Source organism: Epinephelus lanceolatus, chromosome 7, assembly GCF_041903045.1.
Source record: "Epinephelus lanceolatus isolate andai-2023 chromosome 7, ASM4190304v1, whole genome shotgun sequence".
Lineage (NCBI taxonomy): Eukaryota > Metazoa > Chordata > Actinopteri > Perciformes > Serranidae > Epinephelus > Epinephelus lanceolatus.
This window is the reverse complement of record NC_135740.1, coordinates 17,979,625-18,122,130: the sequence shown is the minus strand read 5'-3', so window position 1 is coordinate 18,122,130 and position 142,506 is coordinate 17,979,625. Positions and strand designations below refer to the sequence as shown.

The 142,506-nt window shown below is 41.9% G+C and overlaps 8 protein-coding genes across 17 annotated transcripts; 3 read left to right on the top strand and 5 right to left on the bottom strand.

The window, feature by feature from the left end:
• Window positions 1–20,579: 20,579 nt before the first annotated feature.
• LOC117260961 (uncharacterized) lies at window positions 20,580–30,320 on the bottom strand. 2 transcript variants are annotated; one of them, XM_033633110.2, is made up of 2 exons: window positions 29,854–30,320; window positions 20,580–29,392 (listed from the first exon to the last, which is right to left on the bottom strand). In XM_033633110.2, the coding sequence occupies exon 2, from the start codon at window positions 29,311–29,313 to the stop codon at window positions 21,139–21,141; it is 8,175 nt and encodes a 2,724-aa protein (XP_033489001.2). In that variant the 5' UTR covers window positions 29,314–29,392; window positions 29,854–30,320; the 3' UTR covers window positions 20,580–21,138. The 2 variants fall into 2 exon arrangements, with proteins under 2 accessions (XP_033489001.2, XP_033489000.2); XM_033633109.2 differs by having other exon boundaries at window positions 29,957–30,320.
• Window positions 30,321–34,230: 3,910 nt separating this feature from the next.
• rmnd5b (required for meiotic nuclear division 5 homolog B) lies at window positions 34,231–42,917 on the top strand. Of its 2 annotated transcripts, none has more exons than XM_033633651.2 (10): window positions 34,231–34,314; window positions 36,487–36,662; window positions 36,868–37,010; window positions 37,089–37,226; window positions 37,424–37,524; window positions 37,922–38,088; window positions 38,358–38,523; window positions 38,764–38,866; window positions 38,950–39,104; window positions 40,920–42,917. In XM_033633651.2, the coding sequence occupies exons 2-10, from the start codon at window positions 36,524–36,526 to the stop codon at window positions 40,981–40,983; spliced, it is 1,176 nt and encodes a 391-aa protein (XP_033489542.1). In that variant the 5' UTR covers window positions 34,231–34,314; window positions 36,487–36,523; the 3' UTR covers window positions 40,984–42,917. The 2 variants fall into 2 exon arrangements, with proteins under 2 accessions (XP_033489542.1, XP_033489541.1); XM_033633650.2 differs by having other exon boundaries at window positions 34,273–34,358.
• Window positions 42,918–47,149: 4,232 nt separating this feature from the next.
• n4bp3 (NEDD4 binding protein 3) lies at window positions 47,150–82,157 on the bottom strand. Of its 2 annotated transcripts, none has more exons than XM_033633901.2 (10): window positions 81,973–82,157; window positions 53,700–53,971; window positions 53,392–53,563; window positions 52,000–52,209; window positions 51,635–51,756; window positions 51,300–51,495; window positions 51,116–51,208; window positions 50,773–51,024; window positions 50,322–50,580; window positions 47,150–49,806 (listed from the first exon to the last, which is right to left on the bottom strand). In XM_033633901.2, exons 2-10 carry the CDS (start codon window positions 53,936–53,938, stop codon window positions 49,391–49,393), a joined length of 1,959 nt encoding a protein of 652 aa, XP_033489792.2. In that variant the 5' UTR covers window positions 53,939–53,971; window positions 81,973–82,157; the 3' UTR covers window positions 47,150–49,390. The 2 variants fall into 2 exon arrangements, with proteins under 2 accessions (XP_033489792.2, XP_033489793.2); XM_033633902.2 differs by lacking the exon at window positions 81,973–82,157 and adding an exon at window positions 71,713–71,825.
• Window positions 82,158–83,062: 905 nt separating this feature from the next.
• LOC117261250 (platelet-derived growth factor receptor-like protein) lies at window positions 83,063–87,809 on the bottom strand. The gene is made up of 7 exons (XM_033633587.2): window positions 87,583–87,809; window positions 87,210–87,376; window positions 86,985–87,127; window positions 86,715–86,866; window positions 86,275–86,568; window positions 83,911–84,050; window positions 83,063–83,573 (listed from the first exon to the last, which is right to left on the bottom strand). The coding sequence occupies exons 1-7, from the start codon at window positions 87,662–87,664 to the stop codon at window positions 83,367–83,369; spliced, it is 1,185 nt and encodes a 394-aa protein (XP_033489478.1). The 5' UTR covers window positions 87,665–87,809; the 3' UTR covers window positions 83,063–83,366.
• A 2,443-nt stretch (window positions 87,810–90,252) lies between these two features.
• LOC117261003 (cationic amino acid transporter 2) lies at window positions 90,253–100,468 on the bottom strand. Its single transcript, XM_033633176.2, has 12 exons — window positions 100,336–100,468; window positions 99,554–99,927; window positions 98,846–99,001; window positions 98,595–98,760; window positions 98,320–98,456; window positions 94,477–94,699; window positions 92,118–92,254; window positions 91,920–92,022; window positions 91,139–91,272; window positions 90,823–90,989; window positions 90,618–90,726; window positions 90,253–90,530 (listed from the first exon to the last, which is right to left on the bottom strand). The coding sequence occupies exons 2-12, from the start codon at window positions 99,921–99,923 to the stop codon at window positions 90,397–90,399; spliced, it is 1,836 nt and encodes a 611-aa protein (XP_033489067.1). The 5' UTR covers window positions 99,924–99,927; window positions 100,336–100,468; the 3' UTR covers window positions 90,253–90,396.
• A 3,101-nt stretch (window positions 100,469–103,569) lies between these two features.
• anxa6 (annexin A6) lies at window positions 103,570–117,945 on the top strand. Of its 2 annotated transcripts, none has more exons than XM_033633174.2 (25): window positions 103,570–103,756; window positions 104,733–104,788; window positions 106,563–106,647; window positions 106,828–106,922; window positions 107,059–107,172; window positions 107,270–107,360; window positions 107,438–107,517; window positions 107,609–107,665; window positions 109,038–109,131; window positions 110,163–110,258; window positions 110,355–110,413; window positions 110,581–110,703; window positions 110,805–110,863; window positions 111,174–111,252; window positions 111,812–111,893; window positions 111,983–112,077; window positions 112,226–112,339; window positions 113,153–113,243; window positions 113,338–113,417; window positions 113,654–113,707; window positions 113,799–113,892; window positions 114,005–114,100; window positions 114,205–114,263; window positions 114,785–114,922; window positions 117,469–117,945. In XM_033633174.2, exons 2-25 carry the CDS (start codon window positions 104,786–104,788, stop codon window positions 117,526–117,528), a joined length of 1,998 nt encoding a protein of 665 aa, XP_033489065.1. In that variant the 5' UTR covers window positions 103,570–103,756; window positions 104,733–104,785; the 3' UTR covers window positions 117,529–117,945. The 2 variants fall into 2 exon arrangements, with proteins under 2 accessions (XP_033489065.1, XP_033489066.1); XM_033633175.2 differs by having other exon boundaries at window positions 103,571–103,756; window positions 114,785–114,907.
• Window positions 117,946–119,324: 1,379 nt separating this feature from the next.
• On the top strand, window positions 119,325–136,949 carry tnip1 (TNFAIP3 interacting protein 1). 6 transcript variants are annotated; one of them, XM_033633171.2, is made up of 18 exons: window positions 119,325–119,461; window positions 124,548–124,730; window positions 125,332–125,475; window positions 125,605–125,690; window positions 125,845–125,904; window positions 126,615–126,824; window positions 127,954–128,048; window positions 129,298–129,460; window positions 129,712–129,804; window positions 129,947–130,012; window positions 131,586–131,717; window positions 131,853–131,981; window positions 132,071–132,205; window positions 132,291–132,416; window positions 132,541–132,624; window positions 133,108–133,323; window positions 133,594–133,678; window positions 135,252–136,949. In XM_033633171.2, the coding sequence occupies exons 2-18, from the start codon at window positions 124,583–124,585 to the stop codon at window positions 135,344–135,346; spliced, it is 2,067 nt and encodes a 688-aa protein (XP_033489062.1). In that variant the 5' UTR covers window positions 119,325–119,461; window positions 124,548–124,582; the 3' UTR covers window positions 135,347–136,949. The 6 variants fall into 6 exon arrangements, with proteins under 6 accessions (XP_033489062.1, XP_078025380.1, XP_033489063.1 ...); XM_033633172.2 differs by lacking the exon at window positions 119,325–119,461 and adding an exon at window positions 123,301–123,411 and having other exon boundaries at window positions 133,198–133,323; XM_033633170.2 differs by lacking the exon at window positions 119,325–119,461 and adding an exon at window positions 123,301–123,411.
• A 131-nt stretch (window positions 136,950–137,080) lies between these two features.
• On the bottom strand, window positions 137,081–141,488 carry gpx3 (glutathione peroxidase 3). The gene is made up of 5 exons (XM_033633179.2): window positions 141,330–141,488; window positions 139,627–139,774; window positions 139,424–139,541; window positions 137,942–138,041; window positions 137,081–137,623 (listed from the first exon to the last, which is right to left on the bottom strand). The coding sequence occupies exons 1-5, from the start codon at window positions 141,402–141,404 to the stop codon at window positions 137,405–137,407; spliced, it is 660 nt and encodes a 219-aa protein (XP_033489070.1). The 5' UTR covers window positions 141,405–141,488; the 3' UTR covers window positions 137,081–137,404.
• Window positions 141,489–142,506: the final 1,018 nt, after the last annotated feature.

Genomic DNA, 142,506 nt, shown 5'->3' with positions numbered 1-142,506 from the left:
GCACAAAGCGGACAATATTCACCTTTCCCCCATGGCTACAGGTAGTTTCTATCAGGTCCCTATCCATCCAAGAAATGCACTTTCTTGCGTTGGACACTGGAGGCATCATCTGTACATTAACTGATCTTTGGATACCAGTCACAAACATTAGCAGAAACCAAGCACAAGGCCCTGACACATCAGTACTGCACCGTCAGTGAGTGTCTGTGAATGTAACGACAGTCGGAAACAGCTGATAAGCCGTTCATTCTCTTCAAACATGTTAAAACAGATCAGTCTCTGATGTGCTCTCTCTTGAAGGTACGGACTGTAATATCTTCCAGTAAGGCTAGTTATGCCATCTTAACACCTGCTTGGAGGTAAATCATCTTCTAAATACCCATGAATGCCCATTGATAGGCTATCAATTAACCATTTCATAGTTATTTAATACATTAGACCAATATATTAGCAAATTGATGGTTTTAAATATTGTCTATTAAAGACTTTTAAAATAGTTACAATATGAATGTGTTATGCATTCAGTTGAAAGGTGTGTGTTTACATTTTCTCAGGCAGCCAGGCCTTTATCACGAGTACGAAAAATTCAGGTGAGAAGATATTAATGAATCCTGTTTGTGAACGAGACCCAAGGAGCAGAGCGCTCATGAATGTCTTGAATGAGGATGAAATACTTTTAAGGTTTAAAGCATTCCTCTAAATACATAGCAGAACAATCCATGAATTATCTAAATAGTTTCCATCACATGTGTTGGTCTCAGGCCTTGTGAGCTGCATGTCAGGTATGTTTGACATCTACAACAACCACATCACTGAAACTACCACGGCCCACATGATAAACCTGAGCCAAGGGTTCCTGGTGAGGTTGACAAACAACTGGTGACTCACTGTCATTGCATCACATTGGAGAGCGATGTGATGCAACACAGTGACATTGAGAAAGTGACATGTGGCACAATCAGACAGATGTTACATTTGTGGGAGACACAGCAGGGTAAGTAGCCAAGATGCACATTACAGTCAAAAGTAATAGTAAGCACTCAGATATATTTTCATTCCCAGCTGTTTTTGCCTTTTCACCCACTTCTAAGCGGCGCTAAATATCTGCCTAACTTTTGGTTGTAAGGTTGGTCTTGATGTGTGTATGTAGAACCAGTAAAGGCTGTTATGGTAGTATTTTTAACCACTGTAAATTCCCATTTAAAAGTTTTTTTTCTTTGTCAGCTGCAACCATGAGCTCTACAGATTTCTCTGTTGGTTGGTCAAAAAAATGTCCCCACCCTTTGGCGGCCACAGTTTTTGCCCTAGGAGGCTGAAACTTGGCCTTGAGGTCAAATTTGTGTTTGTGTGTCAGTTTGGGGGTGTGTGCTTGTGGTCATGCTAATTGGCTAAGGGGGGTAGGGGGTTGTGGCCTATAATAAAAAAGACGCATAACTTCTAAAATGATTCACCAAACTTTACACACACACACTTGAAACTAAGACTTGTTGTGCTTTTGTAACCTTAGAATGAGCCGTTTATATCTGCATAATGAGTGAGTCCTCTCACATGGAGGCCGCCATGTTGTTCTGCCGTAGCCCAGAGCAGACAAATCAAACCCTAGATAAGGCCATTTGCATTTCTGCGTTGGCCACTGAAGTTCTCACACTCGGCACATGGGAGAAATTTCAGTTCTGCAACCTAAACACTAGATGCTAAATCCTACACACTGGACACTGGACCTTTAAAAAGCCTAATCTATCTTCCACTCATTTACTGCAAGCTTTGTGATTGGATGTTTGGATGCCTTTTAAAGAGGATTTCGACTTTTTATTTTACACATCAAATTCAAGGACTTTTCAAGGACTTCCCAAGCCTGATTATCTCAAATTCAAGGACCTAACACTGCATACTCTGAGATAAGGTATGATCAAGGTTAAAGGGGAACACCACCTAAATTCAGTATTACAATGTGTTATTTCCATGGCTGAGGAAAGTTTAATCAATACTTGTGAACATGAGCTACTCTCTCTCAAAGCCAGAAACCAGAGAAGTCATTTTTAAACTTGTGATGTCATAGGGTATAAAGTCTGGAGCTGCTTCACAGACAATGAATGGCAGACTGAATTTGTGATTTTGTGGACCTACAGAATAAATGTTTTCTTTTTTAAATACCTGAATGATCTTTATTTTATTGTAGTGGTGTCCGCTGCAAAACAGAAAATGTACCCATATACTCAGGACATTCCCCTGGGTGCTCTCAGTGTCATCTGTAACATCTTTCCCAGTTCATTGTCTATGAAGCAACTCCAGACTTTATATTTAATGACATCACAGATTTGAGTTTTAGCACTCTAGCTCTTGGATTTGGGAGAGACTTTTTCATTTGCTAATATTTTTGTCCTATACTATAAGAATACAATGTATGAATTTACAAAAGCTAATAGACAACTGTTAAAAAGAGGCAGAGGCTTGAATGTGTGAACACTTTTCACCAGTGCTATATTATAGTGACTGTAGACAATATCAAAAGAACTTCAAATTCCATTCCTGCAGAATGTAAATAAATCCAAGCACTTCAAATGACCCGTTTCTATTTATGTCTATCTTCAAAAACTTTAAAGGCTGTGATTTTTTCCCCTCAAATTCACAAACGGTCAGTGATTTCAAGGACTTGTGGGGACTGAAAAAGGAAATTGTGTTGTGCTCTTAGCTCTTACATTTTTTATAACCACACAAGCTTGTACCTTGTTTCCTGAAAAGAAAAATACACACATTTTGTAATGCAGGTCCTCATCTTTTGTCAGGATGATTCAACCTGTGGAGTGTCATGCCCATCCAAACGCTGGAGCTGCTCCAACTGCCAATAACCTAACCTTGTTTATGCAGAAAATGAGTCACACTTTAACTGTGAGACCACAATGAAAGCTAAGCCACTGTAAATTCCTAGCATTTCTTTCTATCAGTGAGTGGAGGCCAAATGGGAGTAAAACATAATTTGGTACATGTGTAGCTATATTATATTTTAAGGCAAAATTGTGAATGGGAAATATTTATATGGACTTGTCAGGGCTCTAACAGTTGGCAGATGTGTAGATAAAATAATCCTCACCTCTGTATTGACGGTTTACAGTTTAGGGTTGGGTTAGGATGAGCAGGATGACCCAGTGATTCAGGTAGGCTGAATGAATCCAGACACACCTACAGGAAGCCCTGCTGGCTATGCCTGTATAGCCACCACTGTTCCAGGGTTGCAAAACTCAATCATAATACACTTGTTTTACTGGGGCACTGATCACTGGCAGCTAGGGCACATAGATAAGTCTGAAACAAGTTGACTGATATCACAACTAGAAGAACTAGAAGAAATGAGAGCCGTCAGCAACATAAAAGCCTCGGAGTAGATAAACAACATTATATGATGATATCATATCTCAGCAGTCTCACTGAAAAGGAAAGCGTAACTGCAGCTGAGTGACAGAGATCGATACTGTTCGCTTGACAGCTCTCCATTGCTCATGCCATTTCTGTAACTTGTTCCTGAGGCAGTCCTCGGCAAATATTTGCAGCTGACCTGCTGCCAACCTGGAAATATACAGAGGGTCATTTACTAGAAAGTACAGTGTAACGATAGAGCTGGGAAGGAGTGGAAGGAGCACAGGGACAAAGAGAGGAAAAAAAAGAGGAAGCTACAGAGGGAATGAAAGTGAAAAGGGCAGGTTGTGGTTCTGCTTTGTCTTCCTTTGCTAATCACTGCACTTCCTGTGGTTTCATTTCTCAAGAAAGATCTTTCATCATCTTCTTTCACATCCTTGAACATTGAGACATTGGTTAAATTTTATAAATTTGTTAAAACCTAAATTACGAGAAACATACATCAGACATCTATTATGTCTAGGTTTTGACATATCCTTTGTTAAACTTTGTTAAGATGCTCAAAGTCCACCCACTATGACACAAACCCAGTAACCACAAACATACCTCAAACACTGACCTGTGTAACGTGGCAGCAGTCTTGGATACATGCTGGACTTTGCAGCATTCTGATGTGTTGTATGAATTCACAGAGTTGATGGCATCATCAGGATTAGCTCATACTGCACTTTCTGCATGTTCAGTTACATGCTTGAGAAACCGTAACCCACCCCATTTTTTGTTAATATTTAATAGAGGCAGTATTAGGATAAAATGTTTATGGAGAACTGTGTGTGGGCCTTTTTGCGAAAAGATATTCTTTGAAGTCAGAAATCCCCTGTGTCTTACTCACTCATCTCAGATCCGTCTGAAAGGCAGACAGTCATAATAAGATCAGAATCTCAGTAGTCACTGTCTCTCTAATGCTCTCTGGCTTCAGCACACACACACACACATATGCACACACACAGACATGGACCAACGCTAATACACTCCTTGCCTTTTATCCAGCTCTCCTCTGGTGCCTGTGTAACAGGAGCTGGCAGTCCAGCCTTTCTCAGAGAATGTCACAACAATAGATCTCCATTCCACATACTCTCCTGACCTTCACACAATGCTGCTTTTGAAAGACTAAATGTCTCTGCACACGAACCGGCCGGTTACTCTGTGTATGTGTGTGTGTGTGTCGTATGAGAGGGGGAATCCCTGAGGCAAATAGTGTTTTTTACAAGGCCAGCAATTAAATGGTGCATTTTGCCAACATAAGCGTGCTCTTTAGGCGCTGCAGACTCTTTTTTTGGGACAATGTGGTTTCTTTTACTCCTTCACAAACCAGCATAAAAAGGATATATGGAACAGAAGTGTGTTGATTTGGAGAAAAAAAGGAGAGCGAAACCATTTGTCACGAGTAAGACAAGTCTGTCTGCCCCGGGTTTCCTTGACTGAGTGATGCCTCCCATGATGAAAAGCCTGGTTTGTTTTTCTATCGCGGACCACACTCACATCCTGCAGGGAGGGAATATGGCGGCGGTCTCAGCTGCGCCTCATGGATTATATGAAATATGCAGAGGATGTGTGGGAGACAGACATATTCTGTTTGACGTGAACGATACTGGAAATAAAACCAATCCAAGCAGACAGACAGTCTGATGACTTAGCTGACACACAGGAGCTGACCCTGGCATGAGAGTTCAGCTGCATCACAGATAATATCAGCACTTGTATTTGTCACTCCAGGCATGAGTGGACATTTTATGGGTTTGACATTTTAGATACTACACCAACAGTTTGGTTTAAACATCAATATTAGATACTTGGCACTGTGACAGTGTTATCACAGCTCCACACCCATAAATCTTTTTACAGGTTTGATCATTTTGAACACCTGGAACAGCTCTCAGTATAGAGGAGCAACCCTCCAATCGGACCGGTTTTGACAAGATGCTACAGCCATGCCAGCAGCTCTGTGAGGCTTTGCGACCAAAGCGGTTATCTCCGGGTCTGAAAAGTGGAGTCAATGTGCTTTAAAGTGCTTTAAACCTGCATTCTTGCTAATGGCCAGCAGGGGGCAACTCCACTGGAAGTCCAATTGTATACACCTCGATGACAGAATGACCCCACTTCTCACTTGATTTATTACCTCAGTAAGCATTGTCCTAATGAGTTTATGGTCCCAGTTTCTAGTTTCAAGTTTTCTTTGATAAAGCACAATGTTCATTTTGTAAATTATGGTCCCATATGGAGTAAAATAGATGTTAAAGCAGGGTATGCTTTAGGGTGTGGTTACCGTGTGATTGACAAGTGCCTACTTATTACCACAGAGGTGTTGTCGAACAAATGTTGTCACTTCTGGGTCAAAAAAAAAAAAAAAGAAACAAGATGGCGACGGCCATCATGCTAAACTTGAGGCTTCAAAATGGTAGTCCACACACCAGTGGGTTACATCACAGTGGCTACAGTCTATGTTTGCAGCTGTGCTCTAAACTAAATGCTAATGTTAGCATGTTAACATGCTTACAGTGACAATGCTAACATACTGATGTTTAGCGGATATATTATGTTTAACATAGCCACCACTGTAGTTTGGCATATGCTAACACACCAACTTTTTCACCTCAGCCAAGACTTGGTTTACACTGTACAAGTTGTGTGAGAGTTTGTGAATTGATGTTTTGATGTAGCCTAGGTTTGCTGTTGTTTAACATGATCTCCAATCAATCATTAAATCAATATGCTTGCCGTTTCCCATGGTGGCATCATGCAAGAAATACAAAGTTTTCTTAACTAATTCAAGGTAACATGGCATGACTAATTAAATTACAAATGGTCATTTTGTGAGTGAGCACAAATACTAAATGCGATTGTCAGCATGCTAACATGCTCACAATCCTAGCATGTTCACCAAATTTGCTAATTAGCACTTAAGTACCACTGAGGATGGGAGTCTCATTACTTTTTCAGGTATTTGGCAATAATCCATAGCAGTTGAGAAATTAAAAGATTAGCCTGATGATGGTGCAAGAGGAAAGATCAAGTGATCACCAAAATTATGTCATCCTGAAGAGAACATGAATATTTGCCAAATTCCATCGCGAAGCATCTGGTAGCTGTCGAAATATTCCATTCAAAACCTCAAATGTCAACATCATAGTAGCAATAGAGAAGTCTGGATCTTCAAAGTCATCAGGAGTCACCTTCTGGAGACCATGAATGTCCGTACAAAATTTCACGGCAAGCTAAAAACAAAATAAGATTACATTGTGTTATAATTAGAAAGTGTCAGTTATTTACAGCGACACTGCTGATTTAATGTGTCTCCATTAATCATGTCCATTGCTGTAATGTATCTTGGGAAACAATGTTCTTATCAAACCACTGACACAGTGCGCAGGAAATAAAATGTTCCTGTCTGGTGAAGGTGTGTGGTGAGGTGTTGACATCGGTGCTCTGTCTGGACATGTATGTGAGCACAACCTATCAACCTGTCATGACATCACACTGAGTGATTACTCCTCTCATGACTCAGGAATGCAGAGCAGGCTTCCCCCGTCTTCCAGGAGCCCGTCTGTTGTATTTTTCCGAAGAGCTGCTGGAGTAGTTTTCCAAACGGATTTATCCAACAAAAGAACTGGTGTGCTCAACTTTAATGTCTTTAGATTATAATGGATGCCAAACCAAAAATCAAGTTGTTGGCACTTGCAAATAAGTATGTAACACTGCAGCAGCAGAAGGAAAGGGATGCGTTTCAGCAGATTCATCAATAAAGTTTTTATGTAACACTTTCCTCCACAATAACTACACTTTTGCTTTTTGCCTTCTGTTTCCTTTTCCCCGTAGTTTTGTTTGTTGAGCCCGTGATGCCACACAAACACACAGGTCACAGATTACAGCTATCAACACATGCATGATTTATTGCACCTATGTTTCTGAGCCACTGTCTCTGTTCATAGCCCAGAGGTCGTAAAAAAACAGCGCTCACAGACTGGAGCAGCTGTGCCTCAAGTTTACTGCTTTCACAATTTATCCATCTAAAAAATACAAAACATGCAGTGCAGTTCAGCGACCAACATCTTAAGATTAATGCACACAGTAGGTGTTGTAAGTGGGAGAGGTGACGGTGGGGTAACCAAACATAGTATACAGTATACTGGGTGAGCATTGCCAGCATTCCTCCCAACCTTACTCTGTATTTAGCAGCAGAACCCCCCCCCAACCTCCCTGCTCCATGACAAGGATCTACAGACCATCATGACCTCACCATCCAGGAGGCTCGTGCATTCACATGGTCAGGGGACGGCGGGTAGCAGGGGTGTTAATCTACATGATGTCATTAAACTGGACACATACACACACCCTTATCACAGCCCAGACTTGACCCCAACATTAACATGAACCCAATGCACTGCGTGTACAGCATGCATGCAACAGGGAAAGGGCGAAACGGTGCTTTTTGGACTTTTACGATCCAAGCATTTGGCATGCAGCAGCACATTTTTTCAGCACTCACCAGGATAAAAACTTTGCTTTTGGTCATTTTGATCAGTAGCTGGACGCGAGTGTGTATATGGGTGTGTGTTATTAATACCCCAGAGGCGGTTCGTTGGGGGGATTTGAGAGGCTGCTTGGGTTTCAGTGTTTCTGAGCTCACAGACAAATGTCCCTACATGGCGGGTTTCTTCTCCGCTCCAATGTGCTAACGACTTGGCCCCACGCTGAAAATGCCATCCCGTCGGACCCCGTGCTGCGGGGCATCGGCGCAACCTATACGCTCTGCTGCCTGAGCAAGCACACATGCACGTCCACACATAGGGCAGCAGTCCCTCAGAGCAGGAGTTGGATGCAAACTGGGCACCTTGTGACTGGAGGGGTCACAGTTTTGCTCTGAATGTAATCCAAATCCCCCGAGGGCCTGGGAAAATCTGTGTGGGATGGATGACAACCACTGTCATCTACCTCAACAATGGTTATTGCGGCAAACAAGGTACTTAAGCCCCAACTGCTCCAGTGGGACTGTTCAGTGGTCAGGAGCAGAAGACTGTGGTTGTACCGGGCAGCTCCCAGAAATGAACTTAAACACAGAGCATGTATGCACAGTCAGCGTTCCTTGACTAGATAAAATATAGGCACAAAAACAGTTGAACTGAATGCTGTTGAATTTGGAATATATTTTTCTCCTTTCTCTGTGTTGCAGTTATTTTGTTGTTTTGAATTTTTATTGGTATTTCTTGTAATTTTCTAACTCAGCTGTTATGCTCTTTAATTTGCATAAAATGTTTTCAAATAACGATGTAAAAAATACTTTTCTATATGTGATCCATAATGCATCCTTGGAATTCTCCATGTATTTACACTCAAAGGTGTAGATTTTGGGGGCAAAAAATATGAAACGGGAGGATTATGGGTCCTCTGCCAAAATGTTTGAGCATGAAACACTTAATTTCCTACATTATGGTGAATTTTTCTGCACTTGTTTGTACATTTTCTGCATCAGTTTATGGAGTAAATGTCTTTAATTTCGGCTTCTTTCATCGTTAAGTTGGGGAGGGACAAATGCAAATGTTCTAAATATCGAGGGGGACGTGTCCCCTGCATCCCCCCCAAAATCTACACCCATGGTTCATGTTTTAAGTGAAACACAAAATACAGGAAAGCAAGTTTCTGTCTCCAGCAGTGACACAGCATGTCTGTCTGTCAGTCATTCTCTGACCTTGTGCCTGTCCGTCTGTCTGTCTGCTTTAATACTATCTGTCATTGCAGGCTGTCTGTCTGGCTGTCTATTTGCAGTATCAGACAGTCTATCCCGTTTGTATTTGACAGTTGATGTGTTATTTTGTCTGTGCATCTGAGTGATGTCATTCAGGTGCAGTGTGCCAGGGCAAAAAGCCCAGGTTTCACCATCAGCTCTTTTTCCCCCTCCTGCCTTTTCTTCTGTCATCAGACACCTCACACTCTGGGTTTCCTGGGGATGCATGCACATGCGCATGCTAAAAAAACATGCAATGTGAGCATGACTAGAGGAATGCACTCATGCACATTCGATGGCATGCTGTAGGGATGCAGATGTTTAGTGCTGCGCTGTAGGTCCAGTAGTACAGCGTGACCTGTGGCACCGTTGTGGTCAAATTGTGAGGTGTTTTAAATAGGCAAGCCCTGGGATTGGACTGTGGTGACTGATGGGCCACACTTTCCCTTCCTCGCTCTCTGCCTGTCTGTGCTTTTGCGTTGCGATGATGGATGCCCAGCCCTCTGTAAATATAGCCCTGCCCCAGCTAGTTAGCATGGTTGGCATGATCCAGGCTGGTGGTCACAAGCTAAATATATATCCAAAATAAATACTTCCAGATTCAATTCTCAACTGTTGTTTAGACAGGCTGTAGCATATATCTCACGTAGAAAAAGAGTCAGAAAACCATTTCGTAATGAAGCAGAGACCATGGTCTAAACATTGCAGAATCAAAAAGCCTAGAAACCATAGAGTGATACATTTTTTAGAGACCAGTGGAGGAAAACACTGTGGTTCTGCAACTGTCTACAGAAGCTTTGCCCAGTGCTGTGGTGACTGTGGCGGCGAGTCACTGCTGTGGTAACAAGTCATTGCCATGGTTTCCATCCAAACTCTGATTTTGTGTTCAGATGCACTGATACTGTGGAATGGATGCTGTGGGTGGAGAAATGGAGCCGGCCAGCCAGCGGTGACCGCAGCAAGTGACGCAAGTGGAGAGGCTATGATGTTAGTGTGGCACTCAAGAGTTCATTCAGGTGTGATTTAACTGAACAGCAGTGAATGACCACATCTTCTTCATGCAGTCGACACAGACAAAGGAACAAAGGCACTTCCCACAGGTGACCTGTCAATACAGATGCTTTATCAGATTAAACAGACATCAATGTGTGCATTCACAAGCCCGGGACACTGTGCCTCCATCCGATCTGTGAGCTGTTGTCTGAAAATGGGCCACAGAGGTATTCAAAAGGGGGAAATAATTTTGATCTGACAGAACAGGACAACAGAGTCTTTGAGAATGGTTCAGAAGAAGCTTATCAGAGCGCTGCCACCGTGACCGCACTGGTAGGATGGAATCTGGCTGTGTGAGAGTTTCCATTCTGTCCACAACAATAGAAGGCCTTCTCCGCCTGCGTGCACCCTGCTGACTCGCAGCACTACACCCAAAAATGTCTCCGGTTTTCCCCTCCGCTGCTGTTTTGACTTACGTCCTACATCATAACCTACGAAGACAAATACAGGAGAGAGCATGCCAGTGTTTTATGAAACCCATACCGGGTTATCCTAAACACTGGTTGTATAAACACCTGATATCACCTGGCTACAATCATACCTCGTTTCCCAATAGCTCATTACTATGCAGTCATTCAGTGTATGCTTTGAGCATGATACATTGGGACATTAGCATTTTAAAGGTGCCCTGTGGAATTGAATCAAGCAAAACTTATGCCTACATTCAGTGTGACTAACCCAAAGGCATTATATATATATCTCTGAGGCTTTACAATCATGCTGTAGCAATGCATTTAACACTTACAAAGCTGATTTTAAAAAAGTAATTCTACTTCCTTTGCATCCATGTTCACTTGTTAGCAGTCTTCTTCGCTTCCTTTCCTCACACATTGCAACTCTTCTTTGTATTTTACCACTGTCAGGCGGTGGAGTGGCATAAAAAAGCACCAGGAATACCTATCGCATCATCTGCAAGCTCCTGCGTGTGCATGATACAACCAAAATGGGGACCCACTCATAAAAACATTGCTCCATAGCACTACTAGTGGTCAAAAACCCTAGTGAAGGAACTTTTCACACCCTAGATAGAAAATTAACACCTAGTTTTATATTTTAGAGCTTCAAACAACAACAATAAAATATAACTAATGGAGCTATATTGAAATCCACTAGTACAGGCTTTGCATAATTCCTGCTGCTTCAAAACATAGGTTAATATATGATATACTGGGGAGCCCACTAGCTCACGCAGTAGAGCAAGTACCCTGTGTACAAAGGCTGTGTCCTTGCTGCAGCAGCAGCCACAAGCTCAATTCCAACACAGGGCCCTTGCTGCATGTCATCCCCCCTCTCTCTCACTCTTTCAAGCTATATCTGTCTTATCAAATAAAGGCAGAAAGCCCCAAAAAATATCTTTTAAAAAATATATATATATAGTGCATTGAAGATTAGGCCATAGTATTTAATGTATAGAGTAGTTAATTCATCATTTACATACCTGGGATGAAGGAGGACCTCCTTGTAGTGCTGGAAAAATACAGACTCCACGGAGACGGTGTTGGAAACTGAACTAAGACGAATCTGGCATTTTTCACAGCAGACATATTTGGACTTGTTATACCTGGAAAAGTACAGATACGAATAACATTAATGATGATTCTGTTTATTTCAAGTGTCACAGTAAGCTGGAACAGTGTGACAGAGAGGCAGAGTGTACACGGCCAGGACTCCAAGTTCCTAAATGGAATTCAGCCATCATTAATTTTATTCGATAGAACAGATAGTTCCAGTCCCTGATTATGATTGGATGAGATGTGTTTGAAGCTGTTGTAAAATACTCTACAAATACACATCTGTGACTGCACTACAATTTCAGTTATACTGCACCAATAAGTCACCTATTGTGATATGGGACGCAGAGCTAAAGAGGGCAACCACCAGCTCAAATCATTTATCATCCACCAGGACGAGAGCGGTCAGGAGTACGCAAGGCTGTTATTCAGTGAATGCACAAAGTACCCACAAAGATGCTGCTGAAGAAACACAGAGAGCCTACAGGGATTTATGTTTGAGCAGCCGGGGAAACCACTGTGACCCGACGCTTTGTTGGAGAAATACTTGTCATTGCTGCACAATCTAGCAACTCTTTTATCTCTAGTCAAAGCAGACAATGATCCATGGTAAGTTAACAATGTTACTGTGGCTAGCTTGCATGATTTTATTTTTAGCCTATTATGCTAATTTTCTTTAGCTATGTTGTCAATTGAAAGAGACAAAGTTTTTGTCACAGTGTAGTTTGGTTTCACAGAAAGTAACCACGCTACACTGTAACAAGAAGTGACAACAGCTCAGGCAAAGTGAGCATTAAAGTTGCTGATGGTAATAATATAACGACATGATGAGAACTTGTTTATTCTTTCTCCTATGAGCTATTCTAGAGCCTGAGAACTTGTTTGGCTTCATGTTGTCAGGGATTTCTAAAGCAGTCCGCCCTTTCTGTGTCTTGTTTGGCAACCATTCATCTTAATGTCACTGACGAACTACATTGCTTGGCAGAAGAATAGTTATTTGTTGTCAATAAATTATTGCACTGAACCTCCGCATCATACCTAACAATGCCCCTTATCTGTTTTAAACTTAGTGTGAATCACGGCCTCTCGCGGCTTATGACTTAAATCTCCGCCTGTGCTCATCCCACTGTGACATGTCAAAATATCCTCTGTAAGAAAGGCCTATTGTTTGTTGCTGTATTCTGTTCTTCACTGAGCACATACCGACCTGCATTACGTTTTCCAAAACAGACCTTTTGACTCATGTTTATTTTTCCTTTGTTGGCACTGGATGTCCTGTCAATGTCATATCAAAAGAAAAAATGCTAATCCTTAGCAGTGCGACTAAGTTCTGAAGGGAAGGTATGACAAAGGGCTCATTAAGCTGTTATCACAGTGTATCTCCACCCATCAACACAATAACAAACTTAAAACCATGCTGACTTCAAACGCTGATATGAAATGATATGAAATACTTTCTATTCTGTGGTTTCTAGGGAAATTACTTGTTAGCTTCTGTTATGGGTGACTTCTTGAGAATAGAATAATAAAATTAATAATAAAACAAACATTAACAAACTGTGTTTTGGTTTTCTTATCACTCTGCTGATGTGTTTCATGCTGCCTGAAAAACATCACTCCGGCTCGGGAATGGAAAAAAAAAACATGACACCTATCCGATAATTACTGCAAACAGTCCGGGGGCAAAGACCTGCATGACAAATCATCCAGTCAGCAAAACTATTAAGCTGAGTTTCCTGCACGTATTGTTTGTTTGCCCCTCTGCTTGTCTTGTTAATCCCATGGTAACTGTGAGTGACGGGATAAGAGCGGTTATTAGATCCAATTTCAAGCCCTCACTCCTGTAATTTATACACGGCAGCAGTCACTTAAAACTGGGATGTGTCAGTGTGTCAATCCCCCTCAGCTCTAAAGTGCTTTTTAGTGTCCCTCAGCTCTACCACCCATTAGCTTTAGTGTCACTGTTGTCAGCCATGTCATTTCAGACTGTGGCACTTGTTTTCAGTGAAAAAGCTCTGATGGACACTATTAGGGCTTGTCCATGGAGGAGATGGGCATCTGCTCATGGAGTGCTGAGAGAAAACTGAAAAACTCTGACAATAGCACAAGAAAAGTTATAGACCACAACATCAGCGAGGTGGACAGAAGAAACGCTGCATTGGTTCACAAGTGCGTCATCACTTAAAGACACACCTTCATGAGGGTAGCCCTGTTGTATGGAGGTATGCAAATCCCTGCTGTGAGTCAAACTAAGTCAAGCCAAGTTAGCACATGTGCATAGAAAGCCCAATAGGTACCCTATAAGTAAGCAGACAGACAAAGTTAGCAACTAGCTGGCGAATATAGTGGATCATTAAGCTAATGTGGCATTTAGTTCCCTCAGTAGTTGGTGGAGACCAAAATGGAGTTAAAAGTAAAGTGGATATTGAGCTTACATGTCACAAACACAAACTCTGTATAAAGACTGATCTTGCTCCTTATCTACCAAATGCCCCCAATTGACTGTAATCTGTCAGTGCATGTCTCACAGGCTGTTTTTGGCCATTTTATGGCCTTGTTACAGTTATTAGTTACATTACCTTTTGCTGACAAGGAAACCAATAACAGGAGCATGGTAAGTTTACACTTACAGAGTTTCAAATAATGAGGTAAAGGTTAAGTAAAGTAATCCCTGCCAGCAACATCCTCAGGCTTCCGTCTGTTCTCAATACTTTCTGATGTTTTTTTTTTCTTTCTGCTTTGGTGACAAGCTGTCGTGACAGATTTCTATATAAGGTCATCAGCTCCAGGTACGCTACTGCAAGTGTTAACATTACATACACTGCTACATGTAGCTACATGCTAACAACAAAACCTTTAATCTTGGTTGTCAATGATGTCAATATCTCCCCAATTTTGGATCATATTTCTGCTAGAAAGATGTTTAGATGTAAAGACAGGTACTAAAACAGATCATTTCAGACAGAGGGGTAAATACAGTGTCCCAGCTTAGACAGTATGAAGAGAATGAATAGTTTTTTGTACATTAAAACATGTAAAAATGTTCCAGTAGAAACTGAAAGTACAAGTATGAATCTGAAAGTGAGCATAATAGGTCCCCTTTAATGTAAAATCAATGTGAACGTAATGTAATATTAGGAGTATGCCTGATAAGGCTGATGGGGAACTGTTTCAGAAATTATTTCCTTATTTCCAAATCTCCAGAGAGGCTCTATTATTTCTGTTATTATTATTCTAGTAAAACTGTGGGTTCATTAATTAGCTCCTGACTTGCTGGTCGTGTTTGCCCTGTTTATATTTGGAGCTGAGATATTTCACAACTTGGAAGTCATAAAGATGTGCTACTTGTGTCAACTTTGACCCACATAATCAATGAATATTAAACTTGGTGAACAGTACAAAGTACAAGTGTGCTGCCCACCTCTTTGCCTTTCCTTGTGTGGTAATTTGTCACCCTCTAGCTCTGCTTGCACCCACCAACTGTTTGACACCTTGGTGTTGACCTTTGCTAATGCTACATTGTTATGCATTCCATGTGGATCTTTATGTGAGGGAAGGGGAACATAAATATTACCTAAACAAAACTGTGAGACTGATGCAATTGCTGTTATTGATTTCTGCTCTAATGTCTAATAGTTGCATTATTAAATGTCTGATGTCTCCGGGCCTGTGAGGCCAGGGCCACCCTTGCATGACTCATTACTTTTACTTCATGCTGGAGGAATCTGGTGACCCAAACACACCAGCCCATAACAGACCTGACCACTGAACGAGACCAAAGGCTGATTCCCAGGAGATTCCCTCGCGCTAATATCTGCCAGACCTCTCTGCAGCTGACTGCAGCCCATGTGGGCTAACATCGCCATCCAGCTCAGTATGCAGAGCTTCAAGAAAAGGTGGAGCAAATAGCTGACACGGCATGGTATCTATTAATAAGAATTTAGACATGAGTGATTCAGGATGGAGGCAGCAAACAGCTTGTTCCTGTCAATAACTCACCTCTCCCTGACACACACACGCACACAGACATACACACATGCACTCAGTTTCTCTCTTCTCATTCCTTCCATTCCTCATTGATCTGCCATCCAGGTCCTGGGAGGAAGAAGAGGAGGAGGAGGAGGACGGGTAAAGTGATCAGGCTATGACATCATTTTTTGGCTACCTCATCTTCAACGAGTGTGTTTATGTGTATGGTGTGTGTGTGTGTGTGCGTGAGTGTGCCCCCGTCTCGGAGACAAGGCTAGACTCATACTACTGTAAGTAACAATTTCCTTCCTAGACATGAGGGGTCCTGGGACACCGAAGGGACTAGACTAGTCTAGACTAATGAATTCCACTATAAATGAAAACATCTTCTTACTGAGCTGTTTTTAGTCTGTTATATTTGAGCTGTTGTAGCTCAGATGAAATAACCCCAAGCTAAGGCTTCTCTGTGTAATTAAGCACTTGGCCAAAATCAATAATTGGAAACAAATGTCTCTGTACAGGTGACTCATGAAAAGCTTAATGATTTGTCTGATTAATATTATTACCGGAGCTTGGGCTGAAGCAATAGCAGGAGATGACGTGAAGTCTGAACAGTCAGACAGGTAGGCACCCCACCTGGTGGAGAAAGAGGGACGTCTGTATGACACACAGAGTTGCACACGCAACATGAACTCATTATTATGCCTTGTGGTTGCTAGGTAACAAGGTGAATGCCGGAAGGCACGGTTTCAGGTGTTCGCTCGGCGTCTCACATGGCCCTCCTTTCTCTTATCTCTGATCCTATTGCTTCACTCACCGGCTGTCACAATCAGCGTACGCGCTGCGCACACACACTTCACGTAACCCCGCCCACTTCCTCCAGGAAAAAAGCCTTTTATGGGCATTAACCTGCAAACCTGAGCCTACATGTAAGGCAAAAAGATAAATAGGGGTGAATTTTGTTTGCTCTGTGTTGGCATTTCACAAAGTGTCTTCTCCCTTTTTATGGCCTGTCATAATCAATAAAGTTTGCCTATGTTACATGGCAGTATGAGGTTAAAGCGGCGTTGCTACATCAAATAAGAAGGGCCATAATCAGTTACTCAACATTAGGGGGGGCCATTTTCAATCTACACCTTCTGTGACTCAGCCCTTGAGGGAGGTATTAAGGAGAAAGTCTTAGAAACTTTAAAGCTAAACAACTACTTTAGATTATTTTTCAACAAAAATCTGAGATCTGAGGAAAAGTGCAAACACAGACTTTTTAATGACATTGTTTATGACATACTAACACTATGAAAACTATACCAATCAAAAGTGATACAGCCTAACGTAACACTCATATTCGAGTTTTCTACTTTTAATATATACACTTTTAATACAAAGACAGTACAGGGTTTGACACTGATAGTATCTTCTCACAGCAATGGCTTCTGCTGGGGTATGGCAACACCGCTAGCATAAATCACACGCAGAACTGCATTACACTGTAAAATTAGAACCAGTAGTAATAATAATGGCAGTGTGATAAGTTTATTTGTAATTATAAATACATTTGCTATAATTAGTTGAATGGCTATATGGGGGCCACTGACATTTTCTGATATATATTTTTAATCCATATATTGGGCGGGACATTTGGAGCATATCTAAATATTGGCGGGAATGTGTCCCCCCAGTATTATATATTGTATGTATATAGTGTCTAGCCGTATACCTCTGATGCAATCTATTAATTTAACATTTTTCTGATAAATATTATGGCACATTTTAGCTCTTCAGGATAAAAGCCAGTAATCATTAAAGTTGTGTATGAGGTTTACAGTGTGAAACTGACAAAAGTGGACACTGCTTCATTTTGACAGATTACAGACGAAGAAGATTGTACAGTGCTTCAAATCAGGTGGTTTTTAAATTTGGTGGCCCTTTTTTTCACCAAGAATGACCTCTCTGTTCCCAATTAAGGTTTCCATCCAGACAGAAGTTACTAATATCAGTGTCTGACAGGGACCAGACATTCACCTCATGATCCAGTTTCCTCCCTTTCATCGATACATCACACACACACAGACACACACAGACAGTCATGGACAGACTGACTGATACACAAAGTGCTCCTTCATCTCTCTCTGAGTCGGCAACACAGTCATCATTAGCCTCAACTTGTCTTTTATAAACTATTGACATCTAATCTCTGCCTGCACAAGCAGAAGGCACCGGCTGGAAAATGTCAGGAAGCACATTGCACATTTTATTCCAAACAACTACTTATCATCACTTAAAACTCGGCCTGTTATCAAGCTGCCTGGCCCATGCCACCCACTCTTTTCTACATTCCTGATACCAGGAAGACAATGCAGAGAGGACTTTTCCATTGACCAATCAGCCTCCCCCCTGGTGGGTCCAAACATCAAACGTGGCTGTGGAGTCAAACCCACCCACTCACTCCTGGGTGCGGCATGGATGATGGAACTCCTACAGAGTGTGTATGTGTGTGTATGTGTGTGTGTGTGTGTGTGTGTGTGTGTGTGTGTGTGTGTGTGTGTCCTCACATTGTGGGGTAGAAAAGTGGCCACAGAACCATAACAATAACAGACGCACTGGAAAGAGCCCAGAGCCTTTCTAATGATGTCATCCTGCCTGTTTAGTGTGTATGATTGGAATTCACTATAGTCATACACAAGATGGGGAAGGATGTGTCTGGAAAATGTTGATTCATGTGAAATGATTATTAGGAGGAAGCTGTGTGATTGTAGTAATTTAAGGGCCCAGTGTGTAGGATTTAGGGGCATCTTATGTCAGAAATGGTATATAATAACCACAACTATGCTTTCATGAGTGTATAATCACCTGAAACTAAGAATTGTTGTGTGTTTATTACCTTAGAAGGAGCTGTTAATATCTACGTATGAAGCAGGTCCTCTTCCACGGAGTCTGCCATGTTGTTTCTACAGTAGCCCAGAATGGACAAACCAAACACTGGTGCCACTAAATCCTACACACTAGACCTTTAATATTTTGCCAGTTTAAAGCAAAACACACTTGTTATGCTGTCCTGAGAGTCTTATGTAGTCTCTGTTTGTATACCAAGACTGTCTTCACTGTGCTGGGATTTGTTTCAAGAAGCAGTTTTGCTGGATTATCTAAATCAAGAAATGGGTGAACAGAATGTGTCTTTTTACATTAGATTTCAGGAGGCGCTGATTTTTCACTCAGGAAAAATAAGATAACTGAGGCTGCTACTTGGAACAGGTCCCAGATGTGTCGAAGTGTGCAATTTGTCTGGAAGTGATTTTGCATGAGGCGTGTCAGTGGGTTTATACAGATTAGTGTGTGTTCCCAAGGTGTGTCTCTGATCGTTATCCAGGTTGTGACAATGCAGGATGAAGGTAATAAACTTGACTGCATTCCATTGACCAGGAGGAAGTTGTAAGGGGATGGCTAGTATTTATTTTTCTCAGTTAATAAACATGGGGTCATTTCGAAATTAAAATTAATTCATGAACCTGTGTATTATCGCTAGTGTTTTGTTGTTACATGCTGTTGCTGTGCAATGATTACGTTTTAACTGATAAACTTTTTGGCCTCCTCTCTTCTCACTTATATGACGTGCCATAATTACACAGGTTTAGTGTGCTCCTTAGTAACACGGTGGCTGTTGTGGGGATTAAAACAGTCTTTCTAATCAGGACATCACAGTATCTCTCTTCTGATTCAGTACACATCCCTAATGATAAAGAGTTGTGGATTCCACACGTTTTGCCAGGTGCTGTCTGTGTTACATCCCCTCCAGATGTGTTCCTGAACAGCTTTGCCTCTCTCAGATGAAACAGTGTTTTGTTCAATCAGGCCACGTGCACAGCCACAACCACACATATACACACTAAAGCCCCTCTCAGCTACTGGTCAGACCTCTCATTAATTTTACTGCCATCCACATCAAAGAAAGGGGAGACCAATTTTGTCCCTCTGGCCTAACAAATTGGGCCCTGGTTTGAGTTAACAGGGTCAGGTTTTGATTAGGAAATCATTAAACTATGTTTTACAGCGACTGTGTCTTCTCACGAGAGGTTAGCAGATTGAGACATACCTTCAGGATGGGACTTCCTGTGTTGCTCTGGTGGTCTGTGGCACCCTCAAGTGGTCAGCCGGTAGTACAATGTATTGTAAAATAAAAAGGGGACGTCTCTCTATACTGAATATGAATGCTATCTCTGTCTTACAAAAGTTATAGTGAGATAATATACATTTATTCAATTACTTGCATTTGACCTGATGGCTCTAAATCATTACCAACACCCCTGATTGATAAATTAGTATCATAAATGGAGATTGTTTTTGCTGTTGCACCCTCTTTGTAGTGAGCGCGCCCTCTAAAGGCAAAGGAAGAAAGAGCTGAGGGGTGCAGCTGAATAATACTTCACTGCAAAGGTTTCAACACAGCTAGTCAGTGCATTATAGTGGAAGTATCTAGCAATAACATGCTCTTACAACTGGAATGTTTAAAGGAATGTTTAAACTAATATTTTAAATATGCACCACATTGTAATCTTTTACATATTGTATACATGTGTAAATTTGGTGCATTGATGTGGTACTAAGATGAGGAGTGGGTACAGTTTCATGCAAAAATTAAGTCACTCCCTTATTGTATCGTCCATTTTACCCACATCTCTAACTGCAGATTGCACTTTTTCTGAAAATAATACAATCTCTAATGAAGTTACAAAGTATAATCACATTTCAAATGAAGGTCTTGCAAGACTATCTTAGCTCGAAAGCTACATGACTGTAAAGTTTCAGTGTTTAACACCTTGCCTAAATGATCTGGGTCATAAATAAATGCAGCGATAGTGAACTCTAAAGTGAATCCTTAGTAAAACAGATGAAGGCACGAGAGAGCAGAGCAGTTCATATATGACATTTTTATTGGCATTGTTGTTGCAGACATAATGTGCACAAACTCACTCATCCAATATTAGAGAAACACAATAATAAAATAAATATGAGGTTCTTTGAAAACAGTATTTTCAAGTTTTTTGGGAGATGTTTGTTGTCAAAGTACACACATCAGAAACTCAGTAAACCTATTGATTTGTAACACCTGTGCATTAGTGGTGAACTAACAGTATGATGTTCTTACCCTGTATCAAAAGTGACAAAAATTGTAATAGATCATTTTAGATTTATGTAATTATCTTAAGAACACCTCATAAAAAAAGGCTTACTCTTTTGTGTTTTCAAAACTTTTAACTCAAGAATCATATATCTTGTGCTATTAAGGCAGCCCAGCACAGAACAAGCAGCAGCAGCAGCAGCAGCAGCAAATAAACAACAACCAAAGAATTGCTGTCTTCAGTTGCAATGTGAAAACTCGAATAACATTACAGGCTAACATTAGACACCCCCTTTATACACTGTGTATTTAAAACCCAACAGGCTCCAGGAAGGCGGCCTCTGTCCTCTATTTCAGGACCTTTTCCCCCCTGTTGGGGGAAGGTTGGGGGGATGTTTGTGGTAATAGTCTGGTGGGGTGGGATTGGGGCTCGCATTCATCCCTGTAGGGACATAATACATACTCTCCAGGTAGCTCTGGTCCAATGGTGGATGGTTTGGAGGCTCTGGCTTGGACCCCTGACCTGAGGGATTCCTGTAGCTGACCCCAGGCCCACCTGGGTGCATTGTTGCTGCAGCGGAGGCCTCAGGATATCGGGGGGGCTGAGGCTGAGCCTGGGGGTGGGCTTGGGGAGGAGGAGCTGCATAGGGCATGTACTGCGGAGCAGGAGCATACATGTTTGGATTGTGGATAGGTGTGTAGGGGGCTGCTGAAGGAGGATACAGGCCTGAATGTGACATTGCTTGCTGTGGGATGAGCACTTCCACATACTGGCCCGTCTCTGGGTCAAACAACATTTTCCTCAGTGGCTGAACAGGCACCTCAATGTAAAAATACTTCCCTGTCTCAGGATCCAGGAGCACTCTGCGAGGTGTCTGTGCATAGCTGCTCTCTGAGTACAAACTGGAGCTGTCACCCCCATATTCAGAGCCATAGGAAGGCCCCAGGCTTTGAGGGCCACATAAGTACTGGGGATCCATAGGAGGAAGGCCAGGAGAGTGGCTATGGCCAGGATCACTGTAAGGAGCCCCAGACATGCTTGGCGGCTGTTGTTGGGGGGATCTGTGGACAGGGGGTCGTCGAGGGTCAATATGCTGGGGTGGCTGCAATGGGCGGTCAGCAGGGCAGGCCTGCATGAGTGACGGGTGGGGAGGGCAGGGAGGAGGCTGGTGGAGAGGCTGATACATGACTGGTGGCTGGCTTGGACCAAGAGGACTTGCTTTGGGAGAGCCAGGCTGGTAGCTCATTGGCTGAGGGTCAGGTCGGCACTGGTGGGGACGGAGAGGGGGCTGAACAGCTGGGTAAGGTAGTGCCTGGCCTGGAGAGTGCGGAGGGGCAGGAGGGGTTAGGTTATGGGGGCTGCGGTGATGGTGAGGAGGAGTGAGACCAGGGTGGGAAGGGCAGCCAGCTGTGCAGGAGCAGGGAGGAGGGCGGGAGGAGGGTTGATAGCGATTTGACCTCCTGGGTGTCAGATCTGGGAGCATGAGGGGACTGAAGCTCTCTCTTTCATCATAGCTTGGAGGATCATCTGAGGCAAAGAAACGTAGGTCATCTGTTCGTTGGGAGCGTTCGTTAGAGAGTGTTCTGCGGCATGGCTGGTGTGTGTATCCTGGCACTTGTGTTGTGGAAACAGCTGCAGGTTGTTTTGTGTTGTTTGAAGCTACCGGCATAGCTTGTTCATGAGGGTATGCCATCCTGGGATACTGTGATTGGGGGTCTGGATCCATAACAGCTGGCTGGCTTGGCTGGCTGGCTTCAGCTGAGTCAGGTCCAAGAACGGGGTTTGCTTTCGGGTCAGACACTGGACCTGGAGCTGAAGTTAAACCAGGCTCAGTGGCTGATATTGGAGCTGTAGCCAAGGTTGTGGGTCTTTGTGTATATCTAGAGCTCTGAGGCGAGGCCCCTGGCTTTTGTTGCTGACCTCTGTCATTAGATGCCTCTGTCTCTGATGGTGCTCTTGACTGGTTTGAGACATTGGAGATGGTGGTTGCTGGTGCTTTGCAAGGTGGAGGTTTGAGGCTGGATACCGCAGACACAGCTAGTTTTCTTGTATAGTTTGATGTTGATGTGGACTCATTGGAGATTTTTCTATAGATTGTCGGTGAGGACACTACAATTGTTTGAGACCTCTCCTCACCTTGTGGTTTCACAGTTGTTGTTGTTGTTGTTGCTGCTGATGGTCTTTGCACTTCATTTGGCGTTGCTCCTAAATCTGAGGGTTTAAATTTGCAGCTTGGTTTTGGAGGCACCACTGGCTTTTGAGAATTTTTAGCTATAGATTTAACTTCAATGGTTTGAGGTCTGTTGTTTCCTGTAGTGTTTGTGGGCGTCTCTTGTTTCTGAGTTTCTTTAGACAGTGACTTAACCTCAATTGGCTGTGGTCTGAATCTCCTTATTGCAGGGGACCTTGGGGGGAAAGTTGGATCTAGTCTTTTCACTGCTTCAAAATCTCCAATATCCCTGTGTTTGGTGGGAGGTGGTGTTGGCTCCTGCGTATTTCGTAGCGGAGAAGCACTTTTTTGCTTTGCTGTGTCTTTTACTGTAGGCTTACTGCCAACTCCCTCGTCTTCTCTTGTCTTTATCAGGGTGTCTGTGTTGTCAGACATTGCTGAGGGGCCAGACGTGGTGGATGAAGAGGAGAAGGTCCTCTCTCTGTGAGACTCGATGCGACCTCCATCTAAAGGATTGGTGGTCTGAAGGGGGATCTCCAGGCAGTTCACGTGTTTATGTGGAACCCCTTTACTTCCAGCTGCGCTGTGGTTGTCACCCACCACTGCTCCAATGTCAGCTTGGTAGCCTTTTTCCTTTAGTAACATGGAAACTGAGTGGCCACCAGGGGTAGTAGGCCCAGGTGAAGGTGAAGCAGCTGGGGCTTGGACTGGGATGGGAATCTCTTCCTGGGCTGGCGATGCAGATGTCTTGGTCTTGCTGGATTTATCCCTTATTAAAACGACAGCAGTGGACACCTCTCTTTCCTTACTGGGCAGTTTGGGGAGGCTGCCAAGCATGGGAGGTTTTCGGTCTGTTCTAACAACCACAGGTTTGTCTTCATTGTCTGGCACTTTATGCATTTCTGTCACAGTCTCTTGTGTTTCTGCTGCCACATTTAGATCACGGTGACACGGCTTTGCAATTGTTGTGTCTCCTGTTGTGTAATGCAATGTGTTTGCATTTGAGGGGGATCTGCTTACCTCTGTGACAAGATTTGGTGAAGCCTGGGGTTTTTCACCTGGGTTTTCTGAATCTTTTTTGCTCCATGACGTTTTATTTTTGTCTTCTTTCCAGCAAACAGCCTTGTATTCTATTTGCATTGGCTGCGGACGAGACAGAGGACTTCCTTTGCTCTGAAGACGTGGAGATGAGGTTAGCAGCTTTGAGGCTTTTATCCCCTCTTTCTGTACCTCTTCCCTCTCCTCCTTGAACTCCTCCTCCCTGTCCTCCCTCCTCTCCTCCCTCCTTATCTCTTGCCTTACCTCCCTCTCCTCCTCTGCTATGACGTCTTCCCTCCTTTCCTCATTAAATGTTTCCATCCTTTCTTCATCCACACTTGATGGCGTTACAGCACTAGTTGCCTTGAAGGACAGATTATACGTATTTTTCACAAGCCGCCTCACATCTCTGACTTTGTGAATGGGGACCTTCACTTTATTATTTCCATTTTCTTCGTCTTCCTCTGTTTTCTCATCGACACTGGTCTCTAGCCTTTCCTCCAGTACTGGTGAAGAAGCCTCAGGTTTGTTTTCTGCCTCAGGTGTGAGACAAACATTTAGGGAGGCTTTCTTTTTCTCCACGGCTTTGAGTGTGATCTCCTGTGTCTGTGACATGTAGGCGCCCTTGGCACCCTGTTGCAGTTGTTTATGGTCCTCTGTGTTTTCACATTCCTGGTCTCTGTTTGTCACCCTGGCCTGCGTGTTGCTGGCTCCAGTGGCAGAAGGAGCTGCCGTGTTCCCGGCAGTGGCATTTGCTGAGTCACCAGCCTCCCTTCCGTCCCATGTTTTACTGTCATCTGCTCGTCGTACTCTACTTCTTGACTGTTTACTATCAAATGGTGCTTTCACCTCTGATCTCATTTCAGATCCTGATGAGGTTGCATTCCTGCTTTGAGAATCAGTGTCTTCACTTTCAGTCAGTGAGAAGTTAACACTTCTACTGCTGCTGGATGAACTTGGCCTGTTACTGGATCTCCCTCCAAAGCTTTTTGGTGGTTTTGCTTCATCCTTTGTGCTTGGTTCTCCCCTCACAGGGAGACCGTCGGATGACAGACTATAATCTGACTGAAGGCTGGAACTTAAAATATGTGCATCAGGTTTTGGGGATTCTTTAAGTGGTGCACATGAACTCTCTGTTGGTGGGCTGTTTTCCTCAAAAGCGGGGCTCCCTTCTTCTCCTGTCTGCTCATCAGGTTGCTTATCAACACTTTGCATCTTCTTGGACAACACACTCTTGATGAGACAAGTGGCCATCTTGGTTTTAGTGCATGTTTCATCCAGAGAGGCAGATTTCTGGAGTTTTGATTTTCTTTCATTTTGTTGATGGGGCTCAGGACTGCGCTCAGAAGGGTAGCATCCTTGCATTGCTGCTGGTGTACTGTGTTGTCTAATGAATGTCTCTCTGGAGTGACTCTCTAGAGAGGGGCTTTCCACCATCACTGGTAAACCTGGACTACTATTTTCACTGCTCTCATCCTGCTTCCCTTCTGCATTGCTCTTCCTTTTTAGCTGGATCTGTCTCTTTGGCACTCCTCTTCTCACCCTCCTGGAGTCCTCTCTTTCCACAGCCACATCTACACACTCAAAGCTGCCCATCTCATAGCGCCTTGATGGATCTAGGCCATCTGAGTAGTATGCAGATGGTTGCTGGAAGGAGAGTTCGTCATTGTCCAGCTTTTGAGCAGAACCCCTGAAGTCAGCATAGGCCGGCCAGGCTGCACTGACCCCAGCTGGGCTCTCCTGGGTAGATGGTTGAGAGATGTTGGTAGATGAACGGTGGCTGGAGTTGTACATGTCAAGGTAATCTACCTCAGGGCTTGACAGGCTGCGGAAAGCCAAGTCTGTGAACCACTTTACCTCATGGTCTGCCTCATCAAGCTCACTTCCCATGCTTGAGCTGGAACTCTGGCAGGGTCTGTTTGTGGCTGCTCGTCCAGGAGCACTGTTCTTGTTGTGGGGTGCAGGAGGATGAAGCCGTCTGCTGGAACCACCACCCCTGGTGTCTTGTTGGGGAGCAAGTCTTAGCAGACTCTGTTGTTGCTGTAGCTGCCTGGTGGCAAGCAAGCCCTCTGAATAGGAATGCGCTGTTGGCAGTCCCTGACGGGTCTCTCTGCTTGTGGGAGCTGTACTGCGACTCGCAGGCCCTTTTCTATTCCTGGCATTGAATGACAGCTCAACCTGTTCCCCTCTGTAACTGGCGTCCCCCTGCCAACCCTTCCCCTTTTCAGGAACACGCTCCTCCCTCTTTCTCTCTCTCTCTATCTCCCTAGCCCTTCGTTGCTCCCTACCTACTATTCTATCCTCCTCCAGATGCATTTCCCTCTCCATCTCCAATTGCCTTCCTTGCTTGACCCAGTGGGCCTGGCTATTATTGTCAACATAGGCAACATTGGGGATTTCCCTATTTGTCACAGCTTTCTTTAAATTTCCACTCAGTGAGGATGCTTCAACCTGAGAGGGGCTACGGCTTCTGCTCTGCCAGGGTCTGTATGGTTTCTCAGGGGCTATGATGTGAACAGGTGTAAACCTGGTGAGTGGTGGAGAGGGAGTGTGCCTTCTGTTTACATGGTGGGCCATGTCCTCTGTGATTGTCTCTCTGTTTTCACGTCTAACCTTGGTTGACAGCTGTCTTCTCGCAGGCTCAGGTGTCCAAGCTGATTTAAATGAGCTGCTGCTTTCAGAAGTTAAGGGATACGCAGTGAACTGTGGCTGTGGGTTTTCCAGTCTCTGCACAGGTGAGTTGTGGACAAGTGAAATATTTGGACTCCTGTCCTTAGAGACTTGAAGATTAGGGGAGGGAGACTTGATTGCAATGGGGGCGTTGTTATAAGTGTCCTCTTTCTGAATAAAGGAGGGGCTGATAGTTTGTTTTTCTTTAGGGAAGGAGGCAGAACTTGAGTTATCCTGAAAGTATGCTTCCTTTGGCGTTGCTTTTCTCTCTGTGCTTTGTTGTTTCAGTGAACTTTCTACCTTTTCCTCAGCTAAGAAAGGTGAAATAGATGCAGGTAACTGTACTGTCACCACTGGTGAACTGCTTTTGATTTCAGCTACACCTGATTTTTCTACCCTGTCTGATTCAAATGAGGGTGACACACTCTCTTTTGTTTGTGTAATATCAACTGAAGACAAATCTGCCTCAACCTCAGGTGTATTTCTCAGAGGAGGAGTAGGCTGTGTATACTGAGGGTTGTACTCCGTGGACAGGGTTGCCGGTGAATGCTGATGATACCTCTGCTCAGGAGATGAGGCAGCAGGTGATGGATCTCTACTTCTGTGCTGAAGTGAGGGACTTTGATACTCGTCCGATGAAGTGGTTTGATATCTTGGCTCAGGTGAGGGAGTGTGATGCTTCAGCTGAGGTGAAGGTGTTTGGTACCTGGGTTTGGGCGACAGAGGGATTTCAGGCTGCAGGGCAGAGCTTAGGTGAGGTGAATCTCTTGGTGTGCCAGTGGACTCTGCAATACTGCTCTGTATACTGTCTCTGCTTGGGGTTGGGCTCCTTGCTTCAGGGGACACAAGTGTCCTATCAGGCTCTGGGGTGGAGAGACGAGAGAGCTCAGGAAACGGGGGAGTGTTCCTGTCCTCAGGCTGAACAACACAATAAGAAATCCCTGTAATGTGAGGGGACGAAGTGAGGCTTCTTGATGAGGCAGAGTCAGAGTGAGGCTCTGGGAGAGAAGACTCTGATGTTGTCTCCACGTCAGAAGAACACTCTCTCCTACCGAACTCAGGTGAGGATGCTGTAATCCTGATTTCAGGTGACGGAGCAGTATGTCTGTGCTCTATGGGAGAGCAGCTGCTTGTAACTCCTGGTGATGGAGATAAGCTATAAGTTACCACAGGTGAAGAAACCTGGGCCCTGCTCTCAGAAGGTGTTGAAATGTGTCTTATTTTATCTGAGGAGCTGGGAGAAGGAGTTCTTGCGCCAGTTGTAATCGGAGAAGCAGCACTGAGCAGACCAGGTGAGGGAGCTGTCTGTCTTAATTGGGGTGAGATACTACTCTCCACAAGCTCAGGAGATGTTGCAATTGAAATAACAGGTGAGGGAGGTGTGTATCGAGGGGCAGGTGTAGACACGGCACTGGCAGGTGATAACCTTGTATCTTGGCTGTCAGGAGTAGTTGTGGTGTCTCTTTCTGCAGTGGAGGGTTCAGAAATCAGCTCAGGCGTGTGGGTGTGATGCTCAATATCAGGTGTGGAGCCTCTGCTGAGGAGATCAGGCAGGGAGACCCTCCCTCTTAACTCAGAAAAAGGAGATGATGCTTGAGTGTAAGGGGAGTAGGGCCTATTCCTCAGCTCAGGAGAGGCCAGTGTTTCTGTTGACTGGGATGTCAGCTCTGTACCACTGAAGGAAGGTAAAGGAGATGAAAGGATGGCTCTAGATTCAAAAGCCGATTTTGTAAAATCTTTAGATGTGGGCTCAGGTGAGGGACTGCTGTGTTGATTAAAGTAGCTGCTTCTTGGCTCAGGTGAGACTTGTGTGACCCTGAACTCAGGTAACAATTGGGTGTTCACTGATTCAGAGGAGGATGAGCTGACACAGTTCCTAGGCTCAGGGGAGGGACTTTGAGACAACGACTGATGCAAGGGGCTATTAAGTTTATCTTTGACAGTGGGAGTGCTTCTTCTTGTTTCAGTTTCTGAATGAGCCTCTCTCGGATTAGGTGATAATGGTGAACATCTTTTCTCAACTGAGGAAGAAGACAAAGAAGATGCTCTTCCCTCTGTGCTGAGGGTAAAGGGGCTGTTATGTCCAGGAGAGGGGGTCCACTCAGCAGTGCTCACGACTTCAGATGATGGGCTAGCTGTACTAAGCTGAGGTACTGGTGATTTGCTTTTTGGATCTAAAATTGGGCTAGTGTCCTCAGAAACTTCTGAATGCCCTAAGCTCAGTCCCTCACCCTCTGGCTGCCTCCTCTCTGAAGACTCGCTCTGCAACAGAGGGCTGTAAAGCCTTTCTCTTGAATCTTCGAAGCCCTCCTCTCCTTCACTGGAGCCCGGTGCAGTGTGGTAGGAGCCCGAGTCGTTCAGATCATCCACCAGAGGTGATGCAGCAGCTGTTCCATCCACCTCCCTCTGGGAAGGGACAAAAGCCCCTACTGCAGGGCTGCTTGAGAGGGAGGGTGTCTCACAATCGTCTCCAAAAATGTCACACAGGCAGGTGGTCTCAGAAATGGCACTGCGCTGACTAGGGACGTTGATGATGTCGAAGATTTCAACGTGGTTGGGGGTGCCGTCACGGTGGCACAGGGAAAAGTTGCGGTGGGGTGTGCTGCGCAGGAAGGAGTAGCTGTCCCCCTGGAGAGTCCAGCTGTCCATCGCTCGTCCACAAGCTCCAAATTCTCACTTTGGCCAGTCCAGTCTGCTCCTCTCGTCTGCTCTGGGCTCTGCTCCTGGACTGGAAATAAGATATGGTCACCTGGAAAGTGTGTAGCTCATTCATTTATATCACAAGTAACACTGATGAATATCACAGAGAGGCAACAGCTTCTTGATATAGAGGCTAAACTGTGCAAAGTTTCTGTTTTGTTTGTGTGCCAACAGCAGCCTTTAACCCATAAAATGTTCTGAGAATACTTGCGGTACACTGAGATATTGTAAACTTCCAAAAGGGGCTCAGAACAGAAATACAACTCTGTCACTATGCCTTAAAAAGCAGTAGCAGGAAATCGGAAATTAACAGAACAGCTTATGAACATTAACTTTAAACTGACTAAACTAATTCATGTGCTTAAGACCTCACAAGATTTCATCCAAACATTACATATGACGTGCAAATTATTGTAAAATATACAAAGACTGAGATTTATTAATCTAAGGAAAGTGACAATAGTTCAATGAGCTCTGCCAAAAACATACCATTTCTCTAAAACTTCCCACATTGCTTTGGTGTCAGGCTGACGAGAGAAAGAGTGCCTGCTCCCCGTGCAAGCAGAGAGAGGCAGAATGATTGGTACTGTACCTTCGACCAATGATGAGGCTTTCCCAGGGGCATGGAGTTCCTTTCTGTTACAGTATCGCCTCCTCATCCGCTGAACTGTCTCTCGAAATCCACAGCGCACTCCACGTTTACCAGACCTCTGTGCATATGCTGAATTCGGGACTGGGCAGCTCCGTACGGCCCAGTCTGTCAGAGCCGCACTGGCTAGACAAGTTCAGAATGTAAAAGGCACTGTATCAGACTTGAATAGAAAAAGCACAGAGGGGCATCTCGCTCAGGCCCATTACATCCTCTAATGCTCCCATCTCCATTTCTGCCCCTCCCCTCTGCGGTGGCCTCAGGGAAATTACTTACAGAGTCTAACCTGGATCCTTTTTCTTCTCCAGGCTGGGGTTTGGTTGGACATTGGCTTTCCTCTGTGAGCTGGGTAAGGGGGGCGGCGCTGGGGGTGGGTGGGTTTATAGTTAGCAGCAGGTGCTGATCCGGCCAGGACGGATGAGTGTGCCTGGAATCTGACACTTCCAGCCAGATCAGTCACAGGGCTCGACTATTTATAGACCCATACTATCAGGGCCAGATAGCCATAGCTTTAGCTGTTTGCTTGGGAACGGTGGTGGAGGAGGAAAGGGGAAATACAGACACTGAAGTTCAGCCCACACATTGTCCACTTCACTTCCACATATGAGGTTATACTTAACATTGAGGGCGTGGTTAATGTATACTTGTATGTGTGTGTTTGTGAGTGTGTGTCTGTGTAAATGCTGCTGTAAGGTGTATCTGGGGTACAGCAGGTCGAAGGTTAACTGTCAATTTTGACAGCTCACATGCAGAGCTCCTATGCACTGCATGGTACCTAACAACACTCAGTATGGTGCTCTCACATGTTTTATAAGTCACGTTTTTCCTTTTCGTTGCTGGATATTTTATGTTCCAGGATCACTGAAAAGTTTTTGTTACTAATTCACATTTAAGCTTTCCTGTCATATGACAACACATGCCAAACGTTTGATCAAAAGGGATCATGTTATTTTATTGCACTTATTATTGTTGCTACAATAGCAGTACCCTTCAGCCACACCGTGGCTGTCTGGGCATGTTTGATGGTAGAGAATTTGGATAAGCCCTCTGTCCCTAACCTAATACCTCATGAGATTATCATCCATTCTCAGTCATTAAGTCACTCAGGGCAAGCCAATGGAAAATCTTCGATTGCAGCCCGATTGAACGTTGCATAAGGCTCTGACTGAGGGTATATTATATCTGTTGACACAACACTGAAAAGTCAACTATCTATTATATGGAATTTGGCTCCCTTATCTGTCTGAGGTGTCGTACATTGCCACAAGTGCAACACATTATTAGTGTGACTAGCCAAAATGGGCACTGACTCCATGACCTTGGTGGAGTTGGCTCTAGTCTCAGAGCTATACAACAGCTATATATCTTTTTATTACATCATTAATTCTGTATAAACTCATTATTGTTTATAGACTCCAGAGATCCCATTTCAGAGATATCCTGTAAAGTATTTCATATTTCACTAGAGGCATGACAAACATGAATCATCATCCTGTTGAACTCTGAACAGGCACTAAAGAGAGGATGGATGATATGATATAACTCATACATCAAACTGGCCTACACTATTTCATTATGTGTTATAAATAAAAACTGATATTACATGAAAAACAGAGCGGAGGTGTAAAACATGATCGTTCATAACTATAAAGTTTCAAAAGGTTGCAGAGGGCAATATGCACGCATGCATTTGTGTGTGCCGGGTATGAGATCGTGTGAACTAAAGTGCACAGAAGCGCTGATAAATTTGAACCTCTGCGGTTAGGGCAGCACAGTCGACTGGAGGAAGACTCAGAGGGAAAGAATGATGAGCGCTTCAGCAATGGGGAGCTTTAGTCTACATCACTGATAGATTAGTCACACCAGCCTGCTCAAGTCCAAAGACCTCACCCACCCTCAGCAATGCAACACACCATTAAGCCGTGCATAAACAATGCGCTGCGTGGGCATCTATAAGCGGACAAATGTATAATAGCCTTCTAAATCAAAGGGCTTGGCAGAGAGGCTGATGTTCAGTGTCCACATGTTGAGCAAATGTCAATGTGGTCTGGTGCAGCACATCGTTATGTGTGAAGATAAATAGATACAACTAACTTTTTAAAATTCAGTGCAGCTTATATTCTCTCTGTGGGATATGAGGCTAAACAAGGGTCCAGTCACATGATGAGTTATTTAAGTGCTAGTATTTATGACAAACAGCAAGATCATATCAAACGTAAGATCACATTTCAAATCTATCTTTTTTGGACTGACCTAGTTACTCCTTTGGGCCAAGCTCAACACTAGCCATGTTTCTAATACAAGTGGTGGAATGTAACTAAGTATTTAGTCGACTAATCTTCTTGAGAACAAATTGGAGGAGTCTGTAGCTACCCTTCTTGAGAATTTCTAATTCATAACACAATTCTCAAATTGTTCTTGAATATGAATATTTGCTGCCTTTCTGTGCCTGAAATTAATAATAGTGCACTGAATAATTTTGAGCTTTGAACTGCTGGTTAGACAAAGGACATTTGATGGTGTCACTAACTATGATTGGCATTTCTCACTATTAACCTACATTTTACAAATCAAGCAATAAATTAATTGAATAAGATTCACCGGCATTGAAAAGCTACAGCTCTATTTAAAAAAAAAAACAATCTGCTCCACTTCAATATATGTATATATATATATATATATATATACACATAAGTAAAATACTTTTATTTTCATTGCAGGCCTTTTACTTGTGATGGAGTATTTTTACAGTGTGCTATTGGTACTTTTAACTAAGTAAGGGATCTGAATACTAATCCTACACACAGGCCCTTTACTTTTCCAGTGTTCAGTGACAGTGAGTTTTAAGGTAGGCCTCCTTGTACTCCACCTTATTTGTGCTACTTTCTATTTTTACTCCACTCCATTTCAAAAGAAAATATTTTATTTTTGATTCCACAACATAAATCTGACTGTTATACTTATTGATTATTTTGCAGTTTAAGACTTTGAATAGATTAAGTCAAGTAATCTGGGACACTTTAAGGTAGATTACCAAGAAAACCACCTAAAACTCTGAATGCGTTTGTTACTTTTGCTTGTGTTACTTTTATATGTTGTTATGGACTTCTATATTTCTATAGAGAAAAAAATGTTGCAAAGGAAAATATTTTCAAAACTTTGGAACGTGAAAAACTTTGAGAACCTTTACCCCACTGCGATGACATGTTCAGGTAAAATGGCACAGTCATGTTTGTTTGTTTTTTAAATGACGAAATCTGTTTTTCAGTTCAGTCATTAATTCATTAAATCATTCATGTTACCTGTGGCTATTCATTAAAAATGTTTGTCCAACTTTTCTGCTGTGCTTTTCCTGTTCTTTATAGCTTGCCTGTTTCCTTGGTGCCACATTGTCTACAATGGGCGTGTGTGTGTGTGTGTGTGTGTGTGTGTGTGTGTGTGTGTGTGTGTGTGCTTGTGGGTGTAATAATGATGGCAAATTCAGGAGTATAGTGGCTGACATTGACTCACTGCATCATCTTTAACATTTTTCAAGTGACAAAAACACTCCAAATGTCTGTAACATGACAAGTTAGCACACAATCAACTCTTGATTTTATGGCACCTGACAGCCTAAAAACATGCTGGTTTCACGTCAGAAAAATGTCCCATTTAAGATTAATTTTTGTTGCCCCATTTTACATGTATGCATTAAGTTCTCACCTGAAATCCTGTCCCATAAAGGTAATGCGTATATTATGAAAATATTTCAATCATAAGGCTAACATGTAATAAAATGCAACATCCTACATCCTAATCAATATGCAGTATAGCTTACACTGGAAGTTCTGGGACCAGTGGAGTTTTGACTCTTTGCTCTGCCCATACTGGTTATCTCAGACTAGTAAAAATAATTGTTTCATGTAAGGCAGATTTGTATTAACAGTGCAATAACTTGTTTGGTGACTGGCTGCTAATATTTAAAGAGCCCTGGATGTAAAATCTTATTTGTCCCACTTTACCTGATTCCCACTTACATATGACTGAATTAAAAATATGATGGGTTGCTAGGCTATAGATAAAACTACCGAAGACTAAACTTAGCTCAAACATTACATTTACTAACTATAACATGAAAACGTTGTTTGAATTGTGATGCGTAAGTATCCGAAGTTGTGACAGCTTTAAAATGTTAAAATCATGGAGCTTTTGGTGCTTGGTGTCGCAGAGAAAATGACTTTTATTGTGAAATGTCCTGCTATGGCAGAATGCGACACAGGAAGATCCGCATTACGACTGCTGGTGAAGTGCTACCATAACAGGCAAGTTGCTAACGCTAATGTCTGCTAACTAATTAGCAGGATAGGTGAGTGACGTTTATTTAAACACATTTTATATTTCAGTCAAAAGGCGACAGACGTTTTAAGTGTTGGTATAATACAAAATAACGAAGACCAGCGGGTTGTCATTCTCTCCTGAAATTATTTGGGCCTTGTCAGTCAGCAGCTAGCTAACATCAACTAGCTAAGTAGCTGCTAGCAATGGCGAGCTTTTGTAGCTAGCCAGCTTCTGTGATACCGTTTGTTTATGTTAGCTGTGCGGCTGTTTAATTTTCTAAATAACCGCACCGAAATCAAATACATGGTTAGTAGCTTGTGGCAGTTTGTATTTATTATTGTCACTGAGTATTAAAAAATGCGTAATGTGGCATTTCCATGTTAAAATAGAAATGTAGTTTGCGTTTATGTTGGTTAGCTCTATTACGGTAACTGCTAGGTGGACATTTTCTGTATTCAGCTTATAAGCGGTGAGTTACAGCAAAGCTATACATATCAATGATTTGATGTTTTTATATCACGAAAGAAATGATCTCTGAGTGACGACCAGCTGCTCAAACAAAGTCACTGAGCAACACTTGCTCTCGTCACCTGATGATGAAACAATACTTATGTATGGTTGAGACGCTAATGGTGACTAACGTTAGTAAACACAAGGCCGCAGAGTACACAGTGTGCCTGCGCTTAACATTGTTAAAGGCCCCGCTAGTTGTTAGCACTGTTATATTAAGCCAAACTTTATTTTTATCAGGGCACAACGGGGTAGGTTTGCCTTTTTCCTCCCCTCAGAACAAACGAGTGTCTACTAGCCCTTAAAGGTCTCTCTAAAACATCGTACCTCAGGGCTGGGGTTGTACTGTTCAAAGACAATCATAAGATTGTCAGGAAGATGTGCATTTTGGCAACTGGTTTGTGACATTGAAATAATGGCATGGTCTCTTACAGCTAAATAATTATCCCACAGTCCTTATTTGTTGGATTTCTTTTGTGTTCAGTCCACTGCAGAAAACTACAGACATCTGGAAACTATAGATAAAACAAAAACATGAATTACTGGAGCCTGACCAATACATCAGCTGGGTTATCATCATATCACTGTTGGCATGTTCATTGTCCAAATATATGTTTGAAGTAGTTTAGAAACAGTGTTGCTATTATATTGCACTGACAAGTGTATTTTTCAACATTTATAGGTCATTCTTGATACAGTTCTTTAGAAAATATTTGAGGGTATTGTTTAAAAAAGGATTTATTATGCTTTGTAATCAGGTGAAAAAAAATGGAGCTGAAACGATTAGTTGATTGACCAGAAATTGATCTCCAGCGATTTAAAAAGTAGATAAAAATAGATAAATTGTAATTTTTCGAGTAAAATAACCCCATATAATGCAGTTCTGTCTGCTCAGTTGTGATGTTTTTCTGATTTCTCTATTGCTAATTTGATTATAAACTGGATATCTTTGGGTTTGGAGCTGCTGGTCAAACAACACAAGAAACTGGAGGCCCAAATTGAGATTGGCATTTTTCACCATTGTCTGACCTTTTGATTAGGGCTGTCACTAACGATTATTTTCATTGTCGACTAATCTGTCGATTATTTCTTCGATTAGTCAACTAATCATTTCATCGAAAAATGTGTTAAAATGTTGAAAAATGTTGGTCTGTCTCGCCAAAACCCCAAAATTACGTCATCTAATGTCTTGTTTCATACTCAGGCCAAAGGGTTTTAGTTCACTGTCATGGGAGAGTGTGTAAAGCTGCCAATATCTGAATGTAAGAAGCTGCAGTAAGAGTATTTTGGGGTACTTTTATAGTACTTTTCTATTAAAAATTACTCAAACCGATTAGTTGACTACTAAAATAGTCACCGATTATTTTAATAGTCGATTAGTCATCAATTAGTCGACTAATCGTGGCAGCCCTACTTTTGATTAAACGATTTATTGAGAAATAATTGGCACATTAATCTTGATGAAAACAAGTGTTAATTTCAGCCCATACAACTGAAAAAAACATCTATTATATTGTTATCATATTGTCTAATATCTGTACTGGTGTTGGCCAAAAAGAAAAACAGTGTCAATCAGGCAGTATTACATGTTCACTGACTTTGACCTGTATTTTGTCCTTGTCCTATATTTTTTTCTCTTAATCTAGGTGTCTTTTTGTGTGTGTGAGTGTTCCAGTCTGAACCATGGAACAGTGTGCGTGTGTCGAGCGGGAGCTGGAGAAAGTGCTTCATCGCTTTGTAATGTACGGCCACCAGTCTGAGGAGAGGCTAGACGAGCTCCTGCGCAGCGTCTGCGAGATTCGAGGACAGCTAGTTGCTTTCGGTAAGAAATACTGATGCACACAAGATGATGAAGATATATTTATAATAAGTGAACTAAATCTTATTCTCAGCTGTTTTTTTTTGTTCCATCAGAAATTACAGTTGTGCTTTGTTAGTTGTGTTTCATCCATGCTGTATTATAATTAATAAGGCACATATTGTTGTAGACCTGCACAGTGAAGACTCTTACTTTCTCTCTTTTGCAGGAGTACAAGATGCAGACTTATCAGTCCTATCTCAGACTATGGCACAGTGTTGTAAGAACATCAAAGAAACAGTGCAGATGCTAGCCTCCCGACATAAGGACATCCATGGCAGTGTGTCAAAAGTGGGCAAAGCCATTGACAGGGTAAGAGTAAGGAGCAACTTTCTTAAGCATTTAACATTTTGTACACATATACTTAACCTCTAAAATGCTATTCTGCAGAATTTTGATGCAGAGATCAGTGCTGTGGTGGCCGAGACAGTGTGGGACACCCCAGAAAGACAGAAATACCTGAGTGAGACCATTGTGGAGCACCTGTACAGACAAGGGATGCTCAGTGTAGCAGAGGATCTTTGTCAGGTAAGTAAGCCTGAAGCCTTGAAACTAATTTTGTAATGAAAAAGCAGCCTGAGTGGTTTCTAAGATGATTGTGTTCTGAAACATATTAATGCAAATGAATTGAGGCAACATTATGGGGCCTCAAATCTAGTGTAATCCTTGTTTTTCTGTCAGGATTATTAATGTAGAATTCTTGCTACCCATTGTTTGTTCCCCAGGAGTCTGGTGTAGTTATAGATATGAGTATGAAGCAGCCTTTCCTGGAGCTGAACAGAATTCTTGAAGCTCTGAGGATGCAGGACCTCAGGCCGGCACTAGAGTAAGTTTTCGATTTCCTGTTATCTGTGTCTAGACAGTCGTCATCTCCGTAAAGAGAACAAAATGGCTTGCACCATTTTCACACATTGGTAGAGAGGGAGACATTTTAGCTGCTTTACTTTAAAATGCACTACAAGAAGTACAAAATCCATACAACATAGCATGGGGGAATACACTTAAACTTAGACTTAAACTTTAGGGAACTGAGAAGTTACTCCTTCTATAAAGTCCCAAAATGCTCGAGGAATGTCTGTTGAGATTAGGTTTTCCTTGGTCATGCTAAAGACGTCACTTTTAATCACATAATGATGATTGGAAAAGCTCCCTCCAGGATGTTGATCGCTGTAAGTGTCGACATAGATGACTGTACTTATTCATGGCTGTGCCTTTTTGAACAGATGGGCTGTGACGAATCGGCAGCGCCTTTTGGACTTGAACAGCAGTCTAGAGTTCAAATTGCACCGCTTGTACTTCATCAGCCTGCTCAGCGGGGGAATCGCCAACCAAATGGAGGCCCTGCAGTATGCCAGACACTTTCAGCCCTTCGCCTCCCAACACCAGAGAGGTAGACAGTATACAGTAGCATCATCGTGACATTACCGACACTAATACACAAAGTGCTTAACTTGAGTTGTGTTTCACAGTTTTTCTGAAACTAGAAAGAAGTGTAGGCTCTGAGTTTTTTAAGGAGAGTCCCCACAATTCAGGAATAGTACAAGAGCAACCAAGAAGGAATGAAAGTCTTCTTCACTAATTCTGAGGCCTTTTTTTAACAATACTCATGTAATGTTTGATTGGTTGTGTGTCCACACCTGTACTTTTTTGTCCCTCTAGATATTCAGATTCTGATGGGCAGTCTGGTGTACCTGCGTCACGGCATCGAGAACTCTCCGTACCGCAGTCTGCTGGAGACAAATCAGTGGGCAGAGATCTGTAACATCTTCACCCGGGATGCCTGTGCTTTACTGGGCCTGTCTGTAGAGTCCCCACTCAGTGTTAGGTAAGACAAGTATGAACAACACCCTACACCCCTTCTCTGATTTCTTGTCAGCACCTTTACATTTATACCAACGTTGAGACTAAAGTTAAAACAACTCATTTCTATTTTTTTGAAGTTCAAGATTAAGTATAAACTGTGCCATTGCATCGTCATCACCATGTTGTCTTCTTCAAGCCTGTGCTTAAATCAGTTTAACCAAAGTCAAACTGTAACAATGTTGCAATGTCTGTTTGTCTGCAGTTTTGCATCGGGCTGTATGGCCTTGCCAGTGCTGATGAACATCAAGCAGGTGATAGAGCAAAGACAGTGCAGCGGAGTCTGGACGCACAAAGATGAGCTGCCTGTATGTCCCTTTGAATTTCCAAACAGCATCTTATCACTCATTTCTCGTCATTCAGTTAATTCTCATCATTTCTGTTGCTGTAGATTGAAATCGACCTTGGGAAAAAATGCTGGTACCACTCTGTGTTCGCCTGCCCAATCCTCAGGCAGCAAACCTCAGAGAGCAATCCTCCCATGAAGCTCATCTGTGGCCACGTCATCTCCAGAGATGCCCTCAACAAATTGACTAACGCTGGGAAGTAAGTTGGCAGTCTGATTTATTGATATGTGCATGGTGGGATAAGGTTGTGTGAGTAGCAATAGTTACAAAAGTTGTGTTGGAGTCTTGGATCACAACATTTTAAGGAACCCCGCTAAGGAGCCGTACACATGCCACATCTTTAACCGCCTGGAAATTGCAAGGTCGGGCACTGGGCGCTACTTTTGTGCCTTTTTTGTGCCAGCTTTCAAGAGCGCAGTTGCAGGTTGTGTCTGAGGTTGCTAAGCATCCCCAACAAGCACAGTACCATAGCCTGTTTACCTAAAATCCTGAGTGCAGAGCTGATCTTCCTCCAGGCGCCTATCGTCCATGGAACAAATGTAAAGCTCTGGCAGACCTGCCCTAACTTCATCTTCCATATTTATCGCAGACTGATATTTACGGAAGAGGGGAAAGATATCTGTCAGCTGTGATTGAATGGTCCTCATCACATGACACGTGGTGCACCTTGCTGTATTCCAAAAGTTGAACTTGGTTTATCTCAGAGTGCTTGGGAACACGTGCACGCTGTGATGGCGTCGCTCTGGCATTTGACCACACCTGCTGCGTGTCTACATTGAACCCAGCAATATTTCCTTGCAGTAATTTCGCTGTGGAGGATATGCTGAAAACGGCAACAGCTGATAGAAAACTTTTTGGTTAAGATATAAAAACTTTAGAAACTGACATTATATGTAGGTCTGTGTCCAGGTTGCAGGTGTAAAGAGGGATCCGACTCCTTTTGGCTGTTATCAAAGAGCATTGTGTTGTCACTCTAGCAAGGTAGCGTTAAAGATCTCATTTTAAATTTGTGTTTTTGCAGTGCTGCTCCACAAGTTATTGACGGTCTGTCATGCACATATGTTAGCACTGTGGATTTTTTTTCTGGTCCCCAGTGAACTGTGTTTCACTGTGTGCACCTGAGTGAGCCATAGTGTTATCGCTGCATCTATAACTTACAGTAGCCCACAAGCATGCAGTGTCAATGAGTGAGCAGTGTTATTAGCCACTCTGACCTAAGAATTTGTTTCTCTAATTACATAACCACGCCCAATGAGCAGGAGTACTGTATCAGCATACCTAAAGCTGTAGTTGATAACTAATAACTAAAATAACCAAAACTGTCATAATATTCTGAAAGAAGTATGCAAGATGAATAGTCATGTCCCACTCCTACCTCCTACTTCCTCTGCATTCACAAGAATCTACTGTGTTGCACCAAAAAACAATTAGTCAGAGCCGAGGAGTCTCTAATGCAGCTGTTAGTCATGTCAGTTGCTCTGTGAACTGTGGTCAAACTGTCAGACTAGGCAATGGTGATCGAATATGATTCAGATTTTGTTACATATTTCTCGCCTCAGATGTTTTCAGAAACATATTTTAGTGTACTGTTTAGCTGTAGTGCTGCCTAGTTTGACACCTGAATTTCCTGCTGTGCGCCAGAACTCATGAGTGAGAGCTGTATTTATCATTATGTCTCATTATGTCTGAGAATCACACTGAGAAGACAAATAGTAAACATGGACTTGTGAAGTCTTCACTGATATTTTCTTGCATTTAAAAACGTAATGTTCAGCTGGGCCACTTCTCATAAAAAGCAAGCTTGTTTTAAGGCTGAAGTAATGTGGTGAAATTAATTAAAATAAGTGTCTTTCTGTAAATTAAGAAATCAATCCAAAAACTGTTTATTTTGGAAAATGGCCAGCTCTGTAAAGTGTATAAGATTTGTAGTTAATCAGCCAAAGCAATCAATATGGTCTGTTAAAACTGTAACATCCTGTTCCTGCTCTCCCACCCTCCCCTGTCTCATCCTCAGGTTGAAATGTCCGTACTGCCCCATGGAGCAGAATCCTTCACACGCCAAGCAGATCTACTTTTGATACGGCACACTTTCTTCACGAGTAAGGATGAAGTTCCCTGGAGCTCTTTGCATTTCCAGGACCATTTGCTCTGGCCCTTTTTCCTCTGTCCCTGGCCTCTCGGCCTGTTATTGTAAGCATTAAGGTTTTATCCCAGTGCTCCTCTGGACAGCCTTGGCCATCCCGTAACCCACCTCGGACCTTCCAACTTTGCGTAGTATACAGAGTCCAGCGGGAATGGTCAGACTACGACCTGTAGTAGAGTGAGGAGTCTGTCAGTAATGAGAGCATCCTCATGAAGAAGCACCTCTGAAAAAGGCTCATTCATTGAAACTCATTTGCAAATGTCTGCAGAGTTATAGGCTTATCTTTTTAAAGTATGTAATACTTTATAGTGTTTGTTTTCTCGGCTTTATCGACTGTTTGAGTTGGACGACTGCTTCATTTTTTTCTCCTTTTTTTGTGACAGAAGCAGTTGAATGATAATGGATGGGTGAGTGTGGGTAAATGGTATAGATAGGCAGTGTCTGGTTTCAGAATGGTAATAATAAACTTCTATTATACATGACAAAAACCACGGAAAAACAAACTGTGCTGAAGGTTTATTATTTGCTGGTGAAGGGAACTGTGGAGGTCTCCATCGAATCGAACTCTTGATTGTGACCCATTGCTCCTCCATAATGTAATAAAGGCCTCACGTAGCTTGAAAGTCACTGTTGGCTGATGTAACCATTTGATCAGTAAAACAATTAACTCAGCAATGGGGGGGAACAGCTTTTTTTTTCTTTTTGTTTTTTTGGACTGACTGCACCAGCAAGATTTTTCCTCATTGTAGAAGCCATTTGTCTTGTTCTATGTATGTATTTAACAAACAGTGACAAAAAGGAAACAAAAAATATATACTACTGTGAAATGTGCTTTGTTTCTATTTTTCATTGCGACAACGGCTCATGTAAAATAGTAAATTAAACTGAACGGCAACGTGCGTAATCAACACTACTGCGTAACTCTCAGAGCTATCGACTCAACAGTTCACATCACGGTTGTGCCATCGAATCACTCTGCCCTGCATTGTGTATCCTAAGCTTGCAAGCCATGTGATTTGGAGATGTTAAAGTGGTGTGATGGTAGCCGTATGGTCTGACTTGCAGTGACTGTAGGCTTGTGATTCAGCTTTACTCGTCGTGGGTGGGGGAAAGTCCTCTGATCATTGTGGCTGTTGTTTAATATATACTTAGAAAATTCCTCTGCTGCATAGCTTTTATTTGAGATGGAGTCATAGAAACATTTAAATCCATACATTTCCTCAGGGCTCATTGTATCACTTCATACCACACTTTGCAGTTTTAAAGTTGTACATTTATATAAGGAGTCTTGAACAAAGATGACACATATTTCACTGGGTGAGGCTGATAGTTTGGGTATTATAAGAGTTTGTATATATTATTCAGATGGTGATGTGCAAGCATACACTGGGGGAAAAGCCTGTCACAAGGTCCAAGGCATTTGGATGTTCAATACAATATGTTTAGATGATCAACAGTGCAAGTTCCCCGGTGTCCTCTTGAAAATGGTGATGTCACCTCACACTATAGTGAGGCTAATTTGTTTAGCAAGCACCGCACCAGCATAGCTCACACTGACAATGCAACATTACACTCAGATTTAAGATTTTTATCTGGTTTCATTTGGAAATGGGTTGAAGCACATGTTTTGCGTGGACTTTCACTGAATTTCCTCTTTTTTCTTTCTTTGGTTGACAATCATTCATTGCTTCTTTGAGTGTTCCTTCGGATAGACTGCTAGCGCTCCGTACTTCTGTCGTATTAATTTTGTTGAATGTTTGCATTTCCTGCTTTTGTGTGTTAATGCAACTTTTATTGTAAATATTTATCCTCTAACATGTTTCATATACTTGCATCTGAAATTAAAATAAAAATTTATACTCCAAGTCAGCTTTGGAGGTGTGACATGGCATCAGGTGGTGGCCTGTTCCCACCACACAGGGTTTCCCAACAGTATCATGTGCAAAATTTATATTGACTTTTTAAGGACCCATAATAAAAATTCCTTGACCATTCATAATATATAACAAGAACAGAGGCGTGTAGTATACTTTACTCCAAATATTAATTATATTATTAACCTTAAACCAGCGGTTCCCAACTGGTGGGTCGGTGTCCAAAAATGGGTTGCGGTCCATTCGGAATGGATCGCAAATGACTCACTAATGTGTCAAGTTGTAAAAAACACACTTTATTTTTAGTTACAGTGAATTTCTGGCACTTAACTTTTATTTTGAAGTGCCTTCTCCTGCTGTAGAATGAGTGACTAACTGACAACTACTGGACAGAGACAGCAAACTTGCTCAGCGACCTTACCAAAGTGTGACGCTGTGTGTATTAAACTGTGTGGACCTTAAACTAATGACAAAGGGGAAATCTGGACCCTGTGGTTGGACCAGTTGGGAACCACTGCCTTAAACTACTACGCTCTACTTTCAGACTAGTTAAAATGAAACCAATGTACACATGGTGCTCAGAGTGGCAGCTGAACGCCCTGTGCTGCCCATATCAAGGCCCCATCTCAAAAATGCAGTACAATTTAAAAGTAGCAGTGGTGCACAGATATGGAAACATTCTCGCCCCACTTGCCTGGTGTTATTCATTCACCAAGGTTGCATACAACGAGGGAGAGATGGAGAATGTGGGTAAAAAATGAAGTGTACATGATGGTAAAGGTGACACATCAACACATATTAGAGCCATGTTTCTTTACCATCTACAGAAAATAAATCAAAGGTCCATTGTGTAGGATTTTGGGGGATATACTGGCGAAATGGAATATAATAAGTATGTTTTTGTTATTAGATAACCACCTGAAAATAAGAATCATTGTGTTTTCAGTAACTTAGAATGAGCCGTTTATACAGTCAGGTCCATAATTATTTGGACAATGATACAGTTGTTGTCATTTTGGCTCTGTACACCACCACAATGGGTTTTAAATGAAACAATGAATACCTGCTTAAAGTGCAGACTCTCAGCTTTCATTTAAGACTTTTTTCAAAAATGTAGGATGAACCGTGTAGGAATTACAACCATTTCTTCACACAGTCCCCCAACTTTAAGGGCTCATAAGTATTTGGACAAACTAACATAATCATCAATTAAACAGTCAGTTTTAATACTTGGTTGCAAATCCTTTACAGTCAATGACTGCCTGAAGTGTTGGACACATAGGCATCATTAGATGCTGTGTTTCTTCCCTGGTGATGCTCTGCCAGCCCTTTACTGCAGCCGTCTGCACTTCCTGCTTGTGTTTTGGGTGTTTTGCCCTCAGTTTTGGCTTCAGCAAGAGAAACGCATGCTCAATTGGATTCAGGTCAGATAATATGACTTGGCCATTGCAGAACATTCCACTTCTTTGCCTTAAAAATGTCTTTGGTTGCTTTTGCAGTATGCTTCAGGTCAATGTCCAACTGCACTGTGAAGCATCGTCCAATGAGTTTTGAAGCATTTAGTTGAATCCGAGCAGATAATGGTGCCCCAAACACTTCAGCTTTCATCCTGCTGCTCTTGTAAGCAAGACAAGACTTTACTAGAATAAATACAGAGGGTTTATTACAAGATGCAAACCATTGGTTAGCCTTAAAATTTGAAGGCCAGATTAGAGTTTGTCAAAAACCATCTAAAAAGCCTGTACAGTTGTGGAACAGCATACTATGGACAGATAAAACAAAGATCAACTACCAGAATGATGGAAAGACAAGAGAAGGAAGAAGGGAAGGAACTGCTCATGATCCAAAGCACACCACCTCATCAGTGAAGCATGGTGGAGGTACTGTTATGTCATGGCCATGTATGGCTGCCAGTGGAACTGGTTCTCTTGTATTTATTGATGATGTGACTGCTTACAAGAGCAGCAGGATGAAAGCTGAAGTGTTTGGGGCTACATTATCTGCTCAGATTCAACCAAATGCTTCAAAACTCATTGGACGATGCTTCACAATGCAGTTGGACAATGACCTGAAGCATACTGCAAAAGCAACCAAAGACATTTTTAAGGCAAAGAAGTGGAATGTTCTGCAATGGCCAAGTCATATCATCTGACCTGGATCCAATTGAGCATGTGTTTCTCTTGCTGAAGCCAAAACTGAGGGCAAAACACCCAAAACACAAGCAGGAAGTGCAGACGGCTGCAGTAAAGGGCTGGCAGAGCATCACCAGGGAAGAAACCCAGCATCTGGTGATGCCTATGTGTCCAACACTTCAGGCAGTCATTGACTGTAAAGGATTTGCAACCAAGTATTAAAACTGACTGTTAAATTGATGATTATGTTAGTTTGTCCAAATACTTACGAGCCCTTAAAGTTGGGGGACTGTGTAAAGAAATGGTTGTCATTCCTACACGGTTCATACTACATTTTTGAAAAAAGCCTTAAATGAAAGCTGAGAGTCTGCACTTTAAGCACGTATTCATTGTTTCATTTAAAACCCATTGTGGTGGTGTACAGAGGCAAAATGATGACAACTGTATCATTGTCCAAATAATTATGGACCTGACTGTATCTACAATAGGGAGCACATTCTCATCTATGGAGATTGTCCAGATGAAGCCCAGAACGGACAAATGAAACACTGGCTCTAAATAGGGACATTCACATTTTCACGTCAGCTTCTTTAGATAACAGCTCCTCCATGGCGGGCATCAGACAAACACTTGATTGTATTCAGTGTTTTTTACTGGTCTAAATCACCTGGTCCATTTCTTTTGGAGAGGAAGAGACCCTTGTGGATAATTCGGCTCCTGGTAAAAACCTGGTTGCCAAACATTGAACACTGAAGGAATTCAAACTGGGAGAAGTTTCAGCTGGTTGCAATGTGTTATCCTCACCAGCAGCATATGCCACTAAATCCACTTAAATCTTACACAATGGACCTTTAGGTTACAATATGTGGAAGGTTATCCACAGACATGACTGTAACACTTCAATTACACACAACAAAATACGATGACTTTTCATAAACTTTCAAGGATTTTACTGAGTGTATGACTTTTCTGGGCCTTGAAAATTAAATTGTCCAGGGTTTCCATGTCTGTGGGAGCCCCGAATAACTGATTTATCTTCATGGTTTTATATCTGCTCAGCCTCCTTTCAGCACCACTTGGTGGTGCTATTGCTGTATTGAACTGACTAAATAGCCTTGAAGTGCATTAGATCACAAGCTGGAGGTTTTAATTAAAATGAGTTTCAACAAGGAACCATTTTTCCTTTCTAAATTCTGATTTCAAATAATCATTTGAATTCATCAGACGAACAGCACTGATGGCATTCAGCACTGCAACCCTCCCACAGAGTGATAACATGAGGTAAGAATCCTTTTTCATCCCACTTCAGCAAACCACTCCTGAGCTGTGCAGTTATATTAAGCCCCAGTTTATATAATGCTTTAAATGCCAAGGTAAGGGCCTCGTGAGTCAGCCACAGCTCATAGCTATTCAGATTATGACCCTGGATAAAAAAATAAACCTGCGTTATGGACTTACATGTGCAATTTCTCTCATTTTTCACACTATTTTATAGATATTCTCTCCTTCAAAACCATAAACATAACACATGGATTTGAAAAAAAAAAAAAAAAATAGAGTCAAACGTTAAGCTTTCATCCTTGCCAAGACATCCTTGGCACTCTGTTCTAGTTTGCACATTTGATGGTTTCCATAGAGGTGCTTATTTTCTTGAGCAAACAGGGATCCTCCTATGTTTCCATCTCAGCCGACCCTCCAGCTCCCTGCCGTCTGTGCTGCAGGAGATGGTATGTGAGGACTGGCTGGGGTAGAGCAGGGAGGGCCTTAGGGAAAGGCTGAGATAAGGATTCAAGGCTCAACCTCTAAAAGCCACATTAGTCCCAAAAGCCTCCACCGCTCTGTTGTTCATTCTGTCATAAAGCTCCTGTCCTTGGGTTTTATTGGCACGCTCTGTGGAGATTTTAAGCCCCTTCGGAGCAGGCAGCCGTCTGAGCCCTCGGGTGAATGCCATCAGTTACGCCACTAACATTTTGACAAGTGATTTCTGGTGCATTTAATTCAAACAATGTCGGACAGTAAGGCCTATGATAAAGCATTTTGCAGCCTTGATTTACCCCCCAAAATACCATCGGGACAAGCACCATCTACAAAGCTCTTTCACCACTTCATAAATGTTTATTATGAATCCAAACATATATATTTATATTGTACAGGTTTAATTCCAGTAAATAGACAAGAGTCACAGTATGTTGAAGGGTTGGTTGAGAGCTGGCTTTTGGATGTTCATATATTCATAATAAACAATACAAGAGAGCAACTTCACCTATGTCATGCATTTTATAATGGCATTGGCTGGGTATGCGCAACAAATCGCACCGGTAAGCAGGGCAGTCATGTTTAACATCCGAATGTGTCGATTGCTTTCACTGCAATCAAAACATGTGGCAATATGCCCATTTAAGACAACAGTGTGCTTGAAATACAATGACAAAGGCCGATCAAATCAAAATTACATTATGTACAAAATTTATAGATCTCATCTGACAGGAGCTGGACACTCAATGAGATAAAGGTCCAACATTTCCAGTTTCTTAAGTATGGTACACAGTTTTCTCCATGGCAAAGACATAGCATTAGTACCTTGGCACCAGATTGGTTTAATCCCAAATACTTAACCCAGAGATGCAGCTTTCCTCACAGACCCAAGTGAACCCTGAATTCACAGACCCTTCTGCACAGACTGAACAGGTGCTGAGATGTTCCTGGGCCACACCAAATCCCTTTGAGTCCTTTGGTTACTGTCTATAAGACTAAGACTATACAGCAGTCCAAACCAGAAATTATCTATCAAATGAACATAAAATATAAACAATCAGGATATTAATTTGCTCATTTACAGGTTTATAATTGGATAGAAGTCTTAAGCAGGACAGTTCAGGTGTTTGGCTGTATTTTTACTGAGTTGTCACCACTCTTCTGCCAAAGGACAGACGAGACACAGACAGTGTCTCTGTGCAGCTACCCTCAGTATTAGTGTGTTCTGTAGGAGATTATTGGTCCAGTCTTTGCAGGATCAGGGCATTAAACAATCAACAAGGGTGCATGGGCAGAGAATGGCAAACAGACAAGAAACTATGGAAGCCCATGAGAGGCCAGGAGAAGGAAAACAGATGAAAATTATGCATGGTAAAAAATCAATATACTCTTCAAAGTCAAAAATATGAGATAATATGTCAGACTTTTGAGGTAGTACTATCCCAGTGTTGACGTAAAGTCAAGGTAAAGCAAAAATAAATGTGTTATGAGTTTACCACACAATAGAAAAGTGTGTTATTAACCACTCAGCCAAATTTGATTCTCTGCTCCAAGATGCTGGGGGCGTGTCTTCTGAAGAAACTGAAACGAAGAGGGAGTTGCTGCGAAGTGAAGAACTCTCATTAGCAGCTAACCCAGTAGCACAAAGCACACACACACCCCCTGAGTCAAAGAACAAAGGCTTGGCTGCAGCGACAGACTCTTGTTAGCAGCTAACCCAGTAGCACGCAGTCTATGGTGGCACAGCACACACCCTCTGAACCAAAGAGTGAGAGAGCCTCTTGTTCAGCAGCTAATAGCAGCTAACGTTAGCACAAAGCACACACCCACAGCAAAGCAGTAACTGCTGGGTAGCCAATTCGGGCTGAAAGACTTAAGGGTATGTTAGTGATGGCTAATTTGCCTGTGTTTATATGATTGTGGCATTTAACAAAGATTAGATTGAGAGAGCTAAATGAGCTTGTGGAATGTAGCAAACGCACTGGTAGCCGAATGAAATGATAATAATGCCGAGAGAAAGGGTGGGCCAAAAATACCAGCGATTGACCGACCAATGAGAATTTGGTTGGAAAAGAGCATATGGACCAACCAATCAACTGACCAACCAGAAGTTTACAATCCTAACAGGAGCATCAAATGGCTTTACCACAGCCACCACACTGGGGAAAGAAGAAGCTTTTTGCTGAGAGATGTGGAAAAATGTGAGAAATCTCTTTGTAAAAGCTGAAAAATGGTCTTACGGATAGTGTGAGCTTTAGTGAGTCAACATGCTGACTTAGTATCTGATCATATTTACACGGCAGATCAAAAGATTTGAGGATCACATCATTTAAAATGTGTTAAATAAAGCATTTTGACAAAGTGAATTAAAAATGTAGATAGCTTCCTCATAATTAATAACCTGGTAAGTACTGAAAATGTCTAAAATTTTGCCTTAGTGAGTTAAAAATTCTTCCTTATCTCATACCTTTGACTTGTTAAGTCTATTTTTCCCCTTCTTCTGGCGGACATGGGCCTCCATAGCAAGCACACTTCAGGGAGAAAACAGTTTGCATTGCAAATACCAGTCAGTCCGTCACATTCAAATTTCAGATGATTCAATTCTCTCTATCCATGGCAAACCAGAGGAAGGTCTGTCCTCTTGTTTTTCACCCCCTCTCTCACTCCTCAGCTCTGGCACTTCTCTTTCCAATGTCCCATCTCTGCTCCCTCCTCCCCCTCCTCCTCCTCCTCCTCCTCCTGCTCCTGCTCCTGCTCCTGCTCCTCCTCGCTCTCTGTTTAGCCGCAGCAGGTACAGTTCCCTCTCCAGCGCCTCATTGCGGTGGTACATCTCTAAGTAGCTGGCCTGCAGCTCCTTCTGGTAGCGGATGACCTTGTCCTTTTCTGTCTGCCATGTCTTCCTCTCCTCCTCGAAAGCCATTGCCTGGGCCTCGCTCTGGCGTCGCTCCAGCAGGAGCTCTGCGCGCAGACGCTCCTCCGTAGGGCCCCCGCATCCTCCTGCAAGCAAAAGGTCCACATGGCTTCAACTACAGGCCAGCACAGCCGTAGGGGGAATATAATGGAAGACACTGGCTGCTTTTAAATGTGCAGAGAACTCTGCTCTTGACCTGGTTAGTCAAATAACCTGATTTTGGGTCCAGGCATGTAAACATCCTAGCTCAAAATAACCCAGACAAGCTCCAGCTGTGTTGATAAGAAACCCAGTTTGGATGCCTCGCTTGCTGTGATATTAAGCAGACATCTGTGGCATATAATTATCTTGCTCCTTTTACTTTCCCCCCAAAGAATTTCCATGCATGTCAGCTTGGCATGTGCAGGCGTAGGTTTATGTAAAGTACTCTAAGACTTGCGTTTGGTGAAGTGCTGTATCAACAAATGAACATTAAATTTGATCTGTACTTGTGGTGCCTCAGCATGACTACGTGTATTCTTTTTTTATCATCAAAGTACATAGTTAAACAATGCCAGTGATGATATTTATACACAAGTAAGAGACAGACACATAAATCTACCTGTTGCCCCAGCTGAAGGACTCTCTTCACCTCCTTTTCCATCCTCATGTGCAGTCTGAGAGGGGCATCTGCGACGCTGTGTCCCCTGCAGGACTAGCTTCAGTGCGTCTATCTGGCCCTCCCTGTTGCGCAGATCTGTGCGGGTCTCCCTGAGCTGCGTCTTCAGCTGGAAGATCTCACTCAGCTTCTGGGTCACCTCCGCCTGGGAGTCCCTCAGCTGCTGCTTCAACAGGGAGATCTCTCCTGACTTCTGGCAAACCTGAGAGGTAGAGTCAGGGGAAGATCAGGGATAATGGCAGGAGAAACATAAATTTTTACTGACTCTTCTGGCCTGGTTGTGATCTTTTTATCTGGGCAAACAAGGAGGTAATTGTGTTATCTTCACTGTCCCCTGTAATTACTACTTTTTAAGTGCCTCTCCCTGCTGTAAAGTTTTCTTCCAAGGCCATACCTCCCATTGTGTCTCCTCCAGAGTCGGACTGGTTCGCTTTGTTATGGCTCCAGCCTCTTGGCTCCTTTCCTTATTCAGGTTGTCGAGCTCCTCTTGCAGTCTGTTCTTCTCCTGCTGGGCCTTGAACAGCTGCAACTGCAGGCTGCGCTGGGAACGCTGTGCATGTTGGGAAACCTGACGCAGCTTGGCAGCATACAGACGTTTCAGCTCCTCCACCTCCTTCTCCCACAGACGCTGCTTCCCTTCAAACACCTGCATGAAGGCAAGCAGATGGGGGTCAAACTTCAAAAGAGAGGCAGATGGATGTAAAGATTGATGATGAAGAACAGACAATGAGATTCACCTGAGCGATGGCGCCCTCACTTTCATCCAGGTTTCTCCTCATCTGTTTCAGCTCGTGCTCTTTCTCCACCAGTCGCTCCTCGAGATCCCGGACCTGGAAAAGAAAACATGAAGGACAAACTAGTCTGTAAATCATTCTGACCTGCTCATCCCTCCATTCATCCATGCATCTGTGCAGTACTCACCACTTCCTCAACAGACAGGGAGAGTGTCCATTCATAAGGAGGTGGAGCCTCCCCTCCATATGGAGCCAAACGGCTCAGAGTTGCCATGCTCCGACACGCCATTTCCCCAATGGCAACACCGCCTGGCCCTGCAGCCTTCTGGCCCAGAGAGGTGCGTTCTAGGGAGCCAATGGTGTTGATGTGGCCCATAGATGCACTAAAAAAAGAAATCCCAAAGGCCATTAAAATCTCTTCCATTATCACCACCCACACAGTCATTAAGTATAAAAAAATCAATTATAGCAACACTTCTTTTGAATATAAAGTAGAGCTAAGACAATAATGCTGCGGCAGACCTGATGTGAGACAGGTGTGGGCGGAAGGGAGGCCGGTATGGCGGCAGGCTGCTCATGGAGTTATGGCCTGAGTCTGACAGGTTATCATCCTCCTGGCTCATCCCACGCACCGAAGAGAGGGTCTACAGTCATAATTATGCAGTTATTCATCACTGTTACATTAATAGGTGGAGAAAAGATTTAATTTAATCCCAAATAATGAGTGAACACAATGACAAATCATGAGAAGTTGTTCTGCTCATGTAATCAATACACAAAGACTGTATCCTGGATCTAAAACCTAATGCACCTGTTCTCTGGCTCATAGCTCAACTTTGACTGAAGTCTATGAAAAGATTTTAAGTGATAATCGTGTGTTAAGATACCTTGTTTCCACTGGCTGTTGGTCCTCCATGACGTGAGGGCGATGAAGACGAAGACGACGTGGAGACAGCTTTAGGGATATGGGCGTAGGCTCTGTGGAGCCCGTTAGAGAGGCCATGGTCCACGTCCTCCGACTTGGATGATGGATAGAGGTTTTGCATGGAGCTGAAATTTTTGGGGGTGACAGGCTTGAAGGCAGACCTTAAACGAGCCTGGAGAAAAAGAGCCAAGTTCAGGGCACTTTTAGAGGATGCAAAGATAGTAGGAACTTTAGCTACAGGGGAGAGAGAGACCTTACTCACAGCTAACAGGGGGTGGGCAACAGAACAATAAATCACAATGTTTCTATTAAATCGATGCTGTCCCGCCCTGTGTGTTCTTAGAGTTGATCAATTCAAGCAAAAAAAAAAGGTGAGATTTGATTGCTGCAATAAATTCAGCAACACAGCAAGTGGCAGATTCTCAATCTATGCTGGTGAACCAGAGGCTGATTTATGCCGGTAACAGGCTATGGGGGTGCTATGTTGCACCATGCTGCCTGAGATGTATAAATGTGATACTGATCAATTTAGCACAGCCCCGGCAGCCAGTCACTGGCTGTATATCATTTATAAGAAGAACACAATGGGAAGTCATTCGGCTGCATCTGTGCCTGAATCTGTAAATAAGACTTGGTCCTCCACATACTGCTTTAGAGGACATTTTACGACCTTTAAGATTTCCCTGATTCTTTAAATTATGTATTTCGCTCTTATATCAAGATTTTAATAATGTAATGCACATTCTTTCAGAGCAGGATCGTGGGTATTGTGCATAATTTCATCAATTCCCACAAATCAAGCACTTCTAACGTGCAACATTTCTGCACACATTTATGACAGTGTCTAATAAATTTCATCCAATGTCACTGGCACCGGTGCAGAATGTGGGTGGAGTGGACAACACACAAGGCTTTGAGCCTCTTCTGCTATTGCAGAATCTCTCACGACAGAAAGGTTTCAATGATGTGAAGCTGAAAGCATGCAAGCAAAATGGACCACTGGCGTCTGGTGGCACCTGAAAGGACTAGCGCAAACAGCAGTTCCAATGACCTCAACGTTAACAGCAATAATGTTCACATAACAGTAGCGTTGCTAAGGCAAGCAGCTGTCCAAAGACACATTTCAAAGTAACTGGCTCAGAATATATCCATAGCTCGAACTTAACAACACTGAAATGAGCTGCTTGATTTGTAAAATCTATGGTGCTGCACCTTCTTACAGCCGAGTCAACTTTAAGGTGTCACTCACTCATACAGCAAGGAAACACCATACACCTCCACCAAAAGTATAAATCAACTATAAATAGGCTTTATATGATTGACCCTTTGCAGTGTTTTAAACAACAATATTCACCTTTTCATACTTGCCCCCACTTGGCAGTGAGTTCTTTGTCAAATCTACTTCGGTGCCGTCTTTATGGTAGACCTTGGCGTATAAGTTGTCCTCCTCACGGCCACTGGCAGGGCTGAGGCAAGGGATAACGTCCTTCTTACCCTCACTGCTTGCACTTGCTTTAGGCTCTTTTCTGTTTGGAAGCACAATGGGTCAACTGTGATCAAGTCCTGTCACGTTTTATAGTTCCTCGCAGAGTTCTTTGCCTTCAAAGTTGCACAATGTAAAATGTTCTTTGAAAGCATGTGCGTCTTTATGGCAGCACTCACCTGGTGATGTTGAGGTAGTTGAGTAGCTCTCTTTGGGTGAAGCCTTTCTTCAGGAGGCCGTTGGTCTGTTTGGGTCTCACCTGGGGCACTGCACGGCTGCCTTTAGTCGGTGACACATCTGGCCTCTCCACCAGACTACCTACACTTCCCATGCCGCAACGGGACGAGAGGGGCAACGGGTTACGGAAGTTTTTGTTGGGGCCACGGGTCAGAGGAAGAGTCTGGACTGAGGTTGCCATTGGTTACAGGACTCGATGGGGAGATGAGGTGCTCTGTAAAAAAAGAGGAAAAGGAAAAGAGGTTAGACCTGTTTATAGTAAATAATGAGCGAATGACCAAGATGGCCATGCTGTAGATGGTAACATATCATCAGGCTTCTTGTTGTGATGTTCCCTGCTTCTTGGTAAACTGTGGTATAAGCACTCAAAGAACTTCAGTTTACTTTCATTAGACTACAGAAACCAGAAAATATACACATATACACATTTGAGAGGCTGTAACCAGAGAATGTTGGCAGTCATTCTTTAAAAAAAATGCCCTGAAATGATAAATTTATTATCAAAATAGTTGTTAGTTAATTTTCAGTGGATCAACTGATCGATTAATCAACTAGCGGCTGCAGTTCGAAGGCTTTAAACCCAATTAATTACAATATGATTTAGAGTCTACAACCATGCCAGCAGCTCAGTTAGGTTGTACTTGGACACAGTGGGGTTTTGAGTGAAATGCTAACATCAGCATGATAGCATGCAGACTTTTAGCTATAGACTCTATAAAAGAAGTGGAAGTAGCCACTATGATGTCACCTAATGGTTTGCGGACTTCCATTCTGAAGCCTCTAGTCTGGCATTTTGGCCATTGCCATTGTGGCTTTTGAAGTGATCATTGGGTCACTGAAGTAATTAGATTCCTATTTGGATGGGAGGGTAGAGGTGTGAAGGAGCGAGGGGTGGATCTGACAGAGAGGGCAACACCATGGAAGCAACTTGTCATTCACAAGGTAATCACGCCCAGAATCATGCCCTGCTTTGTCTATTTTACTCTAAATGTGCCCATGATTTACAAAATGAACATCATGCTGTATTGAAGAAAACTTGAAACTAGCGAGACCATAAACTCACTGTGAAAATGGTTACTGAGGTAACAAATCAAGTGACAAGTAAGGTCATTTTCTCATAGATTTCCATAATATCAGTCTTATTTTTGCAACCAATGGCGTCACCCCCTGCTGGCCATTAGAAAGAATGCAAGCTTAAAGCCACAGTGTGTAGGAATTTCTACCATCTAACGCTGAAATCATATATTGCATTCAAACAGATGGCGCACTCTAGCGCCTCACTGTTTCAAACACGTATTGCAACAACTGTAGCCGCTGTGTACCAAAAAGCTATGATAACACTGATAAAACCATGTCATCCGATACTACATGGAGTATTCATTCAGGCTCCTACACAGACACACGCGACGCGAGTTGACAAACCCCCTCCTCACCATGCTGCTGTGTTTACAACGTAGGACTGTTGGGGCAGATGTAAATTGAAACAAACCGATCACGTCTTGTCTTTTGACAACTGACAAGTGGCTCAACCTCACACACCTCATCCCTCTCCTCACATTACTGCGCCGCTAACAGCTGTTAGTGGCCAGCGGCACTACTGCCGCATAACAAAGTCCCACTCTTTGAGCATAATGCAGGATCATGTATTATGCAGCATCACGGGAGATGGAATCCTCGTCGCCAAGAAAGTGCAAAAGGGAATCAAAAAGGCAGCGTGACCGGCGAATTAAAAAAACAAGGGTCAGCATTGGGGTTGCCTTTCCCAGATAGAGAGAGCTGCTGAGGGAGAATGGTAATGCAATCACAGGCCAGCGCCGCTGTTGGCTGTTAGCCGCTGTTAGCGGCCAGTCACTAACAGCCTCATCCCTCTCCTCGCATCACTGCGCCGCTGTTAGCTGTTAGCCGCTGTTAGCGCTGGCCTGTGATTGTATTACCTTTCTCCCTCAGCAGCTCTCTACCTGGGAAAGGCTACCCCGATGTGGGCCTTCGTTTTTTTAATTCGCCGGTCACGCTGCCTTTTCTATTGCCTTTTGCGCTTTCTTGGCGACAAGGATTCCGTCTCCCATGATGCTGCATATGCATGATCCTGCATTATGCTCAAAGAGTGGGACTTTGTTTCAAATTTGCCAGGGTAGAAGCGAGGCGCCTCTTGCTCCTCTCCTTCGGCTCCTCAGTCACGCAGTGTTGACCTGGCTCTCAACAAAAACGCCGAAGGCGGTGCTGTATGTCCCTTGCTGGCGGGTGTATTCTCAAGATGGCGAAATGTAATGGAACCCCACAGACGACTTACCCGCACAATGTACAAACAAATCCGAAATTCTCCTTTTACGAGAATAAGTCAGATTATTGGTGGAGGTAATAGTACACCAGTGATGACATATTTATGAATGCAGACATCAATTTTTGCCAATAAACAACTGAAAATGTTACACAATGTCCCTTTAAGGCACTTCTGCATTGGCTTCACTTTTCAGACCTAGAGGCTACCTTTGATACAGTCTGTGCTTTTAGCAGATGAAATGTTTACTATGGTTATGATGTTATTTCAGAGTGTTAGCCCACATTTACATTGCAGCATTTGCTAATTGGGACTAGACACAGAGTAAAAGCCAAAAGCATTAGGGTTCATCATCTGTCTACCATAAATCTCTGTACCAATCCACCCACTGGTTGGAAAGAAACTTCAGTAAAAACATAAAATACCAACCTCATGGAGGCACTAGATGAAAAGTCAGGCGATCATTAAAATCAGTAACTTTGGGGACCATGAATGTTTGTGTAAAGTTAATGACAATCCATCCAGTTGTTGAGTGTCAGTCTAGACCAAAGTGATGGACCGACTGATATTGCCATCGCTAAAGCCATGCTGCTGGACTAAAAAGTGAGGCATTGTGTCTTTCCTTCTTCACTGAAATAAACTCCACCTCTTGCCCCTTTACTACCCTGGGTGGATGCTGATCTCTAGAGGAAAAGCATGAGCTGACAGACGTTTCATCAGCTGTGTTTCTCTGTACAGACAGCTGTCTCCGAGCACAGCTACAACAACTCAGCCTTCCCACACACAAGCTGACCTCTATGAAAACCCTATTATAGGAGAACAATGAATGTAAAATAATGTCTTCACAAAGAGGACAAATCCCAAACCAATTTGAAAATGTCTCTTTCATAATTCAGTTGTTACAGCATCAGTCCTGCCTCTCAGAAGCTCATGTTATCCCTTTCCCAGCAGGCAAATGAAAAGGCTACAGCATCACGGGGATCTGTAATGGGTTATGTTGTTTTTTATGGCAGCATATGTCACATCACAATCCTGCTACGTAACTCTGATCTAACTAGGTTACTACAGCAGGGCTGAATTCTTTAAAAAAAAGTGAAAAATAAATCAGACAGAAGTGCCCTGGTAACTACACATATTATGGAAAAATCAATGGAGTGCCAGCTTATTTTGTTTGCAAATTTCCTGCCTCTCATGAAAAGTATGTGTAACCAAATGTACCAATCACACAGCGTGCCTTCATAAGTCTGGCATGGCCTGAATACATTTCGAACGGATATGATGGCTGTCTGTGTGAGATTAAGTTTTCTGTCAGTCACTGCAAGCTACATTTTGTCGAAGAACAAAACAAGACAATGAAAAACATTTTCTCCTGACTTTGACAAAACTAAACCAGTTGCCAAGTTACCCTAACACCTACCTAAGAGCCACTATTGTTTTGTCAATTTGAGTTCGAGCCTCTTCAGCTCCATGCAGCAAATCTTCTCTCAACATCGTCTGTCAAATCACCCACATATCCCCTCCCTTCCTTCTTTTCAGACAACCTCATTAAGGCTCACTATTGATTTCACCCTTCTGACCCTCTCTTCCCGTGCATAAACACCCCCAGCAGCCATAAAAAATTCTCGAGACCATAAAACACAAGCACGCCGCAGTCTCTCTGGCTATAAACAGGACTCGAGGGAGGCAAATTCTCCTTTTGTGCTCAGCCACAAGGGTACACAGGTAGAGTTTAAAGGGCCATACCACACATTTTGCTTGTTTTACCCCCTTAAAAAACAATCTTGAACACTTAACAATACTGCTAACCATTTTGTCAAACCACTCAACAAATTTTAAGATTAATTTTTAAACCTGCAGCTATGGGGTTGTATTAATTTCATTCTATTATTGAAATAAAACAGAGAGACTCCGTCACAAAGAACATGTCCCTATCAAAGATATGTTATTGTTCTGTGGTAAACCATTTTCCTCCTTCATGCAGTCAAGGACATCTGATATTTGAGACACGGCTGCCAAAAGCACTCTGCTGTAAAGGTATGTTGTCACAGGATCCAACCTGAAAGATCACTAATAAGAAAGTCAAATTTTTTCTTGCATTAAAAAGCGTGCTGTTTGACAGGTGACTCTAAGCCGCAGGTATTATTGCGTTAAACGCACCAACAAGATGAGTTTTGAGATCTGTTCCTGCTGACTCTTGCATAACTACAAAACAACAGCAGAAAAAGGTCAGTGGGATGGATTGATTTCATTCTCAATCAAAATTCAAGTTGCTGCAAGTTGTTTTCCTTATTATTGAACCAAGTACCTAAGAGTTAGGAAATCAAGCTTTGGAAACTTCTTTTCAAGAAATGGTACAGTACGTATATGATTTGTTGGATGACATATGTAACCCAACCCCTCCACCCCAGTATAATCTCTTCAAACAGACGCATATGACTGAAGAATCTGTAGGCATTGACCAATTGACCAATCACGATCAAGTGGGCTTTGGCCGAGCAGTCCGAGCGGAGAGCAAAAGAGGTGGAGCGCACTGGCCAAAATGCAACCTCAGAACCCACTGGCTATGATCGGATGATGAATTTGCTTTCATATGCAAATATCTGTTTATAGAGCCTCATTAGTCTTGACATGTGTATATAGCGCCTCAAGTTTGCTAATCAGACTGTAAACCATGACCAGCACATGGAAGAGGAAGTCTTGGCACGGATATCTGTTATCCAGATATCCGCTGGCTACATGGTAACCCTTGAAATATTGGCTGTTGCCCCCAGAGGCTAGATTGTTGTCAGACTGATAGCAGATGGGTTCTGAGAATACCTCCAGTATAGTAATCTCTATAAACAGATGTCTGCATATACGCAGAATCTGAAGGCAAAAGTACAAGTTTTTATTCTCTGAGGCGTTCTGGTTTCCGCAGTAGTATTGTCTAGGTAGTATTGACCAATCACGTTTGAGCTGGCTTTGCTTGCCTGTAGGTAAACAGTCAGTACCTGCAGTCCCAGAACCCATCAGCTGTTGTCTGACAATGATTTAGCTTTTTATAACTTATCTGCATTCATATGCAGATATGTGTTTATAGAGATTACCCAAAATGTTGTCTGGAACTATCTCAAGTTGCAAATCACACTGTAAACAATGAGCAGCGCATGAAAGAGGAAGTCTTGGCCGGGATATCTGCTGGCTACACCGAATATCCGGAAATATTGGCCATTGCCCCGGAGGCTAAACCGTCATCAGACTGAGGGCTGATGGGTTCAGAGATTGCCCACAGTATGGTGGTTGCTCTGGAGTATTTTGGCAGGAGCACTGCTACTTGAGGGATCAAACCTTGGCTCCTCCCGATTCATGACTAGGCTATACTGCTGCCTGACTGGCAGTCCTCAGTCATGACACACACACACTACCTTAAAGCAATCTCTCATTCTCTCTGTCACATAGAAATGCGCCATGGCTGAGCACAGACACCCCCAGTGACACTCTGGGATCTCCTCTTGCCTCTAATACAAGCCACATTTATCAAGTGCTTTGCACTGCTGGCCTCAACAGTTATAACAATTATGCAAATGGTTAAAATAGGCAGTGAGAGCTGTGCAACGGCAGCTCCAGCCCACTCCACTCAGGGCTCTCAGCCAGTCCGAGATCAAAGCTGCCAAAGCTGCTCATGTTTATATTCATGAGGTACGATTTCTCCCAGTGTAAAACTTTCCACTAAAGCATCCGGCTCCTAATAAGCCAGTATAATACAGAGCTGAGGAAAGAGACCTGATAATCAATGATGATGAATATAATCAACTATAATGTGACAACCCGGAACTTCTCTGGTGCCGTCCAACCAGGAAGTCTGGGGTCAGAGTAAGACATGATGGATATGAGTCAGTGCAGGTCATGCTGAGTGTGTATGTGTCTGACACCATATGAATAAATCATGAGTGTGCCAAACCTAATGGCCACTGGCCTAGGTCTGACACAGTATTTTTAGTCACGGTATTTTACTCTGTTTGTGTCTTGTATCTGCCAGAGACATGAGAGGCCAATCGATGCTTGACGGGAAGCCGGGGCCGAGGTGAGGGTGGGTGAGGCAAAGCAATTCTTTTGGGTAGATTGGAGGGTAGAAATCCTTTTAGGCAGCAACCACAAATCTTGCAGGACTGAAGAAATCTTGAATCCAGTTGTTTTCCATAATTGCCTTCTAGTTTATGGGCCTGAGTAAACCAGGAGACACAGCAAGATTTACAACCTAGCCCTGACTAACCATGGGGCCCTGAAACATAACACACAACCTTAAATCTCACACACACACACACGGATCAAAGCAGTGCTTCCTTCCAGCCTTGAACACTCATGGTCTAATTGAAAAGTGCTCTGTTCTTGATTTACGCTTCTTTCAAAGCAGTGACAAGCTTGTTCAAAAGCTGCTAACTTTGATCAAACGCAAAAATGTTTAACATCAGTGAATCACAGAGCTGCACAGGTAACAGATGAGCCTCTGATGCTGTACACTTTCCCTGCATCTGCTGCTGCACATGTTGCTGGTCACCTCTTTCAGAAAAGGTAAATGCTGTAAGCTGGAGCACTTGTGAGCACCTTGTGGGACTGCACCATTGAAATAAAATGATCATAATCACATTTTACTTCTATGGATAGAGAGGGAACAGAGGTAAATACTGCAATTCAAAACTGAAAGTAGTATAAAATCAGATAAGTTTTGTTAACACTCAACAGTCATTGTAATATAGAGCAGTGCATACTAAAGAGGAAAGATGTGAACATGCTGCTGAGAGGTGTGAGTCTCTAAATGCTCTCAGTGAGGCTTTACAGTGAAAGGTTTTGGCTCAAGTTTTCTCAGGGTGATATCCTAACTCATCCAGAAAACCATACAACTGCCACTTTACTCCAATCACAAAGAAAACAAAACATGCAGCCTTCAAGAGGAGGGTTTCAAGGATGCTCTCTCTCCTCAATTATTGTAATCAGGTGTCCTGCAGGGAAGACAAAGCTTTCAATGAATTGCTTGAGCATGAAGAGGGGACATTTCAAACCCCTCAGAGACACAAAGGTCAGCAATGGGACTGAGACAGAGGAGAGAAGGACGGGGAAGCCAAATTCCAAAGATGCTTTACAGAACACAAGCTCAGGCTCGTCAGCTTTTTTGATGCACAAAACGCCTCACTCCCACGGACGCTCACTCACACTTGTGTGCGTGCGGGTCACTCAACACAGTGCCGGAAAAAAAGCTCACGCACAGCTCGCAGCTCCAGATACTCTGCCCTCTTCCCTCGGTGCTCTCTCTCCCCTGATCCACGATCAAAGTTTGTTTACGTTTGTGGGGTAACTTTGCAGGTTACATCTAAAACTCCCACACAGCGCACACTGTTACATTATATAAGCTCTATCAAAGCTGTGCGCACTAGTTTTCACAGCTGTTAGTTGTGTGAAACACTATAGAGCGATTACCAAATCAGCCACTGGCCTTTTTTAATCTTTTCCACAGAGAAGTGCAGTGTTATATTTAACTCCTACTCTGCCATTACAGGATGTGATGATGCAGTGTCAGAAGTTTGATGCATCATGCTAAGAAACATGTTTCCACCACATTTAACAGCCAAAACAGGCTAATTATGCACATACCTTTTAATATTTAATCAGTAGTGCTAACTGGATTTCGTTTTTAACTAGTGGAAATGACATTTAGACATGTCAAAATGTCATTTCAAGATATCTGTAAAACAATTTCAACATGTTACAAATATAATTTCAACCAGTCAAACTGATTTACAGATGTCTAATTTAATTATAGATATCAGTAATTCCTTTTTCACTAGTAAGAATAACGATCACAGATATCTACAATGGAATTTTCACCTGTTGAAAAAGGATTGTAACTAGGGGTAATGTAGTTTCTAGGGCTGTACTCGACTCAGCGTTTTGGCGGTCGAATCGGATTCGGCTGTTCAAAACAGACATTTGACTACTTGTTTCTTTTTTCATATAGACTATCAAGCAACACTTTATTGAACTGCCAGATTTTTGAACAGGGTTTGGCGTCATGTTCAGGGTGACAGAGACGTTTATATAATACAGTAAATAAAGCCAGGTTAGCCTTCCGAGCTAATATGTGCTAACATTTTTTGCCAACACTAGATATCAAACAAAAGCCAGAGACTGTATCATGTTAAGTTAAATTCCTCACTTCTGAGCAAAGGGCATTAGATAACGTTATCTTGGAGCTTGACTGGACAAAGTCTCTCTTCCCCTGTGCGGCTGCCTCCATCTCACTCAGACTCACTCTGGGTCTGGGGCTGCAGCTGCCTATCCATTGCAGGTATCGTCACCATACGGACAGAACAATTTGAGGTAGTGTAATGATTTTACCCCGGAGAGCAGCGTGAAACTTGACTGCTCAACCTGAAGAATCTCAGTCAACTGAAGGGTCTACAAATGATGATTTGAATCTTCCACTTAAAGTGAGCAGCCCTAATAATTTCCCATTGATATTGACAGTTTAGTTTCCGATATATCCGACATATCAACAAATCATTTTGGATTAATTCATTCATTAATTTTCCAAAACCTCTTATCCTGTTAGGGGTCACGGGGGGCTGGAGCCTATCCCAGCTGATATTGGGTGAGAGGCAGGGTACACCCTGGACAGGTCACCAGACTATCACAGGGCTGACACATAGAGACAGACAACCACTCACGCTCATATTCACACCTAGGGGCAATTTAGAGTCACCAATTAACCTAACGTGCATGTCTTTGGCAGTGTTGCCGAAGTGTTTGGGGTCGTTACTCAAAAAAGTAATGTATTACACATTACACCTTACTTGGGAAAAAAGTAATCCCTTACTTTACTTGATTACTCCCTGGAGAAAGTAATTAGTTACAATAGTCGTTACATTACTAGTTACTCTGTAAAATTGCCTGAAATGCATTGTCATGTGATTTGCCAGTTAACGATATAGCATTAAACCTTACATATGTGTAACGATCCTAAGGTAGGTATAGTTAACTAGATGGATATACCCAGAGTCGCCTTCACGAGGGGGCAATGCCCCTCCACTTCATTCACTGTGCCCCCTCACTTGTATAAAAGCATATGTTTTCTCCCATCAGTGTAATTGTAGTGATGACTGAAATCCATTATGCTATTAGGCTGTTGCATGAGGTGTCAGGCCAGAGCTTCTTGTTCAATGCACAGCTGGTTCACAAGGTACGCCCCTAAGCAGACTTCCCTCTTTCTCTCCTTAAGTATTTGCAGGGTTTCCGCCAGAGAAGTTGTTATGCCAGGCGGGGGGTGGTTACTGTGTGTAAAGGTGTTATGATTATATGACTTGCCCACTGCCCCACAGTCATTTAGTTCATTTTTGCATATCAGCGCCTGGTTCATCAAATTAAAAAAAAAAAACTCGAATTTGTAAAATACTAAGCGTGTTATCAATACTTAGTAGGACAACAGAGTTGTCAGCAGAGTTGCAGCACAGAGTAGCGGAGTGAGACGTCTGTTCTCGCTCCTGCTATCTGCTGTAAACACATGAAGCTGCTCCCATGTCTCCCCGGATCTCTGTGCTTGTTCGTGGCAGAAACTCTCCCATCCTCTGGCTCGTCCCCGCATCTGTGTTCGCCGCTGACAGGTGTTGTGCCGTATTAAGCACGCATGCTTAATACGGCACAACACCAGCTGGACACGGAGGACGACCCGTTGGCAACAGCCTGAAGCCCGTTGTCACTAACTCTTAAGTAAGGGGAAGATCTAATGATGAATTTATGTAACGCAAGTAACAACTGAAGTGTTTGATTAGTAACTGTAATGTGATTGCTGCATTTAGGGACAGTAGTGCCTTACACTACTCGTTACTGAAAAAAGCCATTTTTGGCGGCAACACCCAACATTGGTCTTGGGACTGTGGGAGGAAGCTGGAGTTATAGATAATTACAATGAACACTTCCACCAGTAAAAAATGAACTGTTAATATCAATGGAAAATTTTGACAGATGAGAAATAAGTTGTGGATATCTTTAAATAGAACTGCTGCTAGTCAAAATTACATTATGGATATGGTGGCTTGAAATTCTTACCAGTCAAAAAACAATTGTTGATATCAATTGCAATTGCTTTTACTACTAGTGAATAAAAGTTAAAGGGCTTGCCATCCCTTACCTGCCCGGTGATCTTTGGGAACTGTGGCATAATGATTTCTTATGTTGCCAAAATCAAACAACCAAACTCCTCTTTCCCCAAAGAAGCCTGTCAGTGCTTTTGTTCTTCAACATGTTGGATATAAAAACAAGGATCTCATCATTCATTCATTCTCTTCTGGAACTTCTTACCCTGTTAGGGGTTGCGGGGGGCTAGAGCCTATCTCAGCTGTCCTTGTGCGAAAGGCGGGGTACACCCTGGACAGGTCGCTAGACTATCAGAGGGCTAGGATCTCAGTTACTGAAAATAATAACGGATATCCTGGATGACATGTTTGTACCACAGGGAGCACAAAATTAAACTGATGTAAATTCAAGTGTGACTTATATCTGATACTGTGGAGTTTCCCCTGCCTCAATCTGTCAGGGTGAGCTGTGCCCAAGGCCGACTAGGAAGGAACCATCCTACATGAGAAGGAAAGGAGCGCTCTCCTCTCTGATTGACTATAACATGCTAGCGTGTAATGTGTGAGTGTGAGAGCGTCTGTGTCTGTGGGGCATGACAGCAGAGGAGCGCTCAGCTGCACTCTCTAATTGTTAGCAGGTTATTCGTTATGGATGGGAGACAATCAGGCAGGCGGACCTCGTTCCTCTCCACGGACCCCGAGGCTTTTCAAAGGAGCCAAGATGTTCAAAAGCAGGGTCATGAAATGTTCCTTCTTCCGTGCATCTGAAGGCCGCTTGTGTGTCATATAATATATCACATCTTTAAAATCTGACAAGCTACACACAGACATGGAAATCTCAAGCTAAACTTCCTTGAGGCGATTCTTGTCTTTTGTTTTCTGAATGAGAGATGCAGACAGAACTTTGCATAGAAAGGTCGACCTTCATATTTCATGACACTCAAGATGATGAGCAGCCTCTCTGTGGAACACGGGGCATAATTCACTTGCGGTTAGACATGGCGGTGCTAAAGCTGAAGGCCCAGTGTTCAGTCTCACACTGTGTCCATTGATGAGCAATACTCCAGTCTTTACGGAGGTCAACAGGTCATATTTGGTCATGGCTGTAGATACAGGGTGCTATTGAGCGCACAGACAGTTAAGAGCAGACGTTTGATTCTACGAGTTCTGACGAGACGTGACACATTTTAGGGAACACTGGAGCAGCTTGTATACCGTCCCATACCACTGTATACACTCTAAACTCATGAATAAAATATTGGCCCTACTATTTGCCGGCACTGTGTGATGCACTAATGGGGTTTTTAAAGGAATATTTTACTGATCTTCACATAATATAACTATAAAGCCTTAGTATTAACTCTACAGACACTAGCTATGTAGGTTTCTCTTCACAACCTAACAAACATCATGATATGTATTGCTTTCTAAATGTTTCTCAGCCAATACCGACAGTTGCTGATATTTTGGTACATTTCTATTTGCTACATGATGAGTACTTGTAATCAATCAATACCAGGAGAATCATTTTTTTATGGTTCTGGCATTTTAAACACTATGTGCCCACTTTTGAGTTTCATGTGGCACATTTTCAATGGATAAACAGTCTCTACTTCATTTCAACTTCGGATGGATCTATTGGATCAACAGAAAGATTAGTGCAGGTCATCCATCTCATTATCTTATGTATATTAAACAACATGTTAGTCGTTTAATGGATCTGAGCATCCTTCCTCTCCCAATGGCTCTAGATGAGACTAAATGCTATCAAACTCTCATTAATCATTTCCACAGCAGCCTCCATAATTACTGACCCAGAGGGGAAAACCTTGAAACTCAAAACTTGGGACAAATTGGGACACAGTCGCTGCCTTAGGTCCTATTCACACACTAGATGAGTATTACCTGGTGACCCCCTGTTTATAATAATTGCGGAGGTCGTCTGTGCAGCAGCACCCCAGGGATCATTCATTGATCAGATGGGGCCACTGAAAATCTTGGGGTGGCACACCAAAACCAAAAGCCATAACTGAATTTCAGGAATTTAACTATGCCGTCGTAGTATAAAACTATGTCAATATGGAGTATTAAGGAAGGAGTGTCAACTTTGGTGTCTTATTTTTAAGTTAATATTACTAATTATGCAATATAAATCAACTAATACTGGTACACTCAACAACAATCCTGTTTCAATGTGTCCTGTCAAAACACGTAATGCATTTCATTGTTCTTAAAATAGGCTTGTTGTCCTTTTCCACAAAAACACGTACGTTAATTGTACGGAACAAAACTTTAAACACTTTACTGGGAACAAGCCCTCCTAAGTCTTTAGATATATTGATGTGAGAGTTCAAAGGACCACTTTAAAAATGATCATGCCAGTTGTTCCCTTGCTACAATTTAACCTAACTTTAGCATGTTTTTCAGCCCCCGTCCCGGAAAAGCCACGCAGACATGGTATCAATGGATGCCTTATGTTGTCTAGTTTCACAAGATACCACTATCTTTACACTAGCTTAAGAAATGGTTGCGCCACAGCCTCTTACAGACAGTAATATCAGCCACAATTTTTTTTTTGTCATTGGGGCATGGGGGTAGGCCAGGAGTTGTATCAATCAATCAATCAATCAATCAATCAATCAATTTTATTTATAAAGCCCAATATCACAAATCACAATTTGCCTTAGAGGGCTTTACAGACATCCCTCTGTCCTTAGGACACTCACAGCGGATATGGAAAAACTCCCCAAAAAACCCTTCTCTTTATATCAGGGAGACCATGGCCCCCCAGCCCCCTTCTTGGGAACGCCACTGCATCTGTGATCTTAATCCGATGAGAATCCACCATGATGACTGCAATTCGTTAAACTATATTTCTACCGCAATTTACCCACAATATTCTGCCAAACACAGCGGTCATGTGATAATATTAGTCCAGTTTAAATCGGTCTCTTGGTGATTTGCGGTCGTATTTAGGTCTTTTGTTTTCTCCGCACCTCTTTTCTGCCTTTTTCCCAGACGAGAATGATGGAGGCTGCATTGGCAATGATACATAAAGTTTTGACAGCATTTTGGGTGCAGAATGCAAAAGGCTCATCTCGCTACACAGCATGAAGAAAGATGATCAGATGGACGACATGTGACAATGTGGCAAAAACTGTTTGTATAACCAACATTTTTTTGATAAAGAAAAAAGGAGGTGACTGCACATCACAGCTCATGGTGCTGTGTAGTGTTCCTGTGTAGTGTAGAGTGGAGTTACAAATGACTATGTGCATCATATCCAGGAGATAATGTCAGTGAATTAAGGTAAAATACAGACTGCACTTATCTCCTGTGAATGTGCTGCATCAAGCACAGACGTGGGGAGGTAATTTCTAAATCACCCCTGGTAATACTGGTCTCGTGTGAATAGAGCATTAGAGGATCTGTAGTTACACCATTTTTATGAGCTCTACAACTGTTTAGAAGACTCACAGTCTTGATCATGACTGGCATGCTTTGACCTGGATTCACTCAACAAAATCATCTGTCAAGACTTCCTGAGATGGGTTTCCTCACTTTGCATCTGTTAGCCTATTGATGGCGGTCTGAACAGTGCACCTCAGCCTTTACTGCCTCTGCTGACATTACAGTATTGTATTTCTGCACAGAACTCAATTACTGGCCCTGACTACAGTAGCAATGTCAGGGTTATCTGGGGTGACTGGTTGGACTGGTGTTTCATGGGACCTTATTGATCTGAATCTAACTGATGTTACATAAGGCTGCTTCAGCGTGAGAATAGGGCACCCGAGGGAGTGTGTTCACATGGCCACCTCTTACCTCTAAATGTGTTATCAGTGTTATTTATAGAGACATTTTCTTCAACAACAACCCTGTTTCTGCTTCTCTTCCAGCGGCACAAAGAGTCTGTATTGTTAAAAATATCAAAGAGTCTTCAATTTGTGGTGTGAAAAAGGATTGATTGCATAATCCCTGACTTTGTTTAGACGAATGCCTGCCTTGATCCCTCAGTGAGGCTACAAGTTCAACCTCTATGGATGTGTTTATGTGTGTGTGATAAAGAGAGATTAGTACTCGCAGCATAAGGATAAGTACTTGACCTCAGTGTTGTTTTAAGTGACATCCACTTGCCCTTCACTCATCCAACACACACACATACACACTAATCTACCAGTCACCCTGAGTGGTAAAAACAAGGCGCAAACAAAACATCTGATACGAAAGGTAATCTGATACAGGCAAATATCATTTTAATTTTCATACCATCTTTTCCTTCACTGAAATAGAATTTCTAATTTTACATGTATCCAGCAGCAACTGCATGTCTCACACTATCCATCTGTTCCACCGTCGCAAGAAATAATGAGTCCTGCATTAGTAATCTAAGGGTTGAACTGTAGGAGATAATCTCCGAACGAATCAAACAATTGCCTGTTAGCTACCTCACCTTAGTCATTGTTGGTACACCTGTCGATGTTTGTGTTCTCGCACAGCACGCCTACTTAAGTTACGATTACAGTAGTGCCTCCCCAATGAGGTATTGTTTTCACCCCTGTCTGTTTATTTGTTTGTTTGTCTGTCTGTTATTGATATTGTTAGCGTGATATCTCAAACGACAGATTTTAACATGGGCAACCCTAACCTCTAAAGGGGTTAACTTCTTGACTTAATGCTAGCTCCATGACTTGTGTCAAAACGCCATCTATGGCTGAGTTATCAGCGAATAATAAAGACCCCATCACGCTTAATGGTTGCATACATGATGTCATTCTGATTCTATAGCTAACAGATCCCAACCAACAAGTCAGTATCATCACCAGTTGATGATCTGTGTAGGAAACATGGCAATAAAGAAATGGTATTGTTGCATTGCAGTTAGTCTGAGGGTGTTTTCATGTTAGGTATGATTGATTTGCACAGTGCCTGAGTACGACTGCTACCCCTAGTGCTCAGCTTTTCACACCCAAGTACACTTGCCCAATCATCTCTGTGACATTTGTTAATGTTGTTGCAAGAGTGCAGAAAATTGCCAGATCTAAGCTCATACAATGGCATCGACCTTCATATCACGCCAACTATTGTATATTTTTTGGAGAAAATGTCAAGACCGACCCTCTCGTCTGCCTTCCTGCTGTATCACGTATGACTGTGCAGTTCGCATGCTGTGCTCATCAGATTTCATGGGAGACTGGTGGTGCTGAGACATGCCTTTACAATACTTCTTGCTGACTGCTTCTTGTGTTAAATGGTTGTCAGCTGTTGTGTTTTGGTATCTTATGATTTTGGCACTACATTCAGGTTTTAATATATAAAGTACAGTGTCTGGCATGACAAGAGTGCTGTAATTAAAAACCAACATGTTTCCTTGTTTTGAGAATACTACAGCGCTGAGATAATCATCCTTCCAGATTTTTGTTCTATATTATGTAAATGCCTGATGCCATCTACAATATTTGAGATATCACACTGGATAAACACACAGATTTCAAGTTTTAACCTGATGTAATTGAGGAGGTCAACAACTGTAAAAATGACACCGTACAGAAATATTTCCTCACCTAACACCATCGGAATTTGTGAGAAAGCAAACAAAGTGGCATGTAATTTATTTCACCTTATCCTGAATCCAGTACAAGTTGTGTGTTTGGTTTCTGTCCACCTTCTCAGCAAGCTAAGCCTGTACAGTGTTTGCCAACTGCTGCTATCAGCACAGTGTGTTTAACACAGACCACAAGTTCAGACTGAAGAATGTACAGGGAGAGAGCGATGTGAGGAAACACATTCCTTACATTTCTCACTCGGTAATTATTAATGTGCCTTCACATTGCCCATGCAGCACTGATATGGGTGATGTGGACAGAGGCCTTTTTCTCTGCTGCAGGCTCTGAAGTGTTGTGGGTTATTTCAAACAAAAAAACTAAACAACAGTGTCTATTATCAAAGCACCTTGGTTCCCATGAGAGCTAAGTTTGGTAATATCAGACATTTAATGACTGATAATTCTACCACATAATCAGAGCGGGGGAGCCGCACAGTGTTAAATTGAGCTGATAAAGACAAAAGCATGAGAGCTAGCGTCTTATTAAATTCATTAGAGCGAGGACAGAGGGGGACGTGACGTTCTCTTTTCTCTCTGTGCCTTCTTTGTTTCCTGGAGCGGTTCATGTAGGAGTCACCGTTCTGTGATTACAGAGATAGAAATCGAGTGGTTCCCACATCGACCCACACCTGAACCAATTCCACTTAACAGCTGCAATGAACGTGCGTGCATCCATCCACACACCCTCAGTGTTAGACCATACACTTAGACAAACACAAACACAAAGGGAAATGTGTGGACTGCAGCTGAAAATTGATTAGGATTCAGAGGAATACATGGATATGGATTGACCCGCAGTATGACTGCTTTAAATGTTGATGATGTTCCAGTTTAAGCCTAAATGAACGTATAGATAAAAAGCTTTCCTGATCACATCACAGCAAACTTTTTCTTTGATCTCATCTGCACTGTAAGACCGGGAGAGGAGAGGAGCAGAGCAGGGTGCATGTCAGGTAGTAAACACTGATGCTGACGCACGCTGATGCAGAGTCAGAGGATCAGCACTTTTTCCTCCTGTGGAGTTTCTCTGTAAATAAAGCGAGTGTTTGTTTGTTGGTGCTGAGGAGCAGCACAGTGGGAACTACTGAAAATCAGCTTGTTCAGCCGACTCGGGCCACAGCCTCACTGTTAACAATGACAGCAAAGCAACAAGAAACAACAGTGAAACGTCAACACGAGGGGGATTTCACCTTGTGCAGCTGTGACACTTTGCCTCAAGCTATACAATTCAGTAATAACACAAGTCAATCCAACGAAATCATGTTACACAGCTTGGGTACAACATTGAGCCATGAACAGTCCTCAGGGGGAATTCCAGGGACACAAATAGACCATCAGACCGACAATCATCAAGAAAAAACAAACAGAAGAAGAAGAACGTAATGGAAAGAGGGTTTATTGAGGAAATCAAGACGCACAGCTCAGCGGAGCAGATAATCCTATATATTGTTCGGAAAGCACCATGTGGCTCCATTTTGGGACTTTCAATAATTAACAGTTAATTAGCATATTAGTTCTGTGCTGGAAGTGAATTAGGAGGCTGCTGCTCAGTGTGACGTCATTTGCCCTCGAGGAAAGATTTTGTTAAAAAGTTAGTTAATTCCAATCCAACTCCGCTGCAAACAAGCATGCCTCATGGGATGAGTAATTAACAATCAGGCTGCTTTCCCCTCCTCTTCACAGCTTAAGCTGTTCTTCTGACAATGCAGCCGTAAATCACAGTTGAGTTCAGAGCATTTTGAGCTTGCTGGCATGTAAATAAGGAAAACTTTCCCAGCAGCGTTCTCAGGAATGAATAAAATATACACACACAGGTTAGGCAAGTTCTTGCTTTGATCTGAAGCCAGTGGACTGTGGACTTTAGGTACTTTCAGTATCGTTAAGACTGACTTTTCAAAGCAAATAAAAACCCAGATAACAGAGATAAAATGAAAAGGTACCAAAAAGGAAAAAAGTCATTTATTTACCTGTGTGTGTTGTCCACCTGATACTTCACTTCTCTGCTCCTGATCCCATGCTCACTCTGTTTTCCTCTCTGTCTGTCTCATGCGCGCGCTACTGATTATCACGCCACATGACTTCCTGTTTCTCAGACTGTGATGGCTGTTGGGAGGTGTGGATGGGAGGGAGCTGCTTGGTCCTAACCACTGACCTGCAGGACACCACAGGATGACTTTGCACTGAGGACTAAGCTGATCTTAAGTTGTGCGTAATAATTGTTTGAATACAAACAGAAGCATCACTGGAAATTTACCTGTATGTTTTATATAGTAAACTGGGACAAATCACTAATTCGACCTCTGTAGAAGCTGTAGGTCTGTTTCGGTACTTTCCTGTTCACCTTACACCCGCTCCTTTCCCCTCCTCACCTGCTCATCTCTTTGTGCTCTTTGAGCCCTCTCAGAGGCCAGTATGGTTCGACTTGTTCTCCCAGTTTCACAAACAAAAGCCCCGCATGTGAACCAGCTTCGAGGCGGTCAATCCAGGCCATGCGTTGACATATGAGAGCCAGCTTCACCAGACAAATACCAACAATACAATGTTTGCTCACGGATAATAAGACAATAATGAGAGCTCATCCTTGGGTTAAAAGACAGACAGCAGGAACACAGAGAAAGAGGGATGAGGGTCGGAAAAAATAAGAGTGCAAATGAGGAAGGAGTGGAAAATGAGAGCATGCGGGGGTTGTCTCAGCGTGGACTGTCTGGACAATAGTCTGAGTGTAAGTCCCCTTTCCTGAGGCCGGGTTACTGGTCGGGTTCTGCGTCGTATCAAGTTACATAACTCAAACTGGAGACGCTCGCATCTTAGGGGGAGGAAAAAAGAGGATATTGTTCTCTGCTCCTTAACCAGGAGAGAGCCACTCCTCTCTTCTTTCTTCGCCATGTGATGCAGGCCTGAGCAGAGCTGAGGGGAGTGAAGGAGGTATCTGGACCTCTTAAAGCTGGCACCAATAGGTGGGCATACAGGAATCCCAGCTAATAAAGCACCTCGCCAACCAGAGATGCACAATGTAGCGATTGGCAGGCTATTAAAGGCATTCCAGAGCAAGAATGAGATGTTTGCGGGACCCTTTAGCCTGCCAAGTGCAATTTAAAGAAAATCAGCTGAAATATGAAAGGAAGGGATAACCCCATCAAAGCGAGGCAGCCCAGTCTAACACTTGAGCAGGTGCCACCATACCCCTGTCATTACCTGTGGGCCCCACAGGCACATCCAGTCTCAGATTCCACAGATTCTCAGTTATAAGTCTCTCAGCTGGCCGACAGAGCAGCGCCAACAAGAAAGCTCTGGGAACCCGGAGGAGCGGTGAAGGTGGTGCATGTGTGTGTGTGTGTGTGTGTGTGTGTGTGAATGGATGGAAACGTGGCGGCAGCAGGATGGAGCAAAGACAGAATATGAATGTGGAGATCCACAGATGGAAATGCAAGGCAGAGATCACAGACACTGACAAGTCAGGGCCTGCTTACAGATACTGTACCTGTCTGACCAGTCAACTAGACAAGACAACAACGCGAGCTAGACTCATTTCCTCTGCCTAAGCTCCTCTGGACAATAACATTACAGGAAGCAGCTATGGGAGGCTCACTGGATGTCTGGCTCCTTTGAAATAACATTATCCTGGGTCAGACATTTTAAATGCTAGAAGGACTGTCTTATTTCACAGAGACGGATTTCACATAAAATAAACAAAAATGAATAATTTGGGAGGAGTTCGATTCTTAAAGAAAAAGTTGGACATTTTGGGAACTGTGCTCATTTGTTTTCTTGCTGAGAGTTAGGTGAAAACATTGATGCCTCTCTCGAGCCTGTACGGTAAATCCAAAGCCAGACCAAGCATATGTTTAGCTTAGCTTAGCACAAAGACTGGAAACAGGGGCAAACTGCTAGTCTAGTTCAGTCCAGTTCTTGTCTGAAGGAAACTAAATCCCTCTACCAGCACCTCTAACGGTGTTTTTTATATTAGGTATGATTTATTTGTACCGCGCCTGAGAATGATTGCCACCCCCGGGTGCAGTACACAGTGTTCACGCTAAATAAACTAACTGAACTTTGGGGTCAAGTCAGATCTGGACCCTGAGGTCTAATTTTATAAAACAATGCATAGGATCCACACTAAAAATGTACGTACGAACAAAAGCCAAAAATGGTGTGTGCAAAAAAAATTCTACAATCAGGCTTTCACCTCACCATATGAGTCACAAATTTCCCATCTCCAAAATGTTCGTAAGCGGGTTAAAGTTTCTTCCATCAAGTCTGTTTTTTATACATCACAACTCGTGGGAAGTGGTGTTTGCCTCTTTCAGGCCTTGTTTTGCGTATGCAATGTTTACAAATGAAGCTTACTAAGTGACATGTTTGTTTAATTCATTATGAAACCAAAGTTGGAAACAACAAGGCAGACTTTCTTACCTTTGGACAAAGCCAGGCTTTCTGTTTCACCCTGTTTCCAGACTTTATGCTAGGCTAGGTAAACCGGCTGCAACTGAACAAATACAAGTGATAAATCGATCTCTCAGCAAGAAATTATAAGTGTATTTTAACCAGGAAAAGCCTCACTGACATTTAAAATGTCCTTTACCAAAGTGTCCTGGTCAAGACAGGCAACAGCACACTGAACAAAGTTTGTGAGAAACAACAGGTAACAGTTGGAAACAGTAAAAAAAATTCAGAAATGCAGCTTATGGAGAAATCAGGTCAACATATCCTGGATCACATAGAGGCAGATATTTAGTGAACGCATCTATGACCTGATACACTTTCTTCCAGCTCCTTTAATCTTCTTTTAAAACACTTCAGGTGAGAGACCCAAATAAGTCTGGAGCAGATACCAAGCTGCAGGGGCAGCAAACCTAAAATTGCCCATTTCAAGACCAGACAGCAAAAGTAAGTCTTGTGAACATGTAATGAGCAGAGATTGTAGGTTGAAGTCTTTTTCAGATGGATGGCATTACATAGATAAGAAAGGAAACAAGGTTAGTAAGGACATGCCAGTGGTGATAAAGACTACAGATGGGCAATGCAGATCAGACAACCCTAGCATACAGAGAGAGTAACGGTGAGTGAGGACCTTGAGATTTGTAACCAACCTCAAGGAATGCTCCATGTATACAGTATCTAAGAAGTGAATGCACTGAGAAGATGAATGCATATAAAACATCACCATGGTCAATCACTGCCATTAAAGTAGCAGCAACAAGTCCTTTTTCGCATATTATTTCTGAAATAATAGCCTAGCCTCAGGTTCAACTTCTTTACACGGTGCTGAATGTAAGGCTTAAAAGAGAGCGAATCATCAATGAAGAATTCTTGAAATTTATATAAAGATATAGACTCAATCACACTGCCCTGAAACATCATAATACTTTGATGTATTTTTATAGCATATTCCCATTACAGAAACAGGTAAAAGTACAGTGCCAGGGAGTCTTAACAGCTGTATTATCTGTGTGACCTGAGCGACAAATGCGCAGGTCAAAGAAAGTAAATGTAACCTTTAAATCCATCGTATTGATTTCATGTAAAAGAACAGGATGTGACAGCAAACTGAAATGCTGTTGAAGAGAACAGAGCTGCGGCTGCCTCAACGGCTGCTACTCACACACGCAGATATAAATAAACAACAATGCCCACTCGCAGAGGAGGGCTTCGACTCGTGGCCTTTTGTTCCGCAACGCTACAACTCTTCAGACTAAATAAAAGAGACAAGGGCCAAGTACTCTGCATGCACACGCACACACACAGGCTAACCATCGCTGCTGATATCTGTGGAAGGCAGGTGAGTGCGGGCGCTCCTCACTGGGAGATAAGCCTGATCAATAAAAACACGAGGAAACGATAAGGCTGGGCTGCCTCACGGCGGAAAAGGCAACATTCGTTAACAAGACAATAGTCCCAGGATGAGATGCTGCCAGAGTTAGCGACTGTTTCCGAGTGCCCTCTGAGTCGGTGACATTTAGAGACAAAGGTCACAGCATGGGGTCTGTCCACCCTCTTACACTCTCAGACCTCTCCCCTCTGAAGGTCACCGGGTCTCGCTTGTCCCATGACGACAAAACTATTGTTCAGCAGTCAGGTGGAGGGTAAACCAACCAACCACGTAGTCAGTAATAACACAGAAATTACTGAACACAGTAGACTTTGCTATGATGAAATATGAAATATATGCCAGGTTGATCTGGCAGCAGAAGAGATTTTGATTGATAGGAATAAGCATGTGGGCCACCAAGCTACCTCTTTATTATGCCAAATCCACCCATGCATACTCACACATACACTTATATCATCAATCTGTTACCTTGTGAAAAGTTTTCAGAAGTTGTTTCTGTTTTCTGCCAGGTAATGTGACTACATTTAAGCATCATCTCAAAAAGAATATAGAAATTAATTGCTACACAATCACAATGGTCGTCTAATTATTTACTGGACAGCAGGTATGATGGTTACAGAATGCAGAGGCTTTATATTTAAAGTGTATGGAGAGAGAGCTCTGACCTATTTGGATTGGATGAGGGAAGCAGAGGAAATGCACTTGTATCTGCATCCGACATCCCAGTTTGATCCCAGAAGAAACTCCCACCTCTGCTTGCAAGCTGTCATATATCTGTAATGTTTGCATTCCTGCTATTATTTTGTGATGCTAGTACTTCAGTAGGCTTGATTTTCCTGCCTTAACCTGCCTTATCTACTTCTTCTTAAGTCAGTGACACACACAGAGCTTGCCAATATCTACATTTGACCTACAGGTTTCAAAAATACATCTCCAACTTTGTGCTCGAGTGTCAATAGATTTTTTTTGGCAACTTCTGGGGCAACAGAACAAGCTGTAAACACAAATGCTGCATTACTATATCATCATCTTATAAAGTTGTTGTGGGAAACATGTTGGTAAAGAGTTCAATATCCACTCTCCTTTTGGCTCTGGTATGGGCTTCTCTAACCCCTGAGGGTAGTGTACAGTGGACTTTAGGCTTGGGTGGTATGAAGGTATTACGGTATATCAGCGTTTTAGAAATTCCGAAGGTATGATTTTCAATATGGTCAAAAATATAGATGCTCCCCTTCCTATTAAAAGGTAACTTTATTTTATATATGTATTTTTCAATCTGGGCCCTATTTCCCCATGTGTATGTGTGCGTATGATTCATAGGTACAACTCATTTTAAAATTGGTTCAGTATTGAGGGAGGCGGATGCAGCCGCCAGCCGCGAGGTAGATATGGGGGCAAATGCATCCCGTATAAGTTTGCGCATTTAAAGTGCTTTTTTTCACCACTGACTGATTCAGATCGCCAGTGCTATCTCTGTAGATAGCATACTAAGTGTTTCCCTTACCTCTGGGCTGTGACGTTGCTTGTTGCGGGAAGAAAACAGAGGAGCCATGCTGAGCCCCGCTCAGAGTGGCTCTGGTTGTCCCGGAGTACAGTTGAGAGTTTTACTGCATTGATTGAAAACAATGGTTCATGTTTGTGCTTATCTGAATTGCAAGAACAGGATGTCGCGCAACACCCCGTACAGCTTTCATAGGCTGCCTTTGTCGGACAGCGAGATGCTGAAGTTGTGGCTAGTTGTGCTACAAATGGATGCTAACACTCCTGTCCAGACACTGCGCCTTGCAGACCATCGGGTCTGCAGTGCTCACTTCTCCCAAGATGACTACTGCCAGCCGAAGAAGAGAAGACATCCAATCCCAAAACACCTCTTCCTCAAGAAAACGGCTGTCCCACGAGTAGAGAGAGCTACAGACACGGTGGAGCAAAGCTCTTGCGAGATGACGTCACACATAGCCCAGAGGTAAGGGAAACGCTTAATATGCTATTTACAGAGATAGCACTGGCGATCTGAACCGGTCAGTGGCGAAAAAGCACTTTTAATGCGCAAACTTATACGGGATGCATTTGCCCCTGTTACCTTTTTAGCTCGTTTTGCGGCTGCCAGCTGCATCCGCCTCCCTCAATACTGAACCAATTTTAGAACGAGTTGTACCTATGAATCATACGCACACATACACATGGGGAAATAGGGCCCAGGTTGAAAAATACCTAAGTTATCCTTTAAACTGATACAGAGATGCTGTACTGAGGCAATGTAATGCACAGCAGGCACCACCAGAGGTCAGTCTCTACTAATGGAGGAGGCAGCTAAGCTGAGAAAGATGATGACTGCAAGTGGTGGGGATAACATTACAGGACTGGTGGAAAAAAAAGGGAAATACCTCTGTCTTTGTTTGACATATAACTTTAACTTTGGATTACTTCTTCGATCCACAAAGGCAGATTATTATTATTATTATTATTATATTATTATTATTATTTAAAAAAAAAGATATTGCCCTGGCCTAGTGGACTTTAGAGCATTTGGCCGCCAAAATCAAAGCTGTACAACTGCTGACTGTATGAAAGATGCTAAAAAGCTCTGAAGAGCTGAAGAGAACTGCAGAGCTGGGAGATAAATTCTCTGTGGGTTCATCACTACAAGCAACTCCATTCACATAGTCAACTGAGCAACTGCTGATATTGTTGTTGATGTTGATTTATTTAGTAAGTTGTGACTTTATTATATCTTTGTTTTCCTTCCCTCATATCAGGAATGGCAACATACTTTTTAATTATCAATCTTCAGCTATAAGGAAGCACCTGTCACTTGGAAGTAATGATTAACTTGGGTGTGTTCTCTGTCTTGGCACTTGAAAAATAACTCAGTTCAAGTCTGTGAGGCCCACTTGACCCAACAATTTATGGTATTTAAAATAAATGAATGTTTTACTGAGGGTCACACAAGACTGTGTGGACTGGTTAGTGAATGTGGTTAAACAACTAATCATCTAGTGCAGAATTATATAGGAAGTGGCTATGATTTCTGGCAGTTACTTACACAGACAGACACTTGCCTTTGATTCTCCTGACATCAGTGTCGAGCATACTGTTACCATTTACTGTGATCGCTTTGAGCTTAACAGCCTTACATCCAACAGCGGCAGAATCTAGGTAGGCAGCCCTGCACGCCTGGCCAAGCCCCACAGTGATTTTCTTAACCCGGCCTGGCTTTAATCGCAGCGACAGACGGCCCAGAGAGGGATCAAGCCAGCCACGGGCAGAAGGATGACCGAGGAGTGAAAGCTCTAAGTGTAAGAGCACAACACTTTCTCCTCAGAGCGATCAGGCATGCCCTTGTCTATAAAGAGTCTATGAGATGAGTGCAGACAGGAGGGAGTGAAAAGCCTAACAGGATAAGCCCAAGATTAGGCGCAAATAGTGAGAAAATGGGGAGAATAGGGGAGGAGAATGTGAGGAAGCAGAGCCGAGGAGGGGAAACAGACCGAACACAGTGAGTGGAAGACGGGCTGATTAGTGTTTGATTAGCTGACTGGCCTGAGGGAAAATCTCTGTCCACCAACACATTGCCATTATGACTGCACTCTCCCCGCCACGCCATCTGTTCCACTGTCGTATGCATGACTGACCTGCTGTGCACTTACATGCTAGACCTAATAGAAAAAGAGACGTAAAGTCTAATAGTGCTGTAGTTTACAGTGGTAATGTTGGATTTATTAGGTTCTGATGGACAAGACAAGTATTTAGTTGCACCTTCATTTAAGCATTACATCAGGACGAACATCATTTTGTGGAAATACAGAGGCGTGGTATTATTCACATGTAATGTGCTTGATGACGAGGAGTTTGTATCCTCCTCTCTATAGGTTGGGCAACAAGAAGCAAATGGTCAGCAGACATCTGACTGATCAGCAGCATTAGTGTTTCATCAGCTGCCAGTGCTTTAAGAAGACACATGTATGCACACACACACACACACACACACACAGGGGAGTGTCAACCCCGAGAGCTCAAACAGCTGAACGAAGACATCACATCAGCTGTCTGGCTGATTCTGCTGAGAGAAGAGCAGCAAAGACACAGACTGTGTTAATAGGCTCTCGTCAAAAATCTCCCAATAAGCTTTTAGCCAACAGATGGGCTTTGCAATATTGATAAAACCAGGCATCATAGTACTTTTTTTTCCAAATATTGCCATGTCAAATGTGGCCATAATTAGTGTCACCTCTTTAAAAAAGATTAATAATTATTTTGATTGTTCTCTTAATGTCTCTAAACTGTCCAATATGATGACATCACAAGTTGTCAGAGATTAAAGCGATGCCTTCAAATTGCTTATTTCAAAGTGACAGACAGCCAAAAACTTCAAAAGTATTCATTCTTAAGTGACACAAAACAGTGACAAGCAATTGTAAACTCACAGATGTGGCTGTATTTGCTTAAGAAATTACCTAAACAATAAATTAATCATCGTAATGATACACAATTAGTTTTCTGTAGATCCACTGACGTAGTAATCAGCTAAGCAGGTAGATGCCAAAACTGCTTCTACAGGTGATTTGCTTCATTTAAATGCAACCTTAAAAGGGCCAGTTCACCCAAATCACATAAACAACCACATTTTGTCACACATCACTCGATGTGATCTAATCCCTATTCGTCATATTTTGATGCTTGATCAGAAGCTGTCGCAGCCTTTTGCTTTTTATGTTACCACAGAGGGGTTCTGCGGTTTGTTCAGACAACAAAACAACTTGGTTAGGGTTAGAAAAAGACTGTGGTTGACTCACTTGACTGACAACTCACGTGACAAAATAACTCAAGACTGACTTAGTTTTAAATGCGACACAAACACCAGTCTCCTGAGTCAAAGTCCTGTGCTTACTGGACCCATAATCCTCCTGTCCCACTCACGTTAATTGGACTTACTTACTCTTTATGCATCTTCTGTTTCTCTGACTGTTTAATAGTAACACAAATGGGTGTATATCAGAGAATTTTGAAAGCCTTGTGCGTCTCATTCAGATGCTAAAGGTTGCATTGTGCATCCGTATCTGACACCAAGGGCCAAAGCCCAAGCACCAGTTTCTGATGCCCTGGGCGTGGGACCAGGACAACACAAGTGGGATCCAGCTGTGCAGGTAGTCTCTGTTGTTGGTTCAGTTGTCAGTTTCATTAGCGGCACACATGAAATTCCATTCATCTCTGTTTTATTTAGGTTAGGGGCAGAAGTTCTAGACACTTTGTGAGTGTGTGGTTTGTGTGAACTGACTCTTCAAACTGTAATTTCACAGTCAGTCCTGATCTCACAAAACTCTTGCTAACACTGCACTATTTGATTTGTTTTTGGTTTGTTTTCGCAGTTGATGATAAGGGAGAGCTGATTGCAAAATCCCATCTCTCAGTCACCTCTGTGTCATGAAGAAGTGGGCGAGAAGAGATGGACAAATGCATTTTTGTGCGGTGACTTTTACCCTAAACAATACTTAAGCTGTCTCAGTGACTGCCATGCAGGGATCAGTCACACACATTCACACCAGCAGAGACAGCAGTATATCACCCCACGATCACCTCTTTGACTTCTCATATAATTCATTCCTAAATTACAGGAATGGTTACCACGCAGTCTCCCAACACATCTATTGTCTCTCTTTTGTCAGTGCGGCTCCTTCACTTACGTCAGCACGCACCCACAACCACCACACTCAAAGGACTTTCCCTGTAACGCTCCATGTGTCCTCAGGTCAGAGGTCACCTGTGGCCTCTGGTCTCCACGACAACAGTCTGGAAGTCCCCAAGACTGGGCCGGTGTCTCCCCCTCCACCCACACACACACACTCCCACACTCCCACACACACTCAGACTCTCTCACACACAGAAACAGCTTTTGTCCCCAAGCTCCTGCACATCAAAAGAGACCCTGGAGTGAGAGCTTCAACCCAAACATTTACAGCCGTGCAGGCCAAACACTATTGAACACACTGCAGAGGAGACCACCATAGCTGCAAAGTGACAGGAAATAAATGTCAAAAAAAAAAAAATCATTGTTCATCCATTAGTCTCCTTCTTCTCTCTCTCTCACACATACACATACTCTGCCAGTTGCCAGGTCAACAGTGAAAACAAATTGCAAGGATTAACCCTGATTTAGGGACTAAAACTCTGATCCAGTTGAGAGCGGCACTGTGTCATTACTTTACAGGCTTTAATCTACACATTCAAGCAGCGTATCTTTAGATTTATTTACACAGGTCTGGTCTGCAGAAAGTTTTGAATATGGCATCATCATGGAGCACAACAAACCAATGCACAAACACTGACACAGATCCAGGCTGCAACGCTGCATGTGCAGGAGGGAGCGGATCATGGAAAGATTAGAAAAACTGGCGCTCACCATATTCTGCACGCAGGACATCTCTCGGACCAGCACTGGGTACTCTGCTGCAGTTTTCTCTCTCCCTGCTTATATAATGAAACAAGCGGCGTTTACGTGGCTCCGCAGAATATTTTCCAGGAGTTGGTGCGGAGCAGCAGACAGTGATCAGCCCACTGGCAATGTGCGGAGACGGAGAGGAGCGCAGAGTGCTGGGATCGTCTCTTTTCCCTCTCGGAGGTTTGAACACAGTGAGAGGAAACATGAGAGGCAGGGAAACATGTGCCTGACTGTCCCCCCGGTGACTGAACTGACACACTTCAAGTTGTGAAGGGGGACATCGCCATCTAGCGGTAAGGCATGAAGGTGCACCATATAAACAAAACAAAAACAGGAGCACCAAAGAGAAACACCCACATTTTACGTAATGCAAGACTTGCACTGTCTTGCAAGGAGGTATTGAAAATGTGATTGAAGCAAAAGTAGGCCCATGTAATACTCTCTGGAACTGTTAAAAGTACTCAAAGCAGATAATTAAATAATAAATCAAAATAATTAAAAAGAAAAGCATCAACCAGGAACATTTTTTGCACAAAAAATACTTAAATGATTATCAAAATAGTTTTTAATTAATTTTCTGTCAGTCAGTCAATCAACTAATCATAGCACCTGCACTTGTGTGCAAAAGAAAATCTTAATTTGTGAAGTAACTAGTAACTTAAGTTTTCAAATAATTGTAGTGGGGGGAAATGCACCATATGTCCCACTGAAGTGTAGTGGAGTAAAAGTAAAAAGTGGCATCGGAGGTGGAGTGGTGGGTGGCTTCTGGGGCTCCAGCCTCCATTGTTTACAACGTCTGGCTTCGCCCCTGAGTGGCATGACATTACAGTATTCAAGCAGAGTATGAGTACCTTTAATTTGAATTTAAGTGCAGTACTTGAGGAAATGTGTTTAGTTTCATTCCACCACTAGATTACCAATTGGGTAAAGTGGACAATTGCCCCAATGGCACCCCAAACCAATAGCCTATCTAACTTACAGACAAATAAACCATCTGCATTAAAATAATAAGAAGAAGCAGAAAAGAAGAAGGAGAATATCATCACAACTGTTCATTTAATTCTATTTATTTTCTTTGCCTTCATCTCTGGCGAGGTCATGCACAATACAAAATAAGTAGAAAAAGACAAGGAACAATGTATGCATATAAAACTTTGAATACACAAGCTAAATGCACAATTTACATACATTCATCTAAACAACAAAATCTCTGTTATCAACTACAGACGGAGCAGATGATGTCATATATTCATATGGGACTAACAGAGTACTGTTTAATACTGACAGAGCAAACTGTTACACCTGATCTCCACCTTCTCACTCTCATCTTAGTGATGTCATCCAGTTTTGATGGCTTATGGTTTCCTAGGTTTGGATTTGGGGACCACTTTAACAGTAGTGGACACTGATTTGGCTCCTTGCAGGTTCTGGGCGGTGCAGGTGTACGTTCCCTGGTCCACATCCCTCACCTCGTCCACCAGGAGCACAGACTGAGACTGCTGTTGAGCCTCTCCTCCACCGACTGGAGTGACGCTTTCCTTTGTGTATGGAGGCCTCCCAATCTGCAACCAGAGCAGGTGATCTGTTAAATTTGAGTATTAACATGTACTGCACAGCATGGCACATATGTGACCTCTTGACAATAAGTCACCAAGTCCTCAGGTTTAATGTTAATAAATCAGCAACACAGTTACAGGCCTGGATGCTCCACAGGCCATGGGTTAAATGCCTTTTTACTAATGATGAACTAAATGCAAAGTAAGCTATATGACACAGGATGTACACCAGTTACATAAGCCCTTCACTTACTTTGTCTCACAACACACCTGAAACTGATAGTACAGCAAATATGCCATATTGTAAAGTAATTCTAGTCAGCCCTCTCTCCCCATGTCTCACCTCTTGTCCTGGGTAATCCCAGGTAAACTCTATGACCACGTCCTGTTCGCCCACCACAGAGCAGCTGACACGCAGATTCTCCCCCACAGCCACCGAGCTTGATGAGGCCTGGATCACTGGAGCAGGGGGAGCCATGGGGTCTGATGGGAAATGTGGAATATAAGTGAGTTATGATAGGGGGGGCAAACAATAATTTAAAGGAACAGTTCACACAAAAATTAAAAATACATATTTTTACTCTTATCTGTAGTGCTATTTGTCGACCTAACTTGTTTTGGTGTGAGTTGACGAATGTTGGAGATATCTGCTGGAGAGATGTCTACTGAACAACACCCGCTAAATGTATCAACGTGCAGAAGGAAGCATGCATCTACTCATGGATGAGAAGCTTGTGCTAATGGTGTCATCCTCAGTTGAACTGTAATGCTCAGTGGTGCAAGGTGAGCTAGCAGTCAATCAGTTCAATCAATTAATTTTATTTATAAAGCCCAATATCACAAATCACAATTTGCCTCACAGGGCTTTACAGCATATGACATCCCTCTGTCCTTATGACCCTCGCAGCGGATAAGGAAAAACTCCTCCAAAAAACCCCTTTAACGGGGAAAAAAAACGGTAGAAACCTCAGGAAGAGCAACTGAGGAGGGATCCCTCTTCCAGGACGGACAGACATGCAATAGATGTCGTACAGAACAGATCAACATAATAAATTAACAGTAATCTGCATGACACAATGAGACAGACAGAGAGACAGAGAGAGAGAGAGAGAGAGAGAGATGCAGGTAATGACAGTAGCTTACAACAACATTATTGAAAGTAATAATATTATCGTTATAGTTCTGGCTACTGTGGTACAATATGTTGAAAGTATGTATTAATATCTGGCAGTATACATGTGTGACAATAGTCATATGTGTATAATAACAGTAGAAGTATGACTAATGACTAATGATGGCAGCAGCAGCAGGAGGCATCTGGCAGGACCACAGCAGCAGCACAACCACACACGTCACGCTGTCCAGGCACCGCTGCAATATGAGTTAATCTGAGAGACAGTGGAGCACAAAGGTTCCGGAGAAGAAGCCGAGTTAGTGACATCCAGAATGGCCGAGTTAGCAAGATGCAGTAATAGAATACGAGAGAGAGAGAGAGAGAGAGAGAAAAGGTGTCCGGTGTATTATAGGGGGTCCTCTGGCAGACTAGGCCTAAGTCAGCCTAACTAGGGGCTGGTACAGGGCAAGCCTGAGCCAGTCCTAACTATAAGCTTTATCAAAGAGGAAAGTCTTAAGTCTAGTCTTAAATGTGGAGACGGTGTCTGCCTCCCGGACCGTAACAGGACGATGATTCCACAGGAGAAGAGCCTGATAGCTGAAGGCTCTGGCTCCTGATCTACTTTTGGAGACTTTAGGGACCACGAGTAACCCTGCGTTCTCAGAGCGCAGTGTTCTGGTGGGATAATATGGCACTATGAGCTCTCTAAGATATGACAGAGCTTGACCATTTAGAGCTTTATAAGTTAACAGTGGACAGCGTGGATGCACACTTCCCTCTGCGCGATGATACAGTTGGCTGGTGTAGTTCGGTAGAAAGAAAATAGTTCCTATATCTTCAACACGCGCATAAATATGAAGTATACACTTCAAGGAGTAGCACTACTTATAGTACTAGTGCAGTGCTAATATGAACAGTTACCTCAACTAACAGGTATTTTTATTGTTAATGAATTTGTCCGTCCTTTTTTAGGATTTATTGTTCAGTCTATAAAAAGTCCAAGGCTAAAGTACAACTAGAAAACTGACAGGAGTTGAATAAGAAGTTAAAATGGAAGTGCTGAAGTTAAAGTGTCAGTTTCAGTTGGAGTGCAGAGTGAAGTTGAACTTTCAGCTGAAATGAAAGTACAGAAAAGAGTTGAAGATTCAGTTCAAACCCTGGAAAGGTCAGTTAAGTCCTGAGAGACATTACTGCCACTTCAAGTGTATGAACTGGAAGATGATTTTAGTTGAAGTGTCGGCTGAAGTGGAAGAACTGAAAGCAGCTGCATATGCCCAGTGGAGGCTGTGGGAGTTAGAAGAGCTGAAGAAAAGAATTTTTTTGTAGTTGTTTGAAATGCGAAGACCTGAGATCTGTAAGGGTTTGAAATATTGATGTGTAAGCTTTGATAGGAGTTGAAATTTCAGTTGTTTGTTTTGACCAAAAAGTATAAAAAAGAACGTTTGTCAGCCCTGTGCTGGTTTGTCTACTTCAGCATTATATTTCTCTGCCTCCCTGTCTGATGCGTGCTGGAGGAGGCTTTGTCCCTGATCAGCAATAAGCAACAAATGACTTCACGATTAAGGGAATGGATGACTCAGAGGCAGCACTCACAGTTAACGTAGATGAGCATGTATTTGGTGGAGCTCTGCCTCAGGTTGCCCAGACTGGCGACACAGTACAAGGCTCCGGCATGATAAGGTCGGGGTCGATGAATGGTGAAGCCCTTCCTGACGTTAAAGGAGATCTCCGACCCGTCCACTGCCACCTCCACCGGTGGATACTCGCGGTGCAGAGTCACTTTGGCCTCAGGTGACGTCACCTGGCAGGGAAGGAGCGTTGGCCAGTTGGTTCTCAGCTGAATCACCTCGTAGTAGTCAGATGTCGGAACAAATAGCTCCTGTGGATCTGGTTGGTCCAATGAGAAGATATGGCAGATTAATGATAAGATAACATGTTAAAAGGCTTCCTATCAAGCTGGTGGTGAAATAAATCAAAGGCCTGCAGTTCTGAGAAGTGCACGTGTAAATATCAATAAAGTTTATTCACTGTACCGGGAAAGAAGACAAAGACTTTGACAGCTTTGTCATACTCCTTCCTGCAGTCTGAGTCCTCACAGTACATAGGATAACAGGTGTACTCCCCTGTGTCTGCACCAGTGGTGTTGACTAATGTTAGGGCGCCATATCGGTCCTGTTGGACAATCCTGCAGAGCCAGAACAGGAAAACGTCTAATACCATACTGACTCTCCAGCAGATTTTATCGCTCTGTCATTAGAAGAATAAATCATGCACAATAAAGATTCATCAATGGCGTAGCTTGCCTGAGCCTTCCATCATCATCATCCTCCAGGTACGTAGGAACGCTCCACTGCACAGGTTTGCCCCTGCACCTCAGCTCCAGAGTGTCTCCCGTCTGCACACTTATGGTCTCTCCCACCTTTTTAAACTTCCCTCTGTTTAGCACCTTTAAGTGTCAGATAGAAATCACACAGTTGTACACTGATTCCTTCAACACATCAAAAGTTACAGTGTCATTGATGACATACCTGTGTGAGGAGGGTTTGTGCCGCAGGTGCAGGCGTAGCTTTGAGCTTTGATTTGGATGTTACAGCTCTGGGACCTTTATTTGTTGATTTCCCAAGTTTGGGTTTGCTTGTTTTGAGCTTCCTGCCTGGAGTGGTCCTCTGCTCTTGGGTGTCTTTTTGACAATGAGCTACACAGTATACAGAGCACATGATGCATCTAGTAGTTCACAAATATACATACAGGCAAATGTTTAATGATATGAATTGAGTTTATCACATGCTAATGTCTAGAGTAAGTCATGTCATACATTAGGCCTACAGAAACCCCCCCTCCTTAGTGATTCCAGGATCACATGTTGACAGAACTGCTCAGCAAGTGAATAAAGTCACTCACCTAACTCGAAGATTATGGCACAAATGAGGAGAGCGCTCAGCACCAGCCTCCCCTTTGATCCAAACAAGTTCACCAAAGGCATGATTGATCAGTGGAATAATATCAAAGTGGTCTGTGGATTGTTAGTTCATGCGGTTCAACCCAGAGAACGTACTGCAGAAACCAGAGAGAAGAGGAGGAGGGCTGAGCTCGCAAAGTGAGTGGTCAGCTGTTTACCAGAATCACACAAATTCCTCCTCCTGAGAGTGGCATTAGTACCCCAAATTCCTCCTCACTGGCTCAATGGAGGCTTTCAAGCCTGTCCGGACCAATGAGAGTCCAGAAACAGAGGCCCCTCCGTGTGGAATCGCACGGCCTGTTTGCTTAGCTGCTGGACTGGAAGTGTGCTAGCAGCATGAGTCTGGCCCTCTGAAAAACACCACACTGCCCAAGACTGTGGCAAGGTTATTAAAAGCATTTGGTGCCCAGTGAACCTTTTGTCCTACGTTTGATGATTGTTTTTCCACTGATGAAACAAATCACTGACTTGACCAGTTTAGACTAATATGAAATGCACAGTAATAGTCAGTTTATCTTCTATAGTTGATTTTTTATCATTTTTGTCATCCTTTTTCTGTCTGTTGGGAGAAGCATACAGCTTAAAAAGGTTTTGGTGTTTTATGTAACACACTGAAAAGCCTATAGGAGCTATGAAACACTCACATAATCTGAAAATTTCTGATATAGCATTATTTATTGTAAAAATCAATTCACTTGAACCCTCATTTTAAACACAATAACCTGCTGCAAAGATTGTGAAGTACAGGCTAAAGTAATGTCTAAAAAGATATCTGCACATCATACAGTATCTGTAGGCATTGGGACAATATTTTGGTATCGGAATTGTTCTGATTTCTATTTGTAGTCCATTTATAGTCTGAGTAGAATTGACCTATCACGATTGAGCGGCAGGTAATCAGTCCATGTGTCAAGCTGGAACCAGGCCCCCAGGAACGCCGTTCAGCCTTGCTTCCAATTTTTCCCAGTGGTCACACAAGGCACTGCAGCAATAAAATCCCCCGTGGCCCCAAAACCTTTTTTCTCACAGACCACCATTATAAAAGAGACATCTGTGAAACTGGTGACAGGACACTTCAAACTGCAAACAAAGTTGATTATGATTCTTTATATTATAATTCTTTTATCCATGGAGATTTTATTTTTGAAAGATTTAAAAATCTGTGATGTCATCACAATGTTAACCAAGGGAGAACTCGTGGGCAGGGCTGGGAGAGAGACACTCCGACACATATCCAGTGGTTTGCATCTTCCAAAAGTAAACCAGAAAGCTAGAAACTTTTTGGTGCGTGCGCAAGGCGAGCAATTCGGATTGGACTGAATAGGCATCATCTTGGGGTCTGATATCCAGTTCTTAGGATACATCTATTGCCTGGAATGCAATTTCCAACCCATCAGCTATCGTTTGATGATTTACAATCTCAATTCCAAAGAGGCTGGGAAATGATGTGCAATAAAGTGAAATGCCACATACAGAAAGTGTTGAACACACTAACCTAAACGTATTTAATACATGGAGAAGGCTTTGTTTACATAGCCAGCTTCGAGATTCTTCCTGTACGAAGAAACTAATCTCTCCTCATTTTCGGATGTGATTTTGGCCCATTCTTCTACACATGATGTCTTTTAATCTTAAAGATTTGGGCATATGAAAAATGTATTGAGTTGAATCAATCAGTGCACTGAGTTTCAGGTTTGAATTCTCAAACACATTTTTCACATGTGGCCGTAATGTTCCCCTGTAGTGAAGTCCTCTGACACAAACTTTTTGGACTACAGTATAGATAAACTTGACAGTATCTCTATATGACCTGCTATCCTTGGTGAAATTACATGTTTTCTGCTCATTGCATGCTGAACTGTCTGAGAACAATGTAAACCTCTCCCTCTGAGTGACTAGCTGAGCCACAGTCTTGAACATGACACAGGTAAGCTGCTGTGAAAGGTCCTTTTGTTCTCAGTGAACTCTAGGTAGTGAGCCGTCTCTGGCTCTTTATCCAAGATTACGAGCGGAACTGAACTTTTAAAAAAAGAAAGAATGTTACCAACATGCCCTGCAGAAAATAAACTCCAGAATGTGGCCGCCTTGAAAACTGGATTCTTTCTCTTTTTAATCAAGAAATACATTTACAATATATAATTAGAAAACATTTACAGTTTCTTTATTTACACTTTGACACAATAATAATTGATTAATATAGTGATCTATCTTTAAACAGGCAAAAAAATAGGACATTTAACAAGATTTTCTGTATCTACATTGTGCATACTTTTGTCCAGTCTAACTCTGTATTTTAATACGTAAAAAACATTCTCGTTATTCACAATCATGATTAGAATTGTATACAATTACAATAAATTTCTACATTTTACAAGTGATATGAAAAGTGTAAACTTGTTTAAGTGTAATAAAATAGCAATCATCGACAGAAGACAGTTTGAGCCCTTTTTTTCTTTATAAACAGAGGTGTAAACTGCTTTTACAGTGGATTTAGAGGCTCCAGGACACGGCTCTCATATTGACACAGGAAACATCTCAGGTCCAAAACCATGTCAGTTCAATATTGGCAACAAGAATATTTAGATAAATTACAAAATTCATCATAAAAGAAGTTAACAAGTCTGCCCATCTGTCCATTTGTCTGCAGATAATCGACACTGCAGGAACAGATTAGCACTGGTCCATGTAAAACAGTAATTACGCACTTAAAGCAGTTACTCACTGTAACATCTTAATCTATTTCTCTTTACTGCAGCTCAGAATTTCTCTTCTTTAATGATGTCCTTGTTGTCTATCTTGCCGCTGACTGTTTCGATCCTCATCTGGTCGGCGATGAGACGCTTCCTCTGAACACTGTTACGCACCCCATAGCCAAAATAGATGAGTAACCCTGGAGAGAGAAGAGGGAGATCATTACCACTGAGCATCTTACTTGATTAAAGCCCTCTAAATTCTCCAAGCAGAACTATGCTCTTACCCACTAACATCCAAATAGAGTATCGTATCCAAGTATCTCCACTTAACTGGACCATCAGGTAGACGTTGATGAATGTACTCACTAATGGCAGAGCAGGGAGTAAGGGCACCTGTGAACAGAAAATACAAGATATCAAAGGATTTTCTCGTTAATGATTATTAGAACTTACTGAGATTGCTCAGATGCACAGTTAGAATATTCTCACCATGAAAGATGCTTTGGCTGTATTTTGTGGGTGCATCCAGATGAAGAAAGTGTTTAACAGCACGATGACACCGAGGATGCTGACAACCACCAGGCTCCATGCTTCCAAATTGGCCAGAGCATCTAAGGCATCAGTCAGGATGACACATAGTGCAGCCAGACATACAACTGCAGATAAACCAAAGATGAATCAGTTCACGGACCAGAGAGACAAAGGACTTTCCAAAAGCAAAGAGACTGTTGGTGGTCAAGAAAAGGTACTAGAGTGATTAAACGTAAAAAGCACACAGTGTTTCAGTAATGTTTGCTGTACATACTAGAGCTTATAGTCAAGATTGTGACTCTTCTTGAGGTGGTTGAATTGGGAGTTGACGGAATCTTCAGGAAGTTAAACCTTGTGTTTGAGTCAAAGATCTGTAGGTCTGTGTCTTCAGATGGACCCACTTGGTACCTTGATTGCAAAAAGAAAAAAAGACAGATACGTGTACCATGAATTGTGTTTTGATCAGCAGTCTAAGTGTAGGGATGTCACAAGAACCGATGTTTTGCCACCACATCAATGCCAAAATTCTGAAAATGTGACAATACTCATAGGTACTGGGGATGCAATTTTTCCAGACCTGACAGGGGCAGCATATATGCTTACAAGTGTTCTAGTCTGCCACTAAATGCCAAAGGAAGAATAAGAACTCCCACCAGCATGGGAAGACAATAACAACACTTTGAAGATGTCAACAGCGCAGCAACGCCAAAAGCTCTGTCTTGACTCATCGACAAGAAAAACAGTGAGAGTTGTTTATGGAAGTACTTGAAATTCGAGGCAGATCTTCAGTGATTAATAATGAGTTTACAAAAACCAGTATGCAAATGGTGTTGCTGAACTTTTCAGATGAAAGAAGGAAACACTTGCAACTTGCAACTTGGTGAAGCACCTCAGAGACAGACATGAAGATTTATTCAAAGACTTCAAGGTTTAAGGTGTGATATAGTCTTCTGTTTTTTCACAAGAATCATGTCATTTCACTGGTATTGGTACTGTCTACAAAATTTCTGGTATCATGACATTTCTCCTTGATAAAGCAGATGAAATATAGTTACCTCAGTATTAAGATGCATATGGCCACGAGTGTGTAAGCAAACAGAGTGCCGATGGACATCATCTCCACTAATGCTTCCAGGTCAAACAGCAGAGCCATGATGGCTGAAGATGACAAGCAAGGAATACAGAGTTACTTTATTACCATACACCTCACCACATGTACATTAAAAGCTGATAACCATCTGGAACATGTGTACCTGCCACAGTTCCAGAAGATATGGTAGCTACAGCTGGACTGCCCTTGGAGGTAACTTTGGTCAGGGGCTGAAAAAGCAGGCCGTCTCTTGCCATGGCGAACAGCACTCGGGGCATTGGGAACATCGAACCCAGCAGGCTGGAGAGACAAATGAGGTCAATCAACAGCCATCAAAATGCTTTCATTATCAGGCCAGCCATCTCTTTAATATATAAAAACAGATTATTCTCAGCAACATCTCTGTATCGTAACTGTATCGGTTCTTGCCCAAAAATGTATTTTCTGGCATTCTGCCTCAAAATGTGTGAAGGTACGTGGTCTGTGATGATGCTAAGAAGAGGTTATATAAGGCCCTTCTCTTTCCCAATCAAGCAAAGTCCTTCTACTCTTAATTGCATTTTAAGAAAAGTCAACTTGTTTGACTCAAGACAGTGGCCTTGATGCTAACCTTAATGTCTTGATGTATTTTGTTGATATCATTTGAGGCCCTTCCTCATTTCCAGATGGAAGTTCTGAATAAAATATTGTGGCTTTTTTTTTTTAATAATAGGCCTATAAGTCCCAATTTGTTTAATCTTGTTTGACAAACAAACAAAACAAAACTTCTGGCAACCACACTGATAGTACAAGCTCCATTTCGAAAATGCTACAGTAGTTCCCAACAGAGGCGCTGTTAGTATCAGTCTAATCTGGGGAAACAGTAAAACCTCTGACTATGACAGATTTATTTTTGATTATGCATGGTGACACCATTGTATGCATATGGTTTATCAGTTTTATAGTTAATGATGAATAGTTGCCACTGAAGTCACAAAAAATATTTTACATTCTGAGACTTTTCATAAGAAGCATATCTGACCATAATTATCTTGGGCTTCGCTAAGCGAGCAACCCGACGGCTCTGCACACCATGTAGCAGCCTTGAGTGCTGCCCAGGTTTTGTGTAAAGTTGATTTTCTGAGTAAATATTGCTGCAGAGCATATTTTCTTATTTCAGTAAAGTACACAGAGCACCCCAGGAATAAGTCCTAAAACCCAAAAATGACTTGGCTTTCTATTACCCCAGTGCCCTTGTCTCGAAGTCAGTGGGTTTTTTTAATTGGTTGTTTGTTAGATTCTTGATGCAAGGTTGGTGGTTCACACAAGCTTAAAAGACTTTTACATTTTGTTCTATGACGTAAAATATGTCAGTACATGTGTCTTAAAAAAGGGCGTTGCTAACAAGTGGATGAATACAGCCACATTGTGGTAGGGATGTTAAATCATGTGACCACAGTGTAGTTTGTTTCTGTCTGAATATTAGCTTTTTTACTTCTAGCGATTGCATTTAGGCTTCAGTAATCAAGAAAGTAGTGTTCATTTGTGAAGACTATCTTGCTAAGTAAAACATGTAACAATCATAAACTTTTGTTTGCCACCAAACTTATTTTTTGCAATAATCCAAAATCCAATGGAAAAACTCCCGCATTGGCCTACAGAAACAAATTCAGTGGCAGGATTTTACAGTTTTTTTCATGATTGAGTCCTACTGATTTGGTAAGCATCAACGATTTAGTGCAGGCTACCTTCTGAGAAAAGCTGTTAACATTCAAATATAATGAATCTGGATTACATAACTTTAGTATAAAGATGAAGAGTCTATAGTCATGGTAACTTAAATGGTAATGGTAGCTTTGTCAGATGGTTCTTACACACACGGGTGCTTTTAGCTAAATGCTCAGAGCAGCATGCTAACATGCTCAATGACAATCCTTACATGTTGATTTCAAACAGGTACAATATTTACAATACTTATCTTGGTTTAGCATGATATTTTTTGCCAAATAACACTCAAAGTGCAGCTAATACAGGGAATGTCATTAGTTTTGCGGGTATTAAGTCATAAATCAAAGTAATTCATTCAATCAGAGCAATTCATCCTGAGGGGGACAAAAGCATGTGTGAGCAGGTCTCCCTAATGTGTCATATCAAGAGGATATCAAGCTGGGGAACATAGAACCCTGGCAGCATAGCACCCTGGGAACATGGATACGCTTCTGTTTGTACATCACATTTCATAACAATCAATCCAATTGTTGTAGACATATCACTTAAAACCACAGATGTTGACCCCATGATGGTGCAAAAGTAAAAGTCAGGGGATCACCAAAGTCATTACGATACATCCTCTGGGGACCATGAATGTCTGTACTAAATATTATGGCAATCCATCCAGTAGTTCAACCTGGAGATATTAAGTGTTGGAACGACCAAATGACCCTGCTTCTAGTATATCTAATAAAAGTTTTTAGCCCATATATTGTTTTCTCCAATGACAGTCACATCCAATGACCCCGACTGTACTACCAGCAGCTTCTTACCTGGTGGACAGGGCACACAGCGATCCCACAGCCACAGCATATTTGGCAGGAGCCCAGCCGATGTAGTCAAAGGCCACTGGCAGGGGGCTTTTTTCACTGAGCATGTAGTAGGGCATCATCAGGGTGAGCGCAGCAGACACAGCAAAATAGGCCACGAAACAGATAAGTAGTGAAGCCACAATGCCCAGAGGGACAGACTTCTGGGGGTTCTTCACCTCCTCACCTACGAGGAAGGACAAAAGAAGTCAGTGATACTTTAAAGTTATTCTCCTATAGCTGTTTGGGGTTACATGACATTAAAAGAGTAGTATCACACAGAAGAGACAAAACCTGTAAACCTGGAGATTATCATGTTCATAGCAGTTTGACAAACAATTGTTCAATGTCCAGAGCTTTTAGCCAAATCTCATGACCTTCATCAGATGTAGCTTTTTTAGGGCCATTAATTTAGCAGAAGTGTTTACGAATATGTGTGGAGAGTTGTGTAACTTTGTCTCTGTGTGTGTGTGTGTGTGTGTGTGTGTGTGTGCTTAATCAGATTAGGAAATGTGTAAAAATATCTCTAAGTCTGTACTGAGATTTGTAAGTGTGTTGAGATTTGTAAATGTGGAGTCACATTTGTAAATGCGTACATAGATCTGTAACAGCTCATGGAGCGAAGTACTTTTTCAGCCTTTAAAGGGCCAGTGTGTAAAATGGGTTGAAAACAGTGACATCAGTGGTCAAATTCTAGATTGCAGGACTCACTCGCTCACTCCTCCCGTCGGGTAAATGACGGTGGCCTCGTAGGGACAAAAAGCCTTGTGCACGAGTTTTTCAGGAGTAGGTCTATCTAGTGATGAGGTGAATGTTTATTTAGAAATCTAAGCCATGTTACGATATTGTAATGAATCCCTCACGAGCAGGAGACCGGAGGAGCGTTCGGGAAAAAGGCCAGTTTATTTGAGCACTCCAGAAACTCCGGTAACACTCCAGGGGGTAAAAGACTCCGTCCCAAACTCTGACTCTTCTAGCGTAACAGACACACTTCATAACTTTACACACATACTCGTTTACCATTCCGAGTGGGGACCCCCTCCCCTCTCTGCTCAACCTCCAGCCCGCACACTGACTGACAGCGTAGCCGGTAAACAGAGCTCAGCTGTTTATTTAGCCTAGCAATATCTCCGGACTATAGCAGCTGCAATGGACGACTTTGAACGCAATTTTGAAGAGTTTCTTGTAGCGGACACAGACCCAGAGCCATACCTGTTTGAGCCGGAGCATACAGATGAGGAACTCCATGTGTTTGATGCTGAGCGGGTGAGAAGAGAGGCTGAATGCACAGAATGGGATTCGGTGCTACTGTAGACTCACAAGTCAGTCTTTAGACGCTTTGCTTAACTAAAGACTGATGACTTTCTCCCTGATTTTGTGTTTAGATGGGCGGATACAATTTCAGAGTTTGAAAAAACTCCCTACGTTGCAGAACCAATAGTAAATCCGCAGGGCGGTCATTCGGTGGCTCGCTGAACTCTTGTGCTTGTAAACATAGTCCCACTAGAAACACGTGTAGCGGTACAAAATGGCTCAGCCGTGCTCGCAGAAAACGCCGTCAAAGTTCAGTGGATGTTTGTCGCGTTTGCGGCGACACATTCTCGCCAACTAAAAGAAACAAACATAATCTTTTACAAGGCCATGACTCATCCGTCCGGCCGGACTATAACGTTAGGGGGAATCGCCTTGTTGTTTACAAATACTTCCGGATAGAAAACCAGCAGAGCTTTTAGCTATATATAGCCTATATATCACATTTTTCACATCACTGTATCACCATTTGGACTAATCCGATGTCTGTAAAGTCTATAAACACAATGATTGAACAAACATTACTATTTCTGTGTGCACGTTTAGCTGGGCTAACCGTTAGCTGTTAGCCCTGTTAGCCGTTAGCGGTGTCTGTAATAGGTAATAACTCATTAAACGGTCTGTGAAAAAAATATCTTTTCCAGCGGATATCTTAGTTACAACATGATTGAGCTAGCAAAGCAGTTTTGTGTTGCTATGTGTGGTATTTATTCAGTTTTAGGAAATCACGATGTCTAGAAAGCATCAGTGGCTGCAGCTGACAGGGACAGCTAACAGCAGCAGCAAAGCTAACAGGACGTCATCTGTTAAAAGCCTCCCGTTGTTGGATACGACATGAAACTACTCCAGTTAGCTCAATAATGTTCTAACTAAGACATCCACTGGAAAAAATATTTTCTTCACGGATAAGCAAATGATAAAACGGAGTTAAATCTCTCGGCATCCATTTTCAAGCTTTCTGTGTGTTTGTTTCCTTGCGGACGAGAAAAGGGGGAGCGCACATTTCCGAGAAGGCGTGTCCTTTTCAAAAATGTAAGAGGCGTTGCTTTGTTGCCGGCCGTTTTCGCCGGTGTGTTAAACACACTTTAGAAAGGAGTGTCCCCAGACTATCAGAAGGCGGAGATCTCTGATTGTCTGGTGGCAAGACTAGTGCTACTGCTACCATCGCTGGGGAGATATATCATCAGGAGGAAAAGCGCCACAGAGAGTGCATCACAAGGAGTGAAGTTGCGTCTTCTTTTCCTCGCAGATGACGGTTCAGGTTCATTCTCTCCTGTTGCATGGTAAGTGTGGTCCATTTGCAAACTTTATAACTAAAAAAACTTTTCACTACTCTATCGACGAACTACTAACACTCTGCTGTTTCCTCCTCCTTCTTCCTTCCTTCCGCTGTCTTCGTTGGTTCATTTATACACGCAAAAAGCGTGTTCTCTGGCTGGCTGGATTGTCCGCTCGGGCTGCCTTACATACATGGCGGCGCAAGATGGCGACCTCTCTAAAGCAAGGCCCTTGCTATATATATATAAATAAAAGCATAATTATAAGGCTACGAAAACCAAACAAATTTTATTTTATAGTGATTATACACTTGTATAAACATATTAATGGGTAGAATATTCAGATTCAGATTCAGATTGACAATAAACCATGCCAAATATTACACACTGGCCCTTTAATATCTATGTACACATTTACAAATCTGATTAAACATTCAGGGATTGAGATACAGTTACATAACTCTCCACACACAGTTCCCAACCCAGTCAACAGAAAAGTGTATGTTTTTGCAAACCAGAGATACATTAGATTTGCACTTTATTGTGTAGTGGATACCGGTATGGTGAAATTTTTTGATGTTTCAACAATGCTTTGGTTAACCTGTGGCTAGGTTTCTGCACAAAAGCCACTTGGTTACGGCTAGGAGAGATCATGTTTTGGTGTATGATACTCGGTTTTGGGGTCATAATCCTGCTGGAGCAAGCAGCAAAACTGTTTGTGCCACTATCCTGGCAGATATTCTAATTTTGCATGTTCTTCTTTTTTGCGTGATTTTTCTCTCTTTTTTTTTTTGCATTATTTTCTCTTTTTATGCGTGATTTTCTTTTGTGATTTTTTTTCTTTTTGTGTGATTTTTGTTCATTGTTCATTTTTCTTTCTCTTTCATGTGAAATATTCTTTATTGTGTGATTGTCTTTTTTGCATGATTTCTCTTTGCATGTTTTTATTTTTCTTGAATGATTTTCTTTCTTTTTGTATGATTTTCTTTTTTTGCGTGATTTACTTTTTTTTTTTTACATGATTTTCTTTTCTTTTGCGCTTAATTTTCTTTTTGCTTGATTTTACAGATTTTAAATAAGCATTGCTGGAGGATTTTTAAATGTTTATTGCTTAAGACTGTGCCTTTAAAATGGTTACATGCATGATAAGAATAAAGCTTTGACCCTGAACTTAATATAATCACACTGATACTAATAAAGTAAGACGTTGCCCTCTTGCCTGTTGTAGCGATGCAGTCAAATCCAACAAAAGCGTAGAAACATGTTGCAGCTCCGGCCACTGTTCCACTAAGGCCATAGGGGAAAAATCCACCCACTCCATAGATACTTGTGACATTGGCAGTGGAGCTCAAGTTTCTGTGAGCAGGGAAAGAGTATTATTTTGTGTTTACTTACAGTGAGATAAGATAAGAGCAATACTGATGTAATTATGTTCGACAGGATCCTGCACATACCCACAGACACAGACAGGGTTTTATTGCTTTTTGACATTACTTGAATTCTGCTGTGGCGTTTATCAGAGCCTCCTCACTGATCTGCCAGTTGGAGAGGTCGCCCTTGATGAATCCAGAGATGGCCACAAACAGCAGAACCAGGATGTTGATTGCTGTGAAAATCTTGTTGATTGTTGTTGACTCTTTAACTCCAAATGCCAGCAGGCCTACATGGGGAAACATGGTCAATTTTAAATGTCTTTGTACGATTACTGTCAGCACTATAACCACACCAGTTTCATCATTTTGTACCTGACAGTAGCAAGATGAGAGCAGTGGCAAAGACATCGGGGTAAGGTGCTAGGCCAGGGAGGCCCATGGCAGCATGTTCTTCAAAGTATTTGGATATGACGCCACCGATGAGGTCATCAAATGTCCCACTCCATGCTAAAGCAACACTGGATGTCCCTGAGCAGATAAAGATGAAAGAGAAAGATACAATAAACTCATCAGCCCGGTTCAGCCTGTCCAACAGTAGTCATAAACAGAAAACACTGATGGTGATAGACCCTTCCCTGTGCCTGTCACACTTTATGACTCAGTTATTTTAAACCACAATCCTGGTTTATGGGGTTAATGACATGGAAGCAATGAATTTAACAAGGGGTGTAAGAAAAAAGGTTTGTAGTGGAAAAACTCATTTAAAGATCTGCTTGAGGAGCAGGTAAAAGGTTGCAGAGCGTTTGAGAGCCTCAAGTTAATAGATGATCATTCATGGGTTCTCAGTGAGCCAAACATGTTACATAAGAGGGCAATCTATTATTCAGAGTATGAGAATCACAAGTTTGAGCCAGAGATTAAGATTAAAGCAGATCTTAAATTAAAATCATATTTACTTTATCTACATTTGTCCTGTGAACAAATAAAATAATATTCTAAGAGGACAAAATCTACATCACTAGACATGATAATCTAATGCAGTCGATAATGTATGAAACAAATCCGGTGGGTCATACTTGCCTATGACGTAGGAGAGTAACAGATTCCACCCAGTGATAAAAGCCAGCAGCTCTCCAACAGTCACATAGCTGTAAAGGTATGCTGAGCCCGTTTTGGGAACCCGAGACCCAAACTCTGCATAACAAAGCCCGGCGAATATGGATGCCAAGGCAGCGATGAAGAAGGAGAGGATGATGCTGGGTCCAGCAGTGTCTCTGGCCACCTCTCCAGACAGGACATAGACCCCGGCCCCCAGGGTGCTGCCCACACCGAGGGCCACCAGGTCCAGAGTGGTCAGGCATCGGTTAAACGTGGACTTCTCCCCCTCCGGCTCCAGGGGCTTCCTCCGAGACAGGCTCACTAGAAAGGACTTCACCGCACCACACGCCATACTTCTGTGGGTTTGGATCAGGGTGACAAAGTGTGGGAATTACAAAGGAGGAGGCAGGTGGGAGTGCAGTTTGATGTTATGGAGAAAGAAGGAGTAAGTGGGGGAAAAAAAGAGTGAGGGGAGAGGAGAGGAATGGGGAAGAAAGGGCGGATCAGTGAACCTGTCAGTGAATAATTGTCAGGTCAGCCCCACAGAAGAACATTTCCCCTTCAAAGAAACTTTATTATCAAAATCTATTGTTAATGTAACCATTTTTAAATAGAATTAAGGCATCTAAGAAGACCTGTAAACCATAGAGACTTGGGCAAAACCAATTTTGTTAAAGCTTAATCATGATTATATAATGATTTCAACTCAGATGTTCTAATAGCAATTTACTGAATTTACATGATGGACAAAATCATTCACTCACCTCTCCTGTGTAATCCCCTGCCTCACAGGTGTGCTTGAAAGAGACAATTAATAGGATCCGTCATTCCCCTAAATCACATTATTCTTTTATACGTGCACTTCTTTATCACCCCCCTGATATGATAGTGCTGATGCCTGGAGTTTTCAATGCCGCCCACAGCACAAAAGCAACGCCCTGCTCGAAAAGTGCACCTTACTCAACCTTCAATTACTTGCACAATTACTTCCTTTAAGAATCGTGAGGAATGCAGGAAATTTAATTTGAATTTGTTCTTCCCCTGGCAATAAAATAAAAGGTTTTCTAATTTGCAAATTGTTAGCAGTATCAAGTCAGAGATAATGCCCCTCTCAGAGTGATTCAGTGTTTTCATTACCTGTGTTGACATGCATAAAAAGGCATTTTTACCTATTATAAATGACTACACCTGCTGACAGTTTGTGAAAACAGCTTTTCTAGAATTGTTTTGTAGCTTTTTAACCAAAAGTAATTTGGTTATGTTTACAATATGTAATACAACAGGGATGAAAGTAATGAAAATAACTAAATTACCAAACCATTAAGGAAATGAAGCAGGGCAGTGTTACATTTGTTTGTTTTTCTGTTGTTAATATCTAAAAATGTGACTGTTTTTGTGTGTATCTCGGGCTCGTAATGGAGGTGAGAGCTGCAGCCTTCATAATCTTTTCATGATTATGCCTTTAAGATAAATCCAAGACTTTAAGGTACACATTCCTCTATGACTTTGGATTTTGTCCTTCACAAACAGGAACCAATAAAAAAATGCTGCGTCTGAATATGGCAACATTACAACCTGAGGAAACTACATTCCTACAAGACTACATTCCCTGTTTCAGTCAATAAGAACATGGTTATACATTAAAGAAGTATGCAGAGCGGTTGCTTTTCAGACGCTACGTCACACCCCCTCCACCAACTGCACTGTATGTTCTCAAGATGTGTTTACATGCATGTGTTGCTTAATGAATTTATGGCCTGCGACCTTGTCACTGCAGTTATACTGGAGTTTTCCTGCTTGCCTTATAGGAGCCGTGTCCTCGTCTCTACCTGTAAGTGTGAGCCTGCCAGACTAACAGCCCTGAGAGTCAATGAAACAGAGGAGGACAAAGCAGCTTTCATGGCTCATGCATGCAGCAGGCTGCACACTTACTCTCTGAAAGGTAGCTTTCGCCTTCTCATCTCCCAACAGGGGATTTCAGCTCACCTAATCCCCCCTGGCATCTAACTCAGCAGGCACTGGGCGAGTAAGACGGCAGCCAGTGTGGACGGTCAGTGTACCTTTGACCAAACTTAAAGCTCAGGCTTCCTATCTGCAGATCTCACAAGTTGAGATATCGTTACCAGAGGAACAATGGGGGTAAAGCTTATCTAAATAGCAGCTACAATGCACGTGATGCGCAGCTTTATGATCAGAGGGTTGATCTGGATAGCAATCAAGTCTAGTTAATGATCATTAATGTGTCATTTATGGCTGTCTAATGTTCATTTAAAAAAGAAAAGGCATTTTCCTGCAGTCCAGCATTCACAGAAGCTAAAGCAGAGGTCAGGGATCTGAATCTGACTTGCTGATGATAATTTCACTCAGTAGATACACAAGTTCTTTACCTTGTCTGCAGTCCCACGAGGAGTGACTGGTGACTGTGTGGCGAAAACAGAGCAGTGGAGCAAAAATATCCGTGCTGTTGACTCGGATAAGGGAAACATGATTTTTACTGCGATATATACAAGACTGGCCTGTGTGACCCTCCCACTCAATGGAATTACTTACAAAGTAGCCTTTCTCACTCCCGACCAGTTTGGATCATAATGTGCTCATTATTGCATGGAAGGCACAGGGTGAGAATTGTGAGCAGCAAATCCCATTCAGAATGTCAAAAATGCTTTTGTGCTCACTACATTTGTTTTGTTTTCATTCCTTTTCTTAAATTTATGAATTGAATTGGATTGAACAGTTCTGAGAAAAAGAAAAAAACGTGAAGATACAATCAAAACTTTCATGAATCATGAAAAAAATAAAGGTTTTCAATACATAATAAACACATTTTCTGTGACTTACACCAACCATATTGACCTTATTCATGCTCTTGAGGATATTACTGAGTTCAGTTGTTCTTGCAGTGTTCCCAGCTCTGTCTGATTTACAGTCACATCTCTAGTGATCAGTGTGCAATGCATTTTCAAAGCAGAAGAGGTCAGTGTACAACAACTACATGTCATCACTGGTGCCTCCCACCACCATGTGGGTTTACCTCATATGGTTCCCTCTCACTCTGAGCTCTGAACACTGGCAGAGGGAACATAAAAGCTCTGGGATAATGTGACATAAGAATGAGGGAGTCAGAAACAACCATTGTCCTTCAATAGACTGACCCATTCAAATAGAGGCATGATTAAAAAGTGTCCTTTATGTTTACACAGTACACTGAGGTCAGGTGATGTCAGGGAAACACTGATAGTAACCACAAAGTCAATGACACTGAGGCTGGCTTCCAGTAAGGCTGAAACATACTGAGCAATGCTTTTGCTATGTGTGGCACTGGCATGACCTCTCCTCTCTCATCACCTTTTCTGCCACCAAACTCCATACACTATCATCAGGTATTAATGCATCAAAACCCTGCATGAACATCACAGGAGCTACACACACACACATACACACACACACAAACACACACACACACATATATATACATATAAGGCATGAATCTGTGGGCTTTAAATCATGTTTGTATCAGTGTCTGTGCTTCCCATCATAGCACCACTACTTGAGCTTATGGGAAACTATGAGTCATTTGTTTCATTATCATGTTTCCCTCTGTAGTCCACAATGCTGACATGGCCTCACTCTCCTCTGCCCCCCTTACTATGCTGCTGTCTCTCCCACTCTTACTGGAAGAGGCGCCTGATAGGACAGAAATAGAGCAGGCAAGTTCTCACACCAACGCCAGCAAACTCCCCTCTGTTCAAATCACATTTGAACTGTCAGTCATGTGACAAAGATCAGAAGGTCTGACAATCGAGTTTAAAGCAGAAACTTGTCTTTACGTGTTTAATTAAACTGCTTTTAAATGTCTTTAAGGAGAGGTACATGCGTAAAACATGTACATGTACATGCGTAAAACTGAGCACGCTCTCTGCGTAATGATTCACTTAGGACTGGATGTTCGGTCTCATACGTTTTTTACATAGTATACCGTTTACTGTAAGACATTGCCTTGCCACACTCTGCCTCACACACACACAAGAGGCTGCGCGAGAGAGCGCCGCAGTCGTTGCGTCACAGAGGACACGTAACGGGACTGCCTGAGTCTGACCGGAGGAGACAGACAGTCAGACTGGGGTTAGCGGGGACAGAGCAGAGACAGCAGGACCACTCTCACCGGATACTGCCTGCACACAGAAGGTAAGCCATAATCATAATTATGTGGAGACCTCTTCAGTCCGAAGCGAAAGTGCTTCTGGAGAAGTTTACTGATGCGTCATTATTACATGTGCCAATGAATTGCAGTAGGCAGCAGGATTCCCCTGGAAGAATTGAATTAGTGGATATAAAGGTGATATATTTTACAACTATAACAGCATTGTTTTGTTACAGAGCAAAGTCTAAAGTAAAAAAAAAAAGTTTATATAAAGCTTAGAGGCTATAGAGTTTATTCTATAGCATGGGGTACAGAGAAGGGTGTGGCTCTGCATATATAGAGGCCCACTCCCCCCCAGACCTTCATTCTGACGCTAGGTTAAAATGTGCATGCTATTTTGGGAGAGCTCGACTTCTGTCTTAAGCAAACGGTACAGCACTAAAAGCCTCTGTAAAAAAGATGGCTGGATATAAGCTAAATTTGTCAAATAATTTTTCCATCTTCAATTTGATCTTTTTTGGTAAAAAGTGATTATAATTTTGCACTGTGTTTCCACATTTAGAAATATAATCAGTCAGAAAAAGTTAGCAGTAGTAGTCTCTCCACAGCAGCTGGGTCTCCATATGCTTTACTGAATGGCTGCATTATATGTTGGAGTATGGCAGCACGGAAAATGTGACTAAATACTTTTCCTGCCAATTCATTGATTGCAAATTCCATCCACCAACAACTCATTTTAGGTGTATGTGAGGTCCAGTCTGATGGAAACTGTTTTGTTTCTTGGGCTTTTTCTCTAATAATTACCACAGACTGTGATCAGTTTTAATCAGGCAGCACTCTGAACAGACAGCCTGATTAGATTTACTCAGGGAAAAGACAGGGTCATCATGCATATTATGCCTTTGCAACACAATTTCCCGCAAACTGGAGGGGAATGACACCCTCACCAGGACAGGATGTTTTGCAATGCTGCTATAAAGCCAAACATCAGCATATCTCTCTCTCCCTCTCCCCCTTTAGGCTTGTAACTATTGATTCCTGCGCAGTGTTAACACAGAAGACCAAATACAGCCATGGTAAGTGGACGGGATCTCTCCCATCTTGCATTATGTAAGTTTGATTTGGATCGTATCAAGCTGCTGAGCAGATCTCATGTCTGTGGAACATGGGTGGTTTTGTGCCCATTGAATGAGGTGTGGATAGAGTGAGGTCATTTTCTGCCACCCGCCACCATGTGATTCCTCGCCATCATAAAGGCAGCAGTGTAGGGTGTCATTGCTTCCTGTGGCATCTGCACAGCTGATAGACACACCTGACAGCTTCTCTCCAAAGGCAAAGGCTTTGTCTTACAAATTTATTGTTCAAGATGCGAGTCTGTGTCCTGTCATCCTGACCTTTCCTGAGGTCACTTGCTCTTAATTAAACTCTGCACAGCTGTGGCTTTGGTAACAGAGGAAGCAACAAGCAAAGAGGAAAGAAGGGTTAGAAATGTAGCTCCTAACATTAAATCCACATTAGGACTCTCCCACATAAGACCCATCACAAGAATGTGATTAGTTTAGTCAAAGGCCTGTTGCTAGGGGCTTGTATTTGTGGCCCTGTTGCTAAGTGGGTGAAGCTCTCCAGCTGTCGTGAAGAGTGATGGTCGTTGTAGTGAAGCAGAGGATCAGAGCATGTGCAGTGGCCCCTCACCAAGGTGGGGAGCATATTCTGGCTGGCTGCCTCGATGCAGCAGTAATCTCTACGGCAGCAGCTGCAGTCTGAGCTTTTAAAATGGATTCCGAGCTTTCTTATTTCCCACAGTGAACAAGCTTAGGGCCGAAATGATAGAGCTGTGGTCATTCTCAAATGTGAGCAGGAGCTTCCATTTTGTAAAAGAATGCCCCTCTGCAGAGCTTTAACCTTTCTTTACATGCCCAGTGGAGTCTGTTTGTATATTCTGACACTTTGAGCTGCTGTATGACAGACCCCTGCAAAGAGAGCTGCTCTGTGTGCAACCTGACTCCCTGCTGCTCATTCACACCCGCTGTCCCACCCTGACACACACGCACCGGCCGCACACACATACACAGACAGCAGGCTTTCCTCTGCTCAGCTGGGGGCGAGACAGGTGCAAGCAGTCAGCTGCTGTAATGGCAGACTTTGCTCCACCTCCTGTCCCAGTGTCCCGTCACTGCCACTTTTACACAGTCCACTACGCGCACCCTGCAAGGAAGTGTGGATGAAGCCAGTGCATTGCTAGAATAAGGGAAGTGCAGGGCAAACTTGTGACCCAAAGCAGAGTGTTCTTTGTGTCCTAACCTTCTGACCCTTAGTTAAGGAATCACATAAAACAAAGTTCATGCCAATCCATTAAATATTTATAAAGACATTTAGCAAAAAATAAATGTCAGCCTCATGCTGGAACAAGAGAAAAAGTCCACAAAAGTCAATAGCTTTATCCTCTGGGGACTACGAATGTCCATGGCAATCTAATAAACTGTTAGGGAGATATTGCCATTCTTAGTATTCATTCATTTGTGAACAACTTATACTGTTAGGGGTCACGGGGGCCTCGAGCCTATCCCAGCTATCATTGAACAAGAGGCGGGGTACACTGTGGACAGGCCACCAGACTATCACAGGGCTGACACATAGAGACAGACAACCATTCACGCTCACATTCACACCTATGGCCAATTTAGAGTCAGCCTTTAACTTCTATGTCTTTGGACTGTGGGAGGAAACTGGAGTACCCAGAGAAAACCCACACTAGTGCAAAAAGTTGCATTTCTCTGTACGTCACTTTGTTCTTGAAACATATTAAAAATGTCTCACCTCTAAAATTCAGTTGAACTGTTTTTCTTACAGGTGTTCAGAGGTACAATAACAGATGCTCCGGACTTTGATCCCAGCGCTGATGCCGAGGCCCTTTACAATGCTATGAAAGGCATCGGTGAGTGCTTCACTCCTCCATGATTTTTGGCTGCGGAGGGGAAAAGGTCATCTTTCACCTTCTCACCTCGTGGGCTGAAAGATCTCACAAAGAATTTCACCGAATAACGGTGACGCAGTCAGAGATCAGCTTCTGTGACTGAGATGAAGGTTGTTGAAAATGTTGCTTTGTGTTCCTCAGGGAGTGATAAAGAGGCCATATTGGACCTGGTCACCTCGAGGAGCAACGCACAGAGGCAGGAAGTCATTACAGCGTACAAATGCAACTTTGGAAAGGTAGAAGAATGCATACCATTATATCATCTCTTTTTTGTTTGCTAAAATGAAAACTTTTTGTAAAGAGCTGGTTTAAATATCATGCCATACAACAACTTACAACACAAGTATTTAGAAGTCCATTATGTTTTAACAGGACCTGATTGAGGACCTGAAGTATGAGCTCACAGGCAAATTTGAGCGTCTCATTGTCAGTCTGATGAGAACCCCAGCCTACCATGATGCCAAAGAAATCCATGATGCAGTCAAAGTAAGACTTTTACCTCATTACTCTCTCTTCATAAGACTCTAATCACATCTAATAAAGCAGAAGGTGCTTCGTATTTAACTTAATGCTCTTTGTTAAGGGAGCTGGAACAAACGAGAGATGCCTTATTGAAGTCATGGCATCTCGGAACAACAAACAGATGCATGAGATGGTTGCAGCATACAAGGACGGTAAGGCATGTTCATTAAATCAGCATATTATTGGCTTAACATTTCTCAGCATTTGACACTGATGTCTGTGTCCTCAGCCTATGGCAGTGACATGGAGGAGGATATCATCATGGACACGTCGGGTCACTTTAAGAAGATGCTGGTTGTTTTACTTCAGGTCAGTTCATTGAGGAGTTTGGTCCGGTCAACCATACAGTGACTGTCTTACCTTTAACTGCTGACTGATGGTATTTGTTTGATGGTTTCAGGGGACCAGAGATGAGTCAGGAGTGGTGAACGCAGACCTGGTGGAGCAGGATGCACAAGTGAGAATCTGAATTTTTTATGACTGGCACAGAAGAGCAGAGTGATTGGGCTTATTCACTTCGTATGCCCTTCATTTATAAAGTCTTTAAAGAATCTTTAAAGTGTACATTCTTTTACTAAGTGTGTAGACTTTTCTCTACATAATAATACTTCTAACTAATTTGCTTTTAATATGGATATATTGTTTCAAAAGATTGTGCCTATATTATTCAAGACATTGTTGAGTCAATGAAAATATATATCAACAGGACTATAAGTCTAAAGCCATGCTAGCAGCTGTGTAAGGCTGTACTCTGACAGGGCTCTGAGTGAAATGCTAAAACCAGCATGTTAACATGGTCACAATGACAATGCTAACATGCTGTTTAGAAGATAGCCTATTACGTTTACTGTGTTAATCATCTTAGTTTTGCATATTAACATGCTAACATTAGCTAATTAGCACTAAACCTAAGCCATTGTCATTAATTTTACAGGACAGACAGTTTTTTTTATCTGATAATGATGCTAAATGAAAAGGCAGGGGGTTGCCAGAGTCAATAAACTGTGTCCTCTAGGGACCAATAATAGAGTGTTTTTCTGTAGGCCGACATGGAAGTTAGCGTCGCCCTGGCTCCCTGGTCAAAGAGCCCATGGGATTTTTTCATTGGATTTTTGGATAATTGCTAAAAATGAACTCTGTGGCAAACAAACGTTTGTGATACTTACACATTTTATTCAGCAAGATAATCTTCACAAATGGACACCAGTTTCATGATTTAGAAGCCTAAATGCAATCACCAGAAAAAAAAAGCTAACGCTAGGCGTAATGACATTCTGTAGTCTCATTTAGCCACTGGTTTGCAACCGCCTTTTTAAGACACATATTAGCTTCAAAGGTCACGAGTGGGGTATTTACCTACGTATTTTATGCTGTAGAACAAAATGTGAAAGTCTCTTAAGCTTGTGTTAAACACAGACCTTATTTTAGGCATCTCACCATAGACCCCTTGCTAACTGCTAAAAGCTAACTAATTTCTGGGTTTTAGGACTCATTTGTGGCGTACTCTACGTCTGCACTTTAAAAAAAAAAGTGGAAGTCCATCTAAATTTAAGCTTTGATTCCAGTTGTGGGCCAACCAACCCACCAGCTGACCGACATTGATATCCTTTTAGCCATGCAGCTAGCACAGCTAAAAAGCAGTCACACCAAATTAACCAATCAGTGGAATTTTTTTTTAACATCAAAAACCCAGATATATTGATTTGCACTGTATGATGGGATTAATAATTGATGAAGATGAGCTCTCTGTATTTTTATTGTCTGAAACATTTGTTGTGTTCTTTTATTTCTAACACAATCTCATCCTGCTCTTCGTCCCCTCTGCGTAGGATCTGTATGCAGCAGGAGAAGAGCAGTGGGGGACTGACGAGGCCAAATTTATCATGATCCTGGGAAACCGTAGTGTGACCCACCTCAACATGGGTGAGCATGGCTTTCAGGATAATTAACACAACAGTGAGGCATCTACACATTCCCACCGTGACCTCAGGTCTCTTAAGAGCTAATGGCACTTTAAAAGTTATTTTCATACCATTAGCACTTCTCTGCCACTGTCCTTTCGACGAAAACCGTCAGAGGCCTGCTATTCAGAACTGAATTTGAAGTTATGTGGTCATCACAGAAATTAAGTCATTAAAATGAAGAAGAGCGTTTACTTTTTATACCTCTGGAAGGCTTTTATGCTGGAGGCATTATGGTTTCAGATTGTCCATTCATATACGTCTAATTCTTGTGAAGGCAGTATCTCAAGAACGCCTTCAGAGAATTTCCTTGGACTCAACAAGGGACTGATTAGAATTTAGTGATTAAAGGTCAAGGTCACTGTGATCTCACAAGTCATGTTTTTGACCATAACTCAAGAATCCATATGCCAAATATGACAAAATGTCACACAAATGCCTAACAAGATAAAATGATAAAGAGATGATAGTTTATATCCTAAAGGTCAAAGGTCAACCTTACTGTCACATCATAATATTCTGCAAAAACACTTTTCTGGCTATTACTCAACACCATAACTCAGGAAGAGCGAAGGAGACACATACTGAATTGGTGACACTAATCTTGTGTTCCCTGTACTGATTGTACAGATCTTGTGTGCTGTCAGGTTGAAGATGCGTGTGAAGCGTTCATGTTTTAGAATTTGTAGCTTTTTTGCAGAAACATTCATATTGGAGGCATTGTCTGCTGTCATGGTTACACATGTGCACAGAGATGGATATAAATTTTAACAGCAACTTGACTGGTTGGCGAGGTATACAACTGCAAGGCTGTAAATCTAGTTTGTGGATGTTGATTCAGTATTTGTTAAAAAGTAAAGAGGCCTTGTGTAACAAGGCTCTACAGCCATGCTAGTAGCCCTGTGAGGTTGTACTGAGGCACAGCATTGTGAGCTAACATCAACATGACAACATCAGATAAATAACATTACACAATGTTGTCTTCTGTTTTAGTTTTCGATGCATTCGAGAAGATTGCAGAGATGTCCATTGAGGACAGCATAAAGAATGAGATGTCTGGGGACTTTGAGAGGCTGATGCTGGCTGTTGGTAAGAAAGACACTGAATATACTGCTTTATTGCGACATATGGGAGCTGTCAAATTGTCAGTTGAACACCAGGCTTTCTTCTTGGTGTTTCTCACAGTCCAGTGCATAAGGAGTGTTCCCATGTTCTTTGCCAAGCACCTTTACAAGTCAATGAAGGTAAACATACTCTCAGTAAAAATAGATGTTCAGTCTGGTCCCAGACTTTTTGTAGACAAATATACCTTCATATCCTTCATGATGACGTGTTTTTCTTCTCAGCGGCAGACTGCAGTCTAACTGACCCTGACTGTGACCCTGAACCCTGTCCTCTCCTTCATTTCCAGGGTCTCGGCACAGCTGACAACACCCTGATCAGGATCATGATCTCTCGCTCTGAAATAGACATGTTGGACATTCGGGAGTGTTTCCGTTTAAGATATGAGAAGTCACTTTATAACATGATTAAAGTTGGTTAAATACTAATAAGATTTTAACTTCAAGTCAAATAGCATCAGCTGGTCATACACGTAGGCTATAACCTGATTCTGTGTGTGTTCAAACCTGCCAGGATGACACATCAGGGGATTACAAGAGGACTCTGCTGAATCTGTGTGGAGGAGATGATGAGTAAGTTACAGTGTGGCTGCAAGCAACAGCAACAACCAGAGGGGGGTGATAGAGCACCACTATTCAAGAGTTAACGTTTTCTGACGGGAGTATAACTCCATGAAATGTTTACTTAATGATGGAAGACGCATGTTGTCATTGCAACAGTGAAGAGAACTACTTGGTGAAGTTGATATTGAAAGACTGTCCCAAAGTCAAACAGCAGTATGATGTTAATTTCACAAAAGACCCCTGTTTCTAGAAATGTCTGCACCACTTGAGCTTTTGGCTTTGCTGACTGTGCTGTCTTGTGTCAAACTGATCATTACAGCTTAGCTGGAGAGTTCTTCCCTGAAGCTGCTCAGATAGCCTACAAGATGTGGGAATTAAGTGCCATGACCAAAGTCCAGGTTTGGGCCCCATCTGCTCCCACTTTAGATGTGTCACTGCATGTTTGGCGTGGAAGTAGCATGTACCCTAATTACCTGCTGGCCCTGCAATGACCTGCGTCTTTCAGTGCCATGAACTTGTGCTGATATTGCTGCCGTGTTTGCACAGCAAAGGCTTTGTGTAACCGCGGATGGGATCAGAATGTTCACTCAGATACAAATAATTTTTGTTACAATGCGCTCTCCAAACCACGGTTTGCCTCGCTTTGTCCTTGGAGTGAATGTCAAAAAGATCTCAGCATTGTTGACAACAAAAGCTCGTCTCACTAACACTCTAAAGCTGAGATGTTTTTCAGCCTACCCACCTTTTCATTGTTGGTGGTGTCATGGCCTCTGACCTCAAGAGGGCACACTCCCATCAACAAACTCTACTCTCTTTTGAATATGTTGCAGAGTTCTGCATGTTCTGTGCTTTAATCTTACACTTTAATTTAATTATATTTAATTTAATTACATTGTGCGCATTGTGTTTGTAATTACTAAATCTTACACTTCTAATCATGTCATCCCACTATTTTAGCTGAGGCCAACAGTCCGCCCCGCACCCAGTTTTGACCCTGCTGCTGATGCACAAGCGCTGAGGAAAGCTATGAAGGGATTTGGTATGCAACCCTCAAAAGCACATTCACATTGCTACAATTTTTACAAAACAAGTTTTACAAATGTTGCTGCCTGCTGCTGCTACTTACAGGAACAGACGAAGATGCAATCATTGACATTGTTACACACAGAAGCAACGCTCAGAGGCAAGAGATCAGACAGGCCTTCAAATCCCTACTGGGAAGGGTGAGAGAAATTATTTACCAAAACCTCAACGATGTCTTACATCTTCATTTGTGATGCACATGCACATCTACCACTGGATATGTCAAACTCAACATCTCAGCGGTTACTGGCTGTTTCCTGTAACTCAGTGTGTTCGATCTGTCCTCAGGATCTGATGAAGGACCTGAAGTCTGAGCTGTCAAAGAACTTGGAGAGGCTGATCATTGGGCTCATGTTGACCCCTGCAGAGTTCGATGCCAAAATGATGAGGAAGGCAATGGAGGTACAGCTGATCCAGATCGCCTAATGATTTTTTTTGTTGATTTACAGTACGTGTGTAATAGAGAGAAAAGCTCATGGGGCAGGAATTTACCCTTTTATGAATACGCATGTTTATTTTCCAAGTCTGTGATGTTTGATGTCAGGCCAAGAGAGGTGTCAGTTGTGCCTGAATGACAGGGCAATCACGCAAAATCTAATTTGGAAGTCAAATAGCTTTGCATTTACGTTTTTTAAAGCTCACCAAACACTGGCTGAATCGCCTTCAGTACAAACTTGACTCATGCTTTAGTCTGAGATGAGCTCAGTACATTTAGTGTTAACAGTTTACAGTTTTATCTCTCTCTTATTTAATCTAATAGTTCCCTATTTGAGGCCATATGGTAAAAAAAGAAATCCATACAAACACTAAATACATAAACACCTGTTTGTTGCGTTTCTACGTCTTGAATGGTCACAAGCACTGAACTGTCTAATGTGCTATTTAGGCTTAAAAAGGTCAGCCCTGCACTGCATTGTGAATCAGTCTATTGCAGCTCTGATATTTCACATGACACATCCTCACTTATTCACATGCAGCAGGCGATCAATACAGTATGTGAAAGGTCTGTCATTGAAACACAAATAGAGATCATAGAAATTGGAACAGGCATTGCAAAACATGGATTTTGTCGGTACAGATGAGACGGTACGGTTCACACGTACTCTCTTCCTAGCTGTGTGGTGTGGTTTTTGTTTTCGTGGTCTGGTTTTTGTTATTGTTGCATTTGTGAAAGTCCCCTGCCTTATTGTGATCAAAGCTCCTAATTCTTAAAAGGGGGCTGGGACAGATGAACACGCTCTGATCGAGATCCTGGTCACCAGGAGCAATGAGGAAATACTTGCCATGAACGAAGCTTATCAGAATGGTGAGTCTGATGAAGATAAAATAAAGTAAGATAAAATAAACAATAAATTATGTTGTTCTGGAAACCTTTTACATGCAAACCTTTTACATCACAGCCTATAAGAAGTCGTTGGAGGAAGCCATTCAGTCAGACACATCAGGCCACTTCTGCCGCATCCTTGTTTCTCTCGTGCAGGTAGTGTTCATCACCATGAGAACTTAGACTGTGTTTTGTTTCCACGCCCACTCACTAGTTGCAGTCTGCCTGCTGACTGTAGCAAGAGGACCAAAAAAAGCCCATTTAATCACACGCACACTCTTCCTTTACAAGGTTTAATGGTACATATCAAAGACAAAACAAAATGTTCTTGATGAACCCGCTGATATTTAGTAGATCATAGATGAGTGTTGAACTGTCTTTACTCTGTTCAGGGTGCAAGAGAGGAGGGACCTGCAGATGCGGAAAGAGCAAATGCAGATGCTCAGGTGATTTAGTGTATCCTGTAACATTTTTATTGTGTCAAAAAATAAAACTGAAGAATGGGTTTAAATGTTTGTTCCCCCTGAACTTAATCAGGAACTTGCCGACGCGTGCAATGCCGACTCTGATGAAATGGAGATGAAGTTCATGAGTATTCTGTGCACCAGAAGCTTTCCTCATCTTAGGAGAGGTAAAGGTCGAAACAGATGGATCACAGTGATCACTAAATAACAAATCTAAATGTGTGTGATTCTCTAAATGTTAAAATGTAGCTCATGATAACTGATCCTTGCTTATCACAGTGTTCCAGGAGTTTGTCAGATGCACCAACAAGGACATTGAACAGATTATCAAGAAGGAGATGTCAGGAGATGTCAAAAATTCCTTTTATGCAATAGGTAACTGCTGTCTTTGACCTTATTTTACTTCTGAGTGCATCAGTGTATACTGCTGACAACATATTTTCTGTGACTCTCTCTTGCTCTCTCTCTTTGCTTTGCAGTTCGCAGTGTAAAGAACCAGCCCTCTTATTTTGCAGACCGTCTGTACAAAGCCATGAAGGTATTCATTCATAATACTTTAAATATGGCAACTTTATGCTGTTGTATAATTCTAGCAGCAGGTCTGCAGCATGCCATCAGAGCCTTGGATGCCAGATAGTGATAAGCAGGGTGGAAACTATCGATTTTGTTCATCGCTGATTATTTCTTTAATAATCATTGGTCCACAAAACCTGAGAAAACAGTGAGAAATGCAAACCCAAAAATATTTCCAATAAAATTATATTTAAAACATGTAAGACCAAAAAGGCAGCAAATGTTCACATCTGAGGACCTGAAAATATATACAAATATTTTTAAAAATGACTGAAACAGTTATTATCAAAATAGTTGCTGATTAATTTTCTGTCAATCCAATAATTAATTGACTAATCATTGCAGCTCTAGTGATAAGTTCATATTTGTTGATGCATGTAATATATTTAGTTTTCTTCTGTGTACTTTCTGGGTATTAATGCTGCTGAGAGTTGTCAGGCAGCAGCAGTTAGTATAACAGAGTATCTATATTGATCTCCATTGCAGGGCCTTGGTACAGACGACAGAGCGCTGATTCGCATCATGGTGTCCCGTAGCGAGGTCGACCTTTTCAACATTCGTAAAGAGTTTAAGGAAACACATGACGCCACCCTACATGAATTCATCCAGGTAGAAACTATGATTGTAAGTCAGAGTCTCTGTCAACTAACACTCCTGGTTGGTTTGTTGTGTTCTCATCTCATCCGTGTGTCTCGCTTTTGACTTTTGTCCCGCTCTGTGTGAGTGTGTGTTGCACATCCTCCTGCTGCGGTGGGGTTGGGGGGTACGACAGTCTATAGCTTCCTGCGGTGGACTACGAGTCTGTGGCTATTGCACAGCTGTTTAGGAATTTCCCTTGCATGCTTAACTTCCTCTCCATTTCCGCTGTGTGATTGGCTTACAGCCGCAGAGACAGGAAGTACCCAGAAGCAGTTCAATAATAACTTAGAGATGAAATCACCGTGACACCAATAAAAACAAGCAAGTAGGCTGCCCTGGATTGGCTTTGCCAGAAATATTATGAGATTATGCAACAGCAAGGATTGCTATATATTGTTTATTCTGAAGTGTGTTGTGAAGTGAAAAAAATTACTATCTTTTGTACATGAATTTCTTGAGTTGTGTAGTTCTGTTTATATTTTTAGGAAGTTAATTTCAGTCGCACAAGAGATTTCTATTCAAGGAATTTGTTTAACAGCAAGTCTTTGTATTTATGTGATAAATCAGAAATGTCCATGAATTTACAGAAATGTTATCGTAACTGACATCCCAGAGCAAGCACATGTATTAACGCCTCATTTCCACATGGTTTTGTTTTGTGTCCATATTTCCGTACAGTATACAAAGTACGACCCTAGTGTTCAACACAAGGAAATGCTTTTTGCAACCGATAAAACGCAACCAAAAAATGGCAGAAAAATTCATTTTAAGTGTTTGTCATTGTCCAATCTTGTGAAATATGTGCATGGTGCAATGCATGGCGACAAAAAAGTAAGGAGTTTGGTCTTCCAAGCGTGAAGCCAATGTTAGCTAGCTATGCCGTCAAACTTTCCACTTCCAAAAAAAAAAAAGAAACAAAAAGAAAAAAAAAAGGCATAAATATGTATTTCATTCATCAGTCTGTTACACATGGGCCTGTGTGAGCAGTGTGTGCCAGCTTTCTCACTGAACTGCTGCGGCTCTCACCTCTGCAGTGTTCACAAAGATTAAATCAGCTATTTTCGCTAATTTATGGAGCCATGCAAGTGGCTGCATTGTCACCAACACAGTCCTGCATATATTTCACAATAAACAGCCTTGTGTTAACAAATGAAGGAATTCTGTCCACACAAAGGTTGTCAGAGGGCTTTTATTTTGAAACAGAAACAGGAAATGTGGGTTAAAAATAAATATTGTTATTTTTTCATGTCTGTGAGTGATCTAGACATTGAAACTGTAGTGAAAGGTGGTATGATGTCAATATGAGTATCAAAATACCATTGTCACTGTCTATTTTCGATGAAAACTGCGCACACCATGAGGAAAAAATAGGCCAGACTCCTATTCTTTAAATCAGTGATTCCCAACTGGGGGTTGCAGTCCAAAATTGGGTCACGGGTCCATTCTGAATGGACCACACATGACTCGCAAACGTGTCAACTTCTTAAAAACCACACTTTATTTTGAAGTACAGTGAATTTCCAGCACAGAGTTTTTATTGTGAAGTGCCATTTTCTGCTGTAGAGTGAGTGACTAACGAACAGCTACTTGACAGAGACAGCAAATTAGCTTGAGAAGTATGACACTGAATGTATTTAACAGTGTGGACCTTGAACAAATAAATAAGGAGAAACTGAACCACATGGCTGGACCAGTTGGGAACCACTGCTCTAGATGCTTGGCAGCTGAGCAGTAGCCGAGGCTCATGACTGTGGCACAGTGCATATGGCCTGTCACAGGTCACAGAGGGTCTGATAGGAATGAATGGACTTCTGGTTGACTCGCCTACGTACACAGAGCTATGTGGAAATGAGGCTTTAAAAAATATTTAAAGGGATAGATGAATAGTTTAAGATTTGGGGATATTCTATGCTTATTTGCTTTCTTGCTGAGACTTAGATGAGGTGATGAAGACAAATTCCATGTCTACACACCTACCAGCACCTCTAAAGTTACCACCCCTTGCTGCAGAGGTGCTGGTGGGTGTATTTAGTCACTTTCATACAGAACATGGCTAGCTGTTTCCCCTTGTTTCCAGTCTTTGTGCTAAGCTAAGCTAAGCTAAACTAACAGGCTGCTGACTGTAGCTTCATATTTACCGTACAGACGTGGCAGTGGTATCAATCTTCTCATCTAACTGGAAGAAATCAAATGACTATAGTTCCCAAAATGAGGAACTGGGCCTTTATAAGCATTTAGTCTCAATAATTGTGATGATGACTGTAAAGATAGGAATATGTAGGCTATCTGTGACTGTCAGCTGATATAAAGGGTAATTCCACTTTTAACTCCCTGGTTGATTTTGGTTGATTTCGTGGCTTGTCAGTTCTGCTTGTCCCCATGACTCACATTCATCCAACATCAGTGCAAGACAGACAGTGTTATACTCTGCTCTCCAGTTTCAGCTGTGTGTTGACCAGATGTCAGCAGACAAAACAGTATTTCTCATTAATTCAAGCTCCTTCTGTGTGTTATTCTCCATCATTGCTCAGGGCGATACCTCGGGAGACTACCGTAAAACGCTGCTGATACTCTGCGGAGGGGAGGATTAAACTCATCAAGTCTCTGCAGCTCCGTTCACAGACTTCAGCAAAAAAAAAAACACGAGACGAGCCTGATCACAGAGTGAAACTGCAGTGGTTAACGCCAGTATCTATCGTCCGTGTCCCTAAACTGCTGCCGTCCCTCAGCCAAACCAAGTGACCTATGACCTCCCAGCCTTCAAAGCCATTTTTCTGCTCTCGTGTCTGATTGTCCTGTCCATCAGGATGTCTTTCTTTTTCTTTCTTTTCTTTTTTTTACAGAGTCAATTACAACATGAAGATGTTCACGTCAGTGTAGAAAGGTGCGCCACATGTACAGCATATTGGAAATGTTGAACAGTGCCTTCAGATTGCAGGCTGTCCAATGATTACTGTCATTTTAAGGTATCATATAGACCGAAATAAAAATGAGTACACACACACAAAGTCTTTTTTTCCTTTTTTATGTTTCTTGAAAAACACTGAAATACTTTTGCTGTATAAATTCAAGTTCATGTGAAGTGTAAGTCATGATAGCTCTCTTGCTGTCCTTTTTTGTATGTGTTCTGGGTGGGGTGCCCTGGTTTGTGTTTGGCAGGGCAGTTTAATGATTAACTGTGCTGATACTGGCAATAGAAATGGGCCAGGCAGAAAGAGAACTACAATATTTAGCATCAGGAAACTCCCACTCCAATTCAATGCCTCTTCTGCTTAACAAACTCAAAAATACCCATAGGTTATTGTTGTTCATAAAGGTTAACCATGTGTAAATAAAGGGTGATATAAACAGAATAATAGCAGCTCATTCAAATTAATATTTTGATTGTTGGATAGAAGCTAGAAGCTAATGTTACGTGCCTAAATGTAAATCTTGTTATCTCTTTCAACCACTCTGCATCTGTACATTCAAACACACTGTAGAGGTGTAGTGTGACTACCTACCATGACACATTTAAATAAACAAAAAGAAAACATGTTGTTCACACTTAACCATATTAACATGTCACTTAACACTTCATTTCATGTTTCTCAGTTGGACTTGCGTACTCGATAATGGCAGGAGAAAAGTACAAGACAGCTGTCTCTGTTCTTGTCAGTGTCTCACTTCATTGCGTATGTGTGAGCGCAGCTGCTGTCAGGCCATCTTTGAGTTAAAAGAGGAAAGGAGAAAAAAAAGATGTATGTGGCGAGGAAATCCCCTGCAGTACGCCAAAATCCTAGGCAACAAATAGAGTCTGCAGCAGTCAGTCACACTCTGGTTTTAATGGCACACCCAACATGAAATTGCTCCATTTGATGATAATTATGAGAGATTAAGAGATTACTTGTGTAGCACATTGTTAAAATGCAGCCAATGTCAAAATATACAATTTGAATTTCCCTTCTGACAGCCGGGGGGAAGTTTGCACTGTGGTGTTTTTCTGAGCAGCCTGCACAGCATGAATTAAATAGATTGAAGTTTACATATTTCAAAGCTGTTAGTAACAGTGTGTCACATCCTCAGAGACAGTTATGGGTGCTGCTTTAGCCTCTGACTTTTTATCTACAGTCTTTTACATGTTGCACATTACAGTAATTACAGTGGCATCATGATGTGATCATGCAAACAAGTCACACTGTATGTACTGTACTGAATCCACAAGTAAATACACATTAAAGGTTATCTGTGTTTTTCTTCAGTGCTGCTCTCTTCATGTGATGCATTGTATTTTTGTGGTCTCTATTCAAAGCAGTGTACGTGCATTCAGGTTTTTTTTTTTGTCCTCACATGTTGTGTTACCCTGTAAAGGCAGGCCACACAGTTGGACAAACACCAGGTTGTATCAGAGGCTTAGCGTACAGTATAAGGCCATTTTACTGGGTTATGGCCGGGAATTCCCCAAGTCTCACAGTGAAATTGCTTCCCCCCTATTCACCAGTTCCATTAAAAAGTGCCTCTCTCCGACACAAGCTGAATGTGTGGGTGAGTTGTTGTTTATTTGTTTTAACATCTGAGGTGTAGTAGTGCCAGAATATGTTAAATTTATTATCATTATTTGTGGCATTGGCTTGTTTTTTTTAAATTCAGGGTAGATTGATTGACTTTATGTTGTAACTGAAACAAGTGTTGTTCTGTGTTTGTTACATGACAAAGGAGGCAAATGTAAGATATTGAAAAGATTGATTTCTGCTCTATAAAAAGTCAATAAGCTTTATAATAGTATGGTAGTTTCTGCTTTTTCTTAAGCAAAGTCTGCTGGTAAAAATGATTTGTGAGTGCTAAAAAATATACATTATTGTCATTATTATTTATATAAAAGCCTCAGGGAAATGAACTTAGCAATCCGTCACACTCTTTTCTTGGTCATAGTTACAGTTTAGAGTTTCGATTGTCAGTAAAACGTGATATGAAGAGCCTGTTAGAGTTAACATTGAAGCATATCTGGTAACAGAGCACGTCGTCCACATTTTTTGCATAGTGATAGAGACTCTTCAGCGATGATGTCCCCGGTTTAAGGCCTCGAGAGGACAGCTGGAGTCTCTAGCCAGCTAACAAAAGGACATTTTGTATCAAGCGACACAGAGCTAATGACTATCAGCTGCTGATTTCTGCTGCTAGGAGATGGGAGACTGGACTGTCCTTGTGTCTCGGCAGGGTGAGGTGCATACTCTGTGCTTGTGACACTGTGGGCTTCAATCTGATGATTACCGTTTCCCACATGCCAACCGCCCACTCTTCTGTTTTTGTGCAATGAGGGAAATGCTTTGAAATATTTTTAACAAGTAGGTAGGGGGAGAAAACAAAGCGTACAGTTTGTTACCCAGGAGGACTAAATGTTGGGTGACATTTCCTGTGTATCCTCTGGCTTTTGTTTTTGTGCGGGCAGGCTCGGAGTCACCAGCCTGTTTATTATTCCAGCATCCTGAGATGGAAACATATTGCACCTAAACACAAGGACAAGGCATTTGGTGGCACGCTGTGTGAACTGTATGTTTGCTTTTTCCTGTAGCCAGCTGATAACTCTCCTGGGAACACATTCACACATTTGACCAGTGTTTTCGGGCCATTGGGGCACAGCTGGTCCACCTGGTATATGGTCTAAAATGTTATTGTCTGTCGCGGTGTTGCAGTATGTGGCTTTTAATTGAAGCATGTGACTCTGCAGTTGAATCTAAAGCAGTTGAAGCTCCATTTTATGTATGAAAAGGATATTAAATAAGGTGAACACACACATTACAGAGTGCATCACAGGCTCGCTCTTGTTTTCTCACAAATTCACCTTTTCTCTTTCTTCAGTAGTATGATGCAGTTACTATATGCTATCATATAAGCTATTGCTACACTGGTTTCTCTAGCAGTTTTAAAATTAGCTGTACCCTGCTGTCACAGTCTTTAAATACAGTCTATGGTCACAGTTGCAAGCTTTACAGGAAGTCATAATGGTTGGCACATAAAGAGGAAAGAGAGGGTGCAGTTCTGATTAGTTTAGATTTATCATGAATCATATCATGTATGGTGTCAATTAATTTGCAAACTGGGTATTTCCTGTGTTAACACAACATGCATCCTGATAAGACCTACAAGGCTGATGGTCTGACATCTAAAATCAATATGATGGGTGTTTGTCTCAATTGTCTTTTTTTGTCTTTTTTACTTGTAATTCACATTAGACTTTTTGGTAGTTAAAGGGACAGTTCACCCTAAAATAAAAAAATACATATGTTTCCTCTTACCTGTAGTGCTATTTATCAGTGTATATTGTTTTGGGATGAGTTGCAGAGTGTTGGTGGTGATGTCTGCTGTCTCTTGAATATAACAGAACTAGATGGCACTTGGCTTGTGGTGTTCAAAGCACCAATGAATATATATTTGAAAACTCAAAAGCAATGTCTCTTAACAGAAATCATGACCCGGTTACTCAAGATGATCCATTGTTGGGAGAGGTTTCATGCAGGAACTATTTTCTTTCTACCAAACTACACCTGACAACTGTATCAACATGCAGAAGGAAGTGTGCATCTACTGTGCAGCTCACCTGGCACCACTAAGTTAGCTAACTTTACAGCTCAGCTGAGGACAACGCCATTGATGTTTATATCTTGCGCTGTCATGAGCACGAACCTGAGTCATGATTTCTGGAAAGAGATATTGCTGTTAAGTTTTTCAGGTGTATATTTTTGGCACTTTGAGCACCACAAGCCGAGTGCCGTCTAGATCCATTATATTCAAGAGAAGGCAGACATCTCTGCGGCTGATATCCAACATTCGGCAACTTACACCAAAACAATGTAGATTGATAAATAGCACTACGGGTAAGAGGAAAAATACGCATTTTTTATTTTTGGGGTGAACTGTCCCTTTTTTAATGAATAATTTTGATCCATTATGGAGCCTTGGAAACATGCAACAGTCTTCTCAGTTGGGGTTACCAAGCACCATTGCATGGGTCAGTCTAACTCTGTGCAATAACAAGCTGAATTGCATCAGAAGTAATTTCGATTTCCAGTTAACCGATGAATGATCCTTGTAACCCCCTGAGGAAGAGATATGAGCGAAGATTACCTGTTTGTTTATTTCCACAAGATGTCACCATTGCTCTGAATCATTCATGTTTGGTCAGTCAGGGGCCTGAAATAAAGTTCTGGCAATTATGACACAGTGCTCCTCAACAAACACCTCTTAACCCGTGACTCAGAATCAGAATCAGAGAAGGATTAATTGACAAGTAGGTTTCACTTACAAGGAATTTGCTTTGGTTTTTTTGGTACATACATTAAATATAAAATAAACATATTAAGAGGGATAAAAAATAGTGCAAAGTACTGCAACGACAAAGAACTTTAAATTCTAAAATGGAAAATGACAATTAAAAATGTAAAGATAGGTTTAAGAAGTTCTATTATTTTAAACTAGGTGGTTTTAAAGAATCAAAGTCAAAGGTGAAATGATTCATTGGTTTGTAAATTAGCCAACTGATGGAGAATAAATCAGCAACTTTTTTTTGATAAATACTTAATTTCTTTTAATCATCAAATATGAATATTTAGTGTATTGTGGTGTATATTGTATAATTTCTATGAGAGTAAACCAACCTCTAGGTCTATTGAGGCAAAATAATAATAATAAAGTTTAAATAGCAAGCTGATCTTCATGGGTATTTTTCTAACCTTTTATTTTATTTTATTTTATAGACTTTAATGAACAAGGGGAAAATAATCATCCCAATAATCAACAGTGATTATAATGATTTGTTGCTGTATTCACAATATGAACATTATATATCTTTGCAGCTTTCATGCCAAATATACCTTGTTAGCTTATAGTGTGGACTTAGAAAGCTCAGTGTAACCTGATCTCGGCCTTATTAGCTTACCGTCTTGGTTCAGAGGAAATATGTGATGCAATCACAGAAACCCCCACCAGCCCCTTCTCTAAATTTATCAATGAAGTCAAAAGTCATTCTGTGAAAATGGTAGGGTTTGTCCCTGGGCTGTGGAAGGATGAGTTTCAAGAGGTTAAAAAGAATACTAAGAAGTTGTTAAATTAAAACCATTACGAGTCATGAGACAAATCAGGCAGCTTTTAACTATCAGTTTTACTCACCCCTGTGTCATTGCGTCATATGGGCCATTTTTGCTATATATGAATAATGATGCACATATGTAAAAGTTCATCGTGTGTCATTCTGGTAAAATCTGCACAGTGCAGTGTGAATATATGAAGCATTCAGCTCCAGTGTTTACATTACGGTCAGTGGTTCCTGTTGGTGTCCCGCTGACAGAGAGCTGCGCCCTAATTGGTCAGCCGAGCTGTCAATCAACCGCTGTTTACATCAAACGAGGTGGAAATTCCCGGGTTACAGCATAGACCAGTAGACCACTTCCGCAATAGATGTCTGGGCAGAGAGACGAGAGGCCACTGCGAGCTGAAAGGTATCCAGACAAAAGACACCTCTTTGTTCTTTTGTTTGTCGTTTAACTCCGCTTTCCGACCAACTTACTGCGACGATAAAAGTATCAGTAGCGGGTAAAAAGGAAGAGCTAGCGGCTTCCTGTCTCGCACTGTCATCTAGTGTTAGCTAGCCGACAGCTAACGAGGATGTTGCTAGCAATTTGCATGACAACAGCGAAAACTAATATTAGCCTTCTTCAGCCAATCAAGGTAGCTATCATTTGCTAGATTGTGCTGTATTTGACTCTCGTCTGTCGGGTAGATGTTTGTTGGCAGGATTCGCGTAACATTTGGTATTTTTTCCTCTGCTTTTGTCCTCTTTTCCCTCGGATATGAACGTTGTAGTTGTCATATTTAGCCATCACAAACGTTAGCACATTCTTGCCATATGTTTCTCTTTGGCAGGGTACCATTATGGTGATATTGCTGCTGCTTTTGTCCTCTCGGAGCTGTCCGTTGGGCTTTATTTTCTTTTCACCGGGCTTCACCGATAGTTTACACTCGTCCTGCTGTAAATTATAAGCTGAGAGAGGAGTGTAAAAGGTTTTTCTAGCTGGGTAACTCACAGCAGCACATACAGTAGCCTGTCTGAGTGGTTGGCATTTATTTAATCTGCGATCAAGAGGTAACAGAAACGCTATTTGTTATATTTCTGAGTGGTTGTAATATTACTAAAGTATAACTTGTGGTTCAAGGGGATTTCTTGTGTAGGATTATGAGAACCAGGAGGTAATGTAAAAGTTATTTTCTCATACTGTAACGTTCAATGCCTCTGTGTAGCTGTGTCCTGCCTCTGTGTGAACACTTGGATGTCGACATTTGATGTTGTTTGCTCTCATGCTGAACCCACTATGCTCTCAAATCGCCTCCATGAGCAGCACACCTTTAACTTTGTAAACAAAAGTGATTGTTTTCAGTTCCCAACTTCTCTTGAAGCGAAGGGTGGAGGACCACAAGTTGTCACTCCTCTATGTTTAAAGGCTTTACTCTCAGAACTTCTGTTTTCTCTAAAGGACTGCTTTAAATCTGTGATCTTTTATCTTCCGCTGGGCAGTTTCCGGTACTTTATATGTTTTTAATCAAGCCGAAAATAACAGTTTGTCTCTTCTTTCCACAGTTTAGAGGACCATGTCTAGGAAGTGAACAACGGCGATGGAAGGGAAAGGCCCGTACCGCATCTATGATCCAGGTGGGAGTGAGGTCAAGGCCAGGGAGGAGGCCGGAGGGGGAAGCAGCTATCGACAGCTACTGGAGGAGAACAGCATACTGAGGGAGCGGATGAAGGGTCTTAAGAGCTTAGGTGGGTACCTAAAGACAGCATGGTTTCCTCGGAGCTGTGGATGGGGGGCTAATGCCAGCTGCTCTTCGGCATTACACATCTGTTTTGTGTCTTAACACTTGGGGATTTTATTTTTCCAAATTGGTGTATAAATACATGGGCATTAATTTCTTTATTGTAGCTGGTAAAATCTAAAACAGATTCAGTGTTCAGCTTGGATTTTGTAGCAACACTAAATGAATTATTTGATTTTATACACCCACAAAGACACCCTGAGGATGTCTTCCATAACAGATTACAAGTGAATTTCCAGTCAAAATATACAACTGCGAGAGGGAAACTCTTTGAGGTGGAATGTAGTAAAACCTGATGATCTTCATTGGTTTGTTGAAAAGCTTGCATGTGATGTGAAGCGTGATTGCTCTGTTTGTGACTCACCAATGAGTGCTAGCTTGCACGCAATGTCTCACTGAACTTCTATCATGTCATATTTGATGACTGTTCATGCTGATAGATCTAGTCTTAGCAGTGTTTGTTGAAAAAAGAAAAACATGAAGTAAGATCAAGTGAAATTCAAGTGAAGGGCTGCTGGACAGAGACAAGATCTCTCTGATACTTGCAGGTGATTTGCTGGAAGAGTCTCAATCAGAGGCATCGAGGCTTCGGCAGCGAGTGGAGGAACTTGTGAGAGACAACGAGGCCCTCAAGTCCTCCAGCTTTGCTGCCAGTCTGTGTATGGGAGGGCCCATTCAGACTGAGACACAAAGTGGGTCTCACACACTTGATAGTAATCATGAATTTAACTTTGCAGACATTTTTGTGGATTATTACTCTGGACAGTGTTGTAACCATCAGGCATGTAACTGAAACTTGACTTAACTTTGATTTATTTCAGGTAAACCCTGTTTACACACCACTGTGGAGCAGAGAGAGGAGCAAACAAGCTGTTTAGGGAAGACCCTTCAGCCTGACAAGCCCAATGTAAGTAATTTGTACAGTGAGGGAGAACTTTTGGTGCAGTCAGAATTTATTTTATGATGATTGTAACTGCAGGACTTTATTCTCATATGTTTAGTGAGGCAATCACAGTTACTGCATGTACTATGGTGCTACTTACTTTTGTTTGTCTTTACAGGAGGCCTTAGCAGAGTTTGAGGTCGTGAATGTAGAAGGGAAGACTCCAGATGCCTTGACTGTACGTAATTAAGATGATTAATTTTCCTACCTACACTTTTTTTTAGTTCCAAAGAAACTTTAATTTTACCATATTATTTTGTTTAGAATATAACAATGCTTCTGGTGCTAACTCCCATAAATAAGTATTCTGTGTAATATATGTAGGTTGAATTCAATCTTTCCTCTTTCTAGCCATTTCCTCAATATTAGGAACATATCCTTGGTGTGGTGACTCACAAACAAACTCAATACTGGTAGCTCCAGCCTGAGTCAGCCAGGGGAAAGTCCAGGATTATTACTGACTAGAATTACACCACTGATTCACTCACACACTACATCCTAGGGGATGTGCTAATCGGACACTATGCCAGAAGATTTCAGGCACACATGTTGTCAAAACTAATGTTATGTACTAGCCTGTCACAATATGATAAATTCTGTAGCCTACTTTAGCACAGTTTGGCTCCTTAGCAAAATATTTAGGCAAAAATGTTACCACAGGCTACTACATTCTGTAAGGACTAAATTTAGATCCAACTGGACAAACTAGTTTGACTTTTCAGTTCAATCAGCAGCTGCTTTTTATAAAAATAGTAGCACAATGACTCTTACAGTATGTTGATCTTTCAGTCTTGTGCTAGTTGAAAGACATGCGTAATTTCAGTTTGCATTCTGAGTCAGCTTGAGACAGAGGACCGCCTGACTGTTTACCTCTGTGGGTATCTCCAGGCCGGGTCAGTGGCAGGAGTAATCCCTGTCCTGCCTCAGGAGAACATCGAGTTAGCCAGCCAGCTGAAGAGACTAGAGAGCTCCTTCAGCATATTCGCAGAGGAGTCCAACCCCAACCAGCTCTTGGCTCACCTCGGTCGTATGGCGGTGGAGTTTCACCATCTTTCCTCAAAGGTCCAAAAGAATGAACAGCGGACTTCACTCCTACAGGTACGCGACTCGATGACATTGTTGCTGAAAAAATGCAAAAGCAACCACCAAGCTTTTTAGATTTAAGCTAATTTTCCAAGATGACTTTATAGGCACTTAAGAGTTTGTTTTAATTAGCACCATACAGTGGGAGCAAATGCATACATGGAGTGAGTTATCATGATTACTTAATGTATTAACTTTAAACAATTCACAGGCTGATTTACATGTAATGCTACATGCTGACTTTAATGAAATGCTGGATTTATAAATGTGATTATATGATAATTTAAGGGCTACATTTTATAGCAAGAAGTGCTTCATTACTGCAAATTGATTGAGCAGTAGTAGATTTTATTTGTGGAGAGATGACAAAGTTCTTTGTTTTTAATGTAAAGTCATATGTATACATTTACTTTCTTTTATTACACAAAAGTTGTTTCATCACTGTAGCAGTAGTTTAGTTTTGGTGTGTTATACTGTTGTCTGCAGACTTGGCTTTTCCTTTGCATGACATTCATGTAAACAACTACACTGACTACTACTGGCACACAACACAAGCTTTCCTATTTTTAACATATTGTAATTTTAAATGTAATAACTTTATTTCTGTAGCACATTTATAGACAAACTTACACATTGTTTTGCAACAAAAAAGCATAACATTAATTAAAAAACTGTTTCAATATGAATTTTAAGGCCTGTGTTACATAGATGTTTACGTAAAGAAGAGGTTGCCCATTGGTAGCCAGTACCAGTGGAGGTGCACCACTTGGAACTTCTGAAACAAATTACGACCTAATTTTAATACATAAAAGTAAAGCAGTATCTTTTCAGTCAAGTTTTTATTATTGTGACTTTTTTTTTTTTTTTTTTTTTTTTTTTTTTTCAACTTTTCACATTAACTTTGAAAAGTCATAGTTGTCAATTTTTGGAGTAAAAATGTGAAATATAGGACTGTGTGTCTAAAAAATGAATGACAAGAAAATTAATCTGCTCATACACATGTACACTAATCCAACTCAAAGGTACTCAAAGTACCTTTTGTGTACTGTTGCTTCTGGCTCTGGACATACAAATGTAAAAAAAAAAAAAAAAAAAAATTATCAGCATACAGATTGGTGCTAGATATTGTGTTTTTGGTTTATAGACTCTCTGTGAGCAGCTCAGACAAGAGAACAATGAGCTGCGAAAGAAAATGGAAGAGGATCATCATATCAGGAATCGTGACTTGGAACAGCTGAGGTAATGATTTCCCTTCTCCTTTACATTTGACTGGGCTTTACGTTACTTCTGCTAAAGCAAAACCTTAAGTCAGGTCAAAAAAGAACAAATGTGAAACCGTATATTGCTTACAAATAGTGTTAATTTTCTCAGCTTATTTTGCTCAGCTTTAGTTATAGTCTTGTGTCAAATGTCTGTATTAGTTTTTAATCATAATAAGCCAACAATCATGTTTTCTTTTGGGGTTTTTTTAGTAAAGTTTTAGTTGACATTTTAGCCCTACCGTAGTAAAAGAAAGTTGCAACTGTTTTAATATTGTAGTCTTTTTTCAGTCATCAAATTATGTTGAATATTTTAGTCCACCTAGTCTAGTCAAAACCAATGATTTTGTCATTTTAGTCAAACTTATTTCATGTAAGTTCTTATCATATTATTATCTGATTTTAAAAAACCGTGTTGAGTGATTAAGAATTCAGCTTTGCAGAAAGTGTCTGGTTCAATAGTCTGATGGTATCAGTTTAATGAGTACATCCATACACGTCATTGGTAACTCACTGGACAAAGGACAGTGGCGTGAAGTGACGCACGCCAAGCCGTCACTGGTGTGAGGGTGTAAATTGGAAATAATAAGGGCAGCTGTTTTGATATGCACCATTTAGTGGCGATGCCTTTTGGCCTTTATTCCAAGTCCTCCTTACTGTGCTCACTGTGTGCTGGCTGTGTAATGGTGATATGGCATGCACAGCACAGCACATGAAACTGCTGCATTGCCACAAAAAAAGTCTATAATATTATATTTCCCAATATTTTAAATGATAATAAAGATTCTAGCAAAGGTTTTATTTTTCAAACTACATTTTAGTCGTGCCTTTTTCGTCAACAAAATTGCTTGTCCATGTAATCACAGTTATTGTTAAATGATGACGGTGCTGTCTCATTATCGTCTCATCATAGTCTTAGTCATTTTTTTCAAACTGTGGGACAATTTTGTTTCTCATGACCTTTTTGAATATGGCGTCCGTCAGCCTCCCGTTACTCCTCTGATGACCAAACCTTAAACAATTTTTACTTTGTCCAGGATGTTGACAGTTGACAATGCTTTCACTTTTAAAGGGGGAATATTCCACTGCTTTCTGTTGGCGTCATTGTACCCAGTGGGTATTATAGGTTCCTCCCAAAGGACATCCTGAAGCTGTATGAAAGCTTCAACAAACTCTGGGAAGGGACTGTGCACACTAACACTATCATTTTCATTTTCTTGCTGATTCAGACAGGAGAATCAGAAACTTAAGGAGCTGGTCACAGGAGGAGTACCAGCAGCGGCATCATCCGCAGCGCCATCTGACACCGAAGCGCCGGAGGCCAAAGAGGAACCTGTGAAGGAGGAATCAGCCGCTGTAAGACCCAAGATGGAGGCCACCACTCCGCAGAAGGTAGCTTAAATCAAATTACATTGTGAATTATTTTTTTGTTCCGTAAAGACACATTTTACAACTTTGCCTCGTGTTATAAATCTGTCACATTTACATACCAAATACATTTTTATTTTTAGCTTTTTCCTTTTAGGAAGACATTGAAGGATTTCTTATGAATTTGTGACTTAAAACTTCTCCACTTAAGAACAATGTGGGCTAAGAGTAATGGAGCATTGTTGTGGATTAAGAAATGTTTTGTGTGCCCCCAGAGTGGAAAAGCTGCAGAGAAAACCCCAACTAAACCTTGTGATGTTGAGGTGTATGAAAAGAAGATCAAACTTTTGGAGAAGCAGAGAAAGGATGTGAGCCTTTTTTTTTTTTTTTTTTTAATTATTATTTTCACCCTTACTGCTCATCCTCTTTTGCCATAGGGGAAAGTCTCTGTGTATTTTTGTTTCCTATATGTTCAGTGTCATTTGTTTCACTTTCTGGCTCTGCTTACAGGTACTGGAGGTTAACAAGCAGTGGGACATTCAGTGGAACTCCATGAAGTCACAGTTTGAACAGAAGGTACAGTAATGACTTTACAGCTGTTGTGAAGGGTGTGGGAAGACATCACAGTGTCCTCAACTAATATATATAGATATATAGATCTGCTGAAGGAGAATTAGTACCTTAATCTCTCCAATTTCCGCTAAAAACATTTTCATTTTTTTCACTCACTTTTAAAAAAAGTTGAACAGGTTTATTCATTTTTCAGGGTTCTCATGAGTCCTTGAAAGTTTGTGAATCTTTGTGGGGGGAAAAAGAAAGGCAGCGTAAGTAGACATGGGTCATTGAAAGTGCTTAAATTTATATATTTTTTGCAAGAATACAAGTCGAAGTTTTTTTGTGAGAAGTGTTCACACCTAGCCTCTCTCTCTTCTGTTTCTGTGAGCTTCTGTAAAGCTTGCTACTTTCATTATAACTATTCTCAGTGCTATGACAGAAATTAACCTTGATCCCTGTCACATACTTTACTGTGTGAGAAGTGTGAATTTGAGGGAATTGGGCCTGGAAAGTCCTTTAAAACTCATTAAATTTGATGTTAAAGAAGGTGTAGGAGCCTGGATTTTTTTGTTTTGTTTTGTGGAATCGCATTATTTCAATCCACCAAATATTCTTGGTCCCATTTTTACTTGTTCAGTTTTTGGGAAAGCCCTTTCTTCATATGCCATGGTTCTATTTAGATTAAAAGCAAAGCACTTACAATTTGTACAAAGATGCATCTACATGTGCAGTACACAAAGAAAATGGAGTATTTATCCTCCATTTTCCAACTCAGTATGGCCTCACTTGATATCAGTAATACATGTGTTTTAGAATGGACAGTTTTTATCTGTTGCCATAGGTTCACAATTAACTCTATCCAACACATTCTGCATTATGGCTACAGAATATTAAATAATAATTGTTTTCTTTGCCATTAATGTTGACATGTTTTTCAAATAAATGACATGACAGATGGCAGGGATTTTGTAATATGGAAATATCTTTAAGGAACAGAGGACTCTGATGCTTGTGTGCATCAGTTGGCAGTGAAGCAGCTGTGTGTGTGTGTTCTATATGCTTGTCCAGTGGAAAGGTGCAATCTTGCAATAGCTCGCTATCTCACCACAAGGCCTGTCACACCTCAGTAAGAATTCCCCTCACCTCTCTGGTACCCGCTGACTTCCTCCTGTGGTGCAGTGAGAGGGCAGCATAGACACACACTCTCACACTCATGCTCACACACCTACGCGTGTGCACAGCCTACAATCATGAACAAACTTACATTCACACTTTGTTGAGACGGGGACACCATGCAGCCTTGGGTTTAAACCACAGAACCCTAGATACATCCATTTGCGTCACTAGGTTCGTTCATATTTTACACAAAAACAGAACTGCATATTTGCAAATGTGTCCTTGTTGCTGTGGTTTAGTGTTTCTAAGGCTGTGTCCTTACACATGCAACAGCTGATGTTTATCTTTACCAGAGTTGTTATCACTGAATCAGGTTGTTTTTTTTTTTATGTGTGTTTATGAGAATTGAATCTTAGAACTATGATTAGTGTACTTGGTGAATGCTGTTCTCCACTAAACAGTTTGCATTGTCCCTCAGATCACAGACCTCAGACAACGGCTGGCTGAGTCCCAGAAAACTGTGCTCGAGCTGGAGGCAGAGCGAGAGCAGAGGCAGCGCGACTATGACAAGAAGCTGCTCCTGGCCAAGTCTAAGATTGAAAATGTACAGGTGAGAATACAAGTTCACAAAGCCAAGGTGAAAACTGGTCTAATGTTTCAAAACTGGGACACAGAAACATGAAAAAAAAAGTTTCATGATACTCAAACGGAGGTGTTTTTAATGTTTTGGGTTTGCATATTTCAGGGAGAGAAGGAGTGTCTCAACTCTGAAACCACTGAGCTGAAGCAGAAGATTCGCTACCTGCAAGATCAGCTGCTGCCCCTCAGCAAACAGAGGGAGTACCAGGAGAAGGAGATCCAACGCCTCAACAGGGTGAGTATGCTTTACCTCTCCCCCTTTCTGCCTTCCTTCCACAGAAACACTTCCTTCTGAGTAATAATACTTGTTTTGTCTTAATCCAGGCTTTAGAGGAAGCCTTAAACCTGCACACCCCTTCATCCTCCCAACAACCACCTGGTCAGGGTAACTTTGCCGATGCAGCCAATAACCTGAAGAAACAGGAACTGCTCACTCAAATAGCTGTACTAAAGGAACAGGTCAGACACGGAACACACGTATACACATTTCTATTGCGAGTACACCTCCATTTCCTCAACGGATTTTCATTGTTTTGTATTTCAGGTGAAAATCTTTGAAGAAGACTTCAGAAAAGAGAGGAGTGACAGGGAGCGAATGAATGAGGAAAAAGAGGACTTGAGGCGGCAAGTTGAGAGACTCCAGGGTCAGATTACTAATTTGACCAATCAGGTAAGCTGTGTGTTGACAGTATATTCTCCTGTATATGCGGCATCATTAGGAATGCTTCAGCTTTCGTTTCTTGGATTGTGGGAATTGGTTTTTACTTTTCTTTAATTGTGTGTTTGTGGTTTAGCTTCATCAGGCACAGAACGAGTGTCAGAGAGAACGTACGGAGAGGTGTAAACTGGAGAGACTGCAGATGCAGCATCACAAACAGGTACTGAGCCTGGCAGTGTAGCAGACATGTTGATATTTTAAATGAAATGGTGCCATCAGCCTGGATAGGTTATGTGTTTGGTCATTTTGGCCATCCTATTAAGTACATTTAATCAGGGCCAAGGCATTCACTGAAAGTTGCTCTACAAGTCTTTGGGAAGCATCATACAGTAGGATATGAGTTGTGGTAAACCTTGCAGACGAGCGCCCCCTTGTGACAGAATGCAGTCACATAGATGCTGACTGTAATAAGTTCATACTGGACAAATTGATACTCCAGGACAAGAGCCTCACTCCAGCTAGGTTGTTGGTCAGTGCATTCGGGATGTCAGCAGGTGGAATATTTACACTCCTCACTGGGAGGCAGCTGCAGCAGGGGTTGAAGGTCAGCAGTGGCCCATGCCATGACAGGGCCACTGCGCTCGCTGAGAGTAGCAGCTGTGCACTGATTGGGGATCACGTGTGTACTTGTGATCCCTCGTAGGGGCAGCAGCAGGAAAGACGTACCTCAGACCCCACGTCAGGCTCAGTGAACGGCCCGCTGAGCCCTCCCTACTGTGGTCCCTTTGTGCAGGTGGGACCGCAGGGCCTTGAGGGCTGGCCCATACACTTCCCTCCCCGGATGCCCAATGCAGCAGGCGCCACAGCAGCAGCCGCCGCAGCGCCGCCCCCTGTACGAGACTTCCAGCCTGTTACCCCGGTAAGGGTCCTGTAAGGCCCCTCTGTCTCTGTCTCTGGAGTGACTTTGGTTCACTGAGGAAACAAGGCTCTTCTCTCTCTTAACTTCTACTCCCCTTGTCTTTTGGGAGGAACATCAGCTGTAATTAGGTCTAACATGTAGCTCAACCTAGCCACGCTTACATTCAATAACCATTGTAAGGCTACGGCAAAGACTTGAGGGCTGCTAGTTGTGATGAATAATGGGTTTGTTTAGTGATTTCAACTAAGTTGGTCTTTTCTCTTTGGTCAGGGTTTTCCTTGGCAGTCGTCATTCCCGCAGCCCAGAGGGGCCAGAGCAGTAGGAGAGAGTTCAAGACCACCACCAGAGAATGCAGGTACGGTACAGCCAGCCAAGTACAATGTTTTAATCCTAATGTTTGTTACAAATCCAGGGCCTCTGCAGGTCCTCAGAAAGTCTTCAAATGTCTTAAAAATATTGGTCCCTGAAAGTGTTAAATGTTAATTTGTGTGGTCCTAATTGCCACAAACATTCTTTTAATTAAATTTTATGTATCCATCATAAATTGTATGTGTTAAGTCCACATTTCTGATGTTACAAATCTTTAAACCTACCACTGAACTTAATACTTCACTTTATACTTGCACTTTGAAAATTAAGAGTAATCTAACTCACTCTAATAACCATAATCCTACATAAAACCTACCTTTACATGAGACCACATATTACTACTTACTTTTTATACTTGCCTGCAACACTTGAACAAGAGGACCAGAAATCAGTCTTCGATTTGGTTACAGTTTTAAAAGCATTAAATGTCAGTGTCCGATAGCTGTAGACACCCTGAAGTCACATTTTGTTGTATACTTTTTTATTCCTCGAAAGATAAGGCTGGTGTTATGCTGTATTTTTCCTTGTCAGTAAAATGACATCAAAAGACCGAAACCACTAATGTGTAGTTGCAGTCCATCTCTAATTTCTTGTTAGTAGAATTAGTTCATTATTGTTTTGGTCTTTACATTAGATTTGTTGACAAGAAAAATGTAGAATATTGCCATTAGTATCTTTTATTTTGTCATGCAAATTTTCAACTAATGAGAATACACCACATAATGGCTAACAGGGCTTGACAGTAATAGTTGCCAGGTTGCTACTGGCAACAATATTGAGAAACTGGCAACTAATTTGTGGCCTTTGGCTGCTGTAAGTGTCAACCTTTACTTTAATATATTAAACGATGCAGCAAAGGGTTGCAAGCCGGAGTCGATCTCATGACCGCTGCAGCGAGGCATCACCTCTATACATGGGGGGCCGGCACTATCCACTAAGCTACCATCGCCCCAAATAAATACATTTTTAATATTTGTTGCATTGGTGATATCCAAATATTGCTGTTACAGTCAGAGCCAGACAAGGCTGCACATGCATTGGTTTGTTTCTTTGTGTGCACACAGGCATCTGTTACAGAGACAATGCTGAAGCTAAATGAGTTGTTTGACTGTGGGGTAAGAAGTTGGACTAACCTGTTGACATCTCAAAGGAGTGTGCAAATTGATTCAGCTGACTAAAAACCTGATGAACCTGAACGAAAAACAGGAAGGAGATTTATAGGTCTTGGAAGGCAGAGTATTCTAGCATATCTGAACTGAATGGAAAATGATAATGCAAAGCATTTACAACATACACCTTGATAAGGGACACATCAATAATATAATAAAGCTTTTAAACATTATTTTATTAAGCTCAGCTGGCGTGCAACTCCATGTCATCTGAGTTACTCAAAATATAAGGTGTATAAAAAATGGCAACCATATTTTCAGTTTTGGCAACCAAAAGCTGACGAACCAAAAGTTAGTGTTTAGCCCAGACCTAAATGTTTACTGTATTTATTTGGAATGAAAAGTGTGCTGCAGCAGTTTGTGACCGTCTTGTTCTTTGTGTGTCTGCAGATCAGTCCGCATCAGCAGCGGCAGCGGCTGCAGCAGCAGCAGCGGCAGGATTTGGGAAAAGGGAGCGACAGAACATTGACCCTGGAAAGCACTAAAGCATCACCGTACCCACCAAATGGAGTCTGGGTAGTAGCATGAAATCAGTTTGTTTTTGAGTTGACAAGGTGTGATTTGATCTATAATTTTCCTACTGAACTGTAGATATCCTATTGTAATGTTGTTTATACTTGCGTTTTATAAGGCTATTTGTGAAACACTTCGCTATTCTGAATATATACATGAAATATTATTTAGATTTTTTTATCAGGAACTGAAGTCATTTGTTAAATAGGTTGGAATAATTAACATTGTTCTTTTTTTTTTGTTTTTTTGTTCCAGAAAATATACCTATGTGCTTGTATCTCTGCAGATATGTAACAACTTGACACTTAGTCTGTTACTTGTAGGGTACAGGAAGCCATTCCCCAATACGACTAAGACGACATATTCTCATTCCAACAATGAATGATTATATAGGTACATTGAATCATAGGATTAACAATGTGAATGTTGATTGATTTATGAAGATTTTCTCAGTACCATCGATGTTATAGAACTGTCCCATACGTGTAACTGTTCAAAAGTGGTTGTTGAAATGCAAAAATTTTGGGAAATGAATTTTGATGGTATCATACCAAAAACATGATTGTGATTATTGATAATTTATTTATAACCTGCTGTTTTGATAGTTGCATTGACTAAGTGTAAATCATTGTCTTTAGTAATGCTGTTCTTTCTATGTTGTTAGTGTAATCCCAATATATTGTAGCTATTGACATTGTATGTTTGTATCAGACACAATACACAATGCACAGTACATACACAACCTTTATTTTTCCCCATGATGATGGACCTAATCTCATTAAACACAACACTTCTACTTGACCACAATTGATTTGATGATTTGACCATTCATACTCATCTTACTGCATCCTGTACTATTGCCCACAGTTTAGCCCCGACATACAGTATCAAGCAGTCAAACCCTTTAGGCTACGGTGATGGCGGTCTTCCTCTTCATACTGTTATTCCATGTTAACTTAGTTGTAATCAGTGCAACTTTTACACCTATTACTGAGACATTAATTCTGCTCAAGCAACAGAGAGAGGAAGATTTTCATCAGTATCTGGAGGCCCTAGATCCAGTGTTACAGCAGTACAGCCGCCCCTCAGAGGACAAACCCTTTGCCAGGATGTCTTGTCTTTGCTCCCTGCCCACTTCAACAACCAGCAATCCATGCCGTGCCGACTGTCCTGTGAACTGCTGTAACACACAGTCAAGAGCCCTGATAGCGGACGAGATAATGCACGATACCATTTTTAAAATCCAATCTCAAATTAAGCCACTGTTTTAACTGAATACCCATTGAGATTCCCTTAGGAGTGTATGTCAGGTAGTCAGATGAAGGGCTTCAAAATGTGTGCAGATGATTAAGAAAAGGCTCCATTATATCAAACAAAGTTAAGTTACAGGGAACAAAATCCTGATGGGTGAGAGCTGAAATGAGAAATTGCACTTTGAAAGGTATGCTGTAATTACTGGCAGTTGTATTTTCTTGGTTTGTAGCCCTTTTTTCTCCGTTTTTTTTGCTGTAGGCAAAAGCACATGTGAGACTTTTTGTATTTGACTGGCTTAATAAATCTATTCTAAATGTCTAATAGCATCTTACCCTGCTTATTCATGTTCATACTTTCAATGTCAGGGCCACAAATTTGCTACATCATATTCAAATTTCCATGACATGACACCTGCTGTGTGTTTCTCATAAAGGAAAGTCCGCACATCAGTGTGTTGTTCTCCATGATTTATTAAAAGTAATTAACATTGAGGCTGTAATGGCTAACAGGTCCTGGGAAGAGAAGGTGACATGATGCTGTGAGGTCGCAGGGCGGCCCGAATGCACTGAAGAGCCGGCCTGCGCCCCAGACTCCGAAGAGGCACCACAGAGTTCCTGTTTTCAAGCCTCCTCTTCATTCAACATGCCATCTTCATGTACCAGAATCTGTCAACATTACTCTAACATTCTTTACAGTCTACATTAGCTCTACTTATCCTGTGCATCTTATCACAGCTACGTCATTAGAGGGACAATACAGTATGATGAGTCTGAGATCTAATTAAACATCTCCTGTGTGTACAGCTGGAGCAGGTATTTGCGGATGTCAGCTTTGACCCCCGAAATGTTGACACTTGGGTGCCACCTCTTCACCGGCTTCCCATCCGGTCCCACCAGAAACTTCTCAAAGTTCCACTTGATGTCGCTGAGCTTCACAGGTTCCCAGAACATGCTGGCGGGGTTACCCAAGAGGTCTCCGACTGGAGGGCAGGAGTTCTGCATGGCAGCAATTAGGATTATATGAGAGAGCAATACAGTCTGTGCACCATCAAGTGGGCACAAGGCGGACTTTCATTAGCAACACATTTTATTTTATTGAGTAATCGATTCTATAATAACTCCTTTTCCTCCTCATCCAACATAGGAAACCTAGTCAGCTATTAATGGTTGTTTACAGCTAATAAATAATGAGACTGATATGTCTGAACAGTTTGAGCACAGCAGGAGTGCAGCACAAAAAGTACATGTTGAGATATAAACTATGAACAAAACATTCAGTGAAGATTTTTAAATCACACAGAGAACATAATGTACCTTAAGGAAAGTGAAAACGCCTTGCTCGTTTCTTCCATTCACATCACCTTTCTCAAACAGCAGGAAGTTTGGAACAAATCCATTGCCTGGTCTTACAAACCTGGAATCCAGAGAGAGGGCAGTTTATCAGTGGACATGCCTCTGAGCACTTTGTGGCTTGGCAGCCGCCCTAGATTCACTACAAGCTGAGAAAGAGCACACAAGTCTGCTGCAAAGCATTTACTATGTATATAAAATAACAGATGGAACCTGAGACGGAATTTTTATGCATGTTAGAGAGGCCGTAAACAGAGGCTGAGCCTGTTGCCAAAGGATGTTTTCACTGATTAAATGAGGCTTTGTTGATTGACAGGATTTACCAATATTGCAAATTCCTCTCTGCATCCAGCTTCAAAGGTTTTATGTTACATCACAATATATGTGGTTGTGTCAGAGGCTTGTGACTCAAAGTTAAGGGATTCTCTTGTTTTCACATCTACTACAAGCTGAAAAAATATCCAGTGTATAGGACTTTTACCTAACTGAAATTATTTATGGTTTTAACCAAACGTCAGTTGGTTGGGCTTATAGCAGAAATGGGACAAAGTCGTTTGTTTGTCCCCGAGTCAAGACTGACAAGTCCCAAGTCTTAAACTTAAGAGTTTTGCGTCACAAACAAGTGATAATGCGCTCATCACAGATGTAATGCCATTTTAACAACAGAATTATAATATATTAAATACGTAAAAATCATGAATACATTTTGAGTTTATATTATAAAAATGAAAAAATATTTTTATCCTATTTTTTAAAATGTCTTTAATTTTTTTTAATTAATTTTTTAGAACAAATACATTTTTGCTATTTTTATTTTGCAAATTTGCTCATAAGAAATTATTTTATTGTTTGCCCTTTATCTATTTATTTATTTTCTTATTTTATTTGTTAGCTAAGTTGTTAACTTGTGTTCATTTTTAATTAGCTTTTGTTCTTGTTTGTATAAATACAATAAATATAAAAGATAATAATCAGGGGCTGTCAGGCGAAGCTTTCCTAGGGTGCCAAATGCGCCACCACTGGCGCTGCATATTATCAAGCAGTACCACAACAGAACAATTTCTGTGTGTTTCTGTCCTGTGTTTTTGTATGTGCTTCTGGAACTTGACTGGATGCTGGTGGACTGGTTCAAACAAAGTAAATCTGGGGAATTCAGTGTTGACTTGCTGGGAGTGAACAGTGTTCAGCTGATTACAGAAATGACTTGATTCCTGGCACACTTTTTAATCTTTGAACTTTGGGGGAAGGTATCAGGTATTTCAAAGCCAAGAGGTTCAAGTCCAAGTGGAGTCATGGGTTATTGGTGTTTTGTCAATTTGAGTCTAAAGTTATTCAATTTGTGACTCAAGTCTGACCCAAGTCCACCCCTCATGTTGACAGTGTTTCCAGTCAGTCAGCTGTGCCTGACCTGATATTGATTTGCACTGAAAGAGAAACATGTCTCACTTTAACGCTGGTGGAATTTCATGGTTTTTCCCCGGTTCCTGTTTCCCAAATTGGTTGCAGGGGAAGCCGAGAATGGTGAGTCCAAGAGGTTTCATCTCCTCGTGTAGTGCATTCAGTTCTGAAAATGGAGAAGTAACATGTATTCAGGTGGAGAAGCTTGCTGTTAAAACAAAACCGTGACGGCCCGTCCTGCTGTTTCTTACCCACATACTGGTAAGTGTACCCTCAGTACGTGGCCACGTTGATGAAGAGGACACTCTTGCCCTTGTAGTCACTGAAGTTCACAGTGTGACTGTTGTTTAGAGTCTTTGCGTGGTAATTGTAAATGGTGCCATCTGTGGGCTCACAAAGCTGAAGGTAGACACACAGATTAAAGCAGGTTATATTTGTTTTAACTGTCCAGCAGCCAACACAGTCATCAATATGTCTTTAGTGTAGTATTTGTGATTATAAATTGGATATATATATGTATGCCAAAATGTGTTCCATATAATATGGATTTATCCTGCAGGACATATGTCCATATTTGCTTTGGATTTCTATTGTCTACTACGCCCATTTTCCAGCCAATGGTAGCCCTTGACATGGACTGATCTGTGTCACTTCATACAAATGTTTATTTATGGGTGGTGTGTTTTGTAACACGCACCTCAGTCACCCACTCCTTTTAATGATTTGTACAATCTGAGTCATTTTTTCGTAACTCAAACAAACATTAACCAGGCACCCAACGTAGCTGCAGCCCTACAAGAGTATTAACATATTAATATATTAATGGCAACTGAACAAAAAATAATGTTTTTAATGCACTGGGAAATGTTGAAAAGGTATTGAAGATCATCCATCTTCTGTTTACTGTCTCTGTAGTATGATTCTTCCAATGCAAATATTAGGGACGTGTTTAACAAATGGAGTCTGACGCTCGAACTAAGCAAATAAAAACACAATGACAGCTGCAACAGTTTCACCTGTCTGCTAGCTCATACCTCCGTTGTTGATAGACTGTCATCTGCTTAAGTCCAACACACAAGCCCAGTGTCAACAGCGCAGCAGAACATTGGAGGCACTTAGTAAAAATAACACTCACATATCTCAGTTTATTGTGACCCACTGAGAAATATTTCCCTTTATAGCTCGCAATTAAACCATAACAATTAAATTTTACACAGCTCAAACTGCGTATGTAGCAGAGGCGACACTGTGTGTGTGTGCGTGTGTGTGTGTGTGTGTGTGTGTGTGTGTGTGAATTAGAGGTGGAAAACAGAAGCTGTCCTGCTGCTTCACATGTAGATGTACAAGCATGTAAACCACTGGGCATTAGAGGTCAACATTTACTATTGTTAAAAACATTTGTTGTAGCTAATGGACTTAAAAATGAGCTGCAGGAAAATCACCACTACTAAATGTGCTACTTAACAACTTTTTGTTGTGGTTGATTGTCTCATATGGTGCTGAAACAATGGCCTGACAACACCAGAGAGTGCTCACAATAATGTCAGCCTTACATGGCAAATAAGAAATAACAGGTGCTGCTGAATACCATACAAAACCCTGTGGAGAGGCCGGATTGTGATGTAGTGTTTTTACATGTTTGCCTTCCATCTGTTAAGTCAAATTATGACTAAAATAAATAACTTGCACACAGGTTACAACCACTTACTCTCTAGGTTACACCACATTGAAACAAGCAGGTATTACTTTCTCCTGCTGTAGGCCCACAGCTTCATTAAGCTTAACTCAACGCAGGTGTACATGGTGCGTTATTAGGAAATACAGTGATGTCATCTGGTATCAGGTTCTCACGCCTGTCTGTCTTTATAAATCTATTTGGATCCATACTATGAATGTGTGTGTGTGCGTGTGTGCGTGCGTGTGTGTGTGTGTGTGTATATATATCAACAGGTACCTGTGTGAGTGGGGCTCCGGCGGTGCAGGGTCGCAGCAGACCGAGCAGCAGCAGCTGCGGTAAGAAGAGCCGCATCGTGCCGTCCTTCCGTCCTTCCTCGACACGGTGAGTGCTCCCTGTCTGTCCGCTTCTCCCTCAGGATGAGTTAAAGCCTCTGGCAGGGGGCGGAGGAGCGCGCAGCTGGCTGAGATGACGCCCTCTGCTGACGTAACGGCGTACACAGTGATAGGTAAGTGGGTGAAGTTTTTACTAAAATGTGACTTTTCTGTTGATAAATCCCCTAAATATAATTAATGAATAAATAAAGACAGAAAGATGGAAATAAATAAATAAATAAAATAAAATAAAATAAAAACCTGTAAAACTAGAGGCACTGTGGTTGCGCTGGGGCCTGTGTGGTGGGGGCCCATAGAGAGAATGGGCCCTCCAACAATGTGTTGGGTGGAGCTTTGGCCCTTATAAGTGCTTGCTACCTTGAAAATATGCATGTGTTCAAAGAAGACCTCCCATGAAAGTGAAAGCAGTGCCATTTGCTATATATGCCCTTGAAAATGGCAACCCCATTTTTTTTTTTTTTTTGTAAAATAGTCAATCACATCTATAACTGGGGTGTCAAACTCATTTTAGTTCACAGGTCACATACAGCCCAATGTAATCTCAAGTGGGCCGGACGGTAAAATCATTGCATAATAACCTATAAATAGCAACCCCTTCAAATGTTTCCCTTTTTTTAGTGTAAGGAAGTACACATACATTGAAGCAGGTTAAGTCATCCCCCGCCTTACAAACCATTTACAATCAGATTTTTTGTAAGTGCCTCAGCAACAGGGCTTCATCCATGTTGTTTAAACATGGAAATCTAATACAGATTTTTTTGTACTGAAACTGCTAGTTGACAATATTTTGCACAATGTTCAGTATCTTTAAAAATGACCACAGTAAGTATTGATTGTTATTTCAGAGAGCTGTTTTCTGATCTGAAGCAGCATTTTACATTAAGTATCTACTTTATGTTTTTAGATTGTTCCTGAAACCTGGCTCCTCTTAGCCTTCATGAATGCATCAATATTAGGTGTGCAAAGTCATCTAGTGGGATTGGACCCTTTGACAGGCCACTTCTGGCCCCAGGACAGTATGTTTGACACCCCTGATCTATAACAAAAATATATGCTTATTC

Excerpts from the sequence above, each read along its gene's own strand:
- LOC117260961 (XM_033633110.2), bottom strand. The coding sequence starts at position 29,313 with ATGGACAGCTGGACTCTCCAGGGGGACAGCTACTCCTTCCTGCGCAGC.
- rmnd5b (XM_033633651.2), top strand. The coding sequence starts at position 36,524 with ATGGAACAGTGTGCGTGTGTCGAGCGGGAGCTGGAGAAAGTGCTTCAT. Across the intron at positions 38,867-38,949 it reads CGCACAAAGATGAGCTGCCT|ATTGAAATCGACCTTGGGAA; the intron begins GTATGTCCCTTT and ends CTGTTGCTGTAG. Across the intron at positions 39,105-40,919 it reads AAATTGACTAACGCTGGGAA|GTTGAAATGTCCGTACTGCC; the intron begins GTAAGTTGGCAG and ends TCTCATCCTCAG.
- n4bp3 (XM_033633901.2), bottom strand. The coding sequence starts at position 53,938 with ATGGCAACCTCAGTCCAGACTCTTCCTCTGACCCGTGGCCCCAACAAA. Across the intron at positions 52,210-53,391 it reads GTGGGGGCAAGTATGAAAAG|GCTCGTTTAAGGTCTGCCTT; the intron begins GTGAATATTGTT and ends CTTTTTCTCCAG. Across the intron at positions 51,757-51,999 it reads CAACAGCCAGTGGAAACAAG|ACCCTCTCTTCGGTGCGTGG; the intron begins GTATCTTAACAC and ends TTATGACTGTAG.
- LOC117261250 (XM_033633587.2), bottom strand. The coding sequence starts at position 87,664 with ATGCCTTTGGTGAACTTGTTTGGATCAAAGGGGAGGCTGGTGCTGAGC. Across the intron at positions 84,051-86,274 it reads CATGCTCATCTACGTTAACT|ACCCCATGGCTCCCCCTGCT; the intron begins GTGAGTGCTGCC and ends ATTTCCCATCAG. Across the intron at positions 83,574-83,910 it reads GGGATTACCCAGGACAAGAG|ATTGGGAGGCCTCCATACAC; the intron begins GTGAGACATGGG and ends CTCTGGTTGCAG.
- LOC117261003 (XM_033633176.2), bottom strand. The coding sequence starts at position 99,923 with ATGGCGTGTGGTGCGGTGAAGTCCTTTCTAGTGAGCCTGTCTCGGAGG. Across the intron at positions 98,761-98,845 it reads TCTCATCTTGCTACTGTCAG|GCCTGCTGGCATTTGGAGTT; the intron begins GTACAAAATGAT and ends TTCCCCATGTAG. Across the intron at positions 92,023-92,117 it reads ATCTTCTGGAACTGTGGCAG|CCATCATGGCTCTGCTGTTT; the intron begins GTACACATGTTC and ends TGTCATCTTCAG.
- anxa6 (XM_033633174.2), top strand. Across the intron at positions 107,518-107,608 it reads TGCTGGTTGTTTTACTTCAG|GGGACCAGAGATGAGTCAGG; the intron begins GTCAGTTCATTG and ends TGATGGTTTCAG. Across the intron at positions 112,078-112,225 it reads TCAAATCCCTACTGGGAAGG|GATCTGATGAAGGACCTGAA; the intron begins GTGAGAGAAATT and ends ATCTGTCCTCAG.
- tnip1 (XM_033633171.2), top strand. The coding sequence starts at position 124,583 with ATGGAAGGGAAAGGCCCGTACCGCATCTATGATCCAGGTGGGAGTGAG. Across the intron at positions 125,691-125,844 it reads TTCAGCCTGACAAGCCCAAT|GAGGCCTTAGCAGAGTTTGA; the intron begins GTAAGTAATTTG and ends TTGTCTTTACAG. Across the intron at positions 133,679-135,251 it reads ACCACCACCAGAGAATGCAG|ATCAGTCCGCATCAGCAGCG; the intron begins GTACGGTACAGC and ends GTGTGTCTGCAG.